The sequence below is a fragment of the Urocitellus parryii genome, chromosome 9 (assembly GCF_045843805.1).
Source record: "Urocitellus parryii isolate mUroPar1 chromosome 9, mUroPar1.hap1, whole genome shotgun sequence".
Lineage (NCBI taxonomy): Eukaryota > Metazoa > Chordata > Mammalia > Rodentia > Sciuridae > Urocitellus > Urocitellus parryii.
This window is the reverse complement of record NC_135539.1, coordinates 45,696,713-45,840,755: the sequence shown is the minus strand read 5'-3', so window position 1 is coordinate 45,840,755 and position 144,043 is coordinate 45,696,713. Positions and strand designations below refer to the sequence as shown.

General features: G+C 38.9%; 3 protein-coding genes, 1 long non-coding RNA gene and 2 pseudogenes across 5 annotated transcripts; 3 read left to right on the top strand and 3 right to left on the bottom strand.

The window, feature by feature from the left end:
* The first annotated feature begins 40,923 nt into the window (after positions 1–40,923).
* LOC144257044 (putative cartilage matrix-associated protein) lies at positions 40,924–49,891 on the top strand. 2 transcript variants are annotated; one of them, XM_077802997.1, is made up of 5 exons: positions 40,924–40,981; positions 41,383–41,448; positions 41,550–41,645; positions 46,002–46,100; positions 49,854–49,891. In XM_077802997.1, the coding sequence occupies exons 1-5, from the start codon at positions 40,924–40,926 to the stop codon at positions 49,889–49,891; spliced, it is 357 nt and encodes a 118-aa protein (XP_077659123.1). The 2 variants fall into 2 exon arrangements, with proteins under 2 accessions (XP_077659123.1, XP_077659124.1); XM_077802998.1 differs by lacking the exon at positions 41,383–41,448.
* A 4,395-nt stretch (positions 49,892–54,286) lies between these two features.
* Positions 54,287–55,262, bottom strand: LOC144256990 (small ribosomal subunit protein eS27-like pseudogene; annotated as a pseudogene).
* A 4,031-nt stretch (positions 55,263–59,293) lies between these two features.
* LOC144256989 (protein MCM10 homolog) lies at positions 59,294–91,610 on the bottom strand. The gene is made up of 19 exons (XM_077802920.1): positions 91,604–91,610; positions 87,994–88,332; positions 87,013–87,117; positions 86,737–86,874; positions 84,819–84,993; positions 83,449–83,614; positions 81,072–81,239; positions 79,412–79,528; positions 78,394–78,593; positions 76,917–77,017; positions 76,193–76,303; positions 75,996–76,113; positions 72,991–73,219; positions 71,778–71,922; positions 70,924–71,042; positions 69,090–69,203; positions 68,403–68,548; positions 60,198–60,240; positions 59,294–59,730 (listed from the first exon to the last, which is right to left on the bottom strand). Exons 1-19 carry the CDS (start codon positions 91,608–91,610, stop codon positions 59,647–59,649), a joined length of 2,625 nt encoding a protein of 874 aa, XP_077659046.1. The 3' UTR covers positions 59,294–59,646.
* Positions 91,611–93,699: 2,089 nt separating this feature from the next.
* Positions 93,700–105,579, top strand: LOC144256923 (uncharacterized). The gene is made up of 2 exons (XR_013344323.1): positions 93,700–93,901; positions 105,135–105,579. It is a non-coding gene; the product is annotated as an uncharacterized LOC144256923 (long non-coding RNA).
* On the top strand, positions 95,234–100,401 carry LOC144256922 (small ribosomal subunit protein eS27 pseudogene; annotated as a pseudogene).
* LOC113176548 (optineurin) lies at positions 100,421–143,655 on the bottom strand. The gene is made up of 14 exons (XM_077802779.1): positions 143,444–143,655; positions 136,745–136,921; positions 135,831–136,033; positions 131,804–131,986; positions 129,202–129,275; positions 127,228–127,362; positions 117,815–117,917; positions 116,595–116,710; positions 115,053–115,202; positions 114,596–114,689; positions 113,110–113,268; positions 110,699–110,829; positions 109,435–109,517; positions 100,421–104,284 (listed from the first exon to the last, which is right to left on the bottom strand). Exons 2-14 carry the CDS (start codon positions 136,908–136,910, stop codon positions 104,157–104,159), a joined length of 1,725 nt encoding a protein of 574 aa, XP_077658905.1. The 5' UTR covers positions 136,911–136,921; positions 143,444–143,655; the 3' UTR covers positions 100,421–104,156.
* Between the last annotated feature and the right edge of the window lie 388 nt (positions 143,656–144,043).

Here is a 144,043-nt window from a genome sequence, read left to right as displayed (position 1 = left end):
ACCCATCTTATGGTTTTGTTTGTTTGTGTATTTTTCATCATGGGAGATTAAACCAATACTTACCACTTACAAACATCCCCCACCTTTTGCATTCTTTGTTTTGAGACATGGTCTCACTAAATTGCACAGGCTGACCTGGAAATTGCAATCCTCCTGCCTCTGCCTCTGCCTCTCCAGTCACTGGGTGTAAAAGCAAGTGCTCCCACACCTGGCCATCTTTGCCATTTTTAAGTGGGTAGAGCAGTGACATTAAGTACATTCACACTGCTGTGCAGCCCTCGTCACCATCCATTGACAGAACTCTTTTCAACTTATTAAACTGACACTCAGCACCAGTCAATGCTAATTCTCCTTTCCCATTTCCCCTAGCTAGAGCTACCATATTCTACCTCCTGGTTCTATATATTTGGTTACTTTAGGGACACTCAGATACAAAGTATTTGTCTTTTTCTGACAGGTTATTTCACTTAGCACCATGTCCTAGGTTCTTCCATGCTGTGGCGTGTGTCAGAATGTCCATCCTTCTAAAAAGTGAATAATATTCCATGGTATGTGTATATGGCCCCCTGCTCATTGACTTCTCCATTGTGGGTTGCTTTCCTCCTTTCAGTGATGGTGAACAGTGCTGCTGTGAACATGGATGTACACATATCTCTTTGAGAACCTGCTTTCCATCCTTGCTGTATATTTTGGCATTCAATTAGAGAATTGGAATTCCTGGATCATATGGAAATTCTTTTTCTTTTTTTTTCCCTTGGCGATTGGTGGGTTGGTGGAATTGAATTAAGGGGCACTTAATCACTGAGCCTGCTGGTAGCAGGCCTTCCCTGGCCCCCAGGGCCCAGCCCCCAATTCCTTGTTCTGCATGTCAATGTGGCCAGCTCACAAGGCCATGACGCAGGTGGCCAGCTCACAAGGCCGTGATACAGGCTTGTGGTTTCCAGTTTATCTGCCTCGAGCATATGTGTCTCTTGGAACAGCCTGACCTGTTCGAGCCTCCTGATAGGGGACGATGATGGTAACCCAAGGACGCAGTTATTACTCTTCCCTCCTCGCCTTTGAGTCATTTCCCCAGCTGTTACAAAAGATTTAAGGAGAACAAATTTGGCAATAAAGCGCGCACATGCCTCCTCCTGGATGAAGAACCTTGGTGTCCTGTGATTTTTTTTTTTTTTTTTTATTTTTTAACCTCGATGTCCCTCGCCGGACTCGGTTCCTGAGCCGGACGCGGCATGAGCCATATCCCCAGTCCTTTTTATTTCATTTAGAGACAGGTCTCACTGAGTTGCTGAGAGCCTCACTACATTTCTGAGGCTGCCTTATATCTCCTGATCCACTGGGATTAAAGGCGTGAGTCACTGCATCTTTACATATGGGATTTCTATTTTTAATTTGTGAGGAATCGCCATACTCTTTTATCTAGTGTCTGCAACAGTTTATATTCCGACCTATTGGTGAAGCAGGCTTCCAGAGTCTCCATATCTTTCCAGCCACTGGTGAGTTTCTATTTGTTTATAGTAGTCATTTTACCCCCCCCACACACACACACACATTGGGGCCTCAACCAAGGATGTAGCAGTTGCTAGACAAGATCTCTTAACTATGAGGGTCTTTTGCAGACCCTCCCCACCTTTAATTCTTCTAAACCTTGACACAGGGCTTGCTAAATTGCCCAGGCTAGCTTTGAACTTGGGATGGGCCTGCCTCAGCCTCCCAGGGATCCTGGATTACAGGCGTGTGCCATGCCCAGCAGTAGCCTTCTTGCTGGGTGTGAGATGATGTGGGTTTGATACATTTGACCAAAATGACATCCTAAGCCCTGACTCCCACAGAAATGGAAAGGTGACCTTGACTTCACAATGACTTGGTGATGGAATGTGTTTGGGGCACAGTTAGATTTAAGCCTGGAGGTTTGGATAGGCCTAGGACTGACCTGGTGGTATGAGTGGGAGACAATCCATTTTAAATCTGCCTTCCATGGGTATAAGGGCCACAGGTGGGACAAAGCAGGCAGGGTTTTTTTTTTTTTTTCTTTTTCTCTAAGTGGAATGCCTTGTAAAAAAAGTCTGGGACAATCATCTTACCTCCCCATAGGGCAGATGATGCTCCATGTGGTTGCTTTAGCTGGGAGTGTTTCCATGGAAAGAAGAAAGACTGCTGCATTCTGGCTCTGCCACTTCCTAGCCAATTAACTTCTCTGAGTCTGTTTCCTCCTCCAGGAAATAGCAACAATTGGGCTATATGCTAGGATGACTGCAGGGAATCAACAGCACAATATGCTGTGTTGGGCATATTTGCATGGCCCAGATTTTTCAGGAAAATATAATATATTCTCAGTGGCTGGAGGTGCTGTTGGTAGATAGCCTTTAGGTGTGGCCACAGCTTCAGAGGTACCCTTCTGATTACCTCTGAAGTTTATAGTTTGTGGGAAATCACCATACTGTTAGCCATGCTAGTGATTTTTCCAAATTTTCATGTTTTTGATGTTGTGGACAGTTTTGAGGCCTGCTCAGGTGTTCTCAGTGAATTCTTCTGATTCATATGTTCCTGTCTGTGAATTCTTCTGATGTTTTCTGCATGATTAAATCAGGGTAGAAAAAGAAAAGAGAAAGACATTTAAAAAGAAAATCAGGGTGGTAAGTTTTGGGAGGGAGACACATGGGAAAGTGGTAATATCACAACATACTATTTGTTCAACTGATTTTGACATTGATTGAAAAACCAGCCTCTACCTCAGAGCAAAGCCTGTCCAAGGAAGGGACATCACCTTTGTCCTTGGAAAGACCCACAGAGCACTCCTAGGCACATTCCCACTCTGCTAAGTTGTTTATCTACAAATAACAGGAGAGATGTGGTGAGCCAGGTGTCCCTGACTCAGTGAGGCTAGGTGGGGATCCATAGCAACCCCCTAGCAGCCACCAATCAGCATGAGACAGGGAAATATCTGGGATACCGCATGACCCTCCCAGTAGTTTATGGTATTGGGAAACCACCTAGTTCAGCAGGAACACCCCTGTTGGCTTAAACCAGTCAGTTCAAATGAATACTGCTTTTGTAGTAACCAATCATCCCTACCCAAATTGTTCCAGCCAGTGAATGTGCTAATCATGTTTTAGAGTTGTTATTTGATTTTCCCGCGGTGTGTGATGATTTGCTAAGAGATGCTATGATGTATGTGGGGGTCCCTGTCTTCTCCAAAGAATGTATAAAACTGCTGCAAACCCTGGGCTCGGGGCCTCTCAGGGTCTCCAGTTGCTGTGTGTGTGCACGGAGGACCCAGCTAGCTCGCAATAAACACCTCTTTGGTGCTTACATCGATCTTGGGTCTCTGGTGGTCTTTTGGGGGTCCTGAATTCGAGCATAACATGATCAATTGATTACTTGAGTTAGGTAGAGTTTCAGTCTCCTCCTGTAAATGTACTGCCCAGTCTCCCTACTATATCCCTTGGCAGGAATCATTAAGCAGTGACAATTTATGTTCCCCTTCCTTAAAGATAAAATATCTACAGGAAATATTTGGAATTCTTCTGTAAAGGAGGTTTGGCTCCTCTCCTCCATTTATTTATTCATCTATTTTATTGACTTAATTCATTCATTTAATCATTTATTTATATTTCTAAGGACCCAGGGATATATGTTACAATTGGGATTATTACACAATTTTGAGTTAATTTTAATATTTTCTGGTACAGGGGACTCCACTCAAGGCCTGGAGCATGCTAGGCAGGTGCTTGGCCATTGAGTTACATTCTCAGCTCCCTCCCCTATGTTTTGTGACATGCTTCTGTCTGACTTTAGATTTTCTTCTGTGTGTACCCCAGATATGAAGTTTGGAGCTTCAGCTTTGCCCTTTCCTGTGATCCTGGGTACTTCTGTGATCTGGTCTCTGGACTCTGGGACACAGATGAAGAATGTCATAGGAAAGGCATAAAGAACCCAAAGGTGAAGGCCAAAGTTCAGGCCATGACTTAATGGCTCTTGTCCTCTCTGGAAAAAAATAGAACTGTATCCAGCTCTTAGTACATCTAATTGAATTGGTAACTAGTATGTACACAATTGCTTTTCCAGTTGTGTCTTGGATATTATATACAATATAATATGTTGCCTAGTTAGAATTCATTATACAAATCCTGTATTTCATGGGATTGTTCTAATTAGTAGATCTGTGGGAACTTTTGAAACTTTAACTTTAATTTTCAATATTTATTTTTTTCACCTTCTCTGTTCTTTTTTAATTTTTATTACTTGCTCATGACAATACAATGATCTTGACATATCATACATTTGAATCAAATGGGGTATAATTTCTCATTATAACCAATGTGATTCTGCAACCTGTACACTTGGAAAAATGAGAAATTATATTTATTCTTATATTAAATAAGAAGGGGACTGGTGCCATGGTGCATGCCTTTAATTCCAGCAGCTTTGGAGGCTGAGGTATGAGGATCACAAGTTCAAAGCCAACCTTAGCACAAAAAAGGCATTAAGCAACTCATTGAGACCCTGTCTCTAAATAAAATACAAAATAGGTCTAGAGACGTGGCTCAGAGGCTTTAGTACCCTGAGATCAATCCTCTGACCCCACCACTCCCCCCCTAACATAAAAAGAATGAAAGAAGAAAAAATACCAGAAAATTAATAATCTGAGTTTTGAAAAGCCAATCATGATTTATCACATTCAAATTAGTTTGTTGTTTGTCTAAATCAACATATTAGCTAGTCCTTTGGGTTTAGGTTCACATATATTTATTACATTTTTCTCTGTTTTAATTTATTTTTTTCTTTTTGAGATTGGATCTCACTATGTTGCCCAAGTGGGGATTAAACTCCTAGGTTCAAAAAATCTTCTTGCTTAAGCCTCCTGAGTAGGTGGAATTATAGGTATGTCTTGCCATGCCTGGAAGGTTTAATTCTCTCTCTTCCTTCCTTTCTTTCTTTTTTTTAATTTTAAATACTTTTATTAGTTTTTGATGGATCTTTATTTATATATATGTGGTGGTAAAAATAGAACCAAGTGCCTCACACATGCCAGGCAAGTGCTCTACCACTGAGCCACAATCCAGCTCTCTCTCTTTCTTTTTAATGGCACAGAGCATTGAGTCAAAGGGTGGTTCACTACAGACATTCACCCCAAGTTCTTTTTCTTTTTTGATGTTGATACAGAGATTCACTAATTTACTGAGACTGGCCTGGAACTTTCTACCCTCCTGCCTCAGTCTCCTGAGTCTCTGGGATTATAATCCTGCACCTCTGTGCCTTGTCAAGTTTTTTATCTTAAATCACCTTAAAGGGGAAGACTTTGACCTTCATAAGTATTTGTATAGCCACAGTCAATCATAAGAAATGGATTGGGTGATTTGAATTGGCTGATACTTTGTACTTTTATTTGTTTTTGTTATACTGATTACTTCTGAGAATGTATTGATTAAATTGAAAATGTAAAATTTATTGAATTAGTTTTCCATCTGAAAAATCATATACACTCTAAAAAATATTTTAAAATTAGAGAAATAGAGGGTGTTTTAAAAAATCATCACTAATGCCATTTTAAAAGGCAATCACTATTATATATATATAAATTATTTTTAAAATATATATATTTAAATATATATTTTATTTATTATTTATTCTAATTAGTTACATATGACAGCAGAAAGTACTTTGACACATCATACATAAATTAATATTTGCTATATTTCTCCACAGTCTCCTTTTCACAAATAGTGTCTTGTTTATTTAATTGTAATTGTATTTTATTTAAAAAAGCATTGTCTGCATTCTGTGTCCCTGAGTTTTAATGAATGAGTCATATTGCATAGAATGGATATATGTCATTAGTTAATTTTTCTTCCATTAATGTACGTTGTCTGACTATTGTTAACGTTTTGGACTTAACACTTTTAAAATATTTAAGATCATTTTCTTAAAGTCTTAGATATAGAGTTATTGGATCAAAGAATATGAACATTTGGGGGGTTCTTGGTACATAATGTTAGGTTGTAATATAAAATTTGAGCTAATTTGGTGACTCTTTCCTCCTTTATGATACTTTGGATAATAATGTGCTAAAACTGGAACAGAGACAATGTTATGAAGAAAATAGATTTCTTTTTATTAAAAATCTTGTATCTTCAATGGTTTAGGTGCAGCAATACTGTTGGTTATTTTATATAAAACATATGTGTTATGGCATTATGTCACTTGGAGGAAAATGGGTGGAACTGGAGGACATCATGTTAAGTTCAATAAGGCCTACTCAGAGTCAATATTGTGTATTTTCTCTCCTATATGGAACTAGAGAGAAACAAGGGAGGGTGGGAAGGGATGTCATGAAAATAGAAGGGAGATCAACAGAGTATAGGAGTGGGTTCTGTGGGAAGGAGAAGAGGAGATAAGAGGAGGTGACCAAATGATGCTCTGTGAAGGTATGAATATATCACAATGAATCCTACTATTATGTATAATTGTAATGCATAAATAAAAATTTATAAACTATGTATTACATGTAGGTAATGGTAATTCAAGCTAGATTAGCCTCTGCATGTGCAGGTATTTTTGAGTGATGTGGTTTGTTGGGATATGTTTAGGAGCATGGGCTCTGGGAGCCAGACATTATGGCCTTAATCTCAGCTCTACCATTTAACATGGTGTGTCCAACACAGTCACCTTCCATACATATGTGTGCTCTGTAAAATGTTCATAGTAATAGTACTGATCTCTTAGCATTTTTGTTGGAACAAAATAAGGTAAAATATATGGACAATGCCTGGTACCAGGTACACGAGTATTTGAACGTTAGAGGACAAGCCTCCCTAACGTGAAAATTCAATATCCAAAAAATTGAGCACCCAGATGATGTCATGATAGGAAAATTACACACCTGGCCTCATGTGATGATCATGGTCACAACACAGACACACTTAAATTACTGTAAAAAACTACCTTCAACTATATGTATAAAGTATGCAGGAAATAAGTAAATGAATTCTATAATGAACTTAGGTTCCCATCTCCAAGATATCTCATTATTATTTTTGTTATTATTCATTATTTTCACTACTGGGGATTGAACCTAGGGGAGATTTACCATGGAGCTTCATCCCCAGATCATTCTATATTTATTTATTTGCCAGGGTCTTTCCAAATTGCATAATCTGGCCTCCAACTTACCTCCTGCAACCTTACCTTCTGAGTCTCTGGGTTTACAGGCATGCACCATCATAAACAGCTTATTATATTAATATTCCAAAATCAATATTCCAAGATACATGAAATCTTTAGTTCTATGTATTTCAGATGAAAGATACTCAGCCTGAATTATTACAATATACTCATGAAAATATTTCCTCACTGGTGTGTTAAGCCAGGCAGCATTTTCATTTTGATGGTGGATTGCAGATAGGAGGCCAGGACATCTGAATTGGCCATTGTTTCCTTCCTCCTTTCAGAATTATTCTACTAAGCCTGAGGGCTGACTTAAGATAGAGAAACTGTTCCTGAATCTGCAGGTCAAGGTCATCCAGGTGCTTGGAGCAAAGGTAATAATATTGTTTGTAAATTAAATTTTCTAGGGTTGAATTTGAAAATAAAAATAAAAAATCTGAAGCAGAGAGTTGATACCAGCAGGACTAATGGTCATGAGAGATGTGTCCATTGGAAAATCAGAATACATTCCAAGTGAGAAAACTATCTTAAAGGTCCATAATTTCCAAGAAATAAGGAGCTCTTCAGACACTGCACTCTCCCAGAGGTTAGAGACTGCTCCTGTTTTTGTTTCTCCGTCATAGCCAGCCTGCAGGTCTTCCCCCAAATCTGCTGTTTGTCTTGGATTTCACCACTTTCTACACATGGTGCTATAGTGGTGGGTCTCAGCTGCAGGTGATTGTTCCCCTCAGTGGATATTGGCAATGTCTCAAGACTTTCTTGGTGGTGGCAACAGCAAGGTTGGTGTGCTAGAGGCTTCTGGTAAGTAGGAGCCAAGGATGTGGTAATGGGGTCCGAATCCTATAATGCCCTCTCTCCAAAGAATGATCTCACACAAGATACCAATAGCACCAAGACTAAGAAACACTGCTATGGAGTGTGCTAATTAACTTTTTATAAGGAAGACAGGAATTCTGTGATAAAGAGAAAGAGCCCTTCTAAGACTGAATATCATCAGAGGAGAAATTGTGAGGCTGTTATTTGTAAATCCATTGACTTTTTTTCCTTGTTTCTCATCAGTGGAGGTATGAATTTTCTTTTGCATTTAAATTAGTTTTGATTCAATCTATTTGTCATACTAAGGGTTGAACTTTGGAGCCCTTTATCACTGAACTGCACTCTCAATCTTTTTTGTTCTTTGTTTTAAGAAAATTGAGGCTGGCCTTGAACTTATGATTTCCTGATTCAGCCTTTATTTTATCACAGGAAGATTTTCTTACCCAGAAACACTTTCTTTTTCTTCCACTAAATATAGTTTTTATACCTACAACATTCTAATTTCCCTTTCCCATCTGTTAAACCCTTTTTATGTTCACATTCTGAAACAACCCTTGTAAATTTATGAATTTAGGCAAAGTATTCCATTTTAATGAGAAGAAATATTGTATGTTATTTATAGTACTCTAATCAAAAATTAAACTATTGTGTTAAATTACCTTCAACTATATGTATATGTCATGGTCACAACACAGTCACTAATCAAAACACAGTTGAAACTTTTGGGTCCCTTTGTATACAGAATCACATCTGTTTATCATTTTATAAAAACATAAACAATGTTTAAGTGTATAGAATTATACCTGTTGGGACTTTAAAATCTTAGTAACCTTATTTTTGAGGATAACAAAGCAATTTTTAAATCTTTTTTTTTTAATTTGCCAATTTATGAAAACACCATCAATGTTCCCAAATGAAATTCAAGGAGTTGAGTACTTGATATTGTATTTAACAGTTAGAATTTTAACTTGGTAAGTTAACCATATATCTAACAGGCACATTTATGAGTAATCCCATGTCAAATCCAATTTATTTATTTTTACTGTGAAAACCAAGGTATCAGACAGTGTATTGAACAATATTAGCCATCTCTCCCTTGTTGAAGAAAAGTCTAGAAATTATGAATGTTAGACTTTTTGTAGACATCAATATATTATTAGTGTTTTTTGACCACCTAGAGAGACTTGTGAGTTAAGTAATTTTAAAGACAACTTTAATTTAAATTGAGCCTTCTTAAATCATGTGAATTAAAGATATTTGGATCTATTTTTTTTAAATTTATGAGCACTAGTTATATACCAATTTTGCTATAATGTACATGATATATGGATGCATGCACACCTAGACAGACAACACAATTCACAGCGTGCACACATAAAAGTAAAGGCTTTGTAGCTTTTCACAGGTGAATCTCAATTGCAATGTTATACATGTTTTAAAAATCCATAGTTGAATAAAAAATAGGATTGATCAGAAAAACACTATCCTAGATGTGTAGGATCAAAATCATGAACTGAAAAAATATGGAATTTAAGGGAAAAAAACAAGAATTCAAAAAAAAATGACTGGCCAGTAACTAGTAAAGTATCATACAATTTATTTTTTGGTTCAGGGTAGTGTAAGTTCTGGTAAAAGACACTTTTGCCTAGGATATTAGTCTGGTCTCCTACTGAGTCTGCCCTGGCTGAGATCTAAAAGGAACTAGGGAAAAAATGGCCTTCTGAGCAGAAATCTCATTCCAAAGGGTTTTAACCATTTTTTTTCCTAGTTGGTAATGGACAGGTTTGGATGTTGATAATTATGAAACCTTATTTTCTATTACTTTTTTGAGAACAAAGCTACTATGTTAAGGTCCTTACTGAGATAAGCTGCTGACTGTTGAGCAAGTCTGTTCTTTTGTGTGACCATTCCTAGGGCTATTCCTCCTCTCTCTCTGACAAATAAGTTAAATATTTCTCTATAGGTAAGCTGAGGAGAGGGGCTCAAAATAAGGCCATGTTTTAATGTCTTAAAGGCTTTGAAAGCCTGCTCATAACTCAGAGGGGAGTAAACTTTTTGGTAACATGCTGTTCAGATATCCCAAAGAGGTCTAGGGTAAGAGGTGAGAACAGAAAAGCTGGCACTAGTATCCAAGAGGAAATTGACTTCTTGGCTCCCCACATAGAAGCAGGAAAAGCATACCTGGGACTCACAGGTGGTGACTGGAGTTACAGAAGTCATGAGAATTGGCTTAGGGCTCTGTCAGGACTGTGTGGAGGAATTTGGCCTTTTCTTTTCCCATCTGGGAAGTTTACTCCTCACAGTGAGGGGCAAGATGCATGGGAGAGTGTAGTTCCAGGGTTTGGGAGTAGATTGTTCTCTGAGATGCTGCTGAGATTCACAGCAGTGGCAGTGGAAGATCTGCTTAGCTTAGCTGGGGTCAAGTAGGCACCTGGTCCAGGAAGGAAGGGCACTGGGTCAAAGGCACAAGGTTGTGCAGTAGGACAATGATCATTCCCCCTAAAGATACTCTTAGAATGAAGAATGGGACACTTCTGTCCAGATACATAAAGGCTAATCGACTGTAGTCACTTCTCACTTGAATTTCTTTAATAAGGACATAACCCATTTTTCAGAGTTATGACTACCTTTGGAAATAGTTATCAACAAACAAATGTTGAACTTACTATTCTCTTTTATTCTGAATATGACATAGTCCTTTGAACTCAGAAAAAATGAGCATGTTCTTCACTCTTTTTTGGGAGAGTAATAAACCTCTCTAGGACACCCTGAGTAATATAAGAATGATATGAACAAAATTCTAGGTGTGGACAATGTCAGGCTGGGGCAAGGATGTTATAGATTCAGGCTGGAAATGACTAAGAGAAAGGAGTTTGCATACATTTAGCACAAGAGGCAAAGCTGATCTAGATTGCTTATAATTCAATGATGAAGGGTAGGCAAAATTCAAAAGTTTTCATTCGGTCAAAACTATTAATGATTTTAATATGTACATAAGATTTTATTTTTTTGTGATGCTGGGTTCAAAACCCAGGGCCCTATACTTGCAAGCCATCCCTCCACCACTAAGCTACATCCTTAGTGCTTTGTAAAAATCTTCCTTTGAGACAGGGTATGGCTGTATTTGCTTAGGTTTTCCAGAACTCATGAAGTCTCAGTCTCAGCCTCCCTTGCAGCTGGGATCAGAGGTGTGCACTACTATAGCATTGCCCAGAATATTTAAAAGAACAGATATATGACAGACTTATTTTATTTTTTTTTAATTTAGGTGAGTCTCTTTCTTAGAAGAAGCCAGACAACCCTTGCTTTCTCTGCCGATTCTTAAAGTCTTCATTTTGGTGCTTCCTACAGTGTAGACTGTGCCTGTCTTATGTTTTCCAGGGTGGAGTTAACACCATGTATCATGGGATCTAGGACTATGCTCAAGACCATGGCTGAATGTACCTTGTGATGGAGAAGGGAGACACTGTTTTCTTTCACCTTTTTCTCATATATGGATCAAGCAGAACCAAAGTCAAGGATTTCGGAAAGTATGCATCTAGTTTTTAAAGATGAGTGGGTTCAAAACAGAAAATCATAGGTATAGTATCATGTAAAGATTCATGACTTTTCACTAAACTGGATTGTTTTTTCCAGTTTACTTGCCAGAAAGTATAGTTGCCTTCCTTGTACTTTTTTTGCTCTACTCAGTGAGAAGCCAGGTGCCCTCAGGATCCTAAACCTGTTAATCATGGATCTTGGTCATGTGGAATTGCTTCAGAGTCGTTGGTCACCTTGCAATGCATAGCTTCTGCTTCCTGAGGCAAAAACAGTTGCTGAAATATTAAAATAGCATGTTAACTTTGCTATTTTTCCACATTTTCAATGACCATAATGTTCTGGAAGATTATTTACAATTTTTTCATAACAACATGGATCATAACTGCCTTTTTTTTTAATTTGAACCTTGATATGGCTCTGCGTGGCACTGGAGCCTGTGCAGGAAATGGAGTTTAAATTTTGGGCACATAGAAAATACTTCTGACAGGTATGTTCACCTTAAGAAAGCTAACTTGTGATATGAATGTGGGTTTTAGCTATTGTTTTTCAGCTTACATTTGTTTAGACCTTTTTATGGAATAGGGAGTACTAAGTCTTATCCTCAGCAGGAAATAAGCTGGGTAATAATGTCAACATATTGACCTCTAAATTTTTCTCTTTATTGACAGGTGTGCTATTTTTCTTTTGAAGGTAATTTTAGTTTTCATATCTATTGCCATTGTAATAATATCTATTGCAATTGCAATAATAACCTTTCCCAAATTTATCAGGGTAACCAACCTTTATGACTAAGAAGATGATGAACCACAGGATTGTACATTTCTTTTAGATTTGAAAATATATACTCATTGGAAAAACTTAAATGCTTAAAACTGTGAAGGTGTTTTACTTAAGTGATTATGCTCCCTGTTCAATACATACCTTAAAAAAGTAAATATTACTGGTATTAATTTTTTTTTGTAATTTCTTAATTAACATTTATCTGGGGGGCTGGAGAGAGAGGATGACCTACAAAGGGACACATTTGGGATGCCATGGAGGGGTCTTGAAGTTTTTAAATCAAATCCTCTTTGGGCACAGGATTGCATGCCTCTAATCCCAGAGGCTAAGGAGGCTGACTCAGCAGGATCACAAGTTCAAAGCCAGCCTCAGCAATGGTGAGGCACTAAGCAACTCAGTGATACTGTGTTTCTAAATAAAATACAAAATGGGGCTGAGGATGTGGCTCTGTGTTCCAGTGTCCCTGAGTTCCATCCCTGGTACCCCTCCAAAGAGAAGTCAAATCTTGATTGTAAAACTTGACACTCTTAAAAGAGAACACTTTGCTTGGTTGTTGGCATTAATGGACACTTTTCTCAATTATCAATTGTTCACTCTGCACAGGCAATTTCCTGCCATTTTGCCAGAGCTGATTGGCACTACATCCATGTGAAGGGCACTAGTCAAGAAAACATTAAGGAAGAAATTATAGAAGAAGATCCAACATGGCGGCGGGTGCGGAGAGATCAAGTCTCTTACCTCTTCATCTGTGCGGGCATAGGAAGTCCTAAACAGTCTAAATGCTGTTTGCTCAGGGTCACTAGGCATTGCTGAGCTGACATGGATCTGGGGTGAACAGTCTGGGCCTCTCAGAACACACACTGAGCCCGGATCGGCTGAATTCAAGCTCCCGTTCACCTGCTTCCCGCAGACAAACAGCTGTGACTCAGCACTAATCCATCCCGCTGAAACAACTGGTCGGCCCTTCTGATCCTATGGAGGTAAATGCCAACCCAGGCTTCATAGGCAGTGGCCACAGGATTTAAACGGGGCTTGGGAGAGACAGTCAGGACCCACCCGTTGCATTGGTCACCCAGCAAAGGGAAACGAACTGTCACCATTTGGCAGAGATACCACCATGGCAGAGAACTGTTGTCACCTGTCTGTGGTGTGGGAGATAACTTCATTGAAACCTGCAGCTACAGGTGTGTAATCCCCTTGCCTTTCCTCTCCACATATTGGGGAAATTTAAGGGCCCCTCCCAGCTCTCCCGTGAGCGGGATAGCCAGACCAAGGGAATCAAAAGTGGCGCAGAACCCGCGGCGCGTCGGCTACCGCTCCCACCAGTGCTAACAACTGAGGTCTCTTGCACCAGCTACCAGGGGCGTGACTACCGGAGGGCAAGTAAAATTCGATGAGGATTCTCAGCCCCAAGCTCTACAAACCTAGGGTCTGAGGGAATGGCAAACAGGGAAAGTGCCCAGTCGTTCATGAAAACAGGCCTCCGGGGAGCAGGAGACCTGGTGTGTACCCAGTATTGTGGTGAGCGTCACTGGTGAGAGGTGTCTGGCTAGACGGAAAGTGGGGAAGTGACTAGACACAAGAGGAGGCCCTAGGCACTCAGGATTGGAAACACGCCCAGTCTGGGAGGAGGAGCTGCTGCACAGTGATTGGTTCCCGCCTATTGACAGGAGAAGCTTGGCCTGGTGGGCACAGCTCCACCTACTGGAAGAGAAGTTAATCAAATTCTAAGACTGCATGCATTAGTTTTTTTTTATTTGGATTTTTTTTCATTTTCATTTTCCTTTCTTGTTGTTTTTTTAAATTTTTTTGTTTAATTTTTTTAAAAATTTTTTTCTTCTAATTTTAATTTTTATTTTTTTATTATTATTTTTTTTTATTGGTCGTTCATAACATTACATAGTTCTTAATACATCATATTACACGGTTTGATTCAAGTGGATTATGAACTCCCGCTTTTACCCCGTATACAAATTGCTGTATCACATCAGTTACCCTTCCATTGATTGACATATTGCCTTTCTAGTGTCTGATGTATTCTGCTGTCTGTCCTATTGTCTACTATCCCCCCTCCCCTCCCCTCCCCTCCCCTCCCCTTTTCTCTCTCTACCCCTTCTACTGTAAATCATGTCTTCCATTTGTATTCTCTTGACTTACCCCTCCTTACCTCTTATATGACATTTTGTATAACCCTGAGGATCGCCTTCCATTTCCATGCAATTTCCCTTCTCTCTCCCTTTCCCTCCCACCTCTCATCCCTGTTTACTGTAAATATTCTTCTCAAGCTCTTCGTCCCTACCCTGTCCTTGTTTACACCCCTTATATCAAAGGAGTCATTTGGTATTTGTTTTTTAAAGATTGACTAGCTTCACTTAGCATAATCTGCTCTAATGCCATCCATTTCCCTCCAAATTCTATAATTTTGTCATTTTTTAATGCAGAGTAATACTCCATAGTGTATAAATGCCACATTTTTTTTTATCCATTCATCTATTGAAGGGCATCTAGGCTGGTTCCACAGTCTTGCTATCGTGAATTGAGCTGCTATGAACATCGATGTAGCAGTGTCCCTGTAGCATGCTCTTGTTAGGGCTTTAGGGAATAGACCGAGAAGGGGAATAGCTGGGTCAAATGGTGGTTCCATTCCCAGCTTTCCGAGAAATCTCCATACTGCTTTCCAAATTGGCTGCACCAATTTGCAGTCCCACCAGCAATGAACAAGAGTGCCCTTTTCCCCGCATCCTCTCCAGCACTTATTGTTGTTTGACTTCCTAATGGCTGCCAGTCTTACTGGAGTGAGATGGTATCTTAGGGTAGTTTTGATTTGCATTTCTCTGACTGCTAGCGATGGTGAGCATTTTTTCATGTACTTGTTGATTGATTGTATGTCCTCCTCTGAGAAGTGTCTGTTCAGGTCCTTGGCCCATTTATTGATTGGGTTATTTGTTATCTTATTGTCTAATTTTTTGAGTTCTTTGTATATTCTGGTTATTAGGGCTCTATCTGAAGTGTGTGGAGTAAAGATTTGTTCCCAGGATGTAGGCTCCCTATTTATCTCTCTTATTGTTTCTTTTGCTGAGAAAAAACTTTTTAGTTTGAGTAAGTCCCATTTGTTGATTCTATTTGTTAACTCTAGCGCTATGGGTGTCCTATTGAGGAATTTGGAGCCCGATCCCACAGCGTGTAGATCATAACCAACTTTTTCTTCTATCAGATGCCGTGTCTCTGATTTAATATCAAGCTCTTTGATCCATTTTGAGTTAACTTTTGTGCACGGCGAGAGATAGGGATTCAGATTCATTTTGGTGCAAATGGATTTCCAGTTTTCCCAGCACCATTTGTTGAAGATGCTATCCTTCCTCCATTGCATGCTTTTAGCCCCTTTATCAAAAATAAGATAGTTGTAGTTTTGTGGATTGGTTACTGTGTCCTCTATTCTGTACCATTGGTCCACCCGCCTGTTTTGGTACCAGTACCATGCTGTTTTTGTTACTATTGCTCTGTAGTATAGTTTGAAGTCTGGTATCGCTATACCGCCTGATTCACACTTCCTGCTTAGTATTGTTTTTGCTATTCTGGGTCTTTTATTATTCCATATGAATTTCATGATTCTTTTATCTATTTCTACAAGATATGCTGTTGGGATTTTGATTGGCATTGCATTGAACTTATAGAGAACTTTTGGTAATATCACCATTTTGATGATGTTAGTTCTGCCTATCCATGAGCAGGGTATGTTTTTCCATCTTCTAAGGTCTTCTTCTATGTCTTTCTTTAGGGTTCTGTAATTTTCATTGTATAAATCTTTCACCTCTTTTGTTAGGTTGATTCCCAAGTATTTTATTTTTTGGGGGGATATTGTGAATGGAGTAGTTGTCCTCATTTCCGTTTCAGAGGATTTGTCGCTGATATACAGGAATGCCTTTGATTTATGCGTGTTGATCTTATATCCTGCCACTTTGCTGAATTCATTTATTAGCTCTAATAGCTTCTTTGTAGACCCTTTGGGGTCTGCTAGGTATAGAATCATATCATCTGCAAATAGTGATAATTTAAGTTCTTCTTTTCCTATTTTTATGCCTTTAATTTCTTTTGACTGTCTAATTGCTCTTGCCAGTGTTTCGAGGACTATGTTGAACAGAAGTGGTGAGAGAGGGCATCCCTGTCTTGTACCAGATCTTAGAGGGAATGCCTTCAATTTTTCTCCATTCAGAATGATGCTGGCCTGTGGCTTATCATAGATTGCTTTTACAATGTTGAGGTATGATCCTGTTATCCCTAATTTTTCTAGCGTTTTGAACATAAAGGGATGCTGTACTTTGTCGAATGCTTTTTCTGCATCTATTGAGATGATCATATGGTTCTTATTTTTAAGTCTATTGATGTGGTGAATAACATTTATTGATTTCCGTATATTAAACCAGCCTTGCATCCCAGGGATGAATCCTACTTGATCATGATGTATAATTTTTTTGATATGTATTTGAATCCGATTCGCCAGAATTTTATTGAGGATTTTTGCATCTAGGTTCATTAGAGATATTGGTCTGTAGTTTTCCTTCTTTGATGTGTCTTTGTCTGGTTTCGGAATCAGGGTGATGTTGGCCTCGTAGAATGAATTTGGAAGTTCTCCCTCTTTTTCTATTTCCTGAAATAGCTTGAAAAGTATTGGTGTTAGTTTCTCTTTAAAGGTTTTGTAAAACTCTGCTGTATACCCATCCGGTCCTGGGCTTTTCTTAGTTGGTAGTCTTTTGATGGTTTCTTCTATTTCCTCTATTGTTATTGGTCTGTTTAGGTTGTCTATATCCTCCTGGCTCAATCTGGGCAGATCATAGGACTCAAGGAATTTATCTATGCCTTCACTATCTTCTATTTTATTGGAGTATAAGGATTCAAAGTAATTTCTGATTATCTTCTGTATTTCTGAAGTGTCTGTTGTGATATTGCCTTTTTCATCCCGTATGCTAGTAATTTGGGTTCTCTCTCTTCTTCTCTTCGTTAGCATGGCTAAGGGTCTGTCAATTTTATTTATTTTTTCAAAGAACCAGCTTTTAGTTTTGTCAATTTTTTCAATTGTTTCTTTTGTTTCAATTTCATTAATTTCAGCTCTGATTTTAATTATTTCTTGCCTTCGGCTACATTTGCTGTTGTTTTGCTCTTCCTTTTCTAGGGCTTTGAGATGAAGTGTGAGCTCATTTATTTGTTGGTTTTTTCTTTTTTTGAGGAATGACCACCAGGCGATGAATTTTCCTCTTAAAACTGCTTTCATTGCATCCCATAGAATCCGATATGTTGTGTCTATATTTTCATTTATCTCTAAGAATTTTTTGATTTCCTCCTTTATGTCTTCTGTAACCCATTGATCATTAAAAAAAATTTAAAAACAAGAAAGAAAAATGAAAATGAAAGAAAAACCCAAATCAAGAAAAAAAGAGAAAAGAAAAAAAAACTAATAAATGCAGTCTTAGAGTTTGATTAACTTCTCTTCCAGTAGGTGGCGCTGTGCCCACCAGGCCAAGTTTCTCCTGTCAATACGCAGGAACCAATCAATGTGCAGCAGCTCCTCCCAGACTGGGTGAGTCTCCAATCCTGAGTGCCTAGGGCCTCCTCTTGTGTCTAGTCACTTCCCCACTTTTCCTCTAGCCAGGCCCCTCTCATGGGTGCCGCTCACCACAATACTGGGTACACGCCAAGTCTGCTGCTCCCGGGAGCCCTGTTTTCATGAATGACTGGGCACACTCTTCCAGTTTGCCATTCCCTCAGACCCTAAGTTTGTAGAGCTTGGGGCTGAGAATCCTCAGCAAATTTTACTTGCCCTCTGGTAGCCACGCCCCCGGTAGCTGTAGCCGCAGGTTTCAATGAAGTTATCTCCTCCACCGCAGTCTGATGACGTCAGTTCTCTGCCATTGTGGTATCTCTTGCAAATGGCGACAGTTTGTTTCCCTTTGCCGGGTTACCAATGCAGTGGGTGGGTCCTTACTGTCTCTCCCAAGCCCCGTTTCACACCTGTGGCCACTACCTATGAAGGCTCGGTTGGCATTACCTCCGTAGGATCAGAAGGGCTGACCAGTTGTTTCAGCCGGATGGATTAGTGCTGAATCACAGCTGTTTGTCTGCGGGAAGCAGGCGAATGGGAGCTTGAATTCAGCCGATCGGGGCTCAGTGTGTGTTCTGAGAGGCCCAGACTGTTCGCCCCAGATCCATGTCAGCTCAGCATTGCCTAGTGATACTGAGCAAACAGATTTAGGCTGTTTACTACTCCCTATGCCTGCACAGCTGAAAAGGTCAGAGACTTGATCTCTCCTCGCCCGCCGCCATGTTGGAATCCTCTCAATATAGGTCACTTCTTAATGTCCCTGAGCAGATGCCCACTGACTCAGTTCCTTCTCAGACATTCTGTCTTAGCTCCCCAGTGACAGAGATTCATCACGTGACATTAGGTTAACCTGTGGGACCAAACCAATGGTGACACATTCTGGGGTCACTAATATTAATTTAGTGGATCACAACCTGAGTTTTTTTAATATTTAGTTTTTAGTTATAGGTGGACAATATATTAATTTTATTTTTATGTGGTGCTGAGGACCTAACCCAATGCCTCACTCATGATAGGTAAGCACTCTACTTCTGAGCCACAACTCCAGTCCCACAATCTGAGTTTTTGAAAACAAATTTGTTAAAATGAAAGACCTATGTACCAGAACCTGGTACATAGTGAGCCCTGCACATTTTAAACAAAAATGTACATATATGTTTTGGAAAGTGATGCAAAATGAATTTCTTATTGTTGGGTGTAGCCAAAAGTGTGACCCCCCAGTAGCCTAATTCTGATGCTCATGAAAATAACAGATACTATTCTCAGAATGAGATGTTAAGTAAAAAATCCATGTTAAATTGATGACAACACGTCCCTTTATTAGCACACCTACATGGACCTGTGTGGTGACTAGGACCTTTGCTTGCAGGAGCCAGCTTGAGCAAAATGAGACCTTTACAAAAAGGATCTGGGTACTTCATGACATCCAAGAGTCACAACTTCTCAACAGAGTTATGAGTACAGCAGGGAATGTGGGGGTCCCTCTTACTATCCCCTACTTCAGCCTCTCCCTGTGTGATTGCTTCCTTCTCTTGCCCATGACATAATTCTCCTGCAAAGGGCTTTTATCATAAGGTTCTGGGGTTTGCATCTTTCCTTCCAAAAGAACAGTCAGACTGTGGAACTTTATTAGTTTAAATTCCAGATTGCTATGAAGTGACTTATTGATTCACATCAAGTGCCCTGCCCTGATCTAATTTTTTAAAATATTATCAGCTTCTTTCTTAAGTAATGCTAGTGTGTGTGTGTGTGTGAGAGAGAGAGAGAGAGAGAGAGAGAGAGAGAGAGAGAGAGAGAGAGTGTGTGTGTGTGTGTGTGTGTGTTGGGAGGCAGGTTGTTAGGAGAAGACAAAAGGGTGTGTGTATCAAGTGGGAGCAATTTCAGGGAAGAGAACTGATCAGATGGTAATTGTGCCAGAACAGTCTGAGTAGACATGTATCTCTTTAAAAATACATTGATCTACTGGACATAATGATGCATGCCTATCATCCCTGCTAGTCAGGAAGCTGAGGCAGGAGGATGGCAAGTTCAAGGCCAGCCTCAGAACTTAGCAAGACCCTGTTTCAAAATTAAAAATTAAAAAGTGAACTGAGAGAGCAGCTCAGTGGTAGAGCACTCCTGCATTCAATCCCTAGTACCATAAAAAAAGAAAAATAAAAAGAACTGATCTAAGCCAGCAACTTCGCTTCTGGGCAAATGCACAAAAGTATCCCAAAGAGGCATTTGCTCATCCAGTTATAGCAGCAGCTTTTGCTCTTGAGGAAAGCAGCTCAAGTACCCATCAGTGGGAGAACAGATAAACAAAATGTGATCTATGTATACAGTAGGTATTATTCAGTTTTGAAAAGAAAGGGAATCCTGACACATATATAGCATGGATAACCTTGAGGACATTATGCTCAATGAAAAAGCCAGTCCCAAAGAACAAATATGGTTAATTACACTTACGGGAGGTCCTTAGAATAGTTTAATGCATAGAGGCAGAAAGTAGAATATAGTGGCCAAGGACCTAGGGAGGAGGAAATGGGGTAGTAATGGGGACATTGTGTCAGTTTTGCAAAATGAAAAGAACTTGTGGAAGGACGGTGGTGATGGTTGCACAATGTTGATGAACTCAGTGCCACTAAACTCTGTTTTTCAAGGTCATTAAAATGGTAAATTTTATCACAGTTTTAAAAAGAAAAACAAACATAGGGCAAAGAGAGGAGGGGTTTCCAAGCACATGCAATGAACCAAGGCCTGCACTTTCCCAAGCAGATGGTCCCCAAGTTCATAGAAGCAGGTCCTTCCTCTTTACTTCATTTGGAGCTTTGTGTGAGTGCCTCATAAACTCTTCAGATTCTCTCTGGTGAAGTGACCACAGCCCAGGATGAGTCTCCTGCTCCACTGAGAAGCCAGGCTTCCCATGTCATCCAGGTCCCTTGGTAGTTCTTTCCCTCTTCATTACTTGTTTTTTCCCAAACTCAGTCCAGTACTGATCCTAGGGGCCAGTGACCTGGTCCTGGTATGTGGTCACTGGAGCCATGGCTAGCCTCTGAAGAAGTAGCTATCTCCCCACCCTGTAAGAGGCCTAAAGGATCCTCTCCCGGTCTGAAACCTGAATTTCCTGGTCTGCAGTCATTTCCCAGAGCAGTCATAGGGCCAGACACAGAACACAACCAAACCAAAAACAAAAAGCAGGGACTCTTTAAAGAATCCCCCTCAGATATGCCTGAAGTTAAGCCTCAGCCCCATTATTATTCCTTTTGCAATCACCACACATCTTTAGACCTTAGTTTCTTCAGTTATAAAATGGAGCTTCATGGCTGGTTTTTTGAAGATTAAATGGGAGTGTTGGTATTTCTCTTTTTTCCAGTCATGTCATTTGTTGAGCAGCCCACTCATAGGTCATTTGGTAAAGATCTTAAAATGGGAGTCCGTATTACCAACGAAAACAAAGAACAGCAACCCTGAACCAGTAACAACTCTACCTAGGATGCTGCTAGAACCTGGCAGGAAAGAGGAATGCTCTAGGATCCTGGGCCTAGGATCTGCATTGATCCCCTGTAACCCCTTCCTCCAAAACACAAACCCCCAAACATCCAGGAATCTTCTAGCATCCAGAGGTCTGCAAGCTACAGGTTGTTCCAAAAGTGAGTGTACAAAACAGAGTTTAAAAATCTCTGGGTAACATATATCATAGGTGATGATCTGCTTATTATCAGGACAGTTCGCATCATTAAATTCAGGTTAGCTGAAAAGGGATGCGGAAATGTTGGGCAAGGTGAGTAGAAATGAAAATAATTTTTAAAGAGTTGGAAACTGGGGTTTGGTGGACGGCAAAGACAGCTTTGGGAGATGATCTTAGACTGACCAAAGTTGTGAGTGACCAGAAACTTCTCTGTACATTCCTGGATTGCTTCTTCCTCCATCCTCCTGATCTCACTGCCAGCAGCCTCACAGACACCTCAGCCACACGAACAGACTCCCGTTAATTCAGCCTCTCTCGGGAGACTTCCCAGGAAAGCCCGGGCTCACTCACTTGTTACCACATGGACTGCTGGACAGTCACCCTTTCATGCATTCCCTTAACTGAGTGGTCTAAATGCCCGCCAGTGTGTGTGTGTGTGTGTGTGTGTGTGTGTGTGTTGCACACCACACTGCACACCAGCTCTCCAGCCCTGTTCCCTCCAATTTCCCTGGCTGCTGCTCCTACTTCTCCCAGTTTCCATCCAACTTCTCCACATCAATCTCCTTCAGCATTTATTTATTGAGTGACTTGATGTGCCAGGCACTGTGGGGACTCCTGGGAGAAGCAGAACCGAACAAACATGCACTGTGTGCACAAGGATCCAGGTCTGCTGGAGAAGGGGTTGGGGACTAGAGCAATCTAGTAAGATCCTAAGCACGTGGAGAGACTGACCATAAAAAGGAGGCAAAGCACAAGCAAAAGTTGGGGCCAAGGGAGAAGGAGGAAGGGGGACACTAGGAAAAGAAGATTGCTAACTCCTGGAGAGGTGAGTAAAACAGGCATTGAAGAGAAGGGATTTCAGAATAATCCTGGAACATTAGAAAGATTTTTCCAGATGGGCCATGAAGGAGAAGCTGGTTCATCAAAGAGAATGTGAAGAAAGAGGGATCCTCGTGGCATGGCAAGAGTGTGACATGTCAGAATGCAGAGGATTAAGCAGTGGAACTGTGGCTAGAGAGGTAAACAGGGAAGGTAATAAAAATCTTTTCATGTCATGCCAAATAATTTGGAATTTATTGAATGTTAAATGGTGCTTTTCGTGGCGAGGAGCAGAAAAAGTCAATTCTGCAGGCTTAACCAATAAAGAAACTGTATTTTCTCACATAACTGGAAGCCCAGAGGACATAATATGCTCAGTGGTCATCAAAGACCCCATTTTTTTTTCTGTTCCCTCTTCCATCTTCATAGTGATCTTTTTTCTCATGAATACAAAATGACTGCAGTGGTCCCAAGCACTGCATCTCACCAAACACCCTTCAGAAGAGGAAAAGAATTATTTAACCTCTTTGTAAGAATCCTTTCTTTAAAATCTAAGAATCCTTTCCTAGAATATTCCACACTCCAGGTAACAGGGGTGGGAGGGTGCAATGGTGATGGCTAGAGTTTCATTGGTGGGTCCCTGCAGAGGAAGGGGTAAGCCACCTGAAAACTTAAAGTCTAAAATAATTAGTGAAGCACAAAACACAAATAGTCAGAATTGTATTTTTAAAAGGCAGAGACCTGGATATATCTAGTCCATGTGGGTGCTGGAACTAGACAAAGGAAAGATGGCTCTGGAGGTTTATTTTAGCGAGTACATCAAAGGCAGAGATAAGTTTCAAGGTTGGAGTCTTGCTTCCTGATGTCTTGCAGTCAGCAAGTTGATTGACATCTTGGCAGGTCACACCCATCTCAGGTGCAGTGTGAGCCACAGCAGAGTGAGATAGAAATTTACAATGTCTTGGACAATTGCCCAGAAAAAATGTCCACTGGTTATTCCCAGACCCCAGATGTTTCTATCCAATAGGCTTTGATGCCTGGTGACCCACACACAACCCATGGACAGCTCATGACATCCAGGAGCCTTCCTTCCCTCCTCAAGTTCATATGACTCTACTTGTCAATGATCAGCAAGGGGACTGGCTGTTTTAACTAATCTAGACCCATTCCAGGGACTGGAGCTGGGTCCAGAGGCCACATGACTGACAGAGCACTGGATAAAACCTCAGTTGTTTTGGTAAAGAAGTGGGTGATAGCCACTATTACTGTGAACCACTGGAGAGTTTTAGGAGGTGGTGTAATATCATCAAACCTGAATTCTAGGAAGATCAATCTGACAACAGTTTGTAGGATGAAAAGTGAGAAGAATGAGACTTGAGGCAGAAGAACCACTGGGAGGATTTGCAATGACACTGCAAAGAGAGCAAATGCAGTCAGGGCCAGGGACATGGGTGGGCTGTAGTTAAGATGGAGAAGTGATAGAAGTTTGATATGATAACAGGAGGAAAGGGGGAGGCCAAGATGACCCTGGTCGCCAAGGGGTCTCCAACTTCCCTCTGCCAAATTCACCAGCAAAGGCACTCTGGGGGTTTCCCAGAAGCAGAGTTTTCCATATCTTTTGCCGTCCCTCTGAGAATGACTGCCCTTGTCCCCAAATGTGCGCTCTCAACTCATCTAGATAAGCAGCCACTCTTGACCCAATCCCTGACTCATTCCTTCCTCCTCTCACCTCTCACCTTCCTCACAGGCTCTACAACATTGCTGTATCACCAACAGTCTCCAAACCCCCTGGCATCTTTTCTTTTTCTTTCTTTCTTTCTTTCTTTCTTTCTTTCTTTCTTTCTTTCTTTCTTTCTTTCTTTCTTTCTTTCTTTTTTTTTTTTTTGCGGTGTTGGCCTGGAGTCTTGCCTTGCACATGCTGAACAAGCACTCTACCACTAGGCTATACCCCCCAGCTCCCAGTTCCTTATTCATCCTCCTGATTTCCAAGTCTGCATGCATGGGCTTCTTGAACATTTTCTGTCTTCTATCTACTCATTTTCTAGGTCAGAACCCTTCATTCAGGCATCACCTAGTCTCTCTTAGTATGTAGGCCACACAGAGTTCATGGAGGAACAAGTTCTAGCTCTTTGACTTCCGTATCCTCTTTCCTGAAGCCATTTGTTTGAGATTGCATCCAATTGGAGATGTGGGTTCTCCAAGCCTTTCCATCTTTTAACAAAAGACAATCAATAAAATGTCAAACTCACAGATACCACCTCACACTCATTAGGATGAGTTTCATAAAAGAACAAACAGAACGTTGGCAAGAACAAAGGGAAATTGGAGAGAAAAACAAACAAACAAACAAACAAACAAAAAACTGGATAAAAGTGGCTCCAAAACCACCATTGTATTTAAATTCCAAACAGATACATTTAAAAAAGTGATGTAGTAATTTTACTTAAACTGTTAGTTAATGCCTACTATATGCCTAAAATTCTTTATAATTAAACTCATGGTCAAACTTTAAACATATGAAGAGAATCACAGTTCTTTTAGAGGCAAATCTGGTCTAATTGACATTTTTAGAGCACTACACTCAACATTGCTTAAAACCACCCATCTCCCCTTCCTTTTTTTTTTTGGCAAGTGAGCCTCAAATATACACCATATACTGGTCATAAAGCAAGTCTCAAAAATCTTCAAAGGAAGCCATACTGTGTTGTCTGATCACAAAGTTAGGAAAAGATAACTGGAAAATGCCCAACCATTTGGAAATCAAGCAAAAAACTTTTAAATGTTTAAATGCTTCTAGGACAGACTTACTGCATGCTAAATGCTTTTCTTAATGCAGATTTTTCCAATTTAGCCCAAAGTCAGACACATGAGGGAGATAGGCTCCCCTCTCTTTTCTCTTTTAATTAATTAATTAATTATTATGGTTCTGGGGATTGAACCCTGGGGGTGCTCTGCCACTGTGTTACCTCTCCAGCCCTTTTAATTTCATTTGGAGACAGGATCTAGCTAAGTTGAGCAGGCTGGCCTTCAACTTGAGATCTTCCTACCTTAACCTCCTGAGTAGCTGGGGATTATGGGTACATGCCCCCACACTGGGCCGGTTTTCCTTCTTTTTAGGTTCTCCATATCTATAGCTAGCCTCTTTTTCTTGAATACTTTGCTTTTTAAAAGAAATAAAGACCTGCTGGGAGCCCTGGGGCATGTATATAATCCCAGCAACTAGGGAGACTGAGGCAGGAGGATCACATGTTTGAAATCAAACTCAGCAACTTTGTGAGGCCTTAAGCAACTTACTGAGACCTTGTCTCAAAAGAACAAATAAAATGGGCTGGGGATGTGGCTCAGTAGTACAGTGCCTCTGGGTTCAACCATCCCTTGATCCAGAAAAAAAAAAGACCCATATCCCAGTGTAGGGTAAACACCACAGTCTCCCTTCAGAGGCACATTATGCTTATCCTTCAGAGACTCACATCTAGCCTTTGCACCTGAGCTTCCTCAGAAATTTTCCCACCTGTCTCTTTCCTGGACAGTTTTTTGTACCAATGACCTTGGTGTGGTCAGCATATTATATTGTCATTTAAAAAAATTTGTTCCCTTTGAGTATTCTCTCCCCAGTTGGACTGCTTGAGATTAAGGATCCAATTATATAATATTATTAAATTATATATCTTATGAAAATTGAATTGGATTAAAGATCATCCTGAAGCTAGGATTTCTTGCCATAAAATGAACTATCCAGGTCTTTCCAAAGTAGGCTAGGAGATGTTCATAGGGGATCCATAATAAAGAGCACGCTCAATGAAGATTGAGAAAGAACAAAATGACAACATTTTCTAAATGCAGAATTTGCCAGACACTGTAAGTGCTACTGTGGGGAAGAGAGCTAGAGATGAGTGCTCCCCAAACATATTTTACCATGGAATTCTTTCATCGGGGAACATCTTGTGGTACTGGTATCTTGAAACTTTGCAGACACTAATATATCCCCCCAGTGCTAAGGTGCAACTGGAAAGTCACATAGAAGGTACACTTTGTCCAAGTAAGATGCATTTGGCAGGAGTCATACCTGCCATTTTCCAGTCCTGTTGGTTCCCCGGCCCATCGTTTAGGATTTGGCCTGGCAGAGCCTCTGCACCAACTTGCCTTCAAAGCCATCAATCACCCTGAGGATGACAAGACTTGGCCTGTGTGTCTGTTTTCCTTCAGCATGGCTCAGTTTCGGCCAGGCTTCCTGGGGTGACTAGTTCCTGTCCCCCCTGGACCTGCCTCAAGCAGCACTAGACACATCCCCACCCTCCCAGAACTATGGGGAACTCAGAATATAAGCCATACATTCACAGCATTCCTGGAAGGCTGGGCCCCCAGCCAGCTGGGCCAACGAATCTCATCCACAGCCCTCATTTAAATGTTCTTCTGTGGGTTTTGCCAATGAATCCTTTCCTTTCCATTCCCCGCAAAGTCCAGCATGAGACTAGAAAGGAGCTCTGTTTCATCTCCAGAAACACAGAGAGAAAGAGAGTGCCTTTGTTCAGAGAAATGCTCAGCTCTCCAGGTGCCACCTCAGGCTCAGGTTATCAATAATAAATCCATACAGAGGCCCTGCTCCTGAAAGGTGGGCCAGACTTTATGCTCCTGGCATTGTCCAGCCGGGGGGCAGGGGTGGGTGCTGATACCAACGTGGAGCCAGCCTCCATGAAGCTCTAGATTCAGTGGAATGCTCACAAGCTGGGAGAAACTTAGAGACCAGAGACAGTAGGAGTGTTGAAGATTGGCCAGGGAGCTCCTGAAAGAGAGAGATGAGCTGGATCTAGAAGGATTGCTAAAATTTTATTTTTATTTTATTTATTTGTTTTAAATCTATTTTAAATTTTAGTTGACACTGTAGGTATTTTTGTTTGTTTATTTCTTCTAAATAGCACTTCTGGAGGGATCCAACATGGCGGCCTGCGAGGAAGCAGCGATTCCAATGTCTCCACTTTAACGGGATCAGAAAGACCCATTGGAACAGCTGCAGTCTACCTACTGAGGAACTTCTAGCAAAATTCCATTAAGAGGAGACCTGCCGAGAACTGGTAGGTTTATTGGAAGTGACAGTTTGTCCCAGAGAAGTGGATCTTGGCCGGCCACGCAGGCACAGAGGTCCAGTCCCGCAGCCATCAGCCGCTTCTGCAAACGGCTCTCCCGGGAGGCCTGGCTCTCGCTCTGTGAGCGACCGCCACACCCGCCCAGCTATTAACCAAGTGGCTGCAGCTGCCCGGCTCTATAGGTGGCCCCGCGGGCGCAGAGGTACAATCTTGCGGCCACCAGCAGTTTCTGCAAGCGGCCGGCAGCCCAGATCGGCATGCCGCCCGAACTGGCAGACGCCCCCCCCCCCCCCGCCATCCCGGCTCTCCCGGGAGGCCCTGCTCTCGCTCTGTGAAGAGCCACACCGCCCGCCAGGATCTTAGCCACGCAGCCGCAGCTGCCCCGATCTTCAGGCGGCCCCCGGCGGCCCGACTCAGCTAGAAGTGTCCTCGCCTGGCCCAGCAGACGGCTGTGCCCTCTGGGCTCTGCTAACAGCCCCGCCCAACTGGCCAATGGGTCCCCCCCCCAGAGAACAGTGAAGGGAATATAACCAAGCCTTTACAAAATAGGGAGCTGGGAACTAAAACCAAAGATCGTGTTAAACCAGAGACAAACCAGTTCCACCCCTCCCTTCGGACACTCTGGCAAGGAGCCAGGGGCCCGCCATAGCAGAGAGGGGAAGTCACCAAAGCTCGGCCAAAGAGATTCCTTCCCAGCGGAATCTACTTTAGCAGGTGTGTGACTCCCACCCACATCAGATACAAACAACCGGGAAACTTCAAAATCTCTCCATGGGCATTACCGTAAGGGCCAAAGGACTCTCGACCCCCAACTCCCCTACTGCCAGTGACAGGCAGACCTGCGACCCACTGGTGGAACAGGCCTAGAGGCCTGCCAGTATGGTAGATACGTCACACCAATTGGAGTGGGGGCAGAGCAGAGCCGCCACCCGCACCTGCAGGGTGGGCAGACCTGCGACTGACAGGCAGAGCAGGCCTAGCGGCCTGCCAGCATAGTACACAGATCACCCCAATTACAGGAGGAGCACAGCCACTACCCGCCCTGCAAGGGAGATTTTTCAACTATACAAGAGCAATATAAATAATTAGGGGGAAAATTTCAAAAACACAATAGTTTCACCAAGCAGAAAGAAACGCGAGCATTATGAAAAGACAAGAAAAGAAAGGACCACAAGCAATGCAGGTCAACTCAACTTTAGAAGAGGTAATAGCTGCAGCAGATGGAATGTCACATAAAGGGTTCAGGATATACATGATTCAGATGATCTGGACTCTCAAGGAAGACATGAGACAGCAAAATCAGACAATGAAAGATCACTTTGACAAGGAATTACATAAACAAATCCAGGAAGCAAAAGATCAATTACACAGGGAGATAGAGGTAATAAAAAACAAACAAATAGAAATCCTAGAAATGCAGGAAGCAATAAACCAACTTAAAAACTCAATTGAGAATACTACCAGCAGAGTAGATCACTTAGAAGATAGAACATCAGACAATGAAGATAAAGTATTTCAACTTGAAAAGAACATAGACAGCTCAGCAAGTCTGCTAAGAAACCATGAGCAGAACATCCAAGAGATATGGGATAACATAAAGAGACCAAACTTAAGAGTCATTGGGATACAGGAAGGCATAGAGCTCCAAACCAAAGGAATAAACAATCTATTCAATGAAATAATACGAGAAAACTTCCCAGACTTGAAGAATGAGACAGAATCCCAAATCCTAGAAGCCTACAGGACGCCGAATGTGCAAAATCATAAGAGATCCACACCTAGACACATTATAATGAAGATGCCCAACATACAGAATAAGGAGAGAATTTTAAAAGCTACAAGAGAAAAGAAGCAGATTACATTTAGGGGTAAACCAATCAGGATAACAGCTGATTTTTCAACACAGACTCTGAAAGCTAGAAGATCCTGGAATAACATATTTGAAACACTGAAAGAAAATGGGTTCCAACCAAGAATCCTGTATCCGGCGAAATTAAGCTTCAGGATGGAAGATGAAATTAAAACCTTCCACGATAAACAAAATTTAAAAGAATTTGCAGCTAGAAAACCATCTCTTCAAATAATCCTTGACAAAACATTACAGGAAGAGGAAATGGAAAACAACAATTAAAACCAACAGTGGGAGGTAGGACAGTAAAGGGGGGAAAGTAATCAAAGAGGAAAACAAATCAGGTTTAGTAACATTAATAAACATATATGGCTGGAAGAACAAACCATATCTCAATAATAATCCTAAATGTTAATGGCTTAAACTCACTAATTAAGAGACACAGGCTAGTTGAATGGATCACAAAACAAGACCCAACAATATGCTGCCTACAGGAGACTCATTTGATAGGAAAAGATATACATAGACTGAAGGTGAAAGGTTGGGAAAAATCATATCACTCATACGGACTGCGGAAACAAGCAGGAGTGTCCATACTCATATCAAATAAAATAGATTTCAAGCCAAAGTTAATCAAAAGGGATAAAGAGGGACACTACATACTGCTCAAGGGAACCATACACCAACAAGACATAACAATCATAAATATATATGCCCCAAACAATGGTGCAGCTATGTTCATCAAGCAAACTCTTCTCAAGTTCAAGAGTCTGACAGACCACCATACAATAATCATGGGAGACTTCAACACACCTCTCTCACCACTGGACAGATCTTCCAAACAAAAATTAAATAAGGAAACTGTAGAACTCAATAACACAATTAACAACCTAGACTTAATTGACATATATAGAATATACCACCCAACATCAAGCAGTTACACTTTTTTCTCAGCAGCACATGGATCCTTCTCAAAAATAGATCATATATTATGTCACAGGGCAACTCTTAGACAATATAAAGGAGTAGAGATAATACCATGCATCTTATCTGATCATAATGGAATGAAACTGAAAATCAACGATAAAAGAAGGAAGGAAAAATCATGCATCACTTGGAGAATGAACAATAGGTTACTGAATGATCAATGGGTTTTAGAAGACATCAAGGAGGAAATTAAAAACTTCTTAGAGTTAAATGAAAACACAGACACAACATATCAGAATCTATGGGACACATTGAAAGCAGTTCTAAGAGGAAAATTCATTGCTTGGAGTTCATTCCTTAAAAAAAGAAAAAACCAACAAATAAATGATCTCATACTTCATCTCAAAATCCTAGAAAAAGAAGAGCAAAACAACAGCAAAAGAAGTAGAAGGCAAGAAATAATTAAAATCAGAGCTGAAATTAATGAAATCAAAACAAAAGAAACAATTGAAAAAATTGATAAAACTAAAAGTTGGTTCTTTGAAAAAATAAATAAAATCGACAGACCCTTAGCCATGCTAACGAAGAGATGAAGAGAGAGAACTCAAATTACTAGCATACAGGATGAAAAAGGCAATATCACAACAGACACTTCAGAAATACAGAAGATAATCAGAAATTATTTTGAATCCTTATACTCCAATAAAATAGAAGATAGTGAAGGCATCGATAAATTTCTTAAGTCATATGATCTGCCCAGATTGAGTCAGGAGGATATAGACAACCTAAACAGACCAATAACAATTGAGGAAATAGAAGAAACCATCAAAAGAATACCAACGAAGAAAAGCCCAGGACCGGATGGGAACACAGCAGAGTTTTACAAAACCTTTAAAGAGGAACTAACACCAATACTTTTCAAGCTATTTCAGGAAATAGAAAAAGAGGGTGAACTTCCAAATACATTCTATGAGGCCAACATCACCCTGATGCCTAAACCAGACAAAGACACTTCAAAGAAAGAAAACTACAGACCAATATCTCTAATGAACCTAGAAGCAAAAATCCTCAATAAAATTCTGGCGAATTGGATTCAAAAACATATCAAAAAAATTGTACACCATGATCAAGTAGGATTCATCCCTGGGATGCAAGGCTGGTTCAATACACAGAAATCAATAAATGTTATTCACCACATCAATAGACTTAAAAATAAGAACCATATGATCATCTCAAAGATGCAGAAAAAGCATTCGACAAAGTACAGCATCCCTTTATGTTCAAAACTCTAGAAAAATTAGGGATAACAGGATCATACCTCAACATTGTAAAAGCAATCTATGATAAGCCACAGGCCAGCATCATTCTGAATGGAGAAAAATTGAAGGCATTCCCTCTAAAATCTGGAACAAGACAGGGATGCCCTCTCTCACCACTTCTGTTCAACATCGTCATCGAAACACTGGCCAGAGCAATTAGACAGATGAAAGAAATTAAAGGCATAAAAATAGGAAAAGAAGAACTTAAATTATCACTATTTGCAGATGACATGATTATATACCTAGCAGACCCAAAAGGGTCTACAAAGAAACTATTAGAGCTAATAAATGAATTCAGCAAAGTGGCAGGATATAAAATCAACATGCAAAAATCAAAGGCATTCCTGTATACCAGCGACAAATCCTCTGAAATGGAAATGAGGACAACTACTCCATTCACAATATCCTCAAAAAAAAAAAAATACTTGGGAATCAACCTAACAAAAGAGGTGAAAGACTTATACAATGAAAACTACAGAACCCTAAAGAGAGAAGTAGAAGAAGATCTTAGAAGATGGAAAAATATACCCTGTTCATGGATAGGCAGAACTAACATCATCAAAATGATGATATTACCAAAAGTCCTCTATAAGTTCAATGCAATGCCAATCAAAATCCCAATGGCATTTCTTGTAGAAATAGATAAAACAGTCATGAAATTCATATGGAAAAATAAAAGACCCAGAATAGCAAAAACAATGCTAAGCAAGAAGTGTGAATCAGGCAGTATAGCGATACCAGACTTCAAACTATACTACAGAGCAATAGTAACAAAAACAGCATGGTACTGGTACCAAAACAGGTGGGTGGACCAATGGTACAGAATAGAGAATACAGTAACCAATCCACAAAACTACAACTATCTTATATTTGATAAAGTGGCTAAAATCATGCAATGGAGGAAGGAAATTTGGAAAGCAGTATGGAGATTTATTGGAAAGCTGGGAATGGAACCACCATTTGACCCAGCTATTCCCCGTCTCGGTCTATTCCCTAAAGACCTAACAAGAGCATGCTACAGGGACACTGCTACATCGATGTTCGTAGCAGCACAATTCACGATAGCAAGATTGTGGAACCAACCTAGATGCCCTTCAATAGATGAATGGATAAAAAAATGTGACATTTATACACAATGGAGTATTACTCTGCATTAAGAAATGAAAAAATCATAGAATTTGGAGGGAAATGGATGGCATTAGAGCAGATTATGCTAAGTGAAGCTAGCCAATCCTTAAAAAACAAATGCCAAATGACTTCTTTGATATAAGGGGAGTAACTAAGAACAGAGTAGGGACGAAGAGCATGAGAAGAAGATTAACATTAAATAGGGATGAGAGGTGGGAGGGAAAGGGAGAGAGAAGGGAAATTGCATGGAAATGGAAGGTGATCCTCAGGGTTATACAAAATTACATACAAGAGGAAGTGAGGGGTAAGGGAAGAATAATACAAGTGGAAGAAATGTTTTACAGTAGAGGGGGTAGAGAGAGAAGAGGGGAGGGGAGGGGAGGGGAGGGGGGATAGTAGAGGATAGGATAGAGAGCAGAATACATCAGACACTAGAATGGCAATACGTAAATCAATGGAAGTGTAAACTGATGTGATTCAGCAATCTGTATACGGGGAAAAATGGGAGTTCATAACCCTCTTGAATCAAACTGTGAAATATGATATATCAAGAAATATGTAATGTTTTGAATGACCAACAATAAAAAAAGAAAAAAAAGAAAATAAATAAATAGCACTTCTGGTCTCCCACCCCCCTTTTTTGGGGGGGATACTGGAGATTGAACCCAGGGGTACTTAACCACTAAGCCACATCCCAGCCCATTTGTTTCTTTGTTTGTTATTGAGACAAGGTCTAGCTAAGTTGCTGAGGTAGGCTTTGAACTGAAGATTCTCTGGCCTCAGGCTCCAAAACTACTGGAGTTACAAGTGTGCACTACCACATCCTGCCTCTTGACTAAAAAATTATTTTATGATCACTGTACAAAACTTAATATAAAAATACTGAAAGAAACCGGGCATGGTGGTACATGCCTGTAAATTCAAAGCCAGGCTCAGCAAAAGTAAGGCACTAAGCAACTCAGTGAGATCATGTCTTTAAATAAAATACAAAATAGGGCTGGGGGTGTGGCTCAGCAGACAAGTGCTCCTGAGTTCAATCTCCAATAAACTCCCCCATCCCCTAAAAAATATTGAAGGAAGATGTTTTAGTTAGCTTTTTCATCACCAAGACTAAAACTAAGAACAATTTAGAGGAGGGAAATTTGTTTAGGGTTCCTGGTTTCAGAGAGCCCAGCAGAGGAAAGCTGCTCAGCTCATGGTGGGGTCAGGAAGCACAGAAGGAGCTGAGAAGAGGCCACAGGGAAGATGTCCCCTTTCAGGGCACATCCCCAGTGACTCACCTCCCAGCTATGCCCCACCTGCCTACAGTCTCCACCCAGTCATTTCCTTCAAAATAGGAGAGACTGATGAGGTTACTGCTCTTACAATCCAATTGCTTCACCTCTGAACATTTCTGCACCAACACTGGAGTTTTTGGAGGACACTTCACATCCAAACCATAGCAGAAGTAAATAAAGACCACCCTTATTGCAAGTGGTTTTCCAATATGCATATATGTGGTAATTACATACACACACAATATGTGTATATACAATTTTTATGTGTATGTGTACATATATTTTGGATATTTATATATATGTATTTATTTTAAATAAAACTTTAGATGAGCCTGTGAAAATGTGTGTGCATATACAGTGATACCAGTAGCTACTAACCTTAGCTGTTCATTACATTCCCCTTGCATGTTTGCAATAAATCCTGGTATCCAGGTCCCTAACAAACTGAATGAGAATCTTAGAGGTTGGGGCCCAGGTATTGGTGCTTTTAAAGTACTAGGGAGATTTGAATGTGCTGTCAGGGTTGACAACCATATTCCTGTACTGTCTTGAGTAAAGATAATGTACCCCTGTTTATCCCAAGAGTGAAATGATCTAATGACCACAGCAAAGGGTCCATAAGTTCAGTGGATACCTTCCTTTAGAGATTGTACTTAGGAATGGGTTGTAGTGGGAATGGAGTTTGCCCTGGATCCATCATGGACTGCTTACCTTTAAGTGTTATCCTCAAGAGAGGAGCTTCAGGCCACCCGGACACAGGATGTCCTTTGTTCAAACTGTGGAGATTAAGGTTGCAGTCAACTACTAATCTTGGGCACTAAAGTGCCATTCCAAGGGCCTGGGGCAACTCAGAAAATCAGCACTTCACTAGATTATTTGATCAAAAGGAAAGAGCTTGTTCTGGATCGTGGATTCAAATAGGTCTTGCTCACTTAGGCTATAGAGCTGAGATGGGACACAGCCTACCATGTTGGCAAAGCAGACCTCAGAGGTAGAGACTGAACTCTTCTCTTACATGGGTAGATCATAATGCGTCTCCTGCTGATTCATTTAGATTGTTTCCAATTTTGCACTTTTGTAAATAAGGATGTTTTAAATATCCTTGATAAGATTTTTTTTGTGATAAATGAGGGATTTTGATGGGACCAAAGGATATGGTAAGTAAACAATATGGGAAATAAGAACAGAAGTGACAAAGAGAAGAAATAGAAAAAAATATAAGGCAAGTCTGAGGATCAATAAATAATAAGAAATCTCTGAAGTCAGAGAGAAATGTAAAAGTACTGAACTGGCATAAGACAGACATTTAGCAATCAGGATCAAGGCTGGCCTTGGGCAAGGGCAGAGTTCTGGAAGGTTTCTGCTGGGCCAAGCATCAACCCTCTAGATAATGGATTGTGGAAGCTGGGGGAGGCCGAAAGCAGCAGAGGAGATTGGGAGAGGGCTCTGGCAAGTGGCTGTTTACAAACTGATATATCCAATGTTGTAATGACTTGTATGGTCATAACAGAGCTAAATACTAGCTAGGGGTGAGCTGAGAACAGTAGTCCATGTACTTATAGAGTGGCCTATGTCTTTATCAAAACTTTTCTAGCTACCACCTTACACATCCTGGTTCTAATAGTGAGGACAAGTGTTTCTTGAATTCCTTCTATGGCAAGCGGTGACATTGAAAGAAGGGAAGGGTTTATGACTTTGCATATAGATTCAAGGAAGGCATTGGTCACTGGGAGTAGGACATGAGATTAGTCCTGCTCTCTTCTGAATGAGCCTCTTCTGGCAGAGTTAGTTCCACCAGGGGCTTCTAGACACCATTTCATTAGAGACCTCTCATTTTTCTGTGGTGCACGGGGGAAAATGCTATATAGATGCTCCATGACACTCTGGCTCAGCACTTAACACTTAGAGAAATGGATGGTTTTCCCAAGAAAAAAAGAAGCCAGGAAGGACTTAGAAATATTGTCCTGACTCACAAGCTCTCATTTTCCACACCCACCTGTCAACATAGTAGCTTCAGAAGGACCTCAAAGAAGTTGACTTTTTAAAAAATTTCCAACTCTCACTCTCTTAAACAACAAACAAGCTTTCCCATTCAATCTAAGGTAGTGTTTTTTTTTTGTTGTTGTTGTTTGTTTTGTTTTTCTTTTGAGATGTGAGGAGGGAAAAGGTGTTCATTTATATTGCCTTGCAGGGGTAGTACCTGGGGGTTGAGTTCTGGGGATACTTGGTTCCAAGAGTCATGAGTTCCCCTTTGAGTACAACCTTTGTTTCTCACTCCTTCCCATAGGGGGCTCTCAGGAACACAATTGGTCCATTGAGAATGAAGTGAAATGGAAGAACACAATATATCTCCCCACCCCCCATGGCGCCTGGAATTGAAACTAGAGCCTCATGCATAGTAGGTAAGCACTCTACCATCAGGCTACATCCCCAACCCAGTAGACAATATATTCTTAATATGAAGTACAGACAATAGCTTTTCATATGTTTATTTGGGGATAACACTTATAGATAGGCCTTGGCATCTAAGGACCTCATTTGCATGGACACCCTCTTCCCAAAAGGTCATTTCCACTCAATGTGATTGATGCCCATGTCCCTGGAGGATCAGGTGGTGTACTGAGTCAATGTCATTGTCAAAGTTAAAATTGCACTTGACTAATAAAACAGTCAGGGAAGACTTTGTTCAAGATTATTGCAATGGGGAGAGGGCCTGAACCAACTCCATTGACCCAAAGGACTGGAGAGGTTGACAAATCAGGAAGAGGAATTTCAGTCCACCTGTGGGTGCTAATTGGTCTTCATGACTCTAAAAGTAAGCACATACCCTTCCTCAGAGACAGGGAGGCAGGGGTGCTCACTCCCTCCATGTTCATGTTTCAGAAAAATGATTGTCAGGTCCTTCAGAATTTCCTGAGGGACTGGGGGTGTAACTCAGTGGCACAGTGTGTACTTAGCATGCAAAAGGTTCAGCATCCCTCCTCCTGAAAAAAAAAAAGAAAAAGAAAGAAAGACATTTCCTGGGTTGTGCAACTGGAAGTAGCTGCATCTATTTCAAGGGGCAGAGAAAGAATTTACAATCCCAAGTATTAGAGCAAACCCTCTAAGAAAAGGAGGTCAGGGACCTAGTCAGGAAGAAACTTGTCTAACATTTAACTAAACTGCGGTGAATGTTGAGGCCATCTTGGCTACTCTCTAAGGCAATTCTTCAAAAATTCACTGCAAAATTCATTCCTGCCACTTGAGAAGGATCTTAAACCCAGTGGTACATAAATTTGGAAATTTCATGTCTTAGTACAGGTACCTTTTCATGAATAGCCCATTGAAATGAGCATATAAGTGTTTCCTTTTAATACTCTCATGAAAGGCCATTTTGATGGATCAATAAATATGCAGGAAGCATCTAGTCAATGTCACACACCATATTAATCATGACAAGGAGAAAACGTGCCTCCAAAGAGATCTCACAACACTGAAGGAGACAGCTAAATAAATAAACATTTGAGATATGAGTTTTTCAAAATATTAAATATAAGACCCAAGTGTCTGGCCAACAGAAATGAAAGCATGTGCCTCCGCAAACTCTTGTACACAAATGTCTACAGCATCATAATTAATGATAGCCAAAAGATGGAAGCAAACCAATGTCCATTGACTGATGATGGATAAACAAAATCCTGCATATCCATATTATTCATTAATATTCAGCAATAAGAAGGAATGAGGGACTGATGCATGGTGCATCAAGGATAAACCCTGAAAACAATCTGCCAGTTGAAAGAAGCCAGACACAAAATGTCACATATTGACCGATTCCATTTAGGTGAAAGGTCTAGAACAGATAAATCCAGAGACAGATCAGAAATGAGAGGCTACATAAGGCCCTGGGGTCGGGAAAATGATGAGTGACTCTTAGTGGGCCTAAGGCTTCTCTTGGGGGCCAATGAAAGTGTCCTAAGGTGATTTTTGTGGTGGAGTCACAACTTTGTGAATATACTAAAAACCATTGAATTACATACTTTCCATGTGTGAATTGTATGGTGTGTGAATTAATCTTAAAAATGCTGTGTAAAAAAGATGTGTATATAAACATATACATATCTATATGTTACATGATGTGAAAAAAACGTGAGGATACTCATCTATGGGAGTCAAGGGGAAGGAGGTGGAATCAGGAAGACTTCAAAGAGGAGGTGAAAGCTCAGATGAAACTTGAAGGATAAGAGTTCCCAAAGCCCTATCAGAATGGAAGCCCAGAGCAGCAAGGCCCTTCTGAGGACCCACAGACAGTTCAGGGATCCCCAGAACACAGGAGCATGTGGAGGGGCTGGAGGCAGGCAGAGCCTGGGCACTGTGAGGGGTTCACCCTTCCTGCCTGTGAAGCAGTACAGGATGACAGTGATAAGCAAGACCCAGAGGCCAGGCTCCATGGGCTCAATTCCAGTTCTGGACTTACAGAAGCTGCAGGGCCTTGGGCAAGTCACTTTACTCCTCTGTGCCTTAATACCCTCCTCTGTCACATAGATTGATGCACCCAAAGTCCTTGGAATGGTGCAGAGAGGCTCTGAGCACTGTATGCATGCTTATCATGTGACACAATCACAAAACCACTGGATGATTTAAAGCAGTGACCACAGGAGGGTTTTCCAGGAACAATACCCTCCCAGTGACATGGAAGGCAGGAGGGGTTCAGTGTGAATTAGGTGAAAAGTGACTGGGTCTTAGAGAAGACTGTTGCAATTGTCCAAGAGAGACATGAGGTCTATAGAGTGCAGAAACAGCAGGAATGGGAAGGACAGAGAATATTCAAAAAGATTTAAGAAATAGAATCAATAGAATGTGATGACTAATAAGCTCGGAACAGTGAGGGGTTGGGAGGTGTGTATTGTGATGGTCCCTGAGTTTCTAATTGGGTAACTGGGTGGACAGATGGTGAGATCATTCACTGAGATGGATGAAACAGAATGAAGAGAAAGCTCAAAGGATGTGTCATTGGACAAATCCACTATGTGGCACCTGTCTTCTGATGTCAGATTCAGTATCCTTCTTGTCTTCCCCCAGCCATCAGAATGGTACCCTGCTTTCAGGTGATATGGTTTGTTATACTTGGGGGCATCATGTCACGAGGAGGCCAGCTCTGCAGCACACCTGATAATGGAAAGTCAAGTACAATGATCTAGAAAGTTCTGAAGGAACTGAGAGATTATTGAGACAAGATCTGGTCAGACCATTACTTGGAACAGATCAGTGTAGCCTGGAGAATCTCAGGTCACCAGCTTAGTTATATTAGTTATATTTCCAGAACTGAGCTTAATTACCTATAAATTTCCTGTCTCCATTCCTTGAATCTGTGAATTCTGGATCTCGTGCCACCTTCTCCTGGCTGACTTTGAGAACACTGCACAGGGTTTGAGATTATTCTCTGAAGCCTTTGTGCGTGGTGAACAGGGTAAATACTGTGTTCAATGGGGAGCAGAAACACTTTCGGGGAAACTAGACAGGTTTACTTAAAGCTGATCCCCAGTGACTAGGGAATCTTGGGCAAAGGAGGTGCTCAATAAATGTGGTTGAAGTGCATGTAACTGAAATAAGGCACAGGTGGATTTAGGATGTCAAGAATGTCACAGGTGTTTCCCACACCTATTTTCTCACCTAGGAATCCCATCAAAAGCATTCTGTCTGTGGACCTTCCCCCTCCCATGGACATCTATTCATCTGTTAGATGAGTCCTTGCTGATGTGACCTCGCACAGGTTGCACCCACAGCCTTTCTCCACTGACTAAGAATAGTCCAGTCAGTGTCCAAGGGGAGCCCACATAGAGCCAGCACTGCCACTGGCCACATTTTTCTCCACTGGAAGTCAACCTGTTTATTTTATTTATTCTGCCTCCATTATTTCTCTGGCACTAACACGTATTTCCTGACCAATGATCAAGTTCATGCAGGATGGTAACATACAGTCTATGGAAGGGGAGCCTCCGATGGGCATGGGCTGGGGTTTGCGTCTAGTGATGGTCGCCATTGAAAAGTTTCTCCACAATGCCCAGGGGATAATTCTTCAGCAGGTAACAAAGTACTGATGAAGGTCATAATAAATGGCAATGGCAGGAACAAGCCACCATAGGGGCTGGGCTCTGATGCCCCACAGAGCTCTGATTTCCTCACTGATCCCATTTCTAGGGACCAGTTCTTTCCCACATGGGCGTGGTGAGTGTGATTTGTGTGGTTCTGAAGAAGTGTGCCTAAAAGTGGTTCTTTTCCAATGCCGTACCCCTCCTTCTCTGCAGGGGAAGCTTGACCCACTCTCTTCCTCTATGTCTCCAAGGGGCTCTAGGACTCCCAAGGCTAGGGTTCCATGCTTTGCTTGGCAGCAATCACCAGCTGGGGACAATGTGTCAAGGGAGGGAGTTGTCTTGTTTTCACCAGAATGACCCACGTGTCTGTGTGTTACCTGGATGACTGTTCTGGACACCATGGTCCCACCTTGCCTGGCATTTGAATAAGGATTTCCCAGTGCTACCCTCTTCCTCCCTGCTCTCGTGTGCTCAGGACTTGGAGTCTAGGGTCCCAACCTTCCTGAAGCAGATGCCAGGAGTTCTTTGAAACATGCCCTTGGTCTCTGGAGTCCTGAATCTTAGGCTGAGCCTTCTCAATAGCAACTCTTTGGGATGTTGGACAGGCCACTTCAAAACTGTCCCATCCAGGGCCCCTGACTACAAATTTTGCTTCTGTAGAGGTTTGCCAGGCGCCAAAAACATCTCTGGTGCTCCAGTCAGGAAGAGCCAAAGGAAACTGCAGCCAGGACCCCTCCCACCCTCTCCCAGTGGCATCCTGGCCTCCTGCCTCTCTCTTCCTTCCCTCTTGCCTGTCCTGCCTGACTCAGAGTGAGGACCAGGCGGAAGTCAGCATCAGCAGCATTAGGAGCTGCAGAGAGACTCAGCTTCTACAAAGATGACTTGGCGACAGGTGCTTCTCCTGTCCTGCCTCTCGGCCGTGGTGCTCCTGTCTAGTGAGTATATGGGAGGGTTAAGGGGGACTGTGTTATCTACATAATAGGTAAGACTTACCTTCCACAGGTAAGTGCTCTCAGCTGGCACAGAGAGGCCATTCTTGGTGTGTGTGTGTGTGTGTGTGAGAGAGAGAGAGAGAGAGAGAGAGAGAGAGAGAGAGAGAGAGAGAGAGAGAGAGAAAGAGAGAGAGAAATATAGCAAAGAAAGAAAAAATCAGGAAACACTGTAGTTTGCCTCATGGGTTCCTAGGGAGATTGGCCCCATACCTGGCATGTGATGGACAGAGGACCCCACATGAGGCCTGGCAAGCCACTAAGCCTAGAAGGACTATTGAGGCCTTGCTCAGGGCCTGGGCTCCCCTCCAATGCTGGAGCCTTCCCTCTGTGATCTTGTCCTCCAGTGCTGCGGGAGGGGACCAGCGCATCAGTGGGCAGCCCTCAGGAAGCGGGAGAAGAAGCCCAGGAAGGTGAGTCTGGGGACAACCCTTGGGTGCAGGGCAGGTGGAGCCCACTCCCCCAACATCCCTGCCCCCAGTGCTGGTTGTGACAGGCCTCTCTTGGGTTTCAGGTGTGAAACTGAAGATTTTCATGCAGGAATCAGATGCCTCAAATTTCCTCAAGAGGCACAGAAAGCGGTCCCCCAAATCCCGAGATGAGGTCAATGGTAAGGATGCTGAGTGGTCTCTTACCACCACAGGGGATTAAGGGTTGCAGCAAAGCCCTTGAACATCAGGATGACTGTAGCTCTGAAGTGGAAATTATACTACTTCCTTGATGGTGGGTCACATATTGGGGCAAATGCATTGCTAGGGTGAGGACCAAAAAGGAACAGTGATGCATCAAATGTATCTAAAAATTGTGAAATGCATCCCTGCTTCAGAAAGTGAAAAATGTAAAGGAGGAAATGTTCTCTGGTCTAGAAAGCACTTAGCCCTTTAGTGGGTATTTTGGAGTATTGGCAAGGTGCACAGTAGAGCAACAGAATCACATGTAGGAAAAGATCCCAGGGGACAAGTGTGCTGAGAAATGTGGGCTTAGTGACAGCTCTGTTGCTAAGTGGCCTCAGCCACTTCCTGTCTGTGGTCCTAATTCCCTTACTTATAAGCCTCTGAACAAACTGTGTTTAGCCAGCTGTGCTTTCTTGAAGCTTTATTTGCAGTGCAGTTGGTGAGCACGTCTCCCTAACAGCCTGGGGCCTGGGGTCCACACTGCAGGGCCCTCATGTTCTTAACCTACGGCCTTTGAACGCATTTGAGTTTCCTACCTCTAAACTTGATTCTTCTTAGACTCTGAGCTCAGGCTGTCCTGGCCAAGTTGACTGCTTGATTCTTTCCTTGTGTGTGTGTAGATGAATGAACTCTTTGTATCCCTGAGCATATGCAGTGAGGTGACTTTCTCAGTGAAAATAACAGGATTATTTTCAAATGATGGGAAAGATCAGAGGTGGAAATGCTTAGAGATGAGAATTTTTTTTAATTGGATAAGTGTAGTCAGATTAGTGAAATCTCTAGACCTCACACAATTTGGGATTTAAATTTGGCAAAATCAAAAAACACTGAAAGGCTATGATGGATGTTGGGCCTTTCTTGTGTGAAATCAGAGAAGCAGCTTTCTGCAAATTTCCAGGGGAAAACAGGCAACTTTAAAACAGACAAATATATCTGTCCTCTGAAGCTGACTCAGAAGCATAAGATCCGTGATTAGGCTGAGTTCCCGGACCTTAGGCAGGAGCTCAGTGCCTCAGGCAGTTGTGGGAGGCCCAGGATAGCCAGGTGAACCCCAGGACTGCACGTAAATGCATCTGAGGATACCTCATCGATTCCTATAGATGAATGGGCAGAGCTGACAGAGATCCAGAGGCCCAGGCAGTAAGATCGCAAGTTCTACACCAGCCTGGATGAATTAGCGAGACCCTTTCTCAAAATAAAGACTAAAAGGACTGGTGATGCAGCTCAGTGGTAGAGGATTCCCCAGTACAAAAAAAAGGAAAGAAAATAAAATGAAAAATAAATAGATAAATAAACAAACTTCTGGAGAATCTTTCCAGTGGTCCTTAAGTTGGGAACAAGGAAGGTGGTATTTTGAAGCAATTTGTATTGGAAGCTAAGGAGATGGATAAGTGACTTCTTTAAGTTTCTGAGATCCAGGCTCAATTTACTTTAGGGTGAAAGAGAATCTGAGGGATGCATGTTCTTGGCATATATGCATGTAATGCATAAGGTGATACCTAGCATAGAAACACCATCTTAACTGGGCCTGGTGACATAGCCTGCAATCCCTGCCACTCTGGAAGCTGAAGCAGGAGGATTACAAGTTCCAGGCCAGCCTGGGCAACTTAGGGAGATCCTGTTTCAAAATAAAATAAAAAGGGTAGGGATGTAGCTCAGTGGTAGAGCCCTTGCCTAGCATTGTGCCAATCCCTAGTACCTAAAAACAAACAAACAATCAAGAGTTAAATTGTTCTTCTTTGTTGCTACATCTAACACCCCAAAGGAAGTGCAGGACTATAATCCCAGTGCTCATGAGACTGAGGCAGAAGACTCGGTTGAGTCCAGGAGTTCGGAATCATCATGGACAATACAGTGAGACTCTGTCTCAGAAAAGAGATAGAGGGAGGAAGAGGAGGAGGAGGAGCAGGAGGAGGAGGAGGCAGAGGAGGAGAAGGAGGAGGAGGAGAACAGAAGTAAAAGTCCAGTTTTTGGCACCTCTGAAAATGCAACTTGAGGAACCAAGGAACTTGGGGGTACTCTGGGCAAGTACTAGGAATCTGGTGTTCTAGCTCTAGCTTCAGCTCCACCCCAACAGGCTGTGTAGCTGTGTGACTTCAATGATGTCAATTCACTTCTCTGAGCCTGGATCCCCTCTTGAGAAATATGTGTGGTATGAAGATGGATTGGATCACAAACCCCTTATGCCAGACTAAGGTTTCCTTCAACTGTATAGGCAAAAAGGCAAAAATCTGGGAGAAACAGAAGACTTACCTCAGGGATTCTAAGACCAATTTACAGATATAGTGATTTTTAATCTGAGTTAAATATTATAATTTCAACATAAATAACTCATATTTATAGAATTTACTGATCAATGTAGGCTCCTTGGTTCCAAGAGGGATTTGAGGTGGTTTCTGATGTTACCATTGTGCATAGGAGAACTTGTCATTTCCTGAATGTGGGGTGGCCATGGCCTCCCTTGGTTCCTCTGCTTCCCTCGCCTCCCCCACCTGCTCTTGCACATCACAGTTGTGGGGACAACATGCATGCCTCAGTCCCCCAGGAGATTGTGAGGTTTCTGAGGGGCCTGTTCTTCCTCCAGCAGACATGACCCGCAAGTCTTTGTTGATTTTTCTAGTTGAAGAATGTGCCAGAAGTCCTTGAAAGTAGAGTTCTAGATACTGTTCTCCCAATAAGTCATGTTCTCCAGAGGACCACGGCTCTCATAGAATTTAATTTCACAGCCAAAAGCTCAGTGAAACTTGTTGTTTTTTTTTTTCTTGGTGCTGGGAATTAAAGTCAGGGCTTTATGCACACTGGAAAGCACTCTGCACTGAGCAACACTCCCAGCCCCTGAAACTTGCTTTGAGGGCTCTCTCCTCACCTGGATGACAGGCATCTTAAGTGGAGGGACAGCATCTTTCTTACTTACCTTTGTAATTCCAGCATTCAGTCTATATCCTGGTGTGACAGGTGCTCAAAAATGTTGACTAGACTTGAAGGTATTAATCAACATTAAATTGGATAAGTCCTTCGTGAAGTTTGTTTATTTATTTTTCATTTTCTTCTCTTTCCTTTTTTTCTTTTTCTTTTCTTTTCTTTTTCTTTTTCTTTCTTTCTTTTTTTTTTTTTTTGTACTGAGGAGTCCTCTACCACTGAACTGTATCACCAGTCCTTTTTAGTTTTTATTTTGAGACTGTTAGGTGCAGGGCAGGCTGAACTAAGTTGTCCGCAGGACAGGCTGAACAAATGTTAGCTGCAGGATAACCCATGCACTCAACCCTACATCTAGCCCCTGCCCCACCCCGTCTGCCTGAAGGCAGATGACACTACCTTATGATCCAATCACCATATGCCAACAAGGCAGCTTGCAGATCCAGAGACCCCATTAGATTTGGGCTATAAAAAACTCCCTCCTGCCGGGCCCCTCTCTCTTGCTCTCTCTGTCTCTCTCTCTTGCTCTTGATCTCTCTTTTCTTGCTTTCGCTCTCCCTCTCACTCTCTCCTTTCCTCTTCTCTCTTTGCTCTCTCCCTTCTCTCTTCTCTCTTTCCCTACTCTTTCTTTCTCTTTTTCTCCTCCTTTGCACTGCTGCAATAAAGATCTCTTGGTCGCTTCGAGTGTTGTGGTCACTTTCCTTTCAGAGACAGGGTCTCACTAAGTCATCCAGGCTGGTGTAGAACTTGCGATCTTACTGCCTGGGTCTCTGGATCTCTGGGATGACAGATGTGGGTCACTGTACCCTGCTTGTGGAGTTTATCTCTGATTTCAAGTGCCTAAGTGGCCTGGTGTACTTGGATTATACCACTAACTTGATGACTGGGGCTAACTCACTTTTTCCTCTTGGGGCTTCAATCTCTTCACCTGCAAAATGAGGTGATTTGGCCTGGCATGTTGTGCACATCTGTAATCTCAGTGACTTGGGAGGCTGAGGCTGGAAGATGGCAAATTTGAGGACAGCGTGGGCAACTTAGTGAGACCCTGTCTCAAAATCCAAAAACCAGAAAACAAAACAAAACAAAAAAAGGCGGGGCTGGGGATGGAGCTCAGTAGTAGAGTGCTCCTGGGTTCAATCTCTAGTACTGTTCAAAGAGAGGGGATGTGGCAGGGGGTGGGGGGGAACTGGGTAGGATCATCTCCCAGGTCCTTCCAGTTTAAAGCCTCTGCCAGGAATAAACCATTTCAGTGGAGTCTCCCAACCTAAATACCTCCCAAACCACTTTTAGCTTCTCAGGTAAAATGTTGGTGTTCCCCTAAATGTGAGCCCTCAATGCCCCTCTCTTGGGGGCAACTACCTCTTTTCCTTCCACAGCGGAAAACAGGCAGAAGTTGAGGGCTGATGAGCTACGGAGAGAATATTACGAGGAACAAAGGAACGAAATTGAGAACTTTGTGGAGGAACAGAAGGATGGTAAGAGTTCTTGCTCATCTGCCATTTATGCCCTGTTTGCCGAGTCTTGACCTTTCATCTCTTGTCAATAGATAAATAGTAGAAAAGGCAAAAGGGCAAGTGTCTCTGACCAAGCAATAATGTACCATGCCCCTGCCCTCAGGGCTCCTTTCTTCCCTCCAGCCTTGCTGGCTGCACCAGGGCTTCAGTAGGGAGTGGGTATGGATGGGGATGAGATAGAGGGAGGCTATATCTCTAAGCCAATGCCTTCCACCAGTGGGATTTGACCTTGCTGTCTAGTGTCATCCACAGCAGACATCTGTAGCAACATTTAATGAGGATCAAACCAGTAGGCCTGATTCTCATTATGTGCTGTTTTCTTTCTTTTTTTGGTATTTCTCAAACTTCAAGATAGAAATGGTCCTGAGCAAGCTCACTTGGTACCTCCTGGTACATATGAGCTTGGACACAGGACCCCGGTTTGGGGTACTTTTGTTAGAGCCAGCTCTTTTGTTTTATCCTGACTCCTTGACTTTGATGGACAGAGGAAGTATGATCCTTGAAGGGCATCCTCCAGTGGAAAGACTACTGCCATCAGGACCCAAGGGCTACAGGCTGTGCCTATAGCCCTTCAGGTGGCATCTGGTTGAGCCCCACAAGCAGGTGTTGGGCTAAGATCCTAGCAAATCAAACTTTAAATTTTTTTTAGTTGTTGATAGACTTTTATTTTTTAAAAAATTATTTATATGCAGTGCTGAACCCAGTGCCTCACACATGCCAGGCAAGTGCACTACCACTGAGCTCCAGCCCCAGCCCCCAAATCAAACTTTTTTGGGAAGATACTGTGAAAAACTCAGGCTGTCCTAGCTTAGAGGCCAATGCTTATTACCTTGGTGGACAGCTTGGGAAGAGCTGTCTTAGTTTTAAGAAATGAAAATATGATTTTTAGTCATACTACTCATCATAATTTTTTTTGTGTGTGTATTTGTGTGTGTGATTTTTTAAAAAGTTTCAGGTCCAAATCTCTAGCACATGGGTAGAAATAATTTGCTGTTTTCTTTTTCATGATGAATTACGAAGGAGGTTAGGTACCTATAGGATGATGTGTCTTTTTGGAGGATGCTAAGATCAGGGTCCTCAGGCTTCATCCACAGAGATGGAGAGGCCATTTTTAGAATAGGCCACAGGTCTTTGGGAACTGAAGTTATAGAAGCTGTTGGTGCAGAACACTTGTTCTGCCAGGTACTGTGCTGAACCATCTAACCACTACAAGCTTCATCTGAGACAGGACTTGTGAGTTTCATTTTAGAATTTGGAAAACAGGCTTAGAAAGGACACATGAATACCCAAGGTGACATACTAACAGGCTAACTAACGTAACAGGAGCAGGTCTAGCCTGTTTGAGGATAAAGTTCTGAAAAATGTGGAACTCTTCTCAAAATTTCTTTCTTTTCCAGAACAACTGTTGCTATGGCCTGGTTGCCTGGGGCCATGTTCAAAATCTCCATCTTCTGGGATTTTTTATGAGGCCCGTGACATTCCCCTTTCATAACCCTGGCTTTAGTTAGCTGTCTTATCTGACAAAGCCACGTGTTCTAAGAATAATTAATAGCAGTTGAATGTTCAACCTTTTTCAAGGTATTTACTTCATGAAAGGGATAGCCAATCAATTTCTATGGCAAAATCACACTCTCAAAGAGGAGTTGGTCCACTGAGCTTGAGCAATGTCTGAAAGGGCTGAAGGCTAATGAATGAGTTCTAGTTCAGGAGTTCCAGTCTATCTCTGGGGTACCAAGTACCTAAGGATATTTTTCAAGGGGAGCACCATCTCCAGGGTCCCATGAAAGGACCATGGTGCCTCAATGTGCAGTGGTAACAGGGCCCTTCCTCCTTGGTCCAGGCATATGGCTCTCACAGGTGCTAAGGGGCAGAGGGACATCCATTTTGTCCATACCACCAGTTTGTCCTATTAGCCCAAGGCCATAGAGAATGCCACTTTCATTCGCACCAGAATCAAGTTCATAAACTTTTTGGAGAAGTTCACATTTGAGACAATAGAGGCAAGGAAGACATTTTAAATTTTTAAACCTCGACATCATCTTCTGCCAGTATTTCCATCCTCCCAATATTTTTCACAAATTCTTTTCTTAAAAACAAAACAAAAACAAAAACAAAATAAACAACTAGCATGGTGGCATATGTCTATAATCCCAGTGGCTCCAGAGGCTGACGCAGGAGGATCACATGTTCAAAGCTAGCCTCAGCAATTTAGCAAGGTCCTGTCTCAAAGGAAATGTAAAAAAGGATGGGGATGTGGCTCAATGGTTAAACACCCTGGGTTCAATCCCCAGTACCGAAAACAAACAAACAAAAAACCCAAAACAACCTTGTGGTAAAATAGAGATAAGGTAAAATTTGCCATTTAAACCAATGCTAAGTATACAGGTTCATGACATTTAGTACATTCATACTATTGTGCAACTATTACCACTAGTTCCAAATGGTTTCATTATTCCAAACAGGAACTCTGTACCCATTATATAATAACTGTCCATTCTTCCTTCCCCCTAATCTTGGTAACCTCCATTATATTTTTTGTATTCATGAATTTTCCTTTCTAGATATTTCATATAAATGGAGGACACAGTATTTTGTCTCATTATGCATGGTCTATTTCATTTAGCACAATGTTTTCAAAGTTTATCGATGTTGTGACATGTATCCATTTATTTCTTTTTATAGCTGAATACTTTCTCTTATGCATGTTTACATACGTATTTGTTTATATATCCCCATAAATAACACATTTTGTTTATCCATTCATCTGTGGGTGGACATTTGGGTCGTTTCCACTTTTGAGTGACTGTAAATGTTGTTGCTGTGAGCATTCCTATATGTACACTTATCTGAGACTCTGTTTTCAATTCTCTTGAGTATAAGTCTAGGAATAGAATTGCTGGATAACGTGGTAATTTTATTAACTTTTGGAGGAGTCTCACTCACCCTTTTCAAATATTGGAGGTCTTATGATATCTGCTAGTGACTTAATTGCAATTAATGGTAGCAGGCATCTTGAATTGGCACCAGGAGCCTAATTTTACAATTACACAAAGGTGTTGTCTGGAAACATATCTGACCAAACACAAATAAAATTACAGATTTCTTAACTCATTAAAAACTTTCTTTGTCCCTTTTCAGCCTTTTACTATGAAATACTTCAAACATATGGAAAAGGATCAGGTTAATGAGCCCCATAGAGCCAGTTATGTAAGTTTTCCCACTTTTAGTTCATCCATCCTTTTTCCAGTTAGTTTTAAAAATGGAAATTTATCTTTGAAGCTTAGAAAATACAGAATGGTATAGAGGAGAAAAGCTGTAATAATTCTGTCATTCCAGATCCACAATAATTTCCATCCAGGAGCTTTTCAAGGCACAGTGCTTGGTCTCTGTGTTACCATATTGTTACTTTTAGTGCTTCAGTTGTCATCTCTTTGAGCCAGTGGCTGCATAGGCTCTTCCCCACATAGGCAAAGAGTTCAGATGCCAGACACTGGTCTCAATTCTACCAGCAGCCAGCTGTGTGGCTCTGATCCACAAATGGAGGCCGCTGGACTCACATTCTCAGGTCCCTTCCAGCTCTGATCTTGGATGTCTCCAGGGCTCATAGGCACACTTGACTCATGTCACCTCAGGGTGGGCCATTCGGGCTGATGGCTGCTTGTTTTCAGGTCAGAGTCCCCTTCATCCTCATGTGACTTCATCTTTCCTCTCCAGAGCAGGAAGAGAGGAGACGGGAGGCCGTGGAGCAGTGACGGCAGTGGCATTATGATGGGCTGTACCCTTCCTATCTCTACAAGGGCCACCGCATCTGACCCCATCCTGAAGCAACCCAGGAAGACAGAGCATGAAACATAGCTGCTCACTCGGGTGTACCAGCACCTCTTTCCACACAAATGCCCTAATAGGGACCTCAGCTTAGGGTGTGCTGTGGTCAACAACCCTGGTAAATACACATGCCTTTCATTCTGATGCATTAAATGTCCTGGCTTTTGCTTTTTTGTGGATGATTTTCCAAGGTGAGCAACCACCTGTGGCTCATCCTAATCCCTAATCTTCATTGGTTTCCCCTCACTTAGTCAGTCTCCAAAGCAGATCTCCTGTCTGATTGGACAGGAGAATCACAGTTAAGAGAGAAATTTTGTGTTTGCTTATAGCTTACAAATAAAACCTCTGACTTAACCATATGTATTATCATCTCAAGTATCCAGTTGAGCAAGGTATAGACTTGATCCCCGCTCCCCGCAGTGACAAGGTTAATGTTGCTGATTTGGTTGTTAGAGTGTCAATCACTCCTCTATTATATCGCAGTAGTTAGTCATGTAAGTGAAAAAAATACTAATACATTTGTTTTGGTAAAAGCCTTCAAAGGATTGCTGAGTCCAGGGACTTCCTTCTTCATCCCACCAAAGAGGGTTAAGGTTCATTCCTGATTTCTTAATTGCACCCTTCAGAAGCCAGAGTTACAGTAAGGCCAGTTATATAAACAAAATGAGAAATCCTTGGTTGACATCATCTCACTTTTCTTCATAGTGTCTTATGTTTGTTTCCCTCTGCTGCCATTAACAGAGTACCACAAACTAGGTGACTTGAATCAATGGAAATCTATTCTCTCACAGTTCTGGAGCTGAAAAGTCTGGAACATTGGTGTTGGCAGGGCCACGTTCCCTCCAGAGCTCTAGGGGTATCCTTCCTTGCTCTTCCTGCATCTGAGGGCACCAGGCATTCCTTGGCATATGGTGGCATGATGCCACCCCACCTCAGCATCATATGGCTGCCTCCCTGTGTGCTTTCACATCATCATCCCTCTCATGTATGTCTCATGTCTCTTCTTCTAAGGACACCAGTTATATTGAATCAAGGCGTCACTCTACTAACTTTGTCCTAACTTGATTAGGACCTAAAAACCCTATTTCCAAATAAGATCCCATTCACAGGGAACGGAGGTTAGGACTCCAATCTATCTTTTGAGGGGCACACAATTCTATCCCTTTCCTCTCAACCACTTTGCTTTCTGGTCCCAGGCTCATCACCCCTATTCCCATTGTTGCTCCCCACTTACATCCAGAAATTGCACACTAAGAATGGCAAGGAGTCAAAAGAACTTAAGTGGGCTCTGGAAGATAAAGAGGACTCTAGGTGAAGAATAAGCACCCACTCTTCCCCAGATTCCCATCTCACCTGTGGGCCCTTGCTTCCCTCATGCCTGGGGTACCTGGTCAGCTAGCCCCCACCTGCTTTTGAGGTTGGGCTTCCAGGGCAATATAGGGTGATTTTATATAAGGGTTGCTGTGAGGAAATTTTACCTTCATGGTGGCAAAATATTCCACCAGAGCTAGGGTGATCTATCAGGTTAGGAGACTTTGTAACAAATTCATGTATTTTTAAGTTAGTTTTTCTAAAAAGCCTAAAGTCTTTAAAAAAGCTCCAATTATTAAGTGATTATGTGCCAGATTACCTCATATTTAACAATCAATTCTATTATTTTCTTCCCACAAACTCCAAGCAAGAGCTAACATGACCTTGGGAAGATGAGGTGGGCAGTGGACAAACTCTCATACTAAATATAGTTTTATCTTTTTTCAGTGCTGGGGACTGAATCTTGGGCCTTGGTCATGCTAAACACATGCTCCATCACTGAGCTCTACCCCCAGTTCTATCATTAAATGCTGTTTGTTGTGCAGGAAGATAGAAGGAACTCTAGGGTTCACAATTTGGAAACTAGAGCTTGAGGACAAGTCAAGTCTCAGCATAAGAAAGGACAAATGGCACTGTTTTTAGTGGTATAACTAAGGAGAATATTTTGAGTTAGTCTTCTTTACCTGTGGCCCAGGTGTACCTTCCAGATACTTCTCTGTTGGATAACAGGTGCTCAGGAATTATCTGTGCTCCTGTTTTCCCTCTAAGGTGTATTTGATATTTATACCATTAGTGGCGGTACTGGGGGGTGAATCTTTGCTCCCTCCACATGTCATTGAACAGGCTAGACTTTGCTCACCCATTTCTTCATCGGTAAGATGGATGAAATGTGAGTTGCAACTTTTATGCATTTCAAACTGGCTGTATCAAACTTCCCTGTGAAGAGGTTAGGTGCTTACTATCACTGGGACATCTTTGCTAGTCTTTTTATAAAGCAAGCAAATTGAGAATATTTGCAGAAAAATTCATGGTTGGGGGCCCTTGAATTATTAACTATTTATGGATCCCCTTGGACCACTGCTGTTAGATTTAATCAAGTCAGACCTAAACAGGTGACTAGCGCTCACTCCTATGCATGATCTGTGTATTTCTACCCTAACACCTTTGGACCTGGTGCAACAGAAAGTTTGTTTAGGAACTATAGTTGCTATAGTTTGGAGTTGGAAAGTCCTCGAAAAGCCCATGTGGTAAAGGACATATCCTCAGCTTGGTGCTATTGGAAGATGGTGGAAACTCTAAGAGGTGAGGCCTAGTGGGAGATCTTCAGTTGTGAACGTGTCCTTGAAGGGGATTGTGGGATCCTAGTCCCTTCCTCTTCCTTTCACTTTCCAGCTACCATGTAGGCAGTTTTGCTCTATTGCATGTCTGCCATGGTGTGCTCCTTGCCCAAAACAATGGGGCCAATCCGTCATGGACTGAAACATGACTGTGAGCCAACATAACCTTTTTCTCCTTATAAGTTGCTTATCTCAGGTATTTGTTATAGAGATGGGAAACTGTCTGAAACCTCATTTCTGTCCACCCTCCCGGAGAGTGTCATTCTGGAAGAAACTGATATAAAATAAAAACTTGGAAATGCCTCGGCTTTTCATTGCTAGTTTTACTGTTACCTGGTGAGACTGATATTACTTGGGAGGGACAAGGATTTCAATGTTTCCAAGCATAAATCTCAACAGGAAGGAGCTCTGCTGCTTGCCTTCCATTGCCCTAGTCTCTGATCCAAACTACAGCAAGCAATCAGTTTGAGTACAACCAAGATGAGGGATGTTCCTTCCTGAACTACTGGTCAAGAGCCACACATGAATCTCATTTGCTTTGTATCCTAGCCCCTAAAATGAGACAGAACTGGAGCATTAGCAAGTTAGTGAGATACACTCCCAGCTCAAGGATATTCTAGGTCTGTTCTTTTGGGGCTGGAGCTCCTCAGCACTTAATCCATATCTAGATTATAAATTCTAAAGCAGCATGTGCCTATTCTAGATTGGCTATCAAGTGAAGTGGGCGAGGGTGAGTCCTCAGCTGGGGTTGGCATGTGAGCACTGGTGTGGGTTTAGCTCAGGTGATCTCAGATTCTGAGTCTGAACTGCAGATTTTCTGGCCAGTGGTACAAGCAAGGATGAACTCTGGCCACATGCAGTTGCCCTTGTGGCTGTTCAGGAGTGTGATGGGCCTTGAGGATCCTACACCTGTAATGCTGGTATTCTAGGACAACAAGGTGCTTTTTAAATAAATTATAGTCGTTCCTTGAAATCTGAGAGGGATCAGTTCTAGGACCCTCCTGGATACCAAAATCTACAGATGTATTCAAGTCCCTTAGGTATATGGCATGAATTTACATGTAACTTGCACATATCCTCTGGTATACTTTGAATCATCTCTAGGTTTATTAAAATATCAAACACAATGTAAATGCCAAGTCAAAACCTCTACTGTATTGTTTGGGGAATAATTACTATATAGACACAATTTTTTGGTCTGAAGTTGGCTCAATCTGTGATTACAGAATCTGTGCATACAGTAGGCCAACAGTATTTTTATTACTGTGCAATAGAAAAAAAAGCAAAGGACTGTTCTTACTTCAGCTGCAAATCAAAAGGAGCCACAATCTGGTTCATATCAGTCAGGATAAAACACCCTATGCCTTCTGGTGAGCCACCTGCCTCTCCCTTTTGCTAGTAAGCAGGTGGATGGTAGCAAATAGATTCTGACTCAGGGCCACACCACACAGCCACCTGCCTGTTGTGTCTGTAGGAAGGAATGTTGGGGCCATACAGATGTCAAAACCAGAATGGTTTGGAGGAGAGACTGTTTAAAAACAGAACAAAGTAAGTTTGTCCTTGCCTCTTCAATGACCAAGCTTGGCAGGTTGGCTCTAAATAAAGAATTCTAGCAGAAAGGGGCTAAATAAGAATTTGATTACTCGCTTGCTCCTATACCTAACAAGGCCTCCATTATACTTCAGGGTTTTCAAATTTGGCCCAGAATTCCTTAGCTAAAATCCAAGCAAAGTCATTTCCTTGGCTGGGAGAAGGATGCCAAAGGTAACATGACCAGGAATTTGAGCAGCCACATTTAATAGGAAATTAATGACAGAAAAATTTGTATTTTTGGACACTGACCTTGTCCAAAGTGTGGCCTTTGGACATTCTTTTGCTTACTCTTCTGTTCTTTTACTACTATCCCGTTGTTCTTAAGGGCTTCCAGGTAAGTGGTTGCAAACAAATTTGTTAAAGATTAAATTTGTTAATTTTTTATCACCAGTTTTACAGAGTGCTCCCCCCCCCCCCCCACCAACCGAATAATACTCTGTAGCTCAGTAAAGTGCGTGCTTAGCATTCTGGAGGCCTTGGGTTTGATTCCCAGAACTAAAAACAAACAAATTGTGCATGTGTGTGTCTGCATGCATTCCAGGGGAAATTTTGTAACTTCTTATCATCTGCCTTTATTTACTTAAGGTTTTTTGAAAAGAGATGATTATTTTTGTGAGTTCCAGAATGATTTTTAGTTTTTGAAGTCTTGATAGGAGAAAGTTTCATTTCTAATTTATTTTCAATGATATTCTAATGCTCCACAAGTTTTCTATAATTTAGAAGTTCTGTTTCAAGCTTGTAAAAGATTTGTCTAAAAGCAAATGGGTTGAATATTAATGTTCTAGTTCACAGTTGATAACTTTGGCATACTCTGTGATCCTATAACATATCAAGACTTAAAAAAAAAAATCCAAAAGATGTCTATTGAGACGATTTCCCGCTCACCTCAACTCAGGGTGCTTTGGGTGCTGCTTCCTCTTGAAGGACCACCCTCCAGTAAGCCTGGCTTTTCTTCCTGTGGGTTGGCAAAGGACAGTGAAATGGGCAACACACAAAACTACCCTTTGTGTGGCTGAAGAATGGTGATCTTACAGCATCCTGGGCCTGTTGCATCCATGGAGGGGGAATAGGGCTCTGTGCCACGTGCTTTCCTCTAAAAAGGGCTGAAGGATATCCTTCGTGAGAGGCATGATATCTTGGGAGGTTTGTCACTGCTGGAAAGCTTTGCCCCTTTCCATATTACCTTTTTTAAAAAGTTAAAGTTTGAATACCTAGCATGTGTGAGGCCCTTGGGTTCGATCCCTAGCACCACACACAGACACACAATGTGAACAGGTAATCTACATACTGCTTTCAAACTTACAAAGGACAGAAAGGAACACAGTAGAAAGTACATCCCTCTTGTCTCCAAAGGAAACCATCATTCCCACATCTTGAGGATCCTGAAGGTAATCTGTGTACACCTAAGAATCTACAGAAACTTTTAATTTTTTAAACGTTAAAATTCATTTTTGTCCAGTAATACCTATTTTACCATTGAACCATTTCTTTTTTATCATATAAAAAAGATGGTTAATTTATAGTTAAGCAGTTTTCAAAAAGTTTCCTACAGGAACAGCAATTTTTGAGGTTTGGGATATGGCTGGAAAATAACTGATATGAAAACTAAAGTGAATATATTTTCTAGACAACTCCTCATTGATTTAGACACCATAATACTTTGGGGTCTTAAATATTACACTAGTGATTCTGAAATCTTTCAGTGTGTAGACTCCTGTCCTTAAATCTTTCCCCAAGTAAAAACAATAACAACAATGTCATTATTATAAAGCACTGGCCTTGCAAAAACAATTTCTTTTTTTGGGGGGGGGTAATACTTGTGATTGAACCCAGGGTCTCACACATGCCAGGAAAGTGTTCTATCACCGAGCTACCTTCCCAATCCCATCTAGTTATTCTCAGGCAGGGGCTTGCTAAATTGTTGATAGGCTTTGAATTTGTAATCCTCCTACATCAGCCTCCCAGGAAGCTGGGATTAGAGGTGTGCACCATGGTGTCCAGCAAGCTTGTGATGTTATCAGTTCATGGTTGATCATTCATGTACTCAGCAGAATTATGGCACCAAGAGGCAAGATATTTAATATTCTGTAAATTTATTTACATGAGAAACAATCTAATTACACCATTAGATTGCTCTCCTGAAGTCATTATTGAAAAAAATAAAACAGTACAGAAAGGACAACCTTTCTTATGCCTTTAACACATGAACAAGTACCTGTCATAGTTTGGATCTTCAGTGTCCCCTAAAGGTCCCTGTGTTAAAGACTTGGGTTCTAGCCTGGTGTGATTGGGATAAATTTTCAGAGGTGGAAAGAGTGGGAGGTCTTGGGTCACTGGGGTTGTGCCACTGAAGAGGACTGTAGGACTCTGGTCTCCTCTTCCTCTTTTTTTGCTTCTCAGCCATGAGTTGGTTTTGCTCCAACATGCAATCCCAACATGATACACTGCCTTGCCACAGGCCCCAAAAGAACGGGGCCACCCATCCTCCAAAACTGAGCCAAAATAAACCCTTTTTCTTTATAAATTGGATATCTCAGGTATTTGTTATAATGATGGAAAACTAACACAGTACCTGAATAACATACAACCAGACAATACTTCCATTTTGAAATATTTGCTAATTATGTAAAAATAAATCAGAATAAAAAACCCAGGAATTTACCAAACCCAGTACTTGAAATGTTCTCTCTCAAGGTCAAACCCACTGTGCTCAGCTGATTACATCACTCTGGGGAATTATAAGAAAAAAACCAGACTATTTTCATAGATCTTCTGCCCAACATTACTCAAAATATTTTCAAGATACTTAATGGTGAAAGAAAGCACTTGTATCCAGAATATACATAACTCAATCCAATAATTAAAAATATATATATAAATGGATGAGTAGACATATGTCATAAAGACACATGAGGCTGGGCGTGGTGGCTAAAGCCTATAATCCCAGCAGCTTGGGAAGCTAAGGCAGAGGGACTGCAAGTTCAAAGCCAGCCTCAGCAACTTAGCAAGGCCCTGAGCAACTCAGCAAGACTCTGTCTCAAAATAAAAAGGTGTAGGGATTTAGCTCTATGGTTAAGTGGCCTGGAGTTAAAAAAACAAAAACCAAAAACAAAACAAGGACATGAATGGACAGTACATGAAAAGATGCTCAAATAGTATTGGTTACCAGGGAAATGCAAACCAAACCATAATAAGATGCCACTACACACGCATCAGAATGGCTAAAAAGATAATATCAGGTATTGGGACAGTGGAGCAAACGGAACCCTTGCACATTACCAGTTGGTGTATAAAATGGTACAACCACTTTGGAAAACAACTTGGCAGTTTCTTATGAAGCTTCCCATATAACCCAGAAATTCCACTCCTACGTGTTTGCCTGAGACACAAAAAATACTTCTATTGCTAAAATAATTTTAGCAGCTTTATTCATGATAGCCCCAAATTAGGGACAATCCAATCCATTATGAATATCAACAGGTGAATAAACAAACCATTTACAGGGAAGCCAGCAATAAAAAAGAAAAAAAAAACATTGATAACACACTGTAATATGGATAAATTTAAAAAATTATGCCACGTGAAAGAAGCCAGATACCAAAGTATGTCCTGTAAAATTCCATTTATCTGAAACTAGAATATAAATCTGTAGGGGCTGGGATGCAAATTGATTGGCAAGTGGTTCAAGGCTACCTTTTGGAGGAGAAAGTAACATCTTGCTTTAGGTTTGTGGTGTGGCTACATGGGTATAAACACTTGTTCAAATTTTTCAACTGTACACCTTAGGTATGTGCCTTTTACTGTATGTAATCTATACCTTAATATAATTGATTTAAAAAAATATTGTTAGCTAAGTCTTTGCTTAAGAAACCTTGCTATGGCTGGGGTTGTAGCTCAGTGGTAGAGTGCTTGCATCACATGCATGAGGCCCTGAGTTCAATCCTCAGCACCACTTAAAAATAAACAAATAAAAATAAAGATATTGTATCCATCTACAACTAAAACAAAAGAAAACAAAAAACCACAATTAAAACAAACAACAAAAAAAGAAACCTTACTAAACTTGGTTCAAATAAGTCTCAACCCTTATTTCTAAATTACTTAACCAATTTCTAATCTGCAAAATAGAGTATACCTGATCTGGTCGTGTTTGAGGAAATACTATATAGTCATTGGTTATTTGTGGTTCAATGTTTGCAAATTCACCTAATTTGATTTATAGCTTCTAAATCAGTTCTTCAAGTGCTTTTGTGATGACTTGCATGCAGAGTAACATGTTCCTTATTGAGGATAGTCCAACAGTGTAGCCACATTTTTCATTTTCAAAATTTCTAGGCCTTTTTCACAAATTGTCGTCAACCTAATAAGCTAACTGATCTCTTCTACCTTTAATGCCACTTAGTTTGTTGCTACTAGTGACATACCTAAGCAAACAGATCTGTGCTCCAGATTAGAACAAATAAACAAATGTCATCAGACATTAATTAACCTGCTATAAACAGCATCAAGCTTTTCTTTTATCATGAACTTTTCCACAGAAATCCAGTCCATGCACTCTCTTCCTTGTCCAATGTGAAGCTTTTCATATTTTAGGTTCCCTTTGGGGAAAATTCTACACCAGCCATTCAGAAGTGCCTTATTTGCTATTCTGAATGGTTTTTACCTAAAATACTTGTTTTATTTTTGTTGTTTTGAAAGGGAAAACATTTTTATGATTATAAAACTCAATGAAAGGTGATTTTCTATTAAAAAGCCAAGTTTTTTTTTCCTTCAAAAGGAAAAATGCACAACAAGAGTACCAAAACCAACCAAACAACCCCCCCCCCCAATAAAACCAAACCAACCAACCAACCAAACAAAAACTATTGTAAAAATTATAATCTCCACACCAAGTTCTCCATAAAGGACAAACGGTTACTGCTCAACCCTGCTCCAATGGCCTGTGATGACACAATACCCTACTAATGACAGGTTAAAAAAAATTTAACAACTGTTAGGTTTGCATGAAAGCATTTAATACATGTTGATAAACAGGATTAAAAGACTGATCTCATTAGGAATGTTTTCAAGGTCTACAAGTTCCCCCACCTGTGCTGTACCCCTGGCCCACCCACTCATTGCTCAATGTTCTAAAACACCTCAAAGGAAAGCCCTCCAAGATTTAGTGTAACTAAGGAGTAACTCCAAAAATTTATGTGAATGCAGTAATGCGGTCATCTAAGCTCAGGATATCTTGATTTTCCACCTGTAAGTCAAAGTTATATTTGGTGTAAAATTAATACAACAGAGGAAAGTAATTAAGGAAAGTGGATGGGCTTATTAACAAGTTTTTGTTTCTAATGGTGTCAATCAGAAACATGGGCAAAGCAGAGCCAGTCCCTTGCTTTTCCAGACTCACAAGAAGCAAGACAGATTGTGAAAAAAAATATCTGAAGTTAGGGTCATTTAAGGCTATTCAGAAATTTAGCATGTTCTTCTCCTCTTGGCAATAGGGTTTCTCCTCCAATCTTTGGACCAGTCTTTTCCTAGAAAAATGAGAGTACTTAATAAGAACAGGTTTAACATTATTTCCCTGGATCACTAAAATGAGTCACAAATTAACACTGAAGTAATCCACCTCTATAGTTGGATCTAATATGTACCCCAAAGACCCACATGTTTAAGACTTGGTTCTCAGCATGGCACTGCTGGAGGTGTGGAACTTTTAAACAGGTGGGGCAAAACAGGAGGTCGTAGGTCATTGGGGTTGTGCCTTTGAAGGGACTATGGAACCCAGGCCTCTTCTATTTCATTCCTAGCCTTGAGGTAAATGGACCTCCTCTGCTATGTATTCTCACCACAATGTGCAGTTTTACCACAGGCCCCAAAACAATGGGGCCAACTAGCCATGGATTCAAATCCCTAAAACTGAGCTGAAATAAATCTTTCCTCTTTTTCAGTTGATTAGCACAGTGGTTTGTTACAGTAACAGAAAGCTTATGAAAACACCTACCTTTAGCATTCCATCTCGTTCCCATTTGTAGAGGCCACAATTACTGAAAGAGAAAAGATGGATTTACTCAGTGATGAGGTATATGCCAACACACTTAAATACAATGGGGCTTACTGTGTAATTAAAGAGAAAAAAAACAATAGGAAATTATCTATGTACTTTTAAGGTGGGGATGGGGTAAGAGAAAAAGAAAACAACAAGAAAAACAACAAAAACCATAAAAGTACAAAGCTGTGAGATTAAAAAAAATTCGCTAATGATTCAACTTATAAATCAATAGTTTGGGAATATACTTGCAATGATTAAAATTATATGGGACTGCTCTCGCTCTCCACTGAGCCAGCTGCCCGAAGGAAGCTGAATTTGTGCTGCAGTTTGGCGAAGACTCCCACATAAATGGCTTGAGGAAGTTCAGCAGAGGAGAGATAATGAAAAAAGATCGAAGATAGTGAAGTAGAGAAGAACTTGTTACTGGTGTAGTGAAGTAGAGAAGAACTTGTTACTGGCGTGACTCTCTGTGAGTGGTCGGACACTTTTCAGCATAGGAGCCCCCATTCACAAATTTAAGCTTCATGGAGCTTGTGACAGGATTTTAAACAGTGGTTTGTTACAAGGGCAGCCAAAAATGCAAGAAGTAGCTCTGTGCACAGAAGCCGGCCAGCAGCAGCGCAGCCTGGGAACCAGTCTGGCTGCATAGAGACACAGGCTCACAGATCCTTTAAAATCAGAGTGCACCAGACTTCGACCCAGGTCACTGCAGGGCACCAGACTGAGGACAGAACTCGAGGCATAGTGGATAAACATCCTAGACCCCCACACCTCACCGGACACCCTGGTGCCCAAACGGGCGGTTGCCATCTTGGAAAAATCTACCGCATCAGCTTTTGGCGGATGTAGCAGAACATCGAGATTAGCTAATGAACAGGTGTGTGATACCCAGCTGTGATAACTCAAAACCTTTTTTGCCAGCTCTCAGTGGGCATGAATTTCAGAGCCGAGTGAAACTGAAAAGGTGCCAGATCTCGCCCTCCCTCCAGCTGTGATAACCTGAAACCTTTCTCTCCAACTCTTGGTGGGCATGGCTATCAGAGAGAATACAGACAGAACAGGTTGCTGGTTTCCAACTCCCCCTCTCCACAGCTGTGAAGACCTGGTAACTCCCCAACACAGAGGTAGCCCCCAGTTGATCAGGAGCGCGGGGAGGCCAGGGCGCCCTAAGTCCAGAGTAACCCAGGGCTGCAGAAAAGAGTCCCAGTATTTGGGGCCTGGTGGGCAAGAGAAGTGAGGGGGCATAGAGACTGGGATTGGAAAGGCACCCGGCAGGGCAGGGAGAGCCACCCCACGAGGATTGCTTCCTATATCCTGAGGGCAGAGACTCAACCTGGAATGCACAACACCACCTACTGGAAGAGAAGAAAACAGAATTTTAAGAGTGCATTATTTCTTTCCTTTCTTTTCTTTTTCCTTCTTTCCTTTTTATCTTTCTCTTCTCTCTTTTCTTCTCTTTTTTCTTTCCTTTTTCTCTATTGCTTCCCCTCCCTTTTTTCTTCTTCTTTTCTTTTTACCTTTCTTCCTCCTTCTCTTCCTCTCCCAACCTCCCAAGTGTTACTACTTCTACTACATGTAAACTACTAAATGCAAATAGGTGATTATATCTAAGCTTCTTATTGTCCTCCCACGTACTTAGCCACCCTAAAATACCTCCTGTCTATTGTCCTGTTAATAACCCTCTTCATAAGAGTTCTCCTCCAAAGTAGCTAAGATATATTAGGCCCCATACCCTCACATCTTTCCCCCTAAACATAAAGTCCTATGACCGACCGACCCTCAGTTCTCTATACGTCACCAGAATCTGTATGCCTTTGATGAAGCTAATGAATATATTGTAAACTATAATTGAATCCAACATCTCTAGACATTGTCTCCCATCACAAAGGAGATATCTCTGAACTATTCAAGAGCAATACAAAATTATAGGAGAGAAATAATAACACAACAGTCAAATAGAGCTGGAAAGAAACATGAGCAACAAGAAAAGACAAGGAGGACTTAGACAGCAAATGCAGACAATGAAAGATCACTTTGACAATGAAATACATAAACAAATCCAATAAGCAAAAGATCAACTCTACAGGGAGATAGAGGTTATACAACAAAAACCAAACAGAAATCCTGGAAATGAAGGAAATAATAAACAAATTAAAAACTCAAATGAGAGTATCACAAGCAGAGTAGAACACTTAGAAGTCAGAACATCAGACAATGAAGACAAAGCATATCATCTCGAAATGATAGCTCAGAAAGGCTGATAAGAAACCATGAGCAGAACATTCAAGAAATATGGGATAGCATAAAGAGACCAAATTTAAGAGTTATTGGGATAGAGGAAGGTATAGAGGTCCAAACCAAAGGAATGAGCAACCTCTTCAATGAAATAATTTTAGAAAACTTTCCAGACATGAAGAATGAAACGGAAATCCAAATCCTAGAAGCCTACAGGACACCAAATGTACAAAACCACAAGAGACCCACACCAAGACACATAATAATGAAAGTGCCCAACATATAGAACAAGGAGAGAATTTTAAAAGCCACGAGAGAAAGGAAGCAGATTACATTTAGGGGTAAACCAATTAGGTCAATGGCAGATTTTTCAACACAGACTCTGAAAGCTAGAAGATCCTGGAACAATGTATTTCAAATGCTAAAAGATAATGGGTTCCAACCAAGAATCTCGTATCCAGCAAAATTAAGCGTCAGGTTTGAAGACGAAATAAATGCCTTCCCCAATAAACATTACATGAAGAGGAAATGAAAAATAACAATGAAAATTAACAGTGGGAGGTAGTACAGTAAAAGAAAAACTAATCAAAGAGGAAAAACAAATCAAGTCAAATAACAAAAATAAACAAACATGGCTGGAAGTACAAACCATAGCTCAATAGGAACCCTAAATGTTAATGGCTTAAACTCACCAATCAAAAGACATAGGCTAGCAGACTGGATTTAAAAAAAAAAAAAATCCAACAATATGCTGCCTATAGGAAACTCACCTGATAAGACATAACACAGACTGAAGGTAAAAGGTTGGGAAAAATCATACCACTCACATGGACCTCAGAAGCAAGCAGGGGTGTCCATACTCATATCAAATAAAATAGAGTTCAAGCCAAAATTAATCAAAAGGGATAAAGGACACTACATATTGCTAAAGGAAACCATTCACAAACAAGACATAACAATCATTAATATATATATATACCCCAAACAATGGTGCAGCTATGTTCATCAATCAAACTCTTCTCAAGTTCAAGAGACAAAGAGACCACAACATAATAATCATGGGTGATTTGAATACACCTCTCTTACCACTGGACAGATCATCCAAACAAAAGTTGAATAAAGAAACTATAGAACTCAATAACACAATTAATAACTTAAGACTTAATTGATATATATAGGATATATCAACCAACATCAAGCAGATACACTTTTTTCTCAGCAGCACATGGATTCTTCTCAAAAATAGACCATATATTATGTCATAGGGCAACTCTTAGCAAATACAAAGGAGTAGAGATATTACCATGCATTTTATCCGATTATAATGGAATGAAATTGGAAATCAATGATAAAATAATGAAGAAAAATTCCTACATCACATGGAGAACGAACAATATGCTACTGAATGAACAATGGATTACAGAAGACATCAAGGAAGAAATTGAAAACATAGATACAACATATTGAATCTCTGGGACACTATGATAGCAGTACTAAGAGGAAAATTCATTGCATGGAGTTCATGCCTTAAAAGAAGAAAAAGCCAACAAATAAATGACCTCACACTACATCTCAAAGCCCTAGAAAAGGAAGAACAAATCAACAGCAAATGCAGTATAAGGCAAGAAATAATTAAAATCAGAGTGAAATCAATGAAATTGAAACAAAAGAAACAAAAAATTGACAAAACTAAAAGTTGGTTCTTTGAAAAATTAAATAAGATTGACAGACCCGTAGCCATGCTAATGAAGAGGAGAACCCAAATTACTAGCATACGGGATGAAAAAGACAATATCACAACAGACACTATAGAAATACAGAAGATAATTAGAAATTATTTTGAAACCTTATACTACAATAAAATAGAAGATAGTGAAGGCATCCATAAATTCCTTAACTCATATAATCTACCCAGATTGAGTCAGGAGGATACACACAACTACAGATCAATATCAAGTGAGGAAATAGAAGAAGCCATCAAAAGATTACCAACCAAGAAAAGTCCAGGACTAGACAGATATACAGCCAAGTTTTATAAGACCTTTAAAGAAGAACTAATACCAATACTCTCTAATCTATTTCAGGAAATAGAAAAAGAGGGAGTACTTCCAAACTTCCAAACTCATTCTACAAGGCCAGTATCACCTTGATTCCAAAACCAGACAAAGACACCTCAAAGAAAGAAAACTTCAGACCAACATCTCTAATGAATACCGATGCAAAAATCCTCAATAAAATTCTGGCAAATCGGATACAAAAACATATCAAAAAGATCATGCACCATGATGAAGTGGGATTCATCCCTGGTATGCAAGGTTGGTTCAACATACGGAAATCAATAAATGTAATTCATCATATCAATAGACTTAAAGAACCACATGATCATCTCGATAGAACCAGAAAAAGTACTTGACAAAATACAGCACCGCTTTATGTTCAAAACACTAGAAAAACTAGGGATAACAGGAACTTGACCTCAACGTTGTAAAAGCTATCCACGCAAAGCCTCAGGCCAGCATCATTCTAAACTGAGAAAAACGGAAGCATTCGCTATAAAATCTTGAACAAGACAGGGATGCCCTCTCTCACTACTTCTATTCAACATAGTTCTTGAAACACTGGCCAGAACAATTAGACAGAAGAAAGAAATCAAAGGAATAACTATAGGAAAAGAAGAACTTAAACTAGCACTGTTTGCTGATGATATGATTCTGTACCTAGAAGACTCCAAAAAACTCTACCAGGAAACTTCTAGAACTAGTAAATGAATTCAGCAAAGTGGCAGGATATAAAATCAATACCCATAAATCAAAGGCATTCCTGTATATCAGTTACAAATCCTCTATAAAGGAATTGAGGAAATCTAAAGCATTCAAAATGTCCTCAAAAAAAAAAAAAAAAAAAAAAAAAAAAAACTTGGGAATCAACTTAATGAAAGAGGTGAAAGATTTACAACAATGAAAACTATAGAACCCTAAAGAGAGAAATAGAAGAAGACCTTAGAAGATGGAAAGATCTACCTTGCTCATGGATAGGTGATTGTAAGAATTAATATTATTAAAATGACCATATTACCAAAAGCATTATACAGATTCAATGCAATTCAGATCAAAATCCCAATGGCATTCCTCACAGAAATAGAAAAAGCAATTGTGAAATTCATCTGGAAAAATAAGAGACCCAGAATAGCTAAAGCAATTCTAAGCAGTAAGAGTGAAACAGGTGGTATCCCTATACTAGATCTTAAACTATACTACAGAGCAATAGTAACAAAGACAGAATGGTACTGGCACCAAAACAGGCTGGTGGACCAATGGTACAGGATAGAGGACACAGAGACTAACCCACAAAACTACAACTACCTTATATTAGAGAAAGGTGCTAAAAGCATGCACTGGAGAAAGGATAGCATCTTCAACAAATGGTGCTGGGAGAACACTGGAAATCCATATGCAACAAAATGAAACTGAATCCCTATCTCTCACCATGCACAAAAGTTAACTCAAAATGGATCAAGGATTTAGAGATTAAACCAGAGACTCTGCGTCTAATAGAAGAAAAATTAGGCCCTAATCTCCATCAGGTGGGGTTAGGCCCCAATTTCCTTAATAAAGACACCTATAACACAAGAATTAAAACCAAGAATCAACAAATGGGATGAATTCAAACTAAAAAGTTTTTTCTCAGCAAGAGAAATAATGTGAGGTGAATAGGGAGCCTACATCCTGGGAACAAATTTTTACCTCTCATATATCAGATAGAGCTCTCTAGGGTATACAAAGAACACAAAAAGCTATACACCAAAAAAACAAATAACCCAATCAACAAATGGGCCAAGGACCTGAACAGACACTTCTCAGAAGAGGATATACAATCAATCAACAAATATACTAAAAAAGGCTCATCATCTCTAGCAATCAGAGAAACGCAAATTTAAACTACTCTAAGATACCATCTCACTCCAGTAAGAATGGCAGCCATTATGAAGTCAAACAACAAAAAGTGCTGGCAAGGATGCTGGGAAAAAGGTTTTACATTCATACACTGCTGGTGGGACTGCAAATTGGTGCAGACAATTTGGAAAGCAATATAAAGACTCCTTGGAAAGCTGGGAATGGTACCACTATTTGACCTAGCTATTCCTCTTCTCAGACTATACTCAAAGGACCTAAAAACAGCACACTATAGAGACACAGCCACATCAATGTTTATAGCAGCACAATTCACAATAGCTAGACTGTGGAGCCAACCTAGATGCCCTTCAATGGATAAATGGATAAAGAAAATGTGGCAATGGAATATTACTCAGCACTAAAAAATAATAAGGTCATGGCATTTGCAGGGAAATTGATGGCATTAGAGCAGATTATGCTAAGTGAAGTTAGCCAGTCTCAAAAAAACAAATGCCAAATGTCTTCTCTGATATAAGGGGGATGACTCAAAATGGGGAAGAGAGGAAGAGCATGGGTAGAAGATTACCTCTACATAGTGAAGAGGGGTGGGAGGGAAACGGAGGGAGAAAGGGAATTGCATGGATGGTGGAAGGAGACCCTCATTGTTATACAAAACAGACATTATTATTACTGTGTATATATATGTGACTGCATGACCAATGTGATTCTGCAACCTGTATACTCAGAAAAATGAGAAATTATATCCCATCTGATTCAAATGTCAAGATCATTGTACTGTCATATGTAACTAAGTAAAACATATAAAAAATTATATGGGACTAAGATCTTAAATACTTAAGACACATCTATAAATAAAGAAGAAAAAGAAGCTCCAGTAGGGTAATTAATAAGAGATAGTAACAGAAAATACAAAAAAGAAAAACATATGAACTGATATTAAAAATATCAATACCCAAATACATAAAATTGTAACAAACTATCAGAATGCCACTTTGTACTCTGGCAAAAATGTGTTGAAGACAGGGGGATATGGAGGCCCCTGTGTAGGCCTGATGGAGGGAAGACTGGCCTGGTCACTCTGGAGAGCAGCCTAATACTATCTGGTCAGTTATAATCCTGGTTACACACCAAAACATCTCCTATACCAGACTCTATGAGGACCTAAGGGGTGAGTAAGGGGTGTGGAAATCCATGGATGAATGTGATGAATGCTAGTCATGGAGCAGTATTATCAATTGGTGGAACACACTAGAGCAAAGAGAGAGCAAACAGAGGTATCCTAAAAACACTGAGTGAAAAGAGACATTAAGATGAGACATTTAATATAGTGCCATTTCTGCAAAATAAAAGTGCATAAAAACAGAACATTTTATAAAAACCAAAACATAATATTAATCATGTGAGAATGGTTGATTATGTTAGGAGGTGGGAAGAGGGGGTGAGGAAGGGGATAAAAAGAACAAATAAATAAGACGATGAGGATGGTGAATGGACCAGAGATGGAGGAGGAAGGATTCCTCAGCCTCCCCAAGAGGATGACATCACCGTATATGTGACCCAGCAGCTATGCCTTTGTATCTGAGCCCACCCACAAGTAAACACAAAAACAAATAAAAGAATATTAAAACATGTATACTTTCTCATGTGTTAAAAGAGACTTTAAGTGAAGAAAAGAATCCTTGGAAAGAGAAAAAAAGTTCTTTATCTTAGTCCCTAATAAGTATATATATTCATTCACCAGCCCAACCTATACATATTTCATTTATTCCATGAACATTTCTGAGAACTCTATGGGCCAGACACCACATTAAGTGTTGGGGATATAGCAGTGAAAAGGAAGTGTCCCTGCCTCCCAGGGATTCCAACTGACAACTGTAGTCTTGGGGATATCCAGAAGTTCTAAAAAGGCATGGAATAATATTCCTATGATCCTTTCAGCATCACATTGTAACACCAAAAGACTTAAGGGGCCCTGCATGCGACAGAAAACCCCAAGCAAAGTTCATACCGGCAGTGCTTCTTTGGGAGCCTGTCAAGGGAGATGCTTCTGTTTCCACAGGGACACTTGAAAAACCTCTTGATGCCATCATGCCAGTGGTAGTCATGTTGCTCACTGACACAGGTCTCCAAAGGTTTGAAGTGGGTGTAGGCGCACTGTACAAACCAACAGACCACATGTCCATGAAGAGCTTTTAAGGAGAGACTGGGTAGCCACCCGCTGTTCCAAGTACACAGTGTCATCCCCTTACTGCCCAGGTCAATGCTGGGGATGTCATCACCTTATCTTCTAGCTCTGTGGATCAAGTGATTTCTGACACTCCCTCATACTGATTACTACTTTTTCTAATGTCTACTTGAACTTCTAGCCAGGCATGAAGTACCCATTAACTTCTGTGACATTAGGACAACAGTGAGGGCCAAAGGAGCCCAGTGTTGTAAACTTCTCAACAGCTTAGGATGGTCTGTCTTAGACTCCTCCTTATGGGCTACTGATGATAGATGAGGCTTGGGACTTATTTAGAAAGGCTGATCGATAGCTCTTTCACTTTCTCCTACAAGGTCTATGAAAAATATATAAGCTTGTTATCACTCCAACTTTACAAGCAACAAAACCAAAACATAATTCATCTTTAGTTTTGATCCCTGAAAGGAGTGAAGAGAAGAAATGGTAGAAAGTTGAAATGGGCACACTCACTGTCTTACACGTCACTACTCGACACTTCACTTCTCTGATGCTTCTCATCTTTTCTTCCATTTGTTCTTTTTTCATCAGTGGCTCGAAATAGCATTCCTGAAGCTCAGCCTCCAACTGAATGACAAAATAGTCAGGAGTATTTGCACAAATTCCAACATATGCTCAGATAGTTGTATAATAATAACAATAAACAGTTGGGATAATAATCAAAACAGAACTGAAGAGACAGGCTAAATGTTAGGGAACCCTGGGTAGTACCTCAAGAACTTCAAACCAAAGATTTAGGTAAATAGAAATGAGCTCTTAAAATGTATATCAGGGAGAACCAAAACCATGAAAGCATTTGGTGATTTGTAAAACACCAAATGCAAATAAAAACAGCTAAAATTATTAACACCATCAGTAGGTCCAGTGTGCACCAGCAGACAGTTATTTCTACTGTTCTAATACAGACTCTATGGGGGGAACATGCTTGAGATCTCCAGTGATGACAGCCCCATTTACTAGGTACTGGTCCCAGGTTGAGCACTTGGCAGAACTTCCTGGGTGCTGGGAATAAGAAAAAGGATGAGGGGAGGGAGGTGTTTAATATAGAATGTGGACACAGCTTGAATTGGCACAGCTGCACAAGGCAAAAGAGTTCAGTATCTGAGGCCCCATGAGGAAGGAGCTCATCTCTACGGCCTTTAGGAGTTGGCTCTCACATTTCAATTGCCTGAGTTTTAAGTCCAGTGGAAAGATGGTTTATAACCGTCTTGTTACTTGTTAATCAAGAGTGAAGATCATCTGGCATATCAGCACTAAGTGGAAATAACACTAGCCCCAGAGATATTTTGAGAATGTGTGTGGTGCTTTTTTGTTATTGTCATGATTGCTATCTCCACCATTCTCAGAGAAAAGGGATGCTATGCTGTCTGCAATGCACAGAACAGTCCCCTACAAAACAAAAGATTGTTCCTTATCCCATTTGCTTCTGTGTATTTATGGGACATCCATGTGCATGAGAAACCTAATTATAGGTTTTACATATAAATCCGTTTTATATATAACCCTCAGTTATTCGTGCATGGTTTTAACATACATTATATATTCCAAGAGCACATCTAGGTAACTTCTGTGTACACTGAGGGTTTTCCAGGATAATTCACTGTTTAAAAAAAATAGGCTCATGGTACTTAACAAGAAAACATAGCTACTACGTGAGTTCTCATTTCCAGCTGTGTCATATACATTTATAAATTCAAGCCTCTAACTACTTCATTATTTCTTTTAGGGCAAGCTATGCCCAAGCATTTCTAAAAACGGTATTTTCCTCTTTTTAAAAATTGTTATATTATTTAGGATACCATACTAATATCTTTGAAATTTTAAGTATAGGTAATACATATCATTCATGAATTTTATTTTATGATAAAGAGCAATAAAAAAGTACTTCTGATTAAAATGGTCTTTGGGAGTAATGAGGTTAACTATTGATGTAGAGCATTTGAAATGTCAACATTAAAATATTTGAATGGAAATAATACCTTTCCATATTGCAAGGCAGAAAATATTAAGCAGTATCGGGCCATTTACACATAATCTCATAACCATAATTACATGAAAACAATTTCATATACTGAAGTCTGTTTAAATAATAAACAAATTGCTATTCTTCAGTATAAGGACAAGAGCAAAGCTAAAATTATTTGAAAATATTCCTGCCTTTCAAAGCAAACCCAAACAAACTGCCCTAGTTATTTCTTGACATATGTATAAGAAAGTTCTTTGTTGTACAACAAAGCACCTCAGGTTTGAAGGACATTGACATCTCTCTGATTTTGGGGGTTCTTACCTCTTTCTGGATGCCTGTGTGCTTTGACTTTGCTTTTAGAATTTTCTGGAATTCCTCAGATTCCAGGTAAGAGAGCTGCTCTCTCCTTTTTTTCTTGGCAGGCTCCAATTCATCCTCAGCTAGAGCAGAAAGAAAAAATGTTAAATGTAACAGAGAAATCTGAGACAGCATAGCATCCCTGTTCCCTGCCAATGGTGCCTCAGATGTTTAGCTTCCTCTGACTCTCTATTGGGTCTTTCAACCTTGAGATCATGAAGAAAGCTCAGGGAGTGAGCCAAGCAGTTGAATATAGGGGCGATCTGACCACTGGATCAGAATATCTCTTTCACTTTAACATAAGGATCTGATTATGATAACAGATAACAAGAAAAATCCTATTTATAAACCAATTAAAAAATGGCATTACTAACTAGAGTTTTAAAACTGAACCGCAATTTAAAACAAAGGAATTCTATTTATTTCAAAGTAAATTTTCATGCTAATGCATTCTGCAAAGATTCATGAGGAATCTTTTTCCTGATGGTTCAAATTGTGTATTAATTTCATTCCAATTTAATGTGGTAATAAAAACACAATCAGTTTCAATCTTAAATCTTATGTGGGGGAAATGCAAGTGAAAAAATGACTTGGGCTGGGCATAGTGGTGCATGCCTATAATCCCAGTTGCTTAGAAGGCCAAGGTAGAAAGATCGCAAGTTCAAGTCAACTCAAAATATAAAGGGTTGGGGACACAGCTCAGTAATAGAGCGCTTGCTTCACATGTGTGAGTCCGTGGGGTCGATTCCCAACACCACCACCAAAAAAAAAAAAAAAAAAAAAAGACTTAGCATCAGAGTACTGGTTATGGTTACTACCTTGAGGAGAAAATGTATTGTTCTTTTCTACACGATTCTTCACTTCCAGGACATTCTGGGAGTCCTTTTGTTTCTTTGTAATGTTGTTTGGATCAGTTTTTGTAAGAATCTGGCCTTTTGCCCTTAATTTGGAGATAGCAGCCAACTAGAAAAAAAAAGAGAAGAAGCTAGGAATCTTAAGATGAAATAGGCACCCAAAGCATCTTCCCCTTTCCAGATATTAACCAGTGGAGTGTTTCTATTTTCTGATGGAAATTGACAGAGTATTTCTTCATCTTACCTAGAATTAGTAATAATTATTAGAATCTAATAACAGGGAGACAGGTCTATAAACTGATGAATGAAATTTCACTTTACTTAAATGAAACAAATAGCTTAATATCACAGACTACAGGCTTCTAGATCTATAAAGGGGGATCACATGATCATTTTGTAAGTTTTAGAATCAGAATTCAGGTAGAATTCCAGCTGAGGCCCTGAGTAGCATGTAATATTACTTCATTTCTCAGTCTCAGTTTCTACATTGATAAAAGGGGATGATGATAGCATTGACCTGTCTTATTATAAGGTTCTAGTTGTCTGGATTCAATGAGACAAGGCACATACCTGCACATAGGACGAGCATGGCATGCGCAGAGTAATATTACTCAATATATGCAACTGCTCTTATTATTGATGTTACTGTGATTAGAGAAAAGCAGAAAGAAGTTCAATTAAGGGACTAGGGCAGTGTTCTATTTAGCTTTCATCTATTGACAGACTGGACGTCTGTATAAGGTTTTTTTAAAGAAGAATTCTTTTTTATTTTTTTGGTTGCTGGGATCAAACCCAAGGCCTTGTGTGAGCTAAATACACACGGGAGCACTGAGCTACACCCTCACCCTAAAGAAGGAATCTTTAAACCACTAGTTTTTAGTCTTGCCTCAAAAATTCCAATTTTTTCCCTAACAGCAATGTCTCTAGCTGTAAAGCAATATTTTCCTGGAGGCTATTTCCTTTAGCCTAATTAAGAATAGTTGAAACAGGACTCAATTTTCTTAGATTAAATGAATGGTATGTGGATACCATTATCATTTAAAGTTCCTTTTACTCTACATAACACGATTGGTAAATAACCACTAGGAATCTAGTGAACATGAGTATATAGTTTGACACCCAAGCTGTGTCTTACGGAATGCAAAATCAAGCACTAAAGAAAATGGAAGCCAGTTACCTTTTTAGCTTCTGCAACTGCACTCAGTTTTGGTCTTGGTGGTGGTGACTCATCAAAAAAGAGAACATCTTCCCCTTCTGAGATGCCTCGGCCAAGCTTAGGCACTTGTGTGGCCACTGTGCCTTCCAGCCCTGGGAACTTAGCCCCTGTTCTCGGAGACTGAAAAGTGGGAAGCTGAGATGAGCATGGAACAGCTGGTCTCTGGTCTTTGCTTGAGCTTTGAAGAAATCTTTAAAGAAACATGCAGAAATAAAACATACACTCGGTTTTACACAGATGGAAACTCCAGAACTCAAACTGGACTGAGAGACTCTAGGCAGGCCACCAGCTGATAACTAGTTTGTTTTTAAAATAATTTCTTCCTAGGTTAATCATTCAAGTTACACACAAGAACAACTCTAACACTTAGATTAATTGACTTTTCATTGAATAAGCTCTGACTGTTGTATACTTTAGTACTGATGAACTCTTTCACCACCAACTGTCTTTCCAATGGGTGTCTTCTGCAGGGCTCAGTCCTGAAGCTAAGGTGTGCACAGAATCCCAGCCTGTGGTTAGTTCTAGGACCTGCAGGACCTCACTGAATCCCTCTGCATTTTAGTTTACTCAACTGGGAAGACAAAAAACATAGGATGCGTTTGGAAGTCCTTAATAGAGAGGCACTGTAACCTTTATGCTGATTACACATGGTTTTAAGAGTTATTTAAAAAGAGTCAATCTCCAAACTAAAAAGCTTCTTCTCAGCAAAGGTAACAATAATATGAAGAGAGAGCCTACAGAATGGGATAAAATCTCTACCATACACACCTCAGACAGAGCACTAATCTCCAGGATATATAAATAACTCAATAAACTTAACATAAAAAGAACTCAAAAAAATGGGCTAAGGAAGAAGAAACAGAATTGACCAACAAACATATGAAAAAATGTTCATCATCTCTGGCAATTAGAGAGATGCAAAGCAAAACTACTCTAAGATTTCATCTCACTCCAGTCAAAACAACAATTATCAAGAACACAAGTAATAATAAGTGTTGGCGAAGATGTGGGGAAAAAGGCACACTCACACATTGCTGGGGGAACTGCAAATTGGTGCAACTACTATGGAAAGCAGCATGAAGATTCCTCAGAAAACTGGGAATGCAACCACCATTTGACCCAGCTATCCAACTCCTCGGTTTACACCCAGAGGACTTAAAATCAGCATACTACAGTAACACAGCCACATCAGTGTTTTATAGCACCTCAACTCAGAATAACAAAACTATGAAACCAACCTAGATGCCCTTCAAAAGATGAATGGATAAAGAAAATGTGGTACATACACAATGGAATATTACTCAGGCTTAAGAAGAATGAAATTATGACGTGGCAGGTAAATGAGAAAATCATGCTAAGTGAAATAAGCCAAACACAAAAAACCAAAGACCGAATGTTTTCTATGATAAGCAGATGCTGATCCACAGTGTGTATACATGGGCAGGAGGGAATGGCAGGGAAGGGAGTTTGGGAACAATGAAGGAACTTTGGCTTTGAAGAGGGGAGTGAGAGGAAGGGAGGGAGTGTAGGGATGGGAAGGACAGTAGAATGACAGTCATCATTGCCCTATATACATGTATGATTACACTACTGGTGTGACTTTGCACCATGTACAGCCAGAGGAATGAAAAGTCATGCTCCATTTGTGTACAGTGTGTCAAAATGTATTCTACTGTCATGTATAACTAATTAGAACAAATAAAAAAATTTTTAAAAAAACCTTTGGTAGTCTTCAAATTCTTTTTGTAAAATGCCCTTATGTTTTAAAAAAACAAACCCACAATTTAAGAATACAACAACATCAAAATAGTGAATCTCAAAAATCATTTCGTTCAAACTCTTCATTTTTAGATGAAGAAACTGAGGCCCAAGATCACATTGCTTACAAATAAAAGACTCACAACTGGTAGCAGGTAATCTCAGACCAGTATTCCTTTCTCTATCAATGAGCACTCCTATGAGGTCTAGGCTAGTTTGCAAACCGCTTATCAAATCCTGCCCGAAGGTTATGTTTTGTTTTGCCAGCAAAATCCTGAAAAATGTCATACTATAATGCCTTCTAGCTGACAGGTATTATTTATTTCCTACCAGGCTCACAACCCAATATATTTTCATGCACATATATATATTTATGTTACCTGGAGGCACATGATAAATAACTTCTGTAGGTATCCTATCAGAATCTCAAACTAAGCTGCCTGAGACCAAACCCTTCTTACCTTTCTCTTATTTTTCCAAAGAATTTCCCCTTGACTTTTAATTGACTTTCCATGTAACCACCCACCTTTTTAGCAGCCCAGACTTGGGATAGCAGATTGGTTAAAACAGTGGAGTAGAATGGGTGGAGGCTGAAACATGGCTGTTATCTTCAGTTACATCATCAGTAACACCAGGACCATAAAATCTTCTCAGGTTATTGTGAGGACTGAATGAAATGCTATAATCAGGGAGTGACTGCTTGGTGCATGTTAAGCACCTATAAACAGTGGTTGTTATCACTATCCAAACAACCTGAGTTCAGGAATTTCTGATTTGTCCACCCTCCCTATTTCCACTTGATTTTTACTTCAAAAAATGACTATTTTTAGTGCCTCATTTTTCTCATTTATCTGAATAACTAAGTATAACAATTTACTCATTGGCTCTGCCTATATTTAAAAACCTAATTGTAACAAAATAAAAAAAATGAGAGCCAAATAAGTGAACATGTCTTCCCTTTCTATAAAAATCCTCTTCATGCTTCACTCCTTTCTCTTTTTCCACAGTGGTACTAACTAATCTATATCTGGTTTCAGGAGTCACTAGCCTAAGTTAGAAATGTAGAGCCTTCAGTGCTCTTCGGGTTATGACACAAACGTATCCAACCAAATCTGAAGTCACATTTTGAAATTGAAATCGATTAAGAAATTCAAAGGATTCCCAAGATAAGTTACCGAAACAGTGAATGTTAAATCTGGTCCTCTTACCGTTTCTGAATTTCTTCTGATTTCCTCTTCCTCATCTCCAACATTTTCTGCTTCTGCTGTTTCAGGAGGGCTGATGCTGAGATAGACTGGATGGCAGGTTTTGAGCTTCCCATGAACCCTGAAACACAAGCCCATCTTAGGGGTTCCCTGAGAACCAAGAACTAGAGCCCACACTGTTGCCTGTGAGCTGACTGTACCTGAAGCCTTGGCTTTCGCTAAGTGTTCTTTTAAGTTTCTGGCTCCAAATGTTGGCAGGTCCATCAGTTCCCTGAACTCCTCAGAGCAAGACAAGGCCTTCTGGGGTATTCCTGGGATGTGCAAACATCGGCTTTAGAAAGGATCCAAAATTCAGATGGTTTGATGTCATAAGATGTGTCATTTTAAAAAACTTGTACTCATCACTTAAAATAAAGCAAATGGAATGTCAAGAGAAAATACAGAGCCCTTGACCCCTAACATCTGTCTAGGACTGCAAGGGTATCGTAAGTATGTTATTTCTAGTAATAACTAGAATACTAGGCACTAATATCTGTGGGGTTGTTTCAGACACTATTTCTATGCTAGGCCCCGGCCATGTTAAGACCAAAAGTACACAGTAGGCTGGCATTCTCTGATTTAGAATTAACAAATGATAACTGATAGGACTGACCAGGAATTTAAAACCACTGATTCTAATGGTGGATATTATTAAGAGTCTGACCCAGATACATTAGGAAATCTTAAAGCACACAAAGCCAAGGCACAGCTAAGACCAACATGTACATTTCCATTATGTCTTGCTACTGGGCTTCATGCCTTTAGCTTAGGCCATATTATGCATTAAGTACAAGTGACGGCTGGATATTCAGCACTTAAGAGTATAAGCCAAATAAAACTTATTTCAACTGGAGAAAGAAATTTATGAAGAAGAAACTAAGTTACCGAGTTTTTGCTGAGTTTCCTGAATGATCAAGTTTGTGCCCTTCACAACCAGATTACTTAGAGTAGTTTGAACCTTCTTCTTAGGAGCAACAGCCGCAGCACTGAAATGAAAAGAGCCACACCATGAAAGAAAAAGCACCAGCGCCAATGCTCTGATGAGTAAAGGTCACAGAAATAAATATTAAACGTATTTACTACTAACTGTTGAAGTCTCTCAAAGCACCATGTAAGTAGGCTTTACTAATGCCATGACCTGGCAGTGTAACTGGTTTATGTGGAGACTAAGAAGCAACCTACAAATTTGCCTGAGCCCATTCTGGAAGGGCAAAAGAAATACAAAATATGTCAACATTCTAGAAGTCCAGGAATTTGTCTTAAGATGATTAAGCTTTGTGTCAAAATTGAGGATAATAACTAAAAATTGAGGATAGCTTAGTTTATGATGTTATAAATTAGAATCACCATTAATGTTCCTCTAACTGTTTAAAAGAGCCAAGAATAAGAATAGCAGGTAACCACTAAAAATAATGACATTAAATATTTGACTAGGAAAACATTATTTTGTGAGGGAAAAAAGGGTTCACAAAGAAATGTATAAGTATAATATGGCTCACTTAATATTACCAAAATTTCAAACTTAAAAAAAAATAAAAACCCGGGTGCTTAAAAACCAAACAGCTAATCATTTTCTAGGTGATAGGATTATAGGTGACTTTTACTTCCTTTTTTTGCTTGATGCATATTCTTATTTTAAAATAATGCACACATATTGCTTTTTAACAATGTGGACAAAATACTGCAATTATTTTAAATCATAAAAATATGTTTGATATTATTAAATAAACAGGAAGTGTGAATCCTCTTCCCTAATTCCTGTTGTATTGGGAACAAAATTTGTTTAATGATAAACCAACTAAAGCTCCTTTGTGCCAAGTCCCACCTGTCATATCTTCTGATGTGCTCCTTACAATATAGTGACAGGGCCATTGACCATCTATTTCAGGGACTCTATAGACAGTCTGAGATCCCCAGAAAGGGGCCATGAGTGTCTGCCCTGCAGCATCCCACCCCATGTGAGACTTCACGGGGTGTGTTCACTAAATTTAAATTGGGTTCTAAGAGGTCTGCAACCTCGATCAAATAGTCACAACAGAATTGACTCAAGGGCTATTAAGACTGTGATGAGCTTACTCTTAATGGTATACCGACAGCCCCCACAAAATCACACCATTTGTGTTAGAAGCTAAAAAAAAAGTACAGGCTCTGTGTTAAAGACCATGACTGCTTAATCACTCCCTTCTGTATGCTTTGCTCTCTAAGAATAGAAGTCCTGTCTATCACATTGCAGGCAATAAACTATGAAAGATAAAACCTGGACAAGTATCCTAGGTCAGTTATAGAAAAGTCCAACCATTGGGTTGACTCTTAGGAAACAAACAAAACTCTTGCCCCAAAAGAAGCTCTGAGAATGTCTTACACGGAAGCTGCATATGATGCAGAAGACACTCCTCCATAGTAAAAACCATCTTGACACAGGCGCTCTTTTAGACTGGCACCTTTGCGTGCAAATTTCTTTGGTATACGTCCTCCGGAGAAGGTGGATTGCAAATCAGCTCGCTTTGCACTGAGTTTCTTGTACTGAGCCTGGATATGATACTGACAGTACTCACAGTCGTTCTGCAAAGAAGAGCAGCTGATGAGGACTAGGGTTGAAGCCCTGGGAGCTGCAGGCAGAAAGAGCCTCTTTTCAGCCTCACAACACTATCTACATGCAGAGTCCCCTAAATGTTTAGAGCAGCATTATTCATATCTGCCAAATGCAGAAACTCAAATGTCAAGCAACTGAAGAATGGATAAACAAAATGCAGTCTGTTCATGCAAGGGAATATTATTTAACCATAAAAAGAAATGAAAGAATATTACAATATGGGTGAAACTTAAAAGATGTGGTAGGCAAAAGAAATCAGTCAAAAAGGTCACATTCTGTTTCACATTCTATGAATTATTTAGAATAGGCAAATGCAGACACAGAAAGTAGACTAGTGCTAACCAGGGGGTAGGAGAAGAGGGACTGGGGAATGACTGCTATTGGGTATGGGTTTTTTTTGAAGTAATGAAAGTATTCTGAATTACATGTAATGATGGTTGCACAATTCTGAATACACTAAAAAATTACTGATTGTATATTTAAAAGGGTGAATTGTATGCTTTATGAATCACATATCAATAAAGCTATTTTTGTTTTCTTAAAAGAGTCATAAGGAAGTTATATAACAGCATAAGTTCCTGGTGTATTTCATCATTGTTGGCAATGAAAACCTCCCTAACCTTAGCTTTTTAAACTGGCAATTATTAACCACACATTTCACTTTCCCATTTTGAGTATTCCTGTTAAGTAGGAAACTCTATTCCAATTTAATCATTACAGTTAAATACCTAAACTCTAATCCTAATCACTTTTCTTTAGCAGAAGCCATCTTAGGTTTGAAACCAACCAAATTAACAGTCTGTGTACAAGGCTCTCCATTCTTCTTCTTGGCTTTACATGTTCCCAAGTCAAGAGCTTCACCCATAATTAAAACCTTCTGTGGATGATCAATAGACAAGCACACCTAAAGGAGAAAAAGGCAGAGTTAAAAGCAGACAAAGACAGGGTCTTCTGGTAGTAAGAATGGATAAAAGAATGGTTGGTACTGATTTAAGACTTTATTGGTCCAAAGGAATTTAAGACGGGGGCTCTATAAAAGAGATTTAGAAGTGAGAAAACATTCAGCTTTCTTCTCAGTAATGATCTCTTCCTTCTTCTTGGCTATCAGAATTGTTCCTTTGTTTGGACTTGCAAAAGCTCAGCCTCAGAAAAGGGATCCCACTTTGCTTTCCCAGCACTCCTTATAGCTAGTAATGGTCTAGCTTTAAGTCTTGAGACTTAGCCAATGAGATTTCAGCAGGAATTGGTAAGAAAGCCCTTGCTTTCCTAGTAGGAGATAGGAGGAAAACCAGTTCTCCCCCTTCTTGCTTGCAATTCTCAGTCAGAATGTATTATGAACACAGGTCCTAATATAAGGAGGAACTGTCCTGAAGAGCCTAGATTTTATCCTCAACTCTCTTATAATACTTGAGGTTGGTGTGTTATGCAGTCTAGAGTAGAGTACTTTTGGAAACTGGCTAGTTTTCCTAAGTCTTAGGGGGATCAGTTCACTATGGATCATGGGCTTCTATGGATTATTAGAACCTATCTATAAGTAATAAAGTTACTTTGCCTGGCTTGTGAGAGCATTCAGCATCAATGGACTCAAACTCTGGCAGTCGGGTTTGTACATAAGCCTCTTGCCTAGCAGAAACTGGCAAGGTGTTTCGAGTACTTTTCTGGGAGTAATATCTGATACAGTATTCTGCTCCACAGTGATGACTGGAACTTCAGTCATCTTGTAAGTAAGGGGGAAAGTCAGAGACTCACAATTGCCATGACATTACTATACTGCCCATGTTTAGATTTTTATCATGTAAGAAAATCAAGCCCCACCATTTATTGTTAAAAAACAAACTGTAGTGAAATTTTCCTCTTATCTGTAGATAAACAAATTCCCAACAAACAGATAAAGATCTGATGCTATTCTTTTTGTTGAAAACAAGGAGTGAAAAAACTTTTTTTTCCCTTTCCTTACTTTTGAATTTAATCTGACATGAAGGCAAAGCTTGCTGGATGAGGGTAAAAAAATTACTTGGTGCTAATTCAACAAGTAATTTGTAATTTATTAGAGAAGCAGTGGATGGTACCAAAAAGTCTAATATGGCTTGAGAAGAGGCTTTGATTCTAAACTACAGTTATGACTGTAATAATTAATGGAGCAAAATTCCTTGAGGCTACCATGAAAATTTATAAGGGATCTAAGGAAACCTGAGCATAAGAGTTCAAAAAACTCTAGGAACCTTGGAACTAATTTGAAAAGATATAGTAAAGGTAGTTGTTACAAAACACTTTGGAGAAGGTAGAAATTCAGAACACTGTGGATGATTAACAAACACCAGATTAATGGAGACAATAATATAAAAGCATGACTCATTTTTTGGGGGTAGACCAATACAAACATTTTTTATAAAACTCAGCTAATTTGTAAAGACAACCAATCAATATAATCACAGACACATTCTTACCTCCTCTGAACCATCCTTGGGCTTCATGGGATTAGCATTTAGCAATCCGATGACAGTACCTTGCTCTGTTTTCCAGAGTCCTTTATGAACTTCCCCAAACAAGAATAATGACACATATCGCGTGAGGTCCCGAAGATCATTTAGTCTCCAAATGCTAAATGTTTTCCCCTGAAAAGAATTTTTATTCTATTTTTAATTTGAATTTTTGAATTGTTGATTACCCTGTCTCTATTTATGGTTCAAGTGCTAAAGTACTCTTTTTGATACCAGGGATTGAATCCAGGGGTGCTCAAACACTGAGCCACTTCCTCAGCCCTTTTATATATTTTATTTAGAGACAGGGTCTCACTAAGTTGCTTAGGACCTTGCTAAATTACTGAAGTCGGCTTTAAACTCACAATCCTCCTGCCTCAGCCTCTAGAGCTGCTGGAGTTATAGGTGTGTGCCACCATGCCCAGCAGTTCAAGTGTTTCATTGTAGGAAAATACAGAAATATAATGAATCCCAAAAATACAATCATCAAATGTCTGCTAATCCTATGCAGTGGGCACAACACTGCCTTTTTAACCCCCGCCCCCAACACACACCATTAAGAGGACAAGAAGCTACAGTGTTACCATTTAATAACTTACTAACATAAACTTTACTATGTAAAAACTTGGTATCTATTAGTTAACAAACACCAGATTAATGGAGACAATAATATAAAATTAATAATATTATTAGCAGTAATAAAGAGGTTCTGCTGTACGCTACTAAATCTCTGCGTGGCTTGGAAGCAAAAAGCATCGTTTAATCTATTATGCCCATTTTCCCGTTTATGAAACACCTAGAAAACCTAAATTGAAATGATGGTGAAATGCAATGATCATTACTATCCAAAGTACATGTATGAAGACATGAATTGGTGTGAATATACTATGAATATAACCAGAGATATAAAAAATTGTGCTCTATGTGTAATAAGAATTCTAATGCATTCTGTCATATATAAATTTAAAAAACTTACATTAAAAAAAACTAAATTGAGCAACAAATATACCACTTATGGTAACTTTCACATAAATATTTGTTTTTGGAGATCCATTCTTTTGAGAAAAGAAATTGAATAACTAATACTAATATCCATTAATATTATTGACATAGTTAACATTATTAATGATAATAAGTTATATAATAAGCTCTAGATTATGATTTCCAACCTATTTTAATGCCACTGTGTCAATTTCATTGAAATATTCAAGAATTGAAAACCTGGCACTTAACTGGTTAAAGAAAATTGGCTGAGCTTTAAAACTTCACAAGTATTAGAGAAAACAACTCAAAATGTGAATCACTTATAACATGAATAACCTTCAAAGACACATTTTAAAAAACAGAACTGTTTGAATAACACTGAAACAAACTATTTCATCAGGGCTGTCCCAGGACAGGTCTGGTTATAGGCTATAGTGAGTTAGTGCCTGTATTATTAAGCATTATAATTATTCTTCCATGGGTTCATGCAATGTCTTTCTTGGAAGAGCTGAGATAAACTTTCATATCTACTGTTTCAATGTCATTCTAGCTAGTGTGAAACAATTAAGAACTTAATTAAATGAAAACCATATTTGTTCACATTTATCCCAATAGTAACAGGGCACACTAATCTAAAATTCAATCTTGGTATCAGATCTTATGAACAATCCATGGTTGGAAAATTCTAAATTGGAAAATAATAACAGATTGGGCCTGATTAAGCACAGTATTTTAAAGCTGGAAGGGATTTTCAATATAACCAAAGCCAGGCTTCATTTAATGGATAAGAAATGGAAGTCTTTCAAGAAAGATTAAGGGTCAACCTGAGGATCTACCACTATTTAAAGAGAGAACAAAGCTTAGAACTTAGGTTTTTTGCCTTGCTAAGTCACAAGAGTTTTTCTTCCACACTATGCCTCACTCAACTGCAATTTTGAAACTTGTGAGATCTTTTGGAAGAGCCACCAACTTAAAGATACCATATTGTGTTGGCATAGGCTAGAGATTTCAGCACTTTCATGATTGATAATTTGCATTTACAGGGATCTCCAAAAGATCTGTGAATTCAGCCTCTCTGATCACTTGCCCTTCTCTCCTCCACAGGAAGGATTACAGTGTCACATGGATGTTCACATGTATAAAATACTATGAGAATGATTTGAACAATGAAAAGCCCAAGAAACCTATATAATTAGCTTTTTAAAAGATAAGGCATTCTTTACCTATTCCCCTTCATACCAACACAAAGGACGGTGAACTAGATTTTTCAAATTGAAATACTGACAAATAAAAAGTTAAATATATAAGTTCCATTATCAGTTTTCAATGAAGTATCTCAGAAATCAATAGCATGGCTTACATTGTTAGTACTCTGTGGAGTGACTTTCTTCACTATAACTCCAAATGTCACCCAGTCCATTTCTTCCAGTTTCTCACTTGCCATCTTTTCCTTTATCTGAGACAGTCTGATTAATTTTCGGCCAGTCATTTTCTTGTTCATTTCTGTGGAGGATACTCTAGGTCGCCTAAGTTAAGAAACCAGCAATAAACAGATTATAATTCTAAAAAGAGATTATCTGGCATCTTAACCAGGTGATAAGAGGAGGTGTTATGGGCACACACCGCTACAGTGTCTCAAGGGGTTAAGTTATATAATATAAACAATACACAAATTTTTACAGCAAATAAACAAAAATCAGATAATTTTTAAAGTGAGGTTTGCCTTTCTCCAAATATAGATCTGGGATTTACACAGAATAGGAAAAAAAAAAATCACAAATCCTTTAAGTGCTAATAAGTTATAACATGTTATAATATTCTTTTAAAAATTTTTATAAAACTGAATTGATATTTAAAGCTCATCAGTTCTTCAAGAATTTCAGTTTCTACAATTTCCAACCAGACTTTTTAAAAAACAAATACTCTAACAACAATAAAAGCTTTTGAATTTAGCTTTGATGAATACATTCTCTTTTTTATGGTATTGAGGATTAAACCCAGGGGTGCTTAACCACTGAACCACATCCAAGCCCTTTTATATATTTTATTTAGAGACAGGATCTTGCTAAGTTGATAAAGGTCTTGCAAAGTTGATGAGGTGGGCTATGAATTCTTATTTCCTCCTGTCTCAGCCTCCCAAGTACTTGGGATTATAAGCATGGATCACCATGCCCAGCTTGATGAATATATTCTTATTCCTAATCATTAGTCAAAATCTAGTTAATTTTCAAATTGTTCTTTAATAGAATATGAACATCTATTCTGTCTGTGACCATACTATATATTCATATAGAACTCTATTATCCTCATTCACCTATATATCCTAATATATTTTAAAAAATCTATAACCACTAGTACAACAAAAATAAAATGTAGACTAAATTATACCTAAATAAAGATGAAAAAAAAAACACCTCAAAATAGTGAATATCCCTGTTCCACCTGTCAATTTCTGATTTAATATATTTCCATTTTCTTCTTAACAGATAAATATTCTTTATTCATCATGAAAACAATAAGTCTTCCTTAAACATTTCATATGCAACAGTCCTGAGTCAAACCAAGTGCTACTGCTGGTCTTAGTGCCAAGTTTTGTTCAGCTCAAGAGCTGTTGGTATTCTGTCAATCTGCTGCACCAACATGCTACTTCTAGAAGTCTCTGTCTTCTGAGCAGAAGAGCCACCTAGTGGTGCAAATGAGGGAAATAAGAGGATTGTTATACATACTGACCTGAGTCGCAGGCCAGAGAAGGCTTCCACAGACACTTGCTGAGCTGGTAGTGCTCCAGAATTCCCTAGTGTCCCCAAGCTCTGCTCTCTAGTTATCCCACTGGGTTTGTTCCCAGGAACAGTTTGGAGTGGTTGGGAGGGTGCACTTGTCATCCTTGAAAATGAGCTCTTGGCCTCTAGAAAGTTACCTTAAGAATTCAGTAAAAAGAAAGCCATGTGGATAAATGCAAAATTTGTTTTTAGTTTCTTTTTTAATTAACTAATGCAAAACAAACAAAGTGAAGCCCACAAGACCATTTTTAACCTATCCTCAAAATCTCTGCAAAACAGTCCAACACAATATGATGGTAGCCACCAGTTACAGGTAGCCACTGATTACTTAAAATGTGACTGAAATAAGTTTCTAATTTAAATAGATACACGTGGCTAGTGGTTACTGTATTAGAATGTGCAGTTCTAAAATACCTATGTAATGATACTTATTGAGTGTTCATCATATACAAGATTAGATTCCATTCAGAAGTGACAGCCTTCCTTTAGGAATAAATAATTAGAGATCTATGCACAGATCAAATTCTAACTTGGGGATATCTAAAGTTAATTTCCTTTTTGATTTTCTTGTTTAATTTCATTCCATTCCATTCCATTTGTAAGACGGGAGAAAAGGGGGACGAGGGTATTCTGATTATTATTTGCATTAAATATCCCTGATGTGGTTACTTTTTACATTTTGGAAGTGTTTGTAATGCTCTCAAAGATCAGAAAGCTTGGGTATATTCCATAATAAAATTTCCCTTGTTATATAAGATTATGTCAAAGGGACTTCGGACCATTGCTCCCAAGCTAGGAGTCAGGACAACTCTAGAATTTTAGAATTAGAAACCATGTCCATGTCCTACCTCCTGAAAACAAATCTTTGAAAACTGCCTAATGAAACATGTTAATAATGCCAAAGGTCTCAAGAGAATGGACAATATTCATGAGTGAATAAACTCAATATAGAACTTGCTATCAAATTAATATAACCACTCCAAGACTGCAACTCTTCTCCACTACCACGTCATAGGTCAAAGCTATTCAAAAGGGCTTTTGAACAAACACGGCCAATAAATGCTGCTTCATTTAGGCTTCTTTATCTCCAGACCATTTTGTCTCAAGTTTTTTTTAAGAATAATCACTTTGGACAAACTGAAGCAATAAACCGAGACCAATATAGGGTTTATAAATTCTTTTCATTTTGTGTGTATGTGTGTGTGTGTGTGTGTGTGTGTGTGTGTATGTATGTATTTACTTACCATTCTATACTCCTGGCAAAGAAGTTTTATTTTTTTAGTTCAATGGACCTTTATTTTATTTATTTATATGTGGTGCTGAGGATTGAACCCAGTGTCTCACACATGCTAGGCGAGTGCTCTACCACTGAGCCAAAACCCCAACCCCGCAAAGAAGTTTTTTTCCCTAAAGAATAAACATTGGCTTAATACAACCCAGTTTCAAATAAAGCTTTACCATTTTAAGGGCATATATGCCTTACTCCCCCAAGCCTGAAGATTAAATTTCCATATTCCCAGCATGAGAACTTCATCCACATGTTATACTTACTTCAGTCCAAAGTACAACTTTAAGATTACATGGTTAAAATAACTCAACCTGTTAACTATTCAGTAAGCATTTATTTCATACCTAAGGGTTTTCTAAATACTTTGAGATGTACAGGAAAGGCACAAAATATATCATATGATTTCCATTCCCAAGAAACTTACTTTTCTCAGTGGGGACATAAGGCAAACCAAAAGACTATAGATAAATAGACAGACAGACAGACACACACACACACACACATGCACACAGGACAATGCCAAAATACATTTTAAACATAGCGAGAGCAGTGGCAACCAGTGAGGCCTTGAGTATCACACCTGTAGAAGTCTTTGGTTTCCGAGCTACTCGCTTGGTTCTTGGTAGGGCAGGGACATCAAGCTCTGCAGAAAAGCATGTTGATTCTTGAATTCTCTGAACTTTCTTCTCCTTAAGAGGGGGCCGTGGAGACTTACTTTCTTGATTAAAAATAAATTAGAAAAACCAATTTAGGAAGAGGTTCCAAGGCTGTTTTGTTAGGAGTTGAATTCAAAGAATAATGTTACAATTTCTTAAAGAGTGAATGCATACTATTATCAGAAGTACAGTCTTATTACCAGGGGATTTATGTGGAAGGGCTGGACTTGAAGGCTGTTTAAGTGATGCTGCTTTTAGCTGTTCCTGTAAGGACTTCATTTGCTCTTGCAACTTCCTTAATTCATCTAGGAAAGAAAAACAGATTTAAGAACAAGGAAGGAAAAAAATGGATACATGAGAAAAATGCTGGCAATACATTGTCCCCCACCCCAAAACCTTGAGACTCTCAATATAACCACATACTTAAAGCTCATGCTTAAACAGGTCCCTCAGAGAAATACTTTTCATTTCTAAGCAATTAAGACTCTCATATCTAAGCTAGTTAAGAATTTGTACCACAGATATTATTGATGCATATGTATAGTTAATTTTTAGAAGCAAAGAAATAATTATACAGGGCTGGGGTTGTGGTTCAGTGGTAGAGTACTTGCCTAGCATGTGTGAGGCACTGGGTTTGATCCCTGGTACCACATGAAAGTAAAAACAAATAAAATAAAGGTATTGTATCCATCTACAAATAAAAAAATATTAAAAAAAAGAAATAATTATATTTATTTTGTAAGTTGAAATATCATAGCTAACATAATAAATGCTAGTGCCTGTATTAGAAGAGACAGTAAACCCCAGAACTGTGTTATGACTTAAAAATATGCCAAGAATAAGACAAAGTTATGCCTCAAAGTTTCTGTTTGGGAACAGCCCCCTGCTTACACAGAATGTGTGATACCTTTGTAGTCTTATCCCTGGCTTCAATGCACATAAAGTATGTAATAAGCATGAAAAGAGCCATTCTGTGGAAGATCAATTATGGCTGGCTGACAATGATCCAAGGAGGCCTATGGATGCTGAAACAGACCTTGAGTACCTACTGTCTTAACTACCTACTGAAAATATTTTTATTTTTTACAAAGTCATTTATCTCTACCCTTGAATCAGCAAGTATTTTGATGAAAACTATCTGTTTTGTGGTTTTGGAGTCTGTTGGCAAATGGTTAGAGCACCTTGTAACTCCTGATTGGTTTTCTCTTGACTAGGTGCAGGAGCCAGGAGGACTTTGTTTTCAGTTGTTTGCAATGTAGGAACTTCTTCCTCATCTGTTAAGTCCTCCATGTCCCCAAAGAGAATGGCCAAATTTTCTTTCTGGTCTTCCATCTTTCCCACTTCATCAACAGCCTCTTCTGTATACGATTCACCATCACCATCAGCATCAAAGAGTTCGTCGAACGTGTCAGGTTTACCATCTTCCTGAGGCAAGGAGTTACTTTCTTCTGAATTACAAGCCAAGGCTGACTCATTTTCCTCCAGCAGAGCCGTCAGCAAAGACAAATCATCTTCCTCCACTGGAGGAAATAAAGGAGGGAAATTAAGCCTACCTGAGAAATTGCTCATGACAAGCATAGTTAAACATTCAACTTAACAAAACTATTAAAATCAATTTACAGATTCACCATTTTGCCTGATTCATTGTTGTTCTCCTTGTATCTACATTTCCTGGCCTCAGATACTTCTTAGAGGGCTTAAGACTAACAAAGAAAGGACCAGGATCTGCTTAGTGACTACAGAGGCCCAGGCACTGGGCTACATCTTTCTTACCTGTGCTACTTTAACTGATGAGACAACTTTCTGAATGACAACTTCCATGAGATTCAGCCAACAAAAGAATAATTAAAAAACAGTAATCATAGATTCAGGCCTTAGCTGTGTATGCTTCCTTACTTTTTAACTAAATTTTGAAGTTTTTTTTTTTTTAAATACAGAAAAGTATACTAAAAGTATTCATGTCTCATCATCCAGAATTAGCCATCACTAACATTTTTTTCTGGCCTTTCAAGTAACTAGCAGGGATCTATCATGCCAGATCTTTTCCCAACTTCTTACCACTCCCTATAGCAATCACTTTCATAATTTGGGGGTATCATTCTGGCCCATTTCCATACTTTTACATAAATATATAGGTAGTAAGAGACAATACATGATATTGTTGTCTTAAAAAGAAACATAAATATTTCACACTGTATTTATTAGTCGGTATCCACTGGTCATTCTATATTCCTTGTAAAATTAAACCAAATCAAAATAGTTCTAGTTTATTTCTTTTACTTTTTGTATCATATTCTATAGTAAGGCTGTATCAATAATCCATTTGGCAATAAATAACATTAGGTTATTCCCAATTCTAAAAATGATTCTAAAAAGATATATATATATATCTTCTTGCACACGTGTGTTTCTTGGAAGTGAATTGCTGGATTGTTGGGAATGTACACTTCCTATTTTAGCAGATACTGCTAAGCTATTCTCAAAGTGGAAGGACACCAGTATCTTGAATTTTTTTTTTTTGCCAAAGATGACTTAAAAATTATCGCACTCTTCTGACTGGCATTTCCTGGATTACTGGTGAGGTCAAGAATCTTTTATGATTACTGGCAAGTTGTATTTCTTCTTTCTTAGTTTATTTTCTTTGCTCATTCCCTCTTCCCCACATTTGGGCACTATTCCTTTATAAAATCAGAGGTATTTAGAGCAAAATGTCAAGGATATCCGACCGATTGCCCTCATTTGAAAGATAAGGGCTGGAATGGGTAGGAACTTGTTCAGATTCACAGGAGACAGGTCAGTGTGGCTAGTAAGGAGTTCTCTAGATCAACAAACCAACCCCTTCTACCACTCTGTACTCTCATAACAGATGGAAAGAGCAAAGGGCTAGTCTTACATCCTAGAATGTTCTGACAAGCCTAATGTTTAAGAGTCAGATGTCATTTAAAAATTAGTTTCAATTATTGGGTCAACAAAGACTTCAAGACTGCAGCGTGTAGCATGAGAAGAGAGGTGATCCTAGCTCTCCGTGCTTCAGAGAAATTGCAACATCTCTAAATCAAAGCAGAGAGGCCTCTACTACCTCTCATTTCTAGCTGCCAAAGATAGTACATCACAGGAAGAGGGCTTGACTCTTTTTCTTTCTTTTCATTTCTTTTTCGTAGTACTGGAGAATGAACCCAGGGGCATGCTAGGCAAATGCTCCCAGTGGGCTCTATCACTAGCCCTCAAAGACTCTTAATTCCCATGTTTCTCTCACATGTTCTCAAGTTCCCTGACAAAATTTTAACCATGAGTAAGTCCAACGACTACCACCTCTATACTAGCACGCTACCTGGTCAATATTACTGGGAAAAGACATACTATCATGCTAATTGGCCTACATTTAAATTTATGCCAGCAATAATAAATAGGCATTCAACAATGCTTAAAAAATGCTTCCCCAATACATTTCCTTTCCCTTTCCCTACTTCACACAGCCTCTCCTCAAACCACCTATATCCCCACCTCTCTTTACTCTTGGCTGATGACCTTGATTTATATTTATCTTACTTCCTTGATGAAAATGTAACGAGGAACAAGGTTCAACAGTGTATCCCCAGTACCAGTAAACTTTTTATTCTCTCTAGGTTGGCCAAATTGTGAAGCCATGCCAACCAAATTAGTTTTTCCTACTGGATACTATGATTTCTTAGCACATATCCAAGCACCTCTTATTTTCATGTCCACCTCACAGAAAAAGTTATGGTTTGTGTTACATAAACTATTCTATAGTTTAATGATTTTAGGAAAACAAGAAACTATCAGCATACCATAGTGCAATGAGTTTCATGTATACCACAGGGTAATGAATTTCAACATTTAGTTTTATAATCTTTTTTTCCTTAAAAAGTATAATAATCTTGAATTTTTTTTAAAAAAATCTAATTTCAAACAATGACCTCAAATATTCAACCAGAAAAATAATGCATTTTATTTATCAAGGTCCCTTTACAATCAACACAAGTCATTTTTATGCTGCTTCAGGCTAAGCTTTGCAAATAAGAAAAATATCTCTTTACTGACTAGTATTGTGCACACATCCATGAAAAAAATGAAAGTTAGAAAGGACTGTTGGGGATGTAGCTCAGTAGGACAGTGCTTGCCTAGCGTATATGAGGACCTGGGTTCAATCCCCAACATTGAAACAACAACAGAAAAAACTGTTAAGACGTTTTAACTTTGAGAGATGCTGTCCTTGGGGGTGGGAGATACCCTGGGGATGTGAGCACCTCTGGGTTCAATCCCCCACTATCATCCCCCTCAAAAGAAGAAAGGACAGGCAGAATTTAAGTCAGATCTAGACTAAGACTAAAATGATTTCAACATATTTCCACATCAAATGCAAGCTCTTGAGGTCTGACTTCCTGGTTCAAATCCCTGATCTGACAGTTTGACTGGTGACAAGTTACTAAATATCCCTGACTTCTTTTCTATAAAATACAGTGGCTATGAAGATTAAGTAAGTTAATATATGTAAGGACCTTAGCAAATGCTTGCCACATTTTAAGTACCTGTCAGCAAGCAGTATTATGAAAGGCAATTACAGTTGCCAGAGGGAAAAGAAAAATCTCACTTAGTGAAAACAAATAACATTCAGAGACTAAAATGAGATCTCTTTTGAACCACTGAGATAATATTATGCTCAGGGTAGGAAAGCATTTTCACTATTTTGTAAGTAGAATAACAAGTCCATGCAAGAAAGTGTGGTTTTCCATGAAACAAAGAGAAATTAATAAAATAACCAGGTCTTACCATCCATGCTGTCAAAAGAACAGTTGTGACCAGGAACTGAAGGAGGATTAGATGGCCAAGAGGATGAGTACTGTAGAATCTTGGCTGTGTGAAATCAACACAAGAAGTCACCTTTGATTCTTTTTGGTCTAACAGTGCATATCCAACAAATCCCATGGGCTATAACCTTAGAATTCATCTAGAATCTGACAATTTCTCATCTTTTCTCTGCCCACAGCCAACACTATCTCCTCTTTACACGTAAACAATCTTCTTTTTCTTGTCTTCACACTATGATTACAGAAATCATACATTGGTGAAATGTAGTAGAGTAGTTTGTATAATACAAGGTGGTAGAAATGAGACAGACTATGAATAAGAATCATTGAGGCTGGTCTAAATATTAGGGCTGGTATCCCATATTATTTATTATAATGCACACGATGTTGACTTTATCCATAGTAGCTTAGTGTGTAATTACTTAGTTCCAGCCTTTGTCAGAATTTTAATTCAATATTAGTTAGCAAAGCACAGAGGAGCTTTTTAAGATAAAAATATATCATTCTGTGTGCTCTCCTTTTTTTTTCATTTAAAATGACTTATTAAATTGCAAGGTTATTTAGACTTAACTTACGTATATGTCACTTTCACAAGTACAATGTCAAGATATTGATTATGGTGCTTTCTTTTTATTTATTGAACAAACATTTCCATGTACCCTATCGTGTGTAATGTAGGATGTTATTCACCAGGGAATCCAGTGAAGAGTTAGGAGCAAACTTGGTTCACTGCTATAACCAGCCCCTGCCTTCTCTCAGAACATACTCACTCTCATATCCAGGGCCATTCAACAAGTATTATGGGTTTTATTGCCAAACTATTGCTCAAATCTTTCAGTTTTCTCCAATCTCACTGACAAAACCCTAGCCACTATTAATCTTTTGTCTGGACTATTATGTTAGCTTCCTATATTGGTTTTTTTGCTTCCTACAATCTGTTTTCCATACAACAGTCACCATAATCTTTCCCTAGTAAACATACAAGATCATAGTATTTCCTTAACTGTAATTCTTTAATGGTTTTTCATTGCACTTAAAAACAAAATTTACAAAGCCTGCGAGGCAATGGATACTGTCTCACCTTGTATTTCTACTTCCTCATCTTTTCTGTTTATACCCCATCCAACTCTACCCACTTCCCAAACTATGCTCCAGCCAGACAAGCCTGCTTTCAGGCCTCAGGCACTTTTGTTTGGAAAGCTCCGCCGGAGCTTCTCATCCTCATTTAACTCTCCATTTTTCTAAGTTTTCCCAGACCAACCTATCTGCTAAGCTTCCTTCTATATCCCTCTCATCATAAAGGAAAGGAAGATATCCTTTCGTCTATCTTATGGCACATCATCCATCACCGTGAACTTGTTTGTTATCTATTTTCCTCCTTAGACCGCAAGCCTCCTCCTAGGGGTAGACATCATGTGTCCGGAGGTCGGCAAATGCAGCTTTCAGTACTGGTTAGGAAATTAAATTACTGATTAGACAAACAAAGGAACGAATCAATAATGAACAAAAGGCAATCATTTGGCAAGTATTTTAAAAGGTTACTCTTTAAAAAACAAAACAAAACTGATTTCTTAAGCAGGAGACCCCGCGCCCAGGCGGGTCTTCCCCGCGGTGCCGCACCCTTAGTGCACGCTCCCCAGGCCGGTGCTCAGCAGCTCGCCCCCGCTGCAGCCCGATCCCGGATCTCGCCCACCCAAGCGCCCAGGGTTCTGCGCCTCTCATGCTCAGACTCCTCCAAGTCTTTGCACAGACGCGCAGGGGTCACCCGCACGACCAGAACCCGCGTTTCTTACCCGGCGCCGGCTACAAGACCCAGTCTACCGCGGAACCCGCCAAAATTAAAACTCGGGCCAGCCCCTGCTTCTGACGTCAGACGCATGCGGCCGCAGAACCTTACTGATTGGCTACGCTGGAGCTCTCCTGGGCGAATACCAGGGGAGCGAGCGAAACACGGCCCCTGCGCAGAGCAATCTGATTTGCTTACATCACCGGGCGCCCTCTTTGTTGAGGGCACCGGAACTTCCGTGAAGTTCTTGGGTGGACCCTGTAAAACAGAGTCTGACGCCCCCCAGCGTCAGGATGCCTTTACAGTATTTTTATACGCGGTCCAAACTCATTTCTTCACCGTTTTAAGGACTGCATGATCTAGTTCGTCGCAACTGCATTTTCTCCTTTCCAGGAGGTGGAGGCTAAGAATTGCCACAGAGAAGCCCCGATATTTGCCAAACGCTTACTGCTGCGCTCATAAATTTCCTGTGGGGTAAGTAGATATAGGTCTACAAGCTGGTTGATTATCTCACTTAGCTTTGCTGGCCTTATGTCCAGTTGATATACGAACTCAACCTTCGGAAAATAACTTTTATTTTTAGGTTTCCTTTCACTACTTGTAAAATGAGGGAAAGGCTAGATGACATTCCTTGACTTACAAACCACTATTCCCAGATAGTTCTAGGTCCACAGGTTTTGAGAATTGTAACAGGTGTCAGAGTTCACAGTAACTTGGCAGGAAGCCATATTTTTCACAGAACAGTGTAGTAAATTCAGATCTCTTGGTGTATTTACATTCTAAAAAAATTGTTCAGGGCCGGGCTTGTGTTTGGTCTCAGTGGTAGAGCACTTGCTTAGCATGTGTGAGGCACTGGGTTCGATTCTCAGCACCAAATTGTGGTATATATGTGTATTAAGAATTGTAATGCAAAAAAAAAAAAACAGCACATGTATAATGGCATAAAATAAAGTTCATTGACAACTAAAAAAAATTTTTAAAAAAGTGTTTGTACATAATATTAAGAATACAGTTTTTAAGTGCAGACTTATCTTCTACATAAGTTCAAAGACTTCCGAGCAGACAAGTTTTTAATGGACCAAAATGATCATGTCTTTTTTTCTCTTGAGGACACTATTCAGGCATGGTATTCCCCCAATGCATTTCATATAAGATGTTATTTTGTCCAATGCATCTACCTTCATTTTAGAACAATTAAAACCAGCTTTAAGATGACTGAAAAACAAACAATCCCGACATCATCTACATGGATTTTTTTCCTCCGTGTATTAATGCTCCACTTATGAGCTCAACCTGGGAGCAATACCTTTTGAGAACTGTGAGTGCTGAAAATTTCACAGTATTGAAGAGACTACAAAAAATCAAATTGAAGAAAGGTGTTTAAATGTATCACTGCATCTAATTATAAAAGTTCATCATTGATTTAGTTTTAGCCATCATGTAGAAATTCCTTGACAAATTCTGATTGATAGTCTAGAGTTGGTTTCTTCACCTTGACTTTTAGGTCCTCTTTGCATCCCATGCTATGCAAGGAGTAGGAAACAGTACCAATCTTTTTTTTTTTTTAATTTATTTTTTTAATGTTGGTTGTTCAAAACATTACATAGTTCTTGATATATCATATTTCACATTTTGATTCAAGCGGGTTATGAACTCCCATTTTACCCCGTATACAGCTTGCAGAATCACATCAGTTACACTTCATTGCTTTACATATTGATAAACTCATGTCTGTTGTATTCTGCCTTTCCTATCCTCTACTATCCCCCCTCCCCTCCCCTCCCCCCCCTCCCCTCTTCTCTCTTTACCCCCACTACTGTAATTCATTCCTCCCCCTTGTACTGTTTTTCCCTTTCCCCTCACTTCCTCTTGTATGTAATTTTGTATAACCCTGAGGGTCTCCTTCCATTTCCATGCAATTTCCCTTCTCTCTCCCTTTCCCTCCCACCATTGAACAGTACCAATCTTTAAGCCCTCAAATCTTCCTTGAGTGAGGGAGCAAGCCATTCTTATGGGATTTAGAATAGTGGCAATTTTGAGGAAAGAGATGGGATTGATTTTGAGAAAAAATAAGAGCAGATTTAGGACCCATTGAAAGTGGGGATATTAAAGAAAGAGAGGGTGAGGATGACTGGTAGATTTTGGATTTATGCAACTGGGTGTTTTTTGAGGCAATGCAATGAAATAGGGGACACAGGAAAAACATAACATGTTTAGGGGAGTCAATAGATTCTGTTTTCAGTTTCATAATGAGATGTATCTAAGATACTGATTAAGAAAGGCCAAATAGTCAGCTTAATCTCCAGTCTGGGGTTCTTGGGAGAGGTTGATGTCTCCTTAGGATAAAAACAGAGGCCCATGAACAATAGTTTTGAGAATCATAAAAAAATACCTAAAATGAGATCTAAACAGAGTCTATATTACAGGGGTTCTTAATCTTTTGGCAGGTATGTGATATCACAAACCACTTTGAGAAAATACTGAAAGCGATTCTATTTTTCCTCTTGGAAAAATATACACTCAGAATCTGAAGATTTTGCATACTTTTTCAGGGGTTCACATATTTTACTGAAGTTCATCCATAGACATCTCTCAGATTAAGAGCCTCAGGCATAGAAGGTCAGAACCCTGGGGAGCACAAGAATTTGAGGGGCAAGAAGCAGAGGTAAATAGGAGCAGCCAAAGACAGAAACTGAGCAGGAGCAGCCAGAGGGGTTAGGAAAGTGAATGATCCTATTTTGGGTGTGATGGTGCAGGCTTGTAATCCTAGCAATTTGGGAGGCTGAGGCAGGAATATCAAGGCCAGCCTCAGCAACTTAGTGAGGACCTGTCTCAAAATAAAAAGGGTTGGGGATGTAGCTAAGTGGTAGAATGCCTCTAGGTTCAACCTTCATTACTATAAAAGAGAAAAACAACAACAACAAAAAAACAACGAAAAATTGAACTACTCTTATCCCAAGGCCATAGGGCACCCTGACCGTGTCCTTTACATGCCCCTGTTCTCTCCCATCCTTCTTCCAGCTGTACCCTTTCTCACAGGGAGATGAGCCCCAGGACCAAGGGAATATACCACCAGGATCATGGGCAACCCCCTGTAATCAAAGCTGTATGTCATTGGCTCCTGGAATTTTCTAACCAATTGATCTAAGCCTGTGTCAAGGGCCTTACTTGGGCCTCAGCCTCTGGTTGTCCTTCCAATCCTTTGTCTAAGATAGTGGCTGGGGTAAGGGTGCAGGAAGCTTGAATAGCAGGCTGGGTGTCTTGTTGCTTGTGAAAGAGGCACAAAACAAGGTTGGGAGGCCTAAGGCCCACTGTTCATGTGCCATAATTCAGTGTGAAACCCTAGGAGATGGTAAGTTTTAACCATAAATTTTCAAATGGTACACAGAGTATATAGGCCTCAGTTTATATTCTTGCCCCCAGGTTTTCCCAGTGTAAGAGATGGGTCTGCAGAAAATGATGGCATAGAATTCCAAGAAAGGAGACTTTTAGGAAGGAAATGGCTATTGTCAGTGCTATAAAGCAGTGCTTCTTAAAGTCTGGTCCCTGGACCAGCAGCATCACTATTACCTGGGAACTCATTGGAAATCATATGCTTGCCTTTCCTGCGGTGATGACCTCCCCACGAGAACATGCCTCTCACAAAAAAAATCTCCTTCATCCCTCTCCAGAAGAGAAGAGGAAACACAAGAAGTGGTTCCTGGTGCAGAGCCCCAATTCCTATTTCATGTATGTGAAGTGCCCAGGATGCTATAAAATCACCACAGTTTTTAACCATGCACAAAGAATAGTTTTTTTTGTGTTGACTGCTCCACTGTTCTCTGCCAGCCTACAGGAAGAAAAGCAAGACTTACAGAAGGATGTTCCTTCAGGAGGAAGCAGCACTAAAAGCAGCCTGAATCAAGATGAGTGGGAAAACATACCAATAAACATGTTTTGGATATTAAAAAAAAAGAAATCACATGCTTGGGCCTCATATCATATCTGTTGAAAAAGAAATGCAAGATAAGACTGGACATTTCTCTGTTCAGCCTCTGTAATATCTTTCTATAGCACTGGTTAGAGTGTATCAGAATCACAGTGAGGGCCTTTTAAAATATATCACAAAACAAGAAAGGGAAACAAAAGAGAAAGGTTAGTCTCCAAAGGGCATAAATGCTATGAGTCCATTATGCTGCTGAAGTTCTCACTCACTGTGTCCAGTTACACAGGCTCTAGCTCGTATCTCCTGAATCTTTTCTCTCCCCTACATACTCACTCTTTAGTCTCTCATCATCTTTCATCTTTAGCTATTGCTGATCCATTTCCAGTCTCACACGATTCCTATCTATTTCTTTTGTTGCCTCCATTTATAAAACAATCTTGGCATCGCTTTTCCCTGAAAAAAATCTATCAGTCACCTCTCAGTTCCTATAAATTTCAAACTTATAGACTCAACTTCCACCCACTTTTTCAATAATCTGAACTCTTATCTTTCCCCACTAAAGTAATCTTTTTTTCCAACTACACTGAACTATTCCTTCTTCCTCAAGTATTCCAGGCACTGGCATGCCTCAGAGCCATTTACATGTAAATTCCTCTGCTTGGAATGATTTCAACCATTGGGTCAACATCAACTACTACCTGGTCAGCTTCTACTCATCCATTTAAGCTCTGGCCAAGCATCCCTCCTCTGTGAAGCTCCTCTGGATCCCCTGGACTAAACTTTCCTATTTGGTATTTCCTTGAGCTCCACACTGGTCTTGTTCATAGAACTTGCCATGGTGCTCCCTAATTGTTTGTATCTTTTTCTTCCTAAAGAAAAAGTGAGCATCTGGAGAGAAGGGAACCATGTCTTGCTCATCTTCCTACATCATCCTCTATTTTCTCCCACTGCTACTGTCTGGCGCACAATGTTTATGGAAAGGAAAAACCAAATAGCACATTTTTTTTTTTAACAAGTTACTGATCATTTGAGGACAATGTCTGGATTAGAAGATTTTAGAGAGGATCACATAAGAATATCCAGTACATTTTCACACAAAACAGCCATAATAGTCCATTGCCTTATGTATAAAAGTGTTAGGCAAACACGTGATTCCTGTTCCAGGTTTTAACTGTGTAATATGGGAGATATGACAATGCATAAGAGGTAAATAACAACAGGTGACTACCAATTTTGCTAGAGGGGCAGGAACATATAGAGAAAAGGAGGCAGAAACATTAAAGGAAATATGTAGAAACTAATTATCTGGAGGATGGTAAACACAGGTCAAAACCTTTTTATATATATTTTTAGTTATACATGGATGCAATATCCTTATTTTATTTGTTTATTTTTTTAATGTGGTGCTGAGGATTGAACCCAGTGCCTCACACATGCTAGGCAAGTGCTCTATCACTGAGCAACAACCCCAGCCCCCCAAACCTTTACTTATACATAATAAAAAGACATGTTTGAGCAGATGGAAGAGGAAGGTGGATATACAGAAAAAAGATATGGCTAAGTACTGAGACTGCATGCAGCCTTGAAGGTTGCATGATTTTAACTGCCACTTACAACTATGCAACTTTGGATAAGTTACTCCTCAGTGACTCCACTTACTTCTCTGTTCAGTAGGGATGGTAATTGTTATTTCATAGGACATTTGAAGATATTTAAATGGAAAAACTTGAAAATATACACAATGTGCCCGGTACATGGAAGCATTAAACGTGTACTAATTTATATTCTCATTACTCTGTAAGGAGATTAATCAGAAGATTAATCAGAAGGCTTAATCTTCTTAATCAGAAGATTAAGCCTATTAAAGATGGGTGCTCAGGAACTGAAACGCAAGACACTAGGGGCAGAGAACTTGTTAGAAGGTTGTGACAGTCACAACTATGAGAATACAGAGACAAATGGGGAGCAGGTGAAGGTAAACCTATCTGCTTTGGTAACTGACCAGAGGAAAGCACCTGTGGTAGGAAAAGGAGAAGACAATGGCCAGGGTGTTACTACCTGGGGGACTGGCAGAACCATAGAAATACACTAGAAACCTAGAGAGCAGCTTGTTTTGGATAGGCAGAGATGTGGTGTGAATTTCAGCAGGGTCTTTAAATTTGTGACTGAAGCCAGGAGGATATATAGCCAATACCCCAAACTGTATTTGAAACCTTTTAAGTTTAACCTCTTAAACAGTTTGAGGTATTGGCTAGTGAACATAGTTGAGTTCTCTAAGTAGACAGACTAGAAGTGTATTATCTTTGAGTATATTTACCTAATTAATGAGCCACATAATTAAACCAGTTCTTCTGTCCTGACCCAGGAGGAGGGAATGCTATTCAAAATGAGACCTATTAGAAGTAAGAGCCTGGATGCCCTGCATCCCTCACCTCCCTGTAGGCATCAGTTTATATCTACTTCATATCTCTTATCCTCTGTGGTATAGAATTTTCTACAGTCTTATCTCAAACCTGAATTTGTCCAATGGACTGGACAAAGATGCTCTACTGAGAGAAATGCTATGCTTGCTCAGCAAAGACCCTCTACTTAAAGATGTGTGGCCTTTCTGAGAAAGAAGAAAACTAATCTCCTTAATTGTCATAACAGAATATTCCATATGTTGCTCAAATAGATGTTTATTTCCCTTCAACCAATGCAGCAGTTACTTTAAACAACAGGGCAGAACCCTCTATCTTATGACTTCAACTGGTGTTTTGCAAAGGGAAACCAATAAAATGTCTAGTTGCCAGGTGTGATGGTGCATTTATAATACCAAGTTTCCAGTACAGTACAGAGAGAGAGAGAGAGAGAGAGAGAGAGAGAAGAAGAAGAAGAAGAAGAAGAAAAAGGAGGAGGAGGAGGAGGAAGTTCAGTGTTCCAATTAATCCATAAGAATATTAAACATATTTCTTCCTTGGTTTTGCTGGATAAATAATTGTGTATGTGTGTGTGTATGAGAGAGAGAGAGAGAGAGAGAGAGAGAGAGAGAGAGAGAGAGAGGGGGGGGGGGGGAATAACTTTCACCCTTGATTATAGATCCATATATTTAAAAGACAAAATGGCTACAGAAAGTTCACTAAGAGTTCTGGAATCCATGCTTCTTGTATTATATACTTCACATTTCTAATTACTTAGTTAAAAAAATCAACAATGAAAAACATTTTCCTGAGAAGAGTACACAATTTATCTCAATTTTTAAGCCATGAACCATGTAAGTCAAAGGATGTCAAAGAAAATGCTAAATTTATATTTCATCTGCCTTTCATAGCAAAGTAATTTGGGTATTTTTTGTTGTTTCATTAAAGCATATGGAGATTGGTCCATAGACTTGATTCCTGTTTCACTTAAAAGCTGCACTAGGTGTCATATCAGATTTCCACCACTGATTTAATGATGGCACAGTAAGTTTGATTTTGTATTAAAAATAATCCCAAGTTATCCCTTTCATTAGGGTCAAATGGAACTCTTAGCCAATCTTCACAACAATCTTGATTTTCTGATGCACACAATGAATTTTAGGATGTTCATACTAAATAATCTTTTAGTTCAAAGTTATTTTTTCATTAAAATTGGTGTCAGTTTTTAGAACAGCTTTAGGATTATAGAAAAATTGAGTGGAATGAACAGAGAGTTCCATATAGCTGCTTCAAACAGTTTCTACTATTATTAATATCTTGTAATAATAATACACGTGGGACATTTGTTATAACTGATAAACCAATATTGATACATTAACTATAGTCCATATGTTATGTTAGACTTCATATATTCATCATCACTGTATCATAAGAATACTTTCACTGCCCTAAAAATCTCCTGGCTTCACCTATTCAGCCTTTTCTCCTCCCAATCCTGGAAACCACTGATCTTTTTTCTCATTTCCATAATTTTGCTCAGACCAGAGTGTCATATAGTCAGAATTATAAGCTTATAGTTTTTTTTTAAGACAGCTTCTTTCACTTAGCAGTTTGCACGTTAAGGTACCTTCATATATATATATGGCCTGCTATCTCATTTCTTTTTTTAAATTTTTTAAATTGTAGTTGGACACAATAACTTTATTTTATTTATATGTGGTGCTGAGGATCAAACCCAGGGCCTTGCACGTGCGAGGCCAGCACTCTACCACTGATCCATAACCCCAGCCCCATCATTTCTTTTTATTATTGAATAATAGTTCATTGTATGGATGTGCCACTATTTGCTCATCCCTCCATATATTGAAGGTTATCATGGTTGCTTCCAAGTTTTGGCAATTACAAATAAAGTGGCTATAAACATTCATGTACAGAATTTAGTGGCTGTAAGTTTTCAATTCATTTGGGTAAATACCAAGGAGAATAACTGTGTAAGGTAAGTCAGGTTTGTTTTGTAAGAAATTGCCAAACTGTCTTCTACAGTTGCTTATACATTTTTCATTCCCATCAGCACTGAGAGTTCCAGTTGCTCCACATCCTCACCAGCATTTAGAATTGTTAGTATTTTGGATTTTAGCTATTCTAGTAACTGTGCAGTGGTATCTCATTGCTGATGTTTTTTATTTGTTTTTGTGGTACTAGAGATTAAACCTTGTGTCACTCTACGTGGAGCTACATCCCCAATTCTTTTTGTATTTTGAGACAAGGCTTCAAATAAGAAGTTTCTAGGGCTGCCTTCAAACTTCTGCTCCTCCTGCCTTTGCTTTCCAAATATCTGGGATTTCAGGCATGTGCCACTGTGCCCCCTCCCCATTCACTAGTAACCACCATTCTATTCTCAACTTCCAAGAGTTCCACTTTATAGATTTCACATATGAGTAATACCATATGGTATTTGTCTTTCTGTGTCTGGCTTATTTCAATTAACATAACGTCCTCCAGGTTCATCCATGTTATTGCAAATGACAGATCTTCCCTCTTTTTAAAGGCTGAATAGTATTTTCATTGTGTATATACACCACATTTTCTTTATTCATTCATCTAATGAGGGACACCTAGGGTGCTTCAATGTCTTAGCTACTATGAATAATGCTGTAATGAACACAGGATACAGATAACTCTTCAACGACCTTAATTTAAAGCAACCATAAGAACTTGCCTTCATTTGTAATACTTTTAGTTATCAAGCAAATGATTTGGTCATAAGCTTAATAAGCTCATTCATATGGTTATTTTAGAGTTTAGATCTCCTGGATATCTATATTTGAACAAAGTAAAAGAATATCCACAATAACTTAAACATGAAACCATTTTGTTTTCTATTTAGGATTCTATTGAAATCTATTTTATCCAGTATAAAAGGATAAAAACATTTATATTAGAAACTATAAAGAAGTAAAGAAAAATTTCATTATAATTTTAGAAATGTCTCTAACAAACATTCTCCCTGGGATGTATGTATGATAATCTTTTAATCTAGATTAATAAGGTATACAGTGTATTCTTATTCTCTTGGCATGAAGATAACCGTAATTTGCATAATGTGTTCTTTTGGCATGAATTAACTATTTTGATTCATATTTAAATATGCATAAATGCATACATGCATATACATATGTATGTAATCAAGTTTGTCTAGGAGATATGGTAAATACAAAGGAGATCTTTTAGTTTTCTCTTAAATGTTTTAGGAACTGGATACATAAAGATATTGTTAACTTCTATGGCTTGTGAAGTACTAGTTAGTAAACTACAGGTCTAAAATAAGGCAAATCCCTATCTGTTCACCTTCTTAGTAAGAATAACTCTCTAATTCAAACATGTGTTGGTCTCAACAAAAGGATCTTGCTCATCTTTATCAAATTAATAAAATATATCTTACTAATTAAGCTTATATTAAGCTAAATGAGCTTAATACAGAAAATGCATACTATGAAATCAATCATATATGAACAATATAAAAGATTCATAAACAAAATTTTATTTTTCAATAATTACTTCTTGTGATTATGAAATTTAACACTGTGAATGATAAGAAATCTAGTGAACTTAATCCCAGTGACTCAGGAGGCTGAGGCAAGAGGATGGCAAATTCTAGGCTAGACTGTGAATCTTAGCGAGACCATCTCAAAAAAAAAAAAAAAAAAAAGTGGGATTAGGGGAAGTGGGGCATGATGTAGCTTAGTGCTAGAGTGACCCTGAATTCCATCCCAAGTTTCCTTTTCTAACACATATGGAGAGAGAAAAAAGAGAAGTCCAAGGAACTTAATGTCATGTATGCCAACATTTTTTGACTTGTCCTAATATTAACTGAAAGCTCACCATACTAGATAAAAAGTGGTATGTCACAACTTTGGCTACAATAAAACTACAACATATACAAAAACACATAAACCCAAAAGATCCAGTTTCAAAAGATAAATAATAACAATAATTTGCTTTAAAACTATTTCAAAGTCATTTTTACTGATTAAATCTGTGACCAATTCATTTTTTTCTGCCTCCTTAAAAGATTCTTAAATTTATCAGTGAAGTTTCTTCTAATTCCCTGAGCCCTGTCACATTACATCTCATTAACTGTATGAACAGTATATTTGCCCACATGAATAGAACATAAAAACTACTGAATTTATTATCAGAAGGGCAGTGGTTAAGGATTCCATTTTGTGAGCTCATGGAAATCCACAAAGTGTTCTCTTAGAATTGATACATCTTTTTTTTTCCCTCCTAAAACAAGCATAATGAGGCAAAATATTTGAGTGAAAACAAATAAGACAAAAGTACAAGTCTTGGAGGAAAAAGCTGACATTTACCAACAGTTTGGGGGAAGGTGAAACATCAACACTTAAATGATGCAGTCCATCACATGAATCTGTAATGTATCTATGTCAGGCAGAACTTCTCCACACTTGGGACAGGAATGAATTGGAATACTCTGTGATTGCTCTTGCTGCCAGTTCCTATCCTCAGCTCCTGGGAATAAGCAGGAAATGAAAAGTTTCATTAATTCCACCTTGAAAAGAACTTCTGCTTGATTTTAATAACTTGGTTAATTTGGTCATCTGTTAAACTTGATAATCAATATCCAGTGGGATACCATTCCCAGTCCTTTTTATTTTTTTTAATTCAAGACAGGGTCTTGCTGAGTTGCTGAGGGTCTGGCTAAGTTGCTGAGGACTGGCTTTGAACTTAGGATCCTCCTGCCTCAGCCTCCAAAGTAGTTAGGATTACAGGTGTACATCACCACACTCTTTAATGGAAGACATCATTGTATGCACAGAGAAATCTCCACAGATAGTATCTGCTACTTTTCTATTTTTCAGGATTTAAACTGTATTCCAGGTGTGAGTCTTTGTAAAGACATAGTTTCAGTTCTAGGTACAGGACAATATAGGTTCTGGATAGAAGCAAAAGAGGGAGAGAATATGAAGGAAGGAATCATGAGAGTATGGGAGGGGTCTCCTGCAACAGTATGCACCTTTTTAGAAGCAAAACACTCACTCCCATTTATTCAGCAGATAATTGTAAGCCCTCACGGATGTGCAGGGTACTGACAAGGTGGGGAAGCCAGGTAAGAGAAGGGGCAGTGGTGGTGTGGAAGGGGGAGAGTGTTAGGCACTGTGGGGTTGGGTAGGAGTAAGAAAAGAGCCCCGGGCTGGGGATGTGGCTCAAGCGGTAGCGGTAGCGCGCTTGCCTGGCATGCATGCGGTCCGGGTTCGATCCTCAGCACCACATACAAAGAAAGATGTTGTGTCCACCAAAAACTAAAAAATAAATATTAAAATTCTCTCTCTCTCTCTCTCTCTCTTTTTTAAAAAAAAAGAAAGAAAAGAGCCCCAATGCAGAAAGGCCTCCTGGATGAGTAACCTATGAGAAGAGCCTTGGAAAGAATATGAATTGCCCAAGGAAAGTCAGTGAAGAGAAACAACTGAAGAATGAATCCTGTTATTACCCCCATTTCTGAGTTAGGTTGAGGTTGAAACCTAAATCAGAGAATGTCTGAAACAAGCTCTTACTCTGGGGAGGTCCTGGATCAATACAAATTGTGATCATTGCTGAAATTTACTTCTGTCTCCTGGGCATCTCTCTGGCCTGACCTTTCTGGACCAGAGCAAATCATTTTATATTTTTAGAGTCTCAGCCCATACTTTGGTTCATCCCCAAAACTTTGTTTTTGGATCTTTACCATTGTTATTTGCTTCAAAATACATTACTGAATTCAATAACATGTAAGACTTTCAGACAAAAAATAAACTTAAGAAACTTTCTATTTTCTTTACATTTTTTCAGTGCTGAGACCCAGACCCAGGTCTTTGCATACTGGGCGAGTGCTTTACTAGTGAACTACATCCCCGGCCCAAGAAGCATATTTTACTATTGTATTCATCATAAAGTATGATTTTTGAAGCAGGGCTTTCTAATTGTCTCATTGCTTGAGATTAAGGGTCAACAAACTTCTATAAAGGACCAAAGAGAAAATATTATATAGGCCTTGCAAATCATAAATAAAATCTCTGCCACTGTAGCATGAAAGCAGCCAAAGACAGGATGCAAACAAAAGGGCATGATTACATCCCAATTAAATTGATTTGTAAAAACAGATGAAAGGGGGCTGGGGATGTGGCTCAAGTGGTATCGCGTTCGCCTGGCATGTGTGGGATGCTGGGTTCGATCCTTGGCACCACATAAAAATTAAAAAAAAAAAAGATGTTGTGTCCACTGAAAAATAAAAAAAAATAAATATTAAAAAATTCTCTCTCTCTTTAAAAGGAAAAAAAAAAAGATGACAGACCAGATTTGGCCTGTGGGTTGTAGTCTGCCATTGGCATTGTTGGTTCTGCATTGTTGCCTCCATGTGTGCTTTTTTTGGTGCTATAGCAGCCTGCTCAAGGTTCCCTCTGCCTCCTGCCTCTCCAATCCATAAAAAGCTTAGTCAGTCGTCCCCCCCCCCTTTTTTTAGAGAGAGAGAGAGAGAATTTTTTAGTATTTATTTCTTAGTTTTCGGCGGACACAACATCTTTGTTTGTATGTGGTGCTGAGGATCAAACCTGGACCGCATGCATGCCAGGCGAGCGCACTATCGCTTGAGCCACATTCCCAGCCCCTTAGTCAGTTTTTATTATCAACTGATCACACTCATTTCTGCCTTTGCCCTTTTAGTCTCACACTACACTTATACAAATCCTAGCTTCAGGGTCAAGGTTAGAATCATGTTTTTTCAAGGCTTTTCTTAACTCTCTGTGCCTTTATGATCAACTTTTTCTCTTATCTTCACCACTGTTCCTTTTATTTACCTACATGCTATCTTGTACATGAATTTATGTTTTTATGTGCACATTCTGTCTCCAGCTATACCATAGCCCTTAAGGACTTGACCACACCTTATGCCTTTCTATTCCCTGTCACTTAACCAAGTCCTAGAACAGAGCACACACTGAAACGGCTGCTGCTGATGACAATGATGAGACTTGTTTAAATCAGTTTTGTTAAGACACTAAAAAAATCTTATGACAGTCTTCTGGAATATTTTTTATGACAAAACAGCTTATTTAGATAAGAATAAATGTATATATAGAAAAATATTTTTAGGTTATAAATATAAGTCAGAAACTGACCAGTCTTTTTTATGTAAATAGTTTTTTGCCTTATAAAGAAAAACAACCATTCCTTAAGACATCCACGTGCAAGAGACTGACCTTTTTGTAATGGGTTCACTTGATGCTTTGACTAATATCCCTTGTGGCTTTGAATCTTACATGTTTTTTTTTCCCCTCAAACCTTTTTCTCCCTGATCTTCTCCTTCTTGATCTTCTTTTCCCTAATCTTCTCCTTCCTGATCTTCTCCTTAATCTTATTTTCTCTGAATCACCTCTTTAAAAATCCCCTGTACATTCTGATGGGCAGAATCACAGCCTTTGGGACAGGAGTCAGCAACAATTTGACCCCAGACTACCTTGTTGGACATTTCTAGAATCAGACACATATAGACAGGCATGGTAGTGACAGATTCAATCTCCAGTACTGATGGAGGGGATGGGGGAAAGGAAAGAAAAACGAAAGGAAGGAGGGAGGGAGAGAGAGAAATCAGATGAGTGGAAAGAAATCAAAGGAGTGGGCAGCTGTAGGTCTCTGAGAAAAACATAGCTTTACCCACTGATGCTAAAAAATGCCTCAGGGTAATATTTTTTAAAAAACATTTATTCTTTAGTTGTAGTTGGACACAATACCTTTATTTTATTTACTTTTATGTGGTGCTGAGGATCAAATCCAGGGCCTTATACATGCTAGGCGAGAGCTCTACCGCTGAGACACAACCCCAGACCTAGGGTAATATTTTTGTTAGATCAAACGGTAGCTTTTCTGCATTTTCCCCATGAATAATCCTATGCATATTTTTAACCTGAATTACTACCTCTAATGTTTAATCTTTCTGTTGTTGTTCTTGTCATAGGACTTTGGCGGGTGGGGGAAGGGGAGAGATAGGAAATAAAAAGAGATACTCAGAGAAATTTCCCTGAGACTTATCAGTTCATTATATGTGTTAATATTGTGTCCTTACTGATGAAAATATTGCAGTTCCATTTCAATAGTCGTTGGTATGTGAAGAGACTTAACCTGGTAAAATATTTACAAACAAAAAAGTTAAAGCTTTTTCGTGATATTTAAGGGGGATCCTGAACTCAGACTCTACTTGATGGCACTGACATTAATTTATTTTTTCTAGCTATGTTAGTCTTTGATCTTGGAATTTTATTTTTTAATACCTAGAATTAAGGTTAATATTTTCCTTTCAGTGATTCATTATAAGTTACAGAACATTATTGCTAGCATATTATTAGTGTATTATACAAGTATAAAATCATGTACTAAATAGAGCACCACTCTTTTAAAATCTATCATGATAAGTTTTACTTAGGAAATTAAAATCTGGATGTATTACAAAATTAAATGATATCTGTTATATGCAGTATACTATGTAGTAGTCAAAGTCAGTTAACCTTTGGTTCCTTTTCCAATTCTGCTCCCAACTAGCCTTATAATCCTGGGTTACTTAACTTTGTCAAAATTTTAGTTTTGTCTTTTTTAGAAAATGATAATATAGACCTCATGGAATTTTTTTAAAATCAAATTAAATAATACAGATGAAGTTAGATCAGCAAAGTGCCTGAACATAGTACACTCTCAAAAAAAAAATGCTAACATTATTATGTGCAAAACACCAGGTATTGGGTGAAAATATATAGTTCACAAGCCAGGTGTGGTGGTGCACACCTGCAATAATAGTGACCTGGGAGCTGAGAGAGAAGGATCACAAGTTCAAGACCAACCTGGGCAACTTAGCCAGTGCCTTTCTCAAAATAAAAAATAAAAAGGGATGGGATGGGAATGTAGCTTAGTGGTAGAGCACTCCTGGGTCCAATCTCCAGTATTAAAACAAGAAAATGTACTGTCCTGGGAGCTCATCATTTAACAGAGGTCTTAAATACATATTTCAACATATAAATACTTAAAAGATAGCAGAAGAATGAAGTATTTTGGAAGTTCAGAAAGGTGACAATTTGGAGACAGGAAAATATGAAAAAAAAAGTTGGGGGGCCATATTGAGGATTGAACCCAGGGGTGCTCTACCACTGAGTTACATCCCATTCCTTTTTATTTTTTTATTTTGAGAAGGGGTCTTGCTAAATTGCCCAGGTGGCCTTGAATTTGTGATGCTCCTGCCATAACCTCAAATTACTAGGATTATAGGAGTGTGCCTGTCTGAAAAGGGTTTTAAAGATGGGATAAGAATTAATTGGAAGGAGAATATAAGAAGATAGGAATATGCATATGGAAAGGACATCTAAATGAAGGATATTGCACAAATAAATATATGCAAGTAGGGGCTTAAGATGAGTTGAAGGGGATGATGCAGACTGTAGTCTACAGCATGGGGTGAAGAGTCAAGCCTGGTATTAGTAATGGATAGAGATCTGAGTACTAGGGGAATAAGACTGAAGGGTGCTGTATTTTGGGTAGCTCAATTTGAAATCCCTTTTATAGAATATAGTGGGATTTTTTTTTCTTTGGGTGCCTTCTTAGTAGGATATTCCCTGAATATCCTAGACTTGAATGTGACTCACCTCTTTGGATGAGGTAAGCCTGCTGGTCTGGGTCACTTGTTCTTGCCCCATGCCGGCTCTGCATTTCCATCAAGGATTGCCTACTGGGATTAAAAGCAACACTATTTGTGATGTTGTGTAACTCTGAACCATGACAACATGAAGAAGTCAACAAAAGTATGGGGGAAAAAGAGTCAAACTGCAGTGTCAAGGTTCATAAAAATCAGAATGTGAGATTAAATTGATTTTTATATAATAATGGCACCAGCATACTATGAGGTAAAAGTAAGATCTTTAAAAATCAACTAGGAAATAACCAAACTATTAATTGATACTAGAATGGATTAGAAATTAAGTTACACATTTCTACACTAAGACACTACACAGGTATTAAAACAATTAATTAAATCAACATGAATCAAAATAGACAGCATTTGAAGTTACAATGTTACATAAAATTACAGAATAATCTCTACACTGATTATTTTATAATTTAAACAAAGAGAAATAATATTGTTTTAAAATATTATATTGGAGTGTGTGTATACACATGTATAATATAGATGGGAAGGCTACCCACTAAACTCTGTTTGTACAAAGCAAAGGAAGAGGAGAATAAATGAAGGATATGGAACAAGAGACTTCAACTTTATCTAAAGCTCCCTTTAGTAAAAAAAAAAAAAAAATGGGGCTGGGGATGTGGCTCAAGCGATAGCACGCTCGCCTGGCATGCGTGCGGCCCAGGTTCGATCCTCAGCACCACATACAAACAAGTGTGTCCGCCGAAAACTAAAAAATAAATATTAAAAACAAATTTTAAAAATAAATAAATAAATAAATTGAAGCCAAAAAAAAAAAAAAAGATACACTAGCAATTGTCAATTCAGGATTGTGTATATTTTGCTGTGTATTATTTTTTTTCCTCTGTATTTTTCTAGAATTTAAAACTTTCCCAAGATGAAATTTTAAAAATCAGGAGAAATTTTGGAAGTATTTTCTTTCAAAGCACATTAAAAATTTAAAGTGTATAGTATATTTCACTCACGACTAGCAGGGTAACATTGGGACACATAAAACATATTTTCAGAGCTTTTCTCAAAGCCAAGAACTTGACTGGTTTCCTACAAGTCTTTGTCCAGCTTTGTTAATAAGCCAATCTCAAGTATAGGAACACAAGTGTAGGTAGAGTGATTCTAATAGCTCAAATTAGGAAACATCTTTGACAGGTAACCTCTCCTACAACCCATGTTATCATATGTTCTACCTTTCTCTTGCTTTACCTTACCTGCCTCCATCTTCAAAAACGTTGTTCTCTTTTAGCAAAATTGCCAGCTGCAATGCAAGTTGCTCCTTTTCTTCATGAATCTTCTCTCTTGCTGCTCTTTCAGCATGAAAATCAGAACAATAAACCTCCATCTGTAAGAGGAAAAAAGTAAAGAAGTTTCTACTGAGATGAATGTGGATTCCCTGCAGATCACCTGTTTATTAGGTTGAGAGTGCTGCATCCTCAGGTAGGCCTTGTGAATGATAGGTACATACTCCTGCTAGAAACTAGTATAACAATCACAACTTTCCAACTGCTTTCAAATAGTAGATATGAACTGTGTGTTCATGTGTGCTTAAACAGACCCTGAAACTACACTGATATAGGTGGTTTAGGCAATATATGCAACGTTAATTTAGTAAAATACTCCCGTTTCTTTTTTTAAAAAGATATTCGGAACTAATAATATAGTAAGTGGCTTATTCACTTTGCTAGATAAACTTAAGAATGCTGCTTTTAAGCTAAATTTAAAATAATAGAAAGATGCGATTTATTGAATTCCAGACACATGTGAAGTCTCCGTGTAGGATGTTCATTTCCTATATCAAAAGTCCTGGGATTGGGGCTGGGGTTGTGGCTCAGTAGTAGAGCAATTACCTAGCATGTATGAGGCACTGGGTTTGATTCTCAGCACCGCATATAAATAAATAAAATAAAGGTCCATCAACAACTAGTAAAATATTTTTTAAAAAGTCCTGGGATTGTAGAATTGCTATCCTTATTTTATAAACTAGTTTCATAGCTCTTAATCTTGGGGAAAATTGGCCATATCAGTATATGAACCTAGACAAAAGTCCATTTTCGCAAACTACTTCTCTGCCCCTGAGATGGCTCCAATGATCTCCATCTGTTGATATTCATACCCTTCACAAGAAGAAGGAGCAAGCAGAGCACTTAAGATGGATTTTTACTAAATGGAACCAAGACACCTGGACACATAGGAAAAAAATATAAATCCAAATTCTTATCTCACTCTCTATATAAAAGCCAATTTCTGATAGTTCATAGATCTTAATGTAAAAGATAAAATGGAAAAGTGTTTAGAAGACAACAAAAAGAGTATCTTCTTGGCCTTGGAGTAGTCAAAGTTTTTTAAATAGGACACAAAAAAGATACTAATTATAAATGGAAAGACTGGTATCTTGGACTACTTTAACGTTAAGAACCTTTCTCATCAAAAGACTCCTTTTTGAGGGTTGGGACTGTGGCTCAGTGATAGAGTGCTTGCCAAGCACATGCGAGGCACTGGGTTTGATCCCCAGCACCACCTTAAAATAAATATATAAAATAAAGGTATTGTGTGCCTCTATAACTAAAAATATTTTTTTAAAAAAGACTCTTTTATGAGAGTGAAAAGGCAAAACAATGATAAGGGCTTATATCAGACTATATATGGAATTGATAAAATCAAGAAAAAGCCAGACAGACGTAAAGAAAAAATGAGCAAAGTTGTATTAGGCACATCACAAAAAAGAATACCTAGAAGACCAACAAACATTTGAAAGAGTACTCAAACTCATTAGTCATCAATGAAACACCAAATAAATGTGATACCCATTACATACCCCCAAATCAATAAAAGTAAAATGACTGATAATACAGGACTGTAGAGCAATGGAAACTCTGTGGATGGGAGTGAACATTTCCAAAGTGGTACAACCACTTTTGGAAAACTGTTTACTTACTACACTGAGTAATATGCATAGCCTGTGAACTAGCAATTCCACTCCCAGGTGTGAACCCAACAGAAAATGAGTGCATATGAGAACAGAGATATCTACAGGAATGTCACAGTAGCATTAATTATAATGTCACAAATGAAAATAACCCAATTTCCTATCAGTTTTGGAACAGAGATAAATAAAATTAATTTGAGCTGTGCACTCTGCAGACTGGGGGTGTAACTCAGTGGCAAACATTTGCCTAGCATGCGTGAGACCCTGGGTTCAATCCCTAGCAACACACACACACACACATACACACACACACAACATTGGCACACTTTTTATCAATTTAAAAGTTTTAAAAATTTCACTGGTGGGGCTGGGATTGTGGCTCAGTGGTAGAGCGCTCGCCTAGCACGGGCGCAACCCAGGTTCGATTCTCAGCACCACATAAAAATAAAGGCATTGTGTTGTGTCCATCTACCAAAAAAAAAAAAAAAAAAAAAAAAAAAAAGGTTCTCTCTCTCTCTCTCTCTCTCTCAAAAAAAAAAAAAAGAAAAAATTTCACTGGAGGAGGAAGGAATATAAATAATGTGTGTGTGTGTGTGTGTGTGTGTGTGTGTGTGTGTATTAAACACCATCACTTTTGTATTTGCAAATCTAATTGGGGCTTATCCCACTCAGTTGAGGTTCCACAGCATTTCTTACCTGAGTCCTAAGGACACCCATGGTTTCCAGATCCTCCTCCTGCTTGGCAATGGTCTGTTTCATCTCATCCATTTGAAGCTGCTTGGAAGCCAGTGCCCTCTCTGCCATTTCCAGTTTTGCATTTAGTTCCTGCAGCACTGCCCTGTCCACTTTTTCTGACTACAAAAGACAATTTGATTCTAGAAATGTAGCCTATGTTAGTAAAATGTCAGATAAACCTTTAGTTTTTTTAAAGAAAAATTATTAGTTTTGTTGGGCATAGTGGCTTACACTAATAATCCCAGTTACTTGGGAGGCTAAGGCAGGAAGGTAACAAGTTTGAGCCAAGCCTAAGAAATTTAGGGAAGCCCTGTCTCAAAAGGAAAAATAAAAGGATCTGGGGATGTTGCTTAGTAATAAAGTGCCCCTCTCTAGTACCAAATAAATACATAAAGAAATAAAAAATAAAATAAATAAAAATCATTAGCTTTAAATTAGTCTGTTCATTAGCAATACCAACTTACTCAGAAAATTGTATTCATTTAACATATGGCTTGCAAATCATAGTTTCCTGATTTATTTATTTATTTAAAATATTTTTTTACGTGTAAATGGATACAATATCTTTATTAATATATTTATTTTTATGTGGTGCTGAGAATGGAACCCAGTGCCTCACACATGCCAGGCAAGTGCTCTATCACTGAGCTACAGCCCCAGCCCAGTTTCCTGATTTAAAACAACAATATTTTTAAAAGATAATACTGAAATAGAGACTTAATAACCCCCTCCAAAATTGACGAACTCTAGATAGGGCAAAGGAGTGGGAGGAGAAAGGAGGGAGCAGGGGGTTAGCAATGATGGAGGAATGTGATGGACATCATTATCCAAAGTACATATATGAAGACATGAATTGGTATGAACATTCTTTATATCTCCTATATGTGTAATAAAAATTGTGATGCATTCCACTGTCGTGTATTTAAAAAATAAAAGCAATTAAAAAAAACAACCCCCTCTAAAAAAGAGTATATTTATAAGAATATAAATTCAAAGACTTTCTAATTCAAAGTTTTCATTGTTTCTAAATTATCACACCATGCTGGGCATTATTATCAATTTAAATTGCAAATCAGTGAGTCCAGGGTTCCAAGTTCACTGCAGGCAGGCACAATCACATGTGAATGGCCCCTCTAGCCCTAGCCAGCTGTATTACTGTACACTGTGCACATAGGAGCCTATGCTCTTAGCTCTCCTACAGCTCTCTCTACCTACTCTGAGAAATACAAATGCTTACTTTCTGATGGTGGGACATGAACACTACCTTTGTAACACAAAGCACATTGTACATAAGTGAGAAGTTGTAAATATTATGACACAAGAAATCAATTATAAACTGAAAAGCAACTTTTGAAATGGGACTCAGTCAAGGATTCAGGTAACTTTTTTTTAGGTATAAAATGTTCAACAGTTTCCATTAATCAATAATCTATTTTTGTATGAGTACCTCTTTCCTTATTAGTTCCTCAATTGTTTTCAATGCATTATTATGTTCTTGAAGAAGCTTGTTGTGTGTTGACTGTAGAATGGCTAACTTGGACCTATTAAAAAAGATATTAATAAACAGAATCTTGCAGGAGGATATCACAAACTCAAAGCCTTGCCTCCAAATCATCTTCTGAACACTCCAGTAGCAAAATCTCCTTTTATCTTTATAATTCCACCATTTACTAGCATTTTCTTACTCTCAAAACAATAGTTTCTGGAGAAAAAAACAAGCTAGATACAAAGAATAATTTTGTTATAATAAACCTTTAAAATTTTATCCCTCCAAAGTATCTCATAGTACTCTTTCAGATAAATAAAAAACAAATTTTGTGAATTTATTCTCTATTCCTAATTCCAATCTGTATTTTAAAAAGGTATTCTTTTGGGAAAGCTTCCATTCTGCACAGTGTACTCACTTTCCATCCTCTGTTTTAGCTTGCTCCATTTTGATTTCCGATCGCATGCTTTCCACTTGCAGCTCTAGCTTCTTGTTATTATAAACGAGCTCTTGCTTTTCATTCAGCTCTGCTGGGGTTGCAGAATTTTTCCTTTCAAGGGCCTGGCATCTAAGAAAGATGAAGATAAACAACGCAATTTCACTTCTCAGTGGCTTTTCAACACATCCCAAGAACAGGTTAAATTCAAAGAAGTTTAAGGACTGTAGGATTTATGAATGTAAAGTAAAATATTTTATCCATTCTGCTTCTTTACTAGACATGTCCATATCTCTGAACTTTTATGTCTAAAAATAAATAAGTACAGATCTAAGGTGATATGAGGTAGTGTCATCTTTGAATAATTGGTGTATGTAGTCATATTTTTCTTAGCTAAATACAGACCAAAGTAGAAGTTGGTTAGCAGTGATTCTCATATAGTGATCCATGGGTACTTTTTTTTTTTTAATATTTATTTAGTTAGTTAGTTAGTTTTTGGCAGACACAACATCTTTGTAGGTATGTGGTGCTGAGGATCGAACCCGGGCCGCACGCATGCCAGGCGAGCGCGCTACCGCTTGAGCCACATCCCCAGCCCCATGGGTACTTTTTATATTTGAAAAAGTTCTGTCAATCACCAAAACTTGGATTTCTAATAAAGACTCAACAAAGGAAAAAGGAAGCCCCCACAGGTTCTTTTAAATATAAAAAAGAGAATTTCGATCTGGGGTTGTGGCTCAATGGTAGAACACTTGCCTGGCATATGTGAGGCACTGGGTTCAATTCTCAGCACCATGTATAAATAAATGAATAAGATAAAGGTCCACCAACAACTAAAAAAAAATTTAAAAAGAATTTATATATAATAATAGCAAAACAAATAAATGACAGCTATGTGCAAAGCATTAAAGCCAAGCACATTAAATATCTTATTTAATTTGGTGTACATTAGAGAAATTATGACACATAATTTACACATGACAAAACTTAGGTACAGAGAGGTTAAATAAATAACTTGCCCAAGATAATAACACAAACAAGTTATATTTGCTACATTTTGGGTAACTTCTTAGATCAAAAGAAATAAGCAAATGTAAAATTCTCAATTTATATGCTAGCTTTAATGATTGATTAAACAATAGATTGAGATGGACTTTTCCCTAAACTTCACTCAGTCTCTTTTCAGCTTTCTTTTGTGTGTGTTCACATCAGTGTTGTCACAGTATAGGAAATCTGGCTTGCTACTTTGCACAGGTGGCACATAGGCTAGTATACTTAGAATCAAAGTCCCCATTCTTTCATATTACAACAAGAAGTTTATGCTTATACATTAACCTGTACTTTAGTGTTTTCTGAATTCATATTTTACTTAGGCCTGTTTTTCTTTTACTCAGTAACATAGTAACATACATAAAATTATAGTAAATATACAGTAAATATATAGAACTATATTTATATATAGTAACATATTTAATAAAAATGTGTATTTTTCCAAAGAGGATAAAAGCAACCTCTTTCTCTTACTTTTCTTGAAGTCTCTTCTTCATCAGCTCGGCTTCACTCAATTTTGTATGAGCCTCTTGAAGCTCCTTAAACAGCGATGTCACCTGAAGGTTCAACATTTCTACTTCGCTTCCAACCTATCATACAGGAAATACCAAACATTCACACTTGATTATCACAAGATTAAATGGACTTCTTTGTGAGAAAAGAGTCTCAACCATGGTATGGAAATAAGACTGACTGGTAAATGAATAAAGTTTTCACAATTACAACCCCAAATATCTTGCATGAAAAGAAATATTTTGGATACAATTCTACTTCCTAATAGAGCATTAATCAATTTGGATGCTTTTCTGATAATAATTTTTTATCACTAAAAAGTAATCTTACATATGGCTCAGTGATCATAGAGATTATAGAGTATCAAAGCATATCCCTATTTATTGTCTATCAATTCATCTACATATTTCCTTGCTAATTTATGTTTCTAGTTTGCACAACATTTTCGTTATACAGCCTTTTCCCTAGCAGTCTATAATTCATAAATGAGTAATAGATAGATAGTTGAATTAGTTTTTGTCAATAGAGTGCTATTACACACTAGTGGTCTCTACATCTGTTTTCTAAATAGTCTCGATTCTCTTGATCATATGGCCAACAGTAGGCATTTGATAAATAACTTGCCCAGGATAATAACACAATAAGTCCATTAGTTAAAATGGCTATTTTATATAAGTACCTATCACATGGACTACTGTGGCTATCATAACTTCATGGTTTCATTAACTCTTTCTAAATTTAAGACTCTTCAGACTGAAAGATACATCTCTGAGTTTCACACAATAGTGAATACATGGACCTTTCTCATTCCAACTACTTCGTTCCTACCATTAGAGGCATACAACCAGGGTCTTTGAATCCTACAATTTTCTGAGTTATATCCTCAAGTGATCTCATTATAAAGTAGATGAAGTTCCTTTTTAATGTAGTGAGCTTTATCACATAAGGATTTAGGAGACAAGAAAAGGTATAGGAATGATTTTGTAGAATATTGATTGGAATATATCTCACTATAATTAACACTGAGTGAAGCTCAAACCAGAACAAGAAATATTAGAGAAATAAAAAAATTTTACTATTAATATTATTTCTACACTTTTTTAAAGCTAATACACATTGCAGCCACTGTACTACTCTTTATCCATTCGGTGTGTCAGCAGTCTTGGAATCTTAGTACCCACAGTTTCTGTGTCTTTCTCCTCTTCATTCTCTTTTTCTTTGCTGCCCTCTGTCTGTGTCTCAACTTCAGAATGATCATTTGCTTTATTTTCAAAATCTGAAATTCTGAAAAATTACAGAATGTTAAAAAGTTACTTTCGGCTCAAAAGGAGTAGCAATTACAGAAGCACTCCAAAGAACACTTCAAAATCTGGGTAAAGAATCAGGGTTTTTCAAAAATCTCTCTACATTCACTGTATTAGCATTAGTTTTGTTTTTCATCCTAAGACTGCCTAGAACTGATGTGATTTAAGATATGAATATATGTAGAAGTAAAAGACAAAAATAACTCATTTTGAATACTGCCTGTTTTCATGTGACTGGACTATCCAAAAAAGATTTTTAAAATTTCTTGTGTGTGTATACACATGTAGATATGTTTGTGTCTTCCATGAGTGTGTTTGTCTCACTTATAAGAAACTAGCAGAAGGAAAGACTTTTCCTTTAGGATCCATCTGAGTTTATAAGTTCCTTAGCAAACAGACACAGCACCATTCTACACTGAGTCATAATCGCAGGAAAGCCAACCCAGTGCAAATGAAAAAAAATGGAGACTGGTTAAATATAGGAGGTCGAGTATGTGCATATAATTCTTCTCCTACCCCAGATGCTATGAAAATGACTTTCAAAAACCTATGTAACTATAGGAACAAAGAGAAGGTGAAAGCAAACAACAAAATTTAGAAAGCACAGAACTGAGTGGGGACAGGCTCAGCATTCCAGGAAGGTGACCCTAAGCCAACAGTAGGGAATAACATGATTTACACTGTGGAGACTCCAAAAAAGCTCGGGGTAATGGGTACCTCTGGATGTGGTAAAGGTGGAACCTGTTTAAAAAGTGTTGGAAGATAAAAAAAAGGATTCTGGACTCAGAAGAGTTAAGCAGAGAGATTGGGCCTTCTATTTAAAAGGGAACGATTTACATAGATTCAGCTGAAGGCCTCAGCCTTCTTTACCTACTCATCTCAAGAACACTGGAATCTAGAAAAATGTGCTTTAGGCAGGAGGTTAGAAGCATCTTCTCAAGAGAATCTGACCAGGAAAGGGAAAATATTTTAAGTTTCAGACTTGGGTTTTCCCCAGGAACCTCCCAGCTTATCTCCCTCCAGATGCTCACAAAGCTTCAAGTAACTTCTAACTCTTACTTACTCTTAAATCTCATCAAACAGCCAAGATTTCCAGACAAGATTACCTTAAAATAAAACAAATATTTTCTACTGAAAGTAAAATATGCCAGTGGGAGGTGGGGGGGTGCTATCCCCAGAGACATAGGAAATATACCGCAGCCATTGAGAAAGGAACATTAAAAGCAAGCAAGCATGTGCACATGTGCACCCACGCATGAGCACTTCCCCAATACAACAGAAATGAAAACTGAAAAGGGAAAATGAAAAAGAGATGCCAAAGATGAGCAAAAGTTAAGAAAATCAGATGATGAGTCCAGGAGATCCAATTCAAAATAAAACAATAGTAGGTTCTAGGAAGGCAAATAAAGGAAAAAGAAAATTGAGGCTAGGAAATAATCTTTAATTTGAGATTATTTTTCAAGAAATGAAGGTCAGCTAGGAGTAGTAGGATACATCTGTAATCTCAGTAGCTCAGGAGACTGAGGCAGGAGGAATACAAGTTCAAGGCCTGCCTCAGAAACTTAGTGAGGCCCTGAGCAATTTAGCAAGACCCTGTCTCAAAATAAACAATTAAAAGTGCAGGGGATGTTGCTCAGTTAAGGTCATGAGTTTGCAGAAAGGTGCAAGGTTAAAAAATAGGCTCACACCCAGAGCACATGTGAAATTTCAGAATACTTGAGACAAAGCAAAGAACTTCCAGAGAAGAGGAAAAACAAAAAGTTTTCATACAAAAAGATAAGGATCAGAGTAGCAATAGATTTCTCATCAGTAAATCTAGAAGCTAGAATACAATGAGGTGATGCTTTCAAAAACTGGAAAGAAAATAATGTCCAATCTAGAATTCTGTATCTAACCCAACTATCCATTAAGTATAAAGGTAGAGAGATTTTTTTTGATAAGTAGACCTCAGAAAACATACTCCTCATATTCTCAGTATGGAGATGTAGTGTACACTACTTAGTAAAAGAGTAAGAAAGGCACTGGATTAAGGAAATGAGATCCAACACTGGAGAGCTGAAGGAATTCCACAGGATGATGCCAAAGGAAGATGTTGAGATGACTACAATACAGCAGGACCCAGAAGTGACCACGTGAGATTCTTGGAGAAGATTCTACTATGCTATCAATGTTTTCTAAAGTAATTAAGAGATTTCCTCATTGGATGAGAGTACCAGTGCTAGGGTTTGAAAGTTGCCCTCTGAAACTGAAACTTAATGTTGATTAATTGCCATTGGCACCATAACAGTATAGTCATGCATGGATTAAAGCTGCTTTATGCTCAGGAGTGAGAACCTAATAAAACAATGACAGTAGCTCTGTTTTTCTATTGTGCATGCTTGCTTGCCCTTCTTCCATGTTATGACATAGTAAGAAGAACTTCAGCAGAAGTAGCCGCTATCTTGAACTTCCCAGTCTCCAGAACCAGGAGCCATATAACTTACATTGTTTAAGATGTAAGCATCTATAGTAATCTGGCATAGCAGCAGAAAATGGACTAAGATTTAAGCAAAAAATAAAGCAGTGCTAAGGTCCTTGTGCATGCCAGGCAAGAGCTCTACTACTGAGCTCCATCCTCAACCCTTTTTTAAAATTTTATTTTGAGATAGTCTCATTAAGTTGCTAAGGCTGGCCTTGAACTTGTAATTCTCCTACCTCACTCTCCTGAGTAGATGGGATTACAGGCTTGTGCTACCACACTCAGCAGCAAATTTTCAAAAAAGAATTACACACAGAGGTTAAAAAAAGTTTTGTCAAAAGGAAAAGTGGTCATGGCATAGAATATAGCTCACCTGTGAAGTGTGTGTGTGTGTATGTGTGTGTGTGTGCTGTGTGTGTGTGTGTGTGTGTGCCCTAAATAATCATCTTAACTAAATTTCAATATAATCAATTTCAGAGGCAGAGAAAGGACAAAATGGAGGGATCCAAAAGCATATTTGTGTGGTGTTGATGATGTGTAAAAGAGTTAAATCTTCAACATGCATAGTGGGAGATTAATAGATTATGTATAAAATGTTTTAAAAAATTTAAATAACAATTGCAGCCTAATATATGAAGGTAAACATCAATAAAACCAAGTAAATATGTTGAAAGTGTTTAAGAAGAAGGAAAAAGTAGCTGGAATGGCTTGTCAAAGAACTGTTGTCTTTCTTTAAGAAGCTTATAGAACAATTTATTATATGAATGTAAAACTGATTTTTAAATAAGGACCTAGTGATGATAAAAAGTAAAATAACACTGGATTCTGTTAAATTTTGCCAAATCTAATTGGTGTACAGGCACTGTCTCTGGCTAAGTCCAATAAATGGGTTAAGTACCAGATGGTGGGGGGCAAGAGGGTAGCCTTTACACCACCACTCTCACAGGACACAGATTTTGACTTATAATTCAGTTACAACTTAATTTTTTTTTTTTTGTGGTGCTGGGGATTGAACCCATGGCTTGTACATGCAAGGCAAGCACTCTACCAACTGAGCTATATCCCAGCCCCCAGCTTTCTTAATTTAAAGAAATATATATTTATTTTTTAGTTGTAGTTGTTGGACACAATACCTTTATTTATTTATTTTTATGTGGTGCTGAGGATTGAACCCAGCACCTCCCACGTGCTAGGTGACTGCTCTACCACTGAGCCACAACTCCAGCCCCTCTTAATTTTTAAGGCACTTTTAAACCTTTATTTTAATTTACTTATTTTTATGTGGTGCTGAGGATCGAACCCAGTGCCTCACATGTGCTAGGCAAGCGCTCTACCACTGTGCCATAACCCTAGCCCCAACATTCTTAAATTTTTTACCTTGAGTTGACTTTTCATTGCCACCTCTTAATTTTCCAGGGCTACATTTCCTATAGAATTTCCTGCTTCTTATTGGCTATCAGAGTATGTTTAGAAACACACAGATTACATGAAATATTAATCTTGGCAAAACTGTAGTCATCTACTATTCACTTTCCCCATAAATCACCTAAAAAATTTTCAGAGTAACTTTTAGGGTATGAACATTTAGAACAACTATTTCCTATGATTAATGAAAATGCTTGAAAATTTACTTATTTCAGAAAAGGACATGTTATATCTTGCACATGTGTTTTTATCATATCTGTGTATAGTGTGTGAAAATCAAGCCAGGTTGTTCATGTGTCAGTGATTTTGTTCCTTGGTTTCAGACCTACCTTATCTAGGAAGAAAACATCCTATGCCCACAGAGAGAACATTATTCTCAGCAGCTAGTTACTGACTTGTCAGTTGTTAAATATTGAGAGAAAGATGGTTACAAAGCAGAAATTGAGAGTTATTGAGAAAGAGACCTTTACAGGGTGCTCATGTGGGGCATAAGGACTTCATCTCAAAGGCAAGCCTGACTCATTACCTACAATCTGAAGAAATAAATACCTCTAGGCATCAGAGTAGAAAGCTATGACTTTTTCAAAAGTAGGTAATATATATTTCATAAGAAAGATCATTATTTATACCTAGCAAGTTTATACTTCCACTAATAAGGCCAATCATATTGGTTTAAAGATGAATTGCTTATTAAACTTGACTTTTTGGAATGGTATATAGAACTTGAAAAATAAAAACATGCCTTTAAAATACAAACACACTGATTACTCATTGCTATTAAAGGTCTCATTCACAGAACATCTTCTTTTAAAACTCAACTATAATAATAAAAAGAATGCTTTTATTTGTACTACTTACTATGTTTTGGGATTTACTGAGAATAAAGGATGAATATATTTCCTCATTAGAAGACAATGGAGGTAGTAGATTCCTAGACATTAACTCTGAACTTTTCTGAATAGTAGAGTGTCGGGTAAAAACTTAGATGCCTCCATGCCCTTTTCACCTTTGAAAAGAGTTGATCACCAAATAAGACACTGGACAAATATTGACATGCCTTTCATGTTATTTTTTCTATCTGGGAAAAAAAACCTTATATTTAACATTTAAGAAGAGATCTTCTTATAGTTAAAATTCTAAACTGTTTCAACTGCAAAATACTTTCTATTTTCCTAAGAGAGGATTGAACCTAGGACCTCTCAACATGCTAGGCAACTGCTCTACCACTGAGCTACATCCCCTGCTCTGGAAAGTATTTCTTAAAGTGCTGCAGTATAAGATTAAGCCAGGCATGGTGATGTATTCCTATAATCCCAAAGACTTAGGAGGCTGAGAAAGGGGAATCAAAAGTTCAAGGCCAGCCAGGGCAACTTAGCCAGATCCTGTCTCAAAATAAAAAATAAAAAAAGGGCTGGGGATGGAGCCCAGTGGTAAAGTGCCGCTGGGTTCCATCCCCAGTACCACAAAGGCAAAACAAAACAAAAAAGCAACGTATAATGTCTGAGAGAATTAATTATGCCATAGTATATTATGATTAAATGTTCCAGTCACAAGAACTCTAAAACTATTTATAACCTCCCCTGTATCTTACACTATATACTTTGTATTGTAAAAAGTATATTTATAAACAGAACTTACTGACTTAAAAATGCTTAAGACACAAAAATGTACCCCTGAAACCAGTCTAAATGATTTTGTTTACAACAGCTTTGTTGTAGCTATTTCCATATAAAAAGGTTCATTGGATATTTTTAAAAGTGTATGCATCCAGAGGAGGAGGTACCATTTCTCAATTCATTCTATGAAATCAATATTAACCGAGACCAAAACTAGACAAAGATATCTCAAAAAAACTATGAATTATCATCCCTTATATATAGAAATAAAAGTCCTCAACAATATACTAGCAAACTGAACCCAGCAACATATAAAAAAGATTATATATTATATGACAAAGTGGGAATACAAAGTTGGTTTAACTGAAAATCAATTAATATGATATACTATATTAATAAAAGTTTTTCTAAAACCATATGATCAACTCCATATACACATAAAAAGCATTTGAAAAAATCCAAACCCCTTTCAGGATAAAATTACAACAAACTAGAAACAGAAAGGAACTTCTCAACTGATAAATACCCACAGCCAACATGAGATTTAATGATAAAAGATTGCAAGCTTGGAGTTGAGGTGTAGCTCAGTGGTAAAGTATTTGCTGAGCATGCAACAGGCCCTGGGTTCAATACCCAGTACCACTCTTCCACCAAAACACACACACACTGAAATTTTTTCCCTGAAGGTTAGGAACAAAACAAGGATGCTACATTTCTAGTTAATACCACATTACAAGTTCTAGCCAGGGCAGTCAGGCAGAAAAAGAAATAAAAGGCATTCAGATTAGAAATGAAGAAGCAAAACTATCTCTATATGCTAATGATACAGTCTGATTCTGTAATAAAAAAAATCCTGAGGACTCCACTAAAAAATTAGCACTTAATAAATGACTTTAGTAAGGCTACAGGACATAAAATCTACATACAAAAATTGTTTGTTGTATTTCTATGTAATGCTAATGAGAAAGCCAAAAAATAAGAAAACTATTCCATTTACAATAACATCAAGAAGACTAAAATATTTGGGAATAAATTTTGCAAAAAAAAAAAGCAGGATGTATTGAAAAGTATAAAACAGGACTTGCCTAGCATGTGCAAGGCCCTAGATTTAATCACCATCACTGCAAAAACAAACAGCTCTCCCAAAACAAACAAAACCCAAAACCAAAAATCCCTGAACTATTAAAAATACAAAACATTATTGGAAGAAATTAAAGAAGATACAAATAAATGGAAAAGCATCCCATGCTCATGAGTCAGGATATTGTTAAATGATAATACAGCCCAAACTGTATCTACAGATGCAATGTAAATCCTAAAAAAAAAAATCCCAATTGACTGTTTTTTCCCCCCAGAAATCATCCAAGTGATTTTTTCTTTTTTTTTTTTTTGGTACCAGGAATAGGACTCAAGGGCACTCAACCACTGAACCACTGAGCCACATCCCCAGCTCTGTATTTTTATTTTATTTAGAGACAGGGTCTCTAGTGAATGAGTTGCTCAGGGGCTTGCTATGTTGCTGAGTCTGGCTTTGAACTTGTGATCCTCCTGTCTCAGTCTCTTGAGCCACTGGGATTACAGGCATGTGCCACCATACCTGGCTTATCCAGGTGATCTTAAAACTCAAATGGAGGGGCTAGAGTTGTGGCTTAGCAGTAGAGTGCTCACCTAGCACATGTGAGGCACTGAGTTCACTCCTCAGCACCATATAAAAATATAAAAAATAAAGGTATATTTAAAAAAAACTCAAATAGAACAGCAAGTAACCAAGAACAATAGCCAAAACAATCTTTAAAAAGAGCAAAGTTGGAAAACTCATATGACTGACTCCAAAACTTACTATAAAGCTCTCATAATCAAGACTGTGTGCCTGCATAAGGACATATAGATCAATGAAACAGAACCAAGAGCATAATGAAATTAGCCTTCTATATCACTCCATACACAATAATGAATTCAGAATGTACCACAGACTGAAATGTAAAACTAAAACAATAAAAATCTTCAGAACACAGAGTAAAGCCTTGTGATACTGGGTTAGACAATGATTTCTGAGATACCATACTAAAAGCATAGATGACAAGATTAAAAGAGAGAAATCACATCAATATAAATTTTTTTTCTTGCACTGCAAATAATATCATCAAGAAAGTGAAGGGTTGAGAATGTGGTATAGTGGTAGAATATTTGCCTAGCATGAGCTGAGTTCAATCCTCAGTAGCTCAGTAACATGAAGGAAAAAAAAAAATGGAAAGGGAAAAGGGAAGGATAAAAACAACCCACAGAATGAGAGAAAATATTTGCAAATAATACTTTTAATAAATAACTAGTCTATTTGAATAGCTATTTCTCCTAAGAAAATTAAAACATGAAAAGATTCTCACTAGGGAATTAGAAATCAAAACTACAATGAGATGCCAATTCACATCTACTGAGATGGCTAAAATAAAAATGGTAGACAAGTGTTGATATGGATGTGAAGAAAGTGGAATATACATATACTGCCGGTGGTAATACACAATGGTATAGCCTCTTTGGAAAATGATTTGGTAGTTCCTCAAATATTAAACAGACTAGTAATTCCATTCCCTAGGTATACACCACAGAGAATTAAAAACATATGTCCAAGCAAACACTTATATCCATATGTTCATAGAAGCATTCACAGTCAGCAAATGTTCATCAAGTGATAAATGGAAAAATGTCACATATCCAATGTAGAATATTATTCAGCAGTGTTATGGTTTGGATGTGAGGTGTCCCCCAAAAGCTCATGTGTGAGACAATGCAAGAAGGTTAAAAGGAGAAATGATTGGGTTATGAGGGCCTTAATCCAATCAGAGAATTAATACCCTGATGGGGGATCAACTGAGTGGTAACTGAAGGTGGGTAGGGTGTAGCTGCAGGAGGTGGGCATTGAGGTGTTGCTTTGGGGTATATATTTTGTATCTGACAAGTAAAGACTCTCTCCCTGGTTCCTGATCATCATATGAGCCTCATCTCTACCACACTTTTACACCATGCCTTATCTGGAGCCCTAAGGAATGGAGCTGGTCTTCTATAGACTGAGATCTCTGAAACCATGAACCCCTAAATAAATTTTTCCTCTTCTAAGATTGTTCTTGTCAGGTCTTTTATTCACAGTGGTGAAAAAGATAATTAAAACAAGCAACAATAAGGAATTAAGTACTGATATATGGTACATTGTATATGAACCTCAAAAATACTATGCTAACTGGGCATGATATTGCACACCTCTAATCCCAGCTACTCAGGAGCCAAGGCAGGAGGATCACCCTGTCTGGGCAATTTAGCAAGACTCTTTCTCCAAAAATAAATAAACAAACAAACAAATAAATAATAATTGGGGGCTGGGATGTAATGCACTGATAGCATATGTGAGACATGTGAGGCTCTGAGTCAACCCCCAGTACTCGGGAAAAAAAAAAAATCACTATGATAGGTCAAAGAAGCCAGTCATAAGAGATCACAAAAGATCACATATTTTGTAATTCCATTTATATGAAATGCCCAGAATTGGAAAATGTATAGACAGAAAGCAGATTACTGGGAGGCATGGGTTGTATAGACACGCTAATGGGATTTGGATTTCTTGTATGGTATGAGGGAAAAAATGTTCTAAAATTATATTGTGGCAATGATTGCACAACCATAATACCGAATATTGCACAATATTCTGAAAACATTGAAATGTTGTGGTATCTCAGTTATATTTTAATAAAGCTGTTAAAAAACAGTGTATGCACATTTCAGGTCAAGCTATCTCATACCTTTCTTTGGCTTCTTTGAGCGCAATTTCAAGTCTCTCCACCTTCTGGTTTCCTTCCCTTAGGCAAAGCAGGAGCTGGCTCACAGTTAATTCTTCAAATTCCAAATAATTCTTGGCACCTTTGGTAGATTTGCTCCTATATTGATACCACCACCACATTCAGTATAAAGGTTAAAAGGTTTTTTTTATCAAAAAATGAAAACCAACACTTAGAGTAACCCAATATAACTGAGACCAGCTTAAACAAATTGTTTTCCAGAACATTCTCTAATTAATTCTCATCTACTGACAGATGGATGGTCCCAAGACCCATAGTGCTATGCTCCTCCCTACTTTTTGGGGAAGGTGTAGGGACTGACAGTGAGACTCCAGAGAAGCTAGCCTTAAAGTATAACTTGCTGTTTCTGAATGGTCACTGTGTAAGTAAGACCCCCAAACTCGCTTTCCAGAGATCTAGTCTCAAAGAGAACTCAGCCAAATAAACTACAGTGGCCTTTCTCCAAATCTGAGAAAGTCACTTTTACTTAAGAAAACATTTTTTTTCTTTTTGTTTCAAGTAATCAAAGAGAAATATAGCCAATATTGTCAAATATTTTTCTTGACTTCAAAATATGATTGAATAGAGACATTCTAATGACAAACAAAACCATGGCTACCACTTTAAAAACATTCAGGGACTATGATGACTATGGCAGGCACTATTTCAGTAAACTACTGGAGCTCACAAATCTAATAAAGAACCAACACTGAATTCCATTACTAGGACTCCAAAGCTCAAACTCTAAATCTAGAAATCAATCTCAAACTCCTTCTTATTCTCATAAATAATATAGGGTTGTTATTGTTTTTTTTTTAAATAGCACAGTGGCTTAAAAGAAGAACTGATCTTTGCATGTGGTATGAATGAGGAAGAAGTGGCTTGAAATTGTCAAACAATTTTCTTCCTTCCCTATACTTCCAGGAAAGTCTTCTGATACCAAAAACAGAACCTGGGAAAAAAGTTTTAAGAATTTTTAACCTAAAAAAGGGAATAATATTCACTTATACTAACAGCCATGTTTGATGAAAGAATATTATCTAATATTTTCTGATATAAGGGCTTAGAAACATGATTGGAATTTTTTTTCACCTTTTATAAGTCATTATCTATGTACACTCATCAAGTTATATAAAAAAAGATTTTAAAAGTCTATGAGGCAATCTTGGGATGTAGCTCAGTGGTACAGTGCTTGCCTAGCATATGTGAGACCTCTGGTTTAATTTCCAGTACCACCAAAACAAACACAACAAACAAACAAACAAACAATCTATGTAGTGCTGGACACAGTGGCTGTAATCCCAACTCCCTAGAATGCTAAGGAGAATTGCAAGTTTGAGGCCATCCTCAATTTAGCAAGAACCTGTCTTGCCCTTTCATTATTTAAAATGTCTGTTTCTCAGTATCTACTTGGTTCAGGTAAACTTGAGACTACGCAGATATGATACCTAGGCACTTTCAATAAACTCCTACAGTGATTGCTAGCATTAACAATAATCGTTAGAGAGGATCACCAGCACTGGTCACTCTGGCTTATAACTAGGGATGAACAGGGAAGATAAAAGTGATACATCTCATTTATGTCCAAGTCAGACAGCACTGGTAAACAAATTAGCAAACATGGGTCTTTGGGAAGCAATATCTTCTTTTTATGGAGAGCAGGACTGTTTTCACTTCTTACCTGATGGAGATGAAATACCTACAACAGAGTAGTCTGCATTAGTCAGCCTAAAAAAGGCACCAAACATTGTTTTTATTCTCCACCAGTTTGGACTATAACATTAAATAGCATTCAAACTGAATATTAATGAAAGGTCCTACTATAAATCAATAAAAAGTTACTTCTCCAGCCCATCATGTTTGACCTCCAGTGACAGATTCAAAGGGACAAGATTGCCCCATCTTTCTGCCTGACAGCTCTAGTCTTTCATCACATACATGTCAATGGAGTCTGTTCTTGTAGGCTCAAGACTATTCTTGATTTCTTTTAATGTTCCATCTGCTTCTCCTTCCTGTAAAAGCAGAAATGAAAGGGATTTAACACAATATATCTACAAGACAAATTGTTTGACAAAAGAAAAGAAAAAGGGAAAAGATCAAGAATTTTGATGATACAACCCAGGAAACTACGCAACATTTGAATGTGAAATGATTAAATTGGGTCACTCAAGTGGAATGGAAATTTACTCTTCCCTCAGTCTGCACACCCTGTCAGGATTATAAATATCTAGGCCAAGGCATAAAGGTCAGGCTCTTCTCATTGAACACACTCACCCTGACTCCATAAACACGAAAGCTTATCTCCTATCTCTCCTTTTTCCCTAGGTTAAGGTCACACAGCTAACAATCCCACATATCTTTCTTATATAGCTCTCTAAAATGTAAAATACTAGAACTCTATGAATTAAAGTTGACAAAGAGGCAATTTTCTTTGGATGAGGCTTACCTACATTTTTTTTTTTTTTTTTTTTTTTTTTTTTTTTGCCAAATTAGGTCCTGTTAGAAATTTGCATGTACCGTAGGCCATTTAGGGATGGAGAAGGTTAAGTAAGACTAAAGTAGTACTTGCAAGGCAGTTATATTCAAATAAACTAATAGGGAAATCTTCAAAAATTATAATAGATACTGTAGATATACTTCCTAAATCTTTTTTTTTTTTTTGATACCACACTGAGCCACATCCAAGCCCTTTTAATTTTTCTATTTTGAGACAAGTTCTCATGAAGTTGCTTACAGCCTCACTAAGTTGCTGAGGCTGGCTTCAAACCTGCAATCCTCCTGCCTCAGCCTCCTGAGCTGCACTTTCTAAATCTTGTGCAGTATTTTCAAGTTCACAGCAGTGAGGCAAGCACAACTGTCCCTTATCTGTGAGGCAGAAGATGATGTTAACTGTAAGAAAACAAGCCTAATTTGGAGAAGTCTGATATACTCTTTTGGCTTCCTGAATTTTATCAGTTATTTGCAGAAGGTTAAAGCTCTTTGATCAAATTTCTGTTTCAGTAATCTTCCAGGAAGGACACTCTGGTAAAGGAGCCTTTTCAAACCTAAATTTCTCCTGATTTTGGCATGGATAGTAAGGTCACTAAGAGCCATTTTCCAACTCTATTAATCTTTAGTGTGGTAAGTGAATAAGGAAGACCCACAGTAATATTCCAGAATACCTAGTAGATCAGCTGTTTTTCAAGTTGCTCCCCACTACCCCTGACTGATCTATAAAGTCCATTTCCTTTTTCAGGGCACAATTTATCTCTTTTCCCTTATCAGATCTGCACTTTGACAAAGCTCAAATGACCTTCTATATTACAGAGGATTTTATCCTTGTGTGTTTTTCTCCTTCACTGTCCAATCTTTTGTAGTGTCATGTAAAGAGAGGCCCCTACATGATCTACGTACCCATTCTGCTCTTTAACAGGACTATGTGTATATCCAGAAATAGCCGTAATAGACACTTCACAAGAGTTTAGGGATCAATAAACACCACCTTGCTTAGCTCACTTCATTTTGGGTTGACAGGAATTTGACTTTGACAGCACTGGGTTCAAACTCAGTTCTTATATACCCCACAACCTATAACAGTGGTCATGTTATGCTTTGAATATAATTCTTACTGCTCTGCCACTGCAACTTATTTTTTAAATGGACATGTTTCTTTCTCCTCCTCTCTCCTGGGTCCTCCCTAATCTCAGGGGAAACAGGATTACCTTTCTTCCCCATCCTAGGCAGAGTACACACTCACCATAGGAATGAAGTAATCCAGACTTTGGGGATGGTACCAGAAGTTCTCAGAAAGGTCTTACCTCCCAAATGAACAAGTGAATTACAACTCCAGAGAACACACAGAATGTAGCCTTTGAGTAACCTCTTTACAAGCCCCCTGTTCTTGCTGATGGGCAGAGTCACGGCTGTTGGGACAGGAGGCCCCTGTGTTTCTCCTTTGCTAGCAAAGCAATAAATCTTCTTTTTCCTTTTTCTCAAAATCCTGACCTTGTTATTGGATTGGCTTTTCGGACAATGACAGAGATTTTGGCAACAAATCTACCACCAGAACAGCTCTTCCCTCTCTTCTCATTTTTAATTTCCCTAGTTCCTCATAAGACTTTGAAAAGAGAAACCCACAACTAAAAAGTATTTAAAAACCATTGGTTTACTACATTTGATCACAATTCTGCTCATCTGAGTGAACTGGTCTCATGGCTTTGAGACCTGATTTAAAAAATCACCAGAAAGTTCATGCTTTATGTTTTTTTTTTTTGTTTTTGAGTTGTTTTTAGGTCAGTCACAAAAACATCCAATTTGCCAAGACAAGTTGGGGAAAATGATTATATCTTTTGTCATAAAAGGTAATTTATATTTTTTCATTTTTGCTAGGAAACTCTTGCAAGCATTGTACTTAAAAAATGGGAGCTAATTTATCATTGCTACACTAAAATTTCCTCATTATTTCACTTCCATTGTTGGCAAAAAATAGTAGTAATTGTTTCCTCTGTCTAGATGAGGCTTTGTAGTTTGCTTAAAACAATACCAAAAACAAAACTCTTACAGCCATCTTGATTTCAACAAAGGAGTCTTCTGAGGAGCCGCTGGCAGTCAGCTTGAGCTGTAATTCAGACACGATGCCCAGCAGGTCTGCCTTTTCAGCCTGAAGGCGTGCCACCTGGGTCTTCAGCTGTTCCACTTCCTGCTCTGCTACCACCTTGGGAAGCCTAGAGTCACCAGTGGGGTCCTGGAAATGACAAGGAGTAAAGCACAACTAAGGGCCTATGCATCAAAATTGATTGTCCTCACACTCATGTACAAGGCTGTTTTCAATATCTTTGTCCCCTGGTTTAAATAGAAAACCCAACTCTTACTTGACATTTATTTTAACAGAACATTTAAGGTGGAAATTTTTACTGTGTGCGCGCTTCTGGGTATTGAACCCAGTGGCTCTCTACCACTGCGTTACATCCCCAGTACTTTTTATTTTTTATTTTGAGACAGGTAAGTTGCATAGGCTGCCTTCAAACTTGAGATCTTCATGCCTCAGTCTCTGGAGTAGCTAGGATTCATATGACACAATGCCAAGCATTTTACATTATTTTTGTTGTACTCAAATAATAGAAATTTAAAATGATTTCATGAAAGAAAGAAAGAAAGTCTTCCACAGCACATTGAAATATGGATATTATGAAAAGAACCAACCAGATTTTGGCAATGGTGAATTAGACCAAAACTCTAGAAAACAAAAAGAAAAAAACTCCTACCTTTTTTCCTCCCCAGAAATGTCCACTTATCCCCATTCTCCCTATACTCATGATATCTAATTAGAAGCCAAAGCACCAAGGATATTACTTGGTCCCATAACAGCAAAACACAGTGAAATGACCCAAATCCTCCCAATATGTAAGCTGGTGGATACAATATTCTATGTTGGTGTTTGAAAGTTGGTAAAAATAAATCTGGTGAGAAATAGGAAATTTAAAATTCAGAGATTGGTACCAAAAGCAAATAAATAAATAAATAAATTTTAGCCTATAAAAACAATAATTAGCACTAATATCCCACTAGTGCCTACTATGCATTGTGTTCACCCTGTTGCAATGACTGCATATGTCAACGTCACAGGAGAAAGACCCTTTTCAGGTATGGCATTTTCACTTGGGAATAGGGAGAACAGATCTTGTCTATACTCTGTCCATCACTGGGGGTATGACCTTGAACAGAATCCCTGAAATTCCTGGTCTCAGTTCTCTTAGGTTATAAGGGAAGATGTGACACCACATACTTGGTTCTCTCCCTAAGAAACCTCCAAGGCTCTTATGTGCATGACAATATGCTTCATTTAGTTCCCTTTCCAAATTGGAAGTATAGATGCTTGAGAGCACCAGAAAATTTCAGCATTCCCTGCATCTTAATAGTTCAGTGAAAAATAACAAATTCTTCAGACCAGCCTTTAAAGAAAAATCTTAATTCTCAGAAACTGATAGCATAATTAACTATTATCAACATGATCTCTAAACAAATAATTTAAATGAGTGATCCATAACTTGTAGTCAGCATTGTCTGAGTTTTATCCTTTTCCTCTCCCAACCTCTCTAAAAGATTTCCCAAGAAACAAAGAACAGGCCCAAAGGTTCAGAGTGGAACTTTAGCAGTATAAGAAAGACACGTGGCTGGACCACAAACCAGCTAGTCCATGAGGTACTGACTTGTTACCCGATGGGCCTCCCGCTGCCCAGGTGATACTCTGCCTTCAGCTGGAGCAGTGCCATGCTGGGAACTACCACACATTCAAAGGAAAGCAGCTCAAAGAACCCCAAGAAGCAAGTTCCAAGGAAAGGTCAGAAGCTGTGCAAATTTTCTCAGCAGTGACTCACACAAAAGAAACAAAGGTGAAGAATGAAACAGGAAAAGCATAAGTATACCTCACCTAGAACCAGGAACGAGTCTAAGCAAAACTAGCCTTTTTAGGAATCATTATGTGTGCCCTCTTGACCTCTCTAAGGACATTTTGTAGAAAGCATTTTTATGCACCTTAGTATAAGGAGAGAAAATAGAGTTTTAAACAAGTGTTTGAGGATTAAGGATAAAAAACTGACATTAGAATCTCAGATTATTTGTCTAAATTTTCTTTTTCACAATTCCCTTAATTGTCCTCAGGAAATAATAAATCCAATTATTTTTCCATGAAACTCCTTATAAGATAACCCTTCAAATTTCCCTTCATTTACTACTGAAATCCTTTCATTTGCTTCCTGGATTAGCGCTTCTATGGTTTATCTCTGATCTTTACTCCAACTCCATTCTTTGTTACTCTCTTTCATCACTTCTGAGCCCTTACCACTGACCTTCATGTGACACAATTTGTCTTTTCATGTATTTGTACAATCTTTCCTCCCACTGTCCTGAAAATGTGCCTAAGTTAATATGCCATCTTAGAATCCTAGAAGGATTCTATCTATTGACCCTGCATAGCCATTTGTACAATTAAGGTAGAAAACACTCCTGGAGATAATTTTAATGCATAATTCAGTGAAATCAGACAGAACCTCTAGTGCCTGGCCTCATGAGGATCGGAAGGTAGACCTCCAAGGGAGATCTCTGTTCATCCTCATGTGGAGTTTGTGTCCTGTGATCACTTGCCTTGAAACCAGCTGTCCAAAGCTTCAGCTTCTGATTTAACTTCTTCCAATTCTGGAGCCTTCTAGGAAAGCCCATAGGCAGATAGCTTAAAAAGACAAACTGCTTCTGGAAGCTACTATCTTGGCTTCAGTGTGATAGGCCCCAGCTGGCTAAAGCCAACAATCAGCTCACATTCCAAAATCCAAGGAAGCAACATAATTTAAGATATTTTCTTCCAGAGATTAGAAAATCATTCATATATCTTAAGTGATCATTTCTTCAGAGAATTTTTCCTCAACAATATTTAGCTAATGAGAAATTCCTGGCCCCCCCAAAGAAACAACTTCATGCTCTTTGAACAGTAAGACAAGTTGATGGTTCAGGCATGATAAATCTTACCAACAATACAAGTATAAATTTATCCAAGCAGAATATTCATCATTCCATGAGCAGGATGATGAGTAAGATCATTGATATGAACTGTAGTATTTTTGTAATCAACTTCTCATGTTTTGAATTATTCACCCCCCTTTTCCATTATTTTTAATTTTCTTTCTATTCCTTACCCATTCAATAAAATAGATATCAACAAAGTTCAAAGTAAAAAGTAGAATACATCCTCCCTAATACAACCAAGTACTTCATCTTCCAAAGGATTAAGTGCCAGCTTGGAAGAAAATGAATAGCAGATGTCCACCCAAGTGAACAATAACCAGTGACCCTTGGTATATTGTCAGGGACTTCAAATGTGTCCTGGTTTGTTTTTCACTAACATCTTTGACATCTACTCTCTAGTATTAATACATTTCCCAAGTTACTTGGGTGATATGTCTCTTTCTCTTTAACCATGGCAACTCTATAGCCATCCCCTCATCACAACGTGGCATTTGACAAGTCATTTTTCAAAAGGAAATGTAAAGTGAATTATCTCCATTTTAGATTAGAGAAAGGACAAAGTCAATAAGTAAAAATACTGAATAGTAGATGTTTTAAATGTGATTTTTATCAGAGACATAATCTAAAAGACAACAATTGGATGGTTCAAAGCAGAGGTCCATCTGCATCGCTGTAATGAATATGAAACACTGATTTATCGCCTCAGTATTCTTTGGACTACAATCAACATGGTTAAAGCCTTTCAGATTTCTTTTCCCCAGCAGAGATTATACAGGCTTAAGCTGCAATCAAGGGCTGGGGTTGTGGCTCAGTGGTAGAGCGCTTACCTAGCTAGCATGTGTGAGGCACTGAGTTTGATTCTCAGCACCATATATAAATAAATAAATAAATGTCCATCAAAAACTAAAAACATATTTTAAGAAAACTGCAATCAATTTTTTTTCACCAGAAACACTTTATACAACACTAGTTCAGCCTGAATCATGAAAGGTTTTCATCTAGGAGTCTAGACAAATAAGATTCTATTGAAAATACTAAGAAACAACATCATAATTTATCAGTCTTCTCACCTCAACTGGTCTTTCTGATTTCCCTTTTAGTTTTCCAAGCTCTTCCTTCAATTTTTCATTTTCATGACTCAAGGCCATCAGGCGCTCTTTGGCTTCTTTGCTCTGTATCTCAAAAAACTGGCGTTCTTCCTTCTGTTTCTCTGTCCAGGCTGAGAGCTCCTCAAATCGCCCTTTCATAGCTTGATTATTTAGCTTCATGGCTTCTGTATGGGGGTCAGAATGAGGAAGTCACACACACCAGGAGAATGGACCAAATGTGCCCACAGCCCACTTCACCACTTGGCTCGGGATCTAAACAGGCCAGCCTTGGCCTGGGCCCAAGGGTCAGCAGGAGAAAGATTATATCAAAATGAGTGGTTTTTGCTTTCATACAGGACTAGTGAACATTTCTAGTCCTCAAAGTATCAAGAAAAAAAAATTGATTTGGATACCTCCACTATAGCCCAAATTCCCATTTCTAACTAGGAGACTAAGGAAGGTCCTATCACTCTGTGATAAGAACACCCTTTCTGTCAAAAGCCATAGTTTGACATATCAGAATGCTTCCTATGAATAGGTAATATTTAGGACTAAGTCTGTATTCAAAGAAGCTTTCCTTTCTTTTCCCCCTTAATAGACTAAATGTCACTATACTATTTCTCTGAGATAGAATATTTTTTTTCTTTTTCTTTTTTTGCAGTGCTGAGGATCCATCCCAGGGCCTTGCACATGCTAGGCAAGCATTCTGCTACTGACCAACATCACCAGTCCCTGACAGAATATGTTTTATTCTTACGTTATCAAGAGGTAAATGACAGAAAGCATTTTAGCCCTACCAAAAGCCATCTGGGCTCATGTAGGAGACTTGTTACAAAGGAATTATGTTTCATAAAGGCCCCAGGTGAGTGGAGAATACGGGTTGAGTGGCTGCTCACCTTTCAGCTGGTGGTTCTCAACCAAGAGCTCCTTCATCTGCTGCAGCAGCTCCTCTGGGGTGAATGTATCCAGGCTGGGGTGAGCCAGAATGGGGGGTCCATTTCCTGTGGTCTCAATGGGACTGTCCCCCTTTTCAGTCAGGCAGCTGAGAGGTTGGTGGGACATGGCAGAAGTTCCTATGGAAAAGCCACAAACTGAAAATCTAGCCATGTCCCCTCTACCAAGGGTGTCCTTGAGTCTCACAGATCCATTAATAATTACTAATATTTATTTCCAAAGTTGCCAACTTTCACCACTTGCATTTTGAACTTTTTAAATTCTTTTTTTGTTTTAAACAAAAAGGCATATCCCAGTTTCAGGGAAACATGCATGCGTGTATACATGAGTGTACAAAGGGATACAATAAGAGACTGGAAAATGAGAAGGAAGGGTATGTGTAGACATGGGCAAAGCATCATTAAATTTTCCCATGCAGATCTTTAAGTTCAAATCTCCTTACTTTGAGTGAATTATATGGTATGTGAATTATATCTCAGTAAAACTGTTAATTTTCATATATTTATTTTTCGTAGTTTTGGTTAAAAGGGAAGGGGAGATTTAACATTTTTTTCAATGCTTAATTTGTGTTAAAACACCACCCAAACATGTCATTGCCTCTACATTCTTCATTAAAAGTCACCCAGGTAGCTATTTTACTATGAAGAAACTGAGTTCACAGAGGTATACAGCTTGTTCATGGCAAAGAAGTGGCACAAACAAGTATCAAAAGATGATTTCCACACTCACCCTATCATACAATAAAGGTGCTACTAAATACATGGCCTTCAATATCATATTTTGCAAAATATATACCAAAAAATTTTAAGACATCTTTCTATTTTGTATTCTGAAAATATTTCTACTCATATGACTTTATTTTGTAAACGGGTCAGTGTGGACTTAAAAATACAAGATACCAGTACATACCAACTCTATTTCTTTATTATGTACCACCCAGACAAACAGGGACATCATTCCATGACTGGATATTTGCTATGTGAAAAAAATTTCATCTTCACACTTTTTTTTCCATCAAGAACTGATGTGGATGGATTATAAAGCTAAACAAAAGCCACTGACACCAAAGAAGACCCTAGGATGAAGAAGTAAGCAAGCCCATTTTTAATGGGAGAAAGACATTGCTCTCAGACCCATCAGCTCCTCATGATTACAGAGCCTGTGTGGCCCCTTTGAATTGTGCATGAAATCAGTCACTGCAAGACAAGAGGCAAGAGAACTGCCTTCTACAATATAACAAGAGGCAAGGGTTTCAACTCTCTGCCTGTGCTTTGGAAATCAGAGGATGGCACACTGATTTTGGTAGGGAAGAACTTGTAGGCAATCAGAGACAATGCTACCACCAATAGAGACAGCAGGTCCTGCAGTGCCACTAGCCATGTGACTTCTACCTAAAGCAGTCAGCACAAAGAAATGCATACTCATGAACTAGTCCCGAGAATGGCAACTTTATGAATGGAAAACACTGATAAAGCATTTTACTCAATTCTGAACCTCTTGCATTTATGTCTTACACAACTAAATTGATCTAGAAAAAAGATATTATGCTAAAATGTTCCATCATTTAGCATCAAGGACCTAAAGCAGACTGCTCTTCTAGAAGGAAGGAAGAGAAGGAAGGGAAGGAAGGGAAGGAAGGGAAGGAAGAGAAGGAAGGGAAGGAAGGGAAGGAAGGAAGGAAGGAAGGAAGGAAGGAAGGAAGGAAGGAAGGAAGGAAGGAAGAAAAGAAACTGCCAATGTCTATGACTTTCCATGAATTTATTTCTGTACAGAATGATCTTGGTGTCAACATTTCATTAAAATGAGGTTTTTCCTTTTTTTTAAATGGGGTTTTCTGATAACAGTGTTCATACCTATTTTGCAGAGGAATAATAAACTTCCAGGTAATAGGCCTAAATGTGTAATTCATCAGCCAATATAAAATTCCTTAGGTATTCCTCAATTACATTATAGTTTGCAAGGGTGCATCTCTCTCTCTCTCTCTCTCTCTCTCTCTCTCTCTCTCTCTCTCTCTCACACACACACAGACACACACACAGACACATTTTTTTTTTCTCTTAGTACTAGGGATCAACTCCAAGGCCTTGTGCATGCTAGGCAAGTGCTTTACTACTGAGCTACACCTGCAGCCCAAAATATTTTTTAAAATATCTAAACACTTATCTAGAGATGTTCTCAGTTTTGTCTTTTCATATGAACAAATTTTCCCTTAATTGTTTTTCCAAGGGAGAAGGAATAGAAAGGGAAAGGAAAAGGGGAAGGGAAGGGAAAGGGATGTTCCCTTGAAAAGTATTCAGATGTTTTCCTCCTTGACCTTCCTTGACACCTTTACCAAGTCTACAGATAAACCATAATAAAGGTAAAACCAGTTCTAGTTGTTATATCAGTGCTTCCAGCTTTTTCAGATTGTCCAGGTTTTATAAGGATATTGTAAAAAGCTGGGTTGTGCTAAAAGAGGCAGTAGAAAAGCACTTATACCACTAGCCAAATGTGTGGCCTTGGGAAGTCACCTGACCTGTTGTGATAACTCACTGACTGGTTTAGCAGATGATATGCTTCATTGTTGCTCTCAGCTCAGCAACCCTGTGAAAGGTATTCTTTGGTTTCTAAGATTATAGTCCTACTTTACCCTTCAACATAGACACACCCTCATGAGCATGTCTCTCACCAATTCATATACCTGTCCTAGTTACAGCAAACTATTTTTATCCAATATTGTTAGGAAAAATTAGTTTTTAATTCAAATGTTATAGTAGATAAGAAGTTAGGATGCACGATAACCATAGCATATAGATTCTATCAAAATTTTACTAACAGTAATTTAATATAAAATAATTTTGGATGACTCAAAGGGCACTTTATGATTTTAGAATGTTCTGGAGGAATTATTATGAGTGATCACTGTAGAGTGCACATGTGAAATATCTATTGGTAGAAATGCCAGTTAGGGAAAACTTAAAATTAAGTTTTAACATCACCTTGAGAAACCTTCAAGTGGGCAAACACAGAGGTATATTATAAATCTTTGTACATATATTCAGAGATTACAGAAATTGGAACAATGTCATTTAGTCCAAGAGTCTATCTAATAACAGATTTTCTCATAATAATCTAAATGACCTCAATCTGAAGTGTGTCAGTTCTCAGAAAAAGTGATATTTAATAATGGAAGGATTGAGCACAGAATTTGTCAAGATTTCACCAGTAAGGAAGACTGAGAACTACCCGGTAGGTAGAAGGTCAAAAGCAAAAATCTAGATTTTATTCTTAGATCTGCTACCTGAATTCCTAACATCATATTCTTATTTTTAATTCCAGAATATCAAGTAATTATAGAAATGACTTGACCTTGGAGACATGGACATAACTCATTCCTGAGTTGGCCTTAGAGATAATTTAGTCCAACTTCTTATTCAAAGCAAGAATGTCTTGTCTAGTTTCCACAATGCATGCTCACAAAACAGGTTTGAATATTTCAATGACAGAAAACATGAGCAATAATTCAAGTTGTGGGCACTGTCTCTTCTATTACAGGATGGCTGATGGCCAGAAAATTGTAATGTGTTAAGTAGAATTTACTTTACACTGGCTTCTACCCACTAGACATTAGACACAAAATAAGCTTAGGCCCTTACCCTGATGCAGTTGTGCCTTCAAATTTGCTACTGAAGTATTCATGGGTTCAATTCCTACATGGATAAATCACATTTTTTTGTTGTTGTTGTGTTTGTTTGTTTTTGGTACCAGTGATTGAACCCTGGGGTGCTTAACCACTGAGCTACATCTCCAGTCCTTTTTTATATTTTATTTTGAGACAGGGTCTCACTAAGTTGCTTAGGGCTTCGATAAATTGCTGAGGCTGGCTCTGAACCAATAGCTGCCTAATCCTCCTGCCTCAGTCTCCTGAGCCTGGGATAAATTAGTCTTAAAGTAAAAACTTGTTTCTTGATCAGAGATAATAGTTGGCTCTTGGAAGTATAGTTGGCTCTACCAGTATGTATTCACAGAGGGGCTAAGATTCCAAGGTTGCATCAGCTAAACCCATCACCACACTGGAAAAAGAACTTACGAGTATTTATAAAAGAAGGCTTACCATTATATACTAGAAATTCTAGTTTGATATAGTATCTTCCTATTACACAGAAAACAGAAACAGCTTTAACCTAGTCACCAAGATAACCTGGGAGTGATGCTTGATACTTTGAATTCCCTCTCTGTCAAGTATAATGGATCCTCAAATAGTAGTCTCTCCCACCCACTAAATGCTTCTCAACCTCCTCTCCATCCCCATAAGCTTAGCTCAGGCCCTTCTTAGTTTGCCTGGACTTTGGAAATTCTGACCACCATTGAGAACAGGATTTTTTATTTGTTTTGTTTACTTTTTGTCTACTGCTGTACCCCCAGCCCTGAGGACATTACGTAAAACATATAATGAAAGGTTCAATATATCCTTATTGAATGGATTTTAATAGCTGCCTTTAAATGGTCTGACTTTTATCTCTTTCCATTTCAGTTCCATTGTCTCTTCTATAACATGAGGTCATTACCTGAGTACAACTATTCTTATTAGACAGAATTCTGGCAAGACAAATATGGCCTTTCAGGTCCAGGCTCAACATACCTATCCACGGTGTCATCTGTCACCAAACTACTTATCCTCAAGTACACAGAAAGGCTCACAATTCTCTGTGTTCTTAGCCTTTGTACCGTTGTCTCTCTTTTGTCATTTGCCTTAGATCTCTGACTCCATCTCAAATATGATGTCCTGTATCAAATGAACTCTTTCTTCTCTTAAGCACCCAAGAGCAATTTGTGTCTCTACTTCCTTGGCCTTCCTTCCCCAAACTTACTGTTGTCATCTTATGCCCATCTATTTTCTCTCTGTGTTATTCTTACTAAAGACTGCATACAGCAGGCTTCCAAACAATGTTTGCTGAAATGAAAAGAAAATACAGCATAATGAAGTATTTTTAAGTCTAATACCTGTAAAGTGTTTTCTGCTGTATAAATGACAAACCTCACATGCTGGTATTGTTATGTTTTCCTAGAGTTCTATGGCATTCATTTCCAGATTTTTTTTAAATCAACCTTAAAACCAATTTTAAAAATCAAAATTGCTTTTTATATCACTGCAAAGGCATCAAAATACTATCTCATAACATATTCTCATGCTCCATTGCAATACTCATGTTGAAGTGGAAACAATGAAAACTTTTAAAATGGATTTTATTTTTAAGATTTTAATTTTTTCCCTTTGCTTTTTGTTTACCAGTCTATAAATTCTAAAGAATTTATTAAATAGGCCAACTCTATAAAATTCAGATAAGCAGGTTTGAGGATCACTGGGTATTTTTCATGGTGAGAACACCTACGTGCTACTATTTGAGAATCAGAAAGAAAGTAATACACTGATAAATTCCTTTCAAGTTTATTTGGAGGGAAACCTCAATTCTGTATCATAATATGCAGGTTAAAGTTTTGTTGTAAAACAAAGACGGTGTTACTTTTATAGTGTTGTACACACTATATAAAGAACTCCTAAAACAGATTCAGTGAAAAAACAGATCAAATACCCTTCAGACTCAAATCAGTCCTTGTCCACTACAAACCACACTCAAACTGCACTTGTCTTGTCCATTCCAGGGCAGTCCCTGGCCTTGGCTTCTGCTCTGGGTCTTCTCTAGTATAATACAAATAGGCCGGTCCTGGGAGGCAGCCTTGGCTCCCCACCTCTTCTTTCCCTAGGTTAAAAGAGCCAGGTGGCTGGCTGCTCTTGTTACAGTGCTGCTCTGCTAGTCAATTCTTAAGCCTCTGGGCATCCTGACACTGTCTTCTGTGTAAGTCTTTCCCTAAGGCTTTAATTGTCCATTTCATCCTTAAACATCTCTGTGGCACACATTTCCATAAACAGTACTCTTGGTAGCAAGGCCTGGCCAGAAGCTAGGTTTCATTTCTTCTGAGCCTGTTTATTGCCTCATCTTACACATTTCTGCCTTTAAAAGCAATTCCTTTGAGATTGTCAGCTCATCAAATATTCATCCTCTCTCCCTCTGCTGTATATCTATCTGTATAGCTACATAAAGTAAAATCTACATATATATGTAGATTTCAGAGAGAGAGATCACACACCTTCCTAGACACAACGGTTTACGTTGACTCCTCTGAGCTGACCACCTCGGAGAGCCCACCACCTTGGAGAGGGGTCACTACTCTTTACTGTTCCTGGAACACCTCGTTGATAGTGTTTTCATGTCTTCCAAGAGTGCACCTTTAACCACTTCCTCCTACAAGAGGACATTACCCTCAAAACACCTCCTTGACTTGCAGAGGAAGTCACCTGCAGCTAACCAAGCCACTGTTTTTACTATTCCGGGGCTCAGGGACCCTCTGGGGTGGCCGCACCGGTCGCCCTTTCACAGCAGGTCATGATCCGAGGCCTGAAAACCCTCCCAAGGCAGTTGTCCCACGGGAGGTATGCCCCATGGCCGCCCCAACCCTCGTCATCCTCACCTGGCAAGCTCAGGCCGCAGAAGCCGAGAGGGGGGAACTGCTTCCAGGGCGAGAAGCACTCCCCAAGGAAGGAGCCACCCCCCCACCCCACCACCCCCGCCCAGTCCCTGTCGCTCCCTACCCCAGCTCACCGGCCGCCGGCGATCGGCTTCTCTCGATGTCACTGACCCCTAGGCATCGTGCCCCTGGAGGAGAGCTCCCGGCCCGGATGTGGACGCCGTCTGGGAGACCGGCCGAGGGCGGGGACCGGAGCGGCGGGGCCCGGGGGCTTAAGATCAGCCTCGCGACCCGCCCGGCGCCGCTCAGCTGACCACAGCGCCAGCTCCCCGCCTCTGCCGGGGAATTTCCCAGGCTCCGCCCAAGGCGCGCCTGTGGCCACGCCCCTCGTGGCCTCGCCCAACGTCCCGCCCCTCCTCTCTCCTGCTGGTGCCCAGCGTTCCACCCTCACTGCTTTCATGCAGTGCCTAGCTCCCCACACAAGGGGTAGGAAAACGCTGAGGTGACAGACAGATGTCCTTAATTAAGATAAAGTAACGAATTAGAAGAAGCCTGTGGAATCGGTCTTCCCTGATTTGCTTCTTGCTCTGCAAGAGCAGAGCAGCAGGAGGTCTTGGAAAGAAGAAGAGGGTCCCAGGCAATGTATATATGTATGTATGTATATATCATATATATTCATATATATATATGTTGGACACAATACTTTTATTTTTATTTATTTTAATGTGGTGCTA

What these genes read in the sequence shown, in the direction of transcription:
- LOC144257044 (XM_077802997.1), top strand. Translation starts at nt 40,924, where the DNA reads ATGACTTGGCGACAGGTGCTTCTCCTGTCCTGCCTCTCGGCCGTGGTG. An exon ending in GGCCGTGGTGCTCCTGTCTA is followed by an intron (nt 40,982 to 41,382) that starts GTGAGTATATGG and finishes CTTGTCCTCCAG; the next exon opens with TGCTGCGGGAGGGGACCAGC. An exon ending in GGGAGAAGAAGCCCAGGAAG is followed by an intron (nt 41,449 to 41,549) that starts GTGAGTCTGGGG and finishes CTTGGGTTTCAG; the next exon opens with GTGTGAAACTGAAGATTTTC.
- LOC144256989 (XM_077802920.1), bottom strand. An exon ending in TTCTCTGGCCTGCGACTCAG is followed by an intron (nt 83,615 to 84,818) that starts GTCAGTATGTAT and finishes TTCTTAACTTAG; the next exon opens with GCGACCTAGAGTATCCTCCA. An exon ending in AGCGAAAGCCAAGGCTTCAG is followed by an intron (nt 76,114 to 76,192) that starts GTACAGTCAGCT and finishes CTTGTGTTTCAG; the next exon opens with GGTTCATGGGAAGCTCAAAA.
- LOC113176548 (XM_077802779.1), bottom strand. Translation starts at nt 136,910, where the DNA reads ATGTCCCACCAACCTCTCAGCTGCCTGACTGAAAAGGGGGACAGTCCC. An exon ending in AATCAGAAAGACCAGTTGAG is followed by an intron (nt 131,987 to 135,830) that starts GTGAGAAGACTG and finishes TGTCATTTCCAG; the next exon opens with GACCCCACTGGTGACTCTAG. An exon ending in GGCTTACCTCATCCAAAGAG is followed by an intron (nt 104,285 to 109,434) that starts GTGAGTCACATT and finishes GCTTATTCCCAG; the next exon opens with GAGCTGAGGATAGGAACTGG.